We start from the raw sequence: 117377 nt of genomic DNA, 5'->3' as shown, positions 1-117377 counted from the left end.
AAGTCCTTTCCACAACCGAAGGCAATCCAGAGTTCTATCTGTTGTGTCTGCGCTAGCTGCTGCACAACTGCCACTGCCAATAATACCACATCAGTATCTACAGTTCGAACAAAGATCCTGTGGAGGCCCTGCATAACAGCATCTCTGACATGCACCATTATCCTGGAATCTGCTCCCTCATGGTTGCAGGGAGCAATGTTGTATTTGCCTCGTGGAGGTGAGCATAGTACTTTGACTGAAATTGGTGGTAGTGCTCTTTTCCGAAGCAGAACGTTAAAGCAAACTTGGCACAAAAATAGGTCGGGTGGTGTACTGGTGCCTTGTTGTAGTTTTGGAATTCTAAGCAAAATATATTTATGCGTTTCCATGGCAACAAGTTTGACTTTGACTGAAATTGGTGGCAATGTTCCTTTCCGGAGCAGAACTTTAAAACCGGTCACTATTTCTTCACCAAACTTTACACATAGATAGGTATGGTGGTGTACTGGTGCCTTTTGGTATTTTTTGAATTCTGAATAAGTTATTGTTTTATGTTTCCATGCCAACAAGTTTGGCTTCGACTGAATTTGGTGGTATGACTCCTTTCTGGAGCAGAACTTAGAAACCTTTCAATACTCTCTTTCCACTTTGCCATATACACACCAAAACATTTGACATAATCATAACTATTAGACATACTCATGAAGAGTATTTTGCAATTGCGGGGGATATTAATTACTTTGTCTTCTTGTATATCTTTATTTATAGAACATTACAAGGCGGATGTTTACCGCGATGGTGCATGGGGTATAATTGGCTGTGGTGATTCACAATTGTATGCACGATTAGGCATTTACAACAGTATTCAAAATGGCAAAAATTCCTGATGATTCCCAAGACATCCGCAGCTAACGACTGAATACCTGACCGCCTCTTCAAGAGACATGGACGTTGGAAGTCCGAAAACGCCAAAGATGGGTACGCTAAGGACAGTCTTTCTGCCAGACTTAGTGTGTCACAACCTTTAGGTTTGTGATTTTTGCCCACTGGCCTTTCTTTGTTCTCTCAAGTAAATGCCTCGGCGAGTGCCGCAGGCGAAGTTTTGGGTCTGCTGCTACATAAGCAATGGGCTCATGCAGAGATTTCTGACGGGCTCCAGTTGTTGGTTCAACTGGCTCACGGAGTATGTGAATTTTGAGGCACAGTAGCTAGCCTCGGAGATTTTACTCCGTCAGGTACAGATACACTGACATGGTATTTTCCCAATGCAGCTTCAGCGACTTACCGTTTGAGCGTGGATTTGTTTGGCCATCCTGTCTACTCTAAAGTAGTGCGTTTTAAAGAAGGTTGGTCTACGATAATTTTCGTCAGGTTCTGTGCCTTCCCGTGGGGCAAATCCGATCTCCTGTAAGGTTGGTGTGATTACCGGAGAAAGGTTGACTGTACTGTGAAGGTAAACGTGTTTGTTGTTCTTCCCTGGATGATACAGGTTTAGTTCAGGAACTTTAAACTTTCCCCTATCTATTCTGCTCGAATGCGTGGACTTATCGTCAAGGGACTCACATTATGATGCAACAAATCCGAAAGATCTGTTCTCCCGCGTGAGCGCTCATCTGATAGTGAACTACCTGAGGGAAGTTGATCTGTATCATAAATTGTTACTGTGAAATGTAACTATCATAAATTGTAACTGTGAAATGTGACTAACAAATTGCCTGCCTTTAAATTTGGTGCTATGACTTTTTCTGCTTTTAAATGACAATGTAATGAATATATGTTTTTGAAATAAAACTCATTCCGAGTATGTACTTACAATGTTTATTAATGCAAACTTGTTCTCGTCACTATATGGCTGGAATAATGCCGATGTGACGCAAAACCCAACTCAACTCAACTCAACCCTATCTAGGCCTGTACAACACCAATATGTAAAATCAAGACAATATGTAAAAACTAACGCAATATGTAACAACTTAACGCAAAACGTAAAAAATAACGCAATATGTAAAATATTAACCCAATATGTAAAAGATGTCTTTAACTCCGAAAGTACAACACCTAACGCAAAATGTAAAAACTGTTTTTAACGTAATATGTCAAAAATTAACGCAACATGTAAAATCCACTTTTAGGTTTGAATATTACGGATGGCGATCGAAATCCATTTTTGCCACAAATTTGGCAAAAATTGACTTTATTTACAAAAAATAAGATATCGCAATGTTTCTTACAAAATAAACTTCATATTACATTTTTTTACAAAATTTTACCTCGTTCAGTATACATGTAAGCAGAGTCGATAAACATATAATTTCCTTGTATATAGAGATATTTTAATCGATCTTATAGTCTATTTTCGAAAGTTTTAAGGAATAATTTTATTCTTCAAACTTGTTTTCATAAATGGTATTTTGGGTTATATTCATTATGTCTTATTCAAGAAGGTTTGACCTTTCCTTCAAACTGTACATTCCGTTGTTGATAATCTGTGATTACCGAATTGGGTTTTAAAGAAAACCACTTATTGATCCTTACATAATTTGGTTTGAAATAACATGCATGTTGTAGCAATGTTTCCAATTTTAATTCATTGTGTATGGGGGTTCGAATTAATTGTAATTGGTACTTGACATCGACATGGTAGCTCTGACTATTGGACTTCGGCCAAGCAACTGATCTAGGAGAGAGCGCCAATAGTTATGATTTGACTGTGTACATGAAACAACGATGGGCGGTTTAAAGGAATACTGGAATAGTTCCTAGATGCGTGCATCTTGAACCGCCATAGCTTCAAGTAAAGCAGCTGAGAATGTGAAAGAAGGTATTCTCTCTCTCTCTCTCTTTCTCTCTCTCTCTCTCTCTCTGAGCGATCACCATCGGGATCCAATCTCAAATGTCTCTGGTATTACTCAATGTCATTGGCAGCAATATTACCTGTGACTTGATTGAAGGAAATCAGATGTGATTGGAATGCAAATACCCGAATCACTGCAATGCATCTTGCATGTCCATTATACCTAAAACTGCAAGATGGATTTACCATTTCTAAATCAAAGATACTTGTGTCCAGCGACACATTTATACTTAAACAGTAATTTTCACATTTTGGAGTAATATAATATTTGTAAATACATCATCATTAATATGATATTTTCCCTAAAATTCATTCAAAGTGTTTCTGAAACAAATTCCCAAGTCTCTCGTAATTCCTATGGGATGGCTCAAAGCTTTTTTATCAGGATTTGTTGCATTTCATTTGTGTATTTTGAGGTGAGATTAACAAATACACTGCCAGGAAAATAACTAATACATTAATTCCATAAAGGAAAACATTTTGCTATTAATTCACCACTAATAGGACAAATTTGAAAACAAAACTGGTCTCTCAGCAAAAACAATGAAAAGAAAAAGAAAAAAATACAAAAAACTTATATCTGCAGAATTCCAAGTTGAACCTTGGTTACCGTACCCAATGCGGAGGGTAATTTTATGTCCCCAACTTTGCGCTACATGCGCGTTGTGGGATAAAAAAAGGCCAAAAGGTAAAACCTCCTTGAATAGGACATAATGAATACAAGACATGTGAAAATACTATGGAGAATAAAATGATTTCTTTGGATATTGTCGAATATAGATTATGATATCATGTATCGCTATACATGTATATTACACAATTATCGGCTTTACTTTGGTGTTAAACGACCCAAAAGATCAGATATCAATTAAGTCAGAAATGAATGAATAAAAAAATTAATTTTTTTTTAAAAAAATTAGTCAGAAATGAGGTTTATTTTGTCAGAAATATTGCAATAGCTTAGGTATTTTGAAACACAATAAAGTAAAGTTTCTAAAAAAAATAAATTCAGTCGCCAAAACAATAAACAATAATATAGCTGTATTTTACAGATTCCGTTAATCTTTTACAAATTGCGTTAAAAATTGTTTTTACATTTTGCGTTAGGTGTTTACATATTGCGTTAAAGACATTTTTTACATTTGGCGTTAATCTTTTACATATTGCGTTATAGTTTACGTTTGGCGTTAAGTTTTTACATATTGCGTTAGTTTTTACATATTGTCTTGATTTTACATATTGGGGTTGTACACCTGTACAAGGCCCACCACAGAGAGGCGTAGATCATCAGGCTGCAGCAGTGTTTAGAACTATGTGTGGTTAAAGTGGTCGCTTTACTCCTGCTGGGGATTCATGCAGGAAGCTGTAGTCCTGTACGTCCCCATGATCCCCAGTTAGGTTTCTAGCTTTGGTTGTTGGTGGTCTTAAGCTCGTATGTTAATAGTATGAAATGTCATAATGATTTGTGTTGACTTGTTTGAGTGGCATTTAGAAGTTGGTGTGATGAACAACGGGGAGAGTTATATGGATACGTAACTTCTTTAATATAATAATACTAAAGGCAAGGTTTATATATATATATATATATATATATATATATATATATATGTGTGTGTGTGTGTGTGTGTGTGTATATATATATATATATATATATATATATATATATATGGTCCTCTCTTCCGCTCATATTATATTAAAGAAGTTGTATATCCATAGAACTATCCTCGTTGTTGATTTGTGTTGAGTAGAGTATATAAGAATTTGAAATAATTATTTTTTGTCTTGCATTCTGTGTTATGTTCCTAATATTTTACTGTCTTGTGTGATGAATCTTTATCATATTTAATAATGCTCTTCTAGTAATTCTATGGATGAAATATATGTTACTTTAAAATGTAACACTCTCATTATAGCCTATTTCTGGTGTCCCCCGCCGTGATGTTGCTGGAATATTGCTAAAAGCGGGGTAAAACCAAACTCAATCAGTCAGAAACTCATTATAACTGTAGTTCGCGACTAAATATACCGCAAGTAAAAAATAGTTTGTTATATCCACCAGTTCCTTGAACAAGTTGTTCAATGTATTTAATTGAGTATATTGGCTATATTTTTAGAAGGTGTTTTTTTCTGAGTTCAAAAACAAAAGAGTTTGGCGCATGGGGAAGTATCCATTTTCCCATGTCATAATAATACTGTTTTAATGATTTGGTTATCAATTTGTCATGTTTACAAGGATATATCCCCGATATGTTCTTAAATATATATATTGCCTTAAGACACAGTGGGTAGATTAACACTTCTGCGATGAAGTATTTCATATAATTTCTGACTACATCATTTACCACAAAGAGTGGTGAGTTAGACTCGTGGTTTAAGCGTTCACTCGTTTGAATCCCTACTTGGGCCAGATGCAATTGGCAGATTATTGTTCAAACATACACACACGATTTCACAACATCCTTGTTGCAAGAATGTGAGGAGAGAACAAACAGAGACTAGTCTGTTTCACACTTAGTGTCCAGAGATCATGGGTTCGAATACCGGAATCGTCATGGTTTTCTGTTTTCTCATGGTCCTCTCTTTCTTGGCATTAAATAAACCTTTACACTGACTTATTCACATGGATCACGTAGTGAATAGATCTTTGAATTGTTCTTGAAATGATTGTTACTGATAGTTACTTGGGAAAGTGAAATTGCAGATGTAACATATGTTACATTTGATGAGTGAGTGAGTTAAGATTTTAAGTCACATCGGCAGTATTTAAGCCATATCGTGACTACTACATTTGATGACTCACTAAAAGGTACTGTGCATTCACAGTTTACGGGGAAGGGAGACGTACAAATTTCTAGTCTACGAGCTGTCAGACTTCCATTTCTGTGGAAGCGGCGGTGGCTGAGTGGATTAGATCGCTGACTTTGTGTGCTGGTTAATAGTTACCTCACTCCGAGAATATTGGTTCGAATCCAGGATGAGAATCAACACCCAAAAGTACTAGAATCTGTACTAAGAAAGTGTAATTCCAAAGATAAGACGTGTAAAAGCTGAATACTTTCTATTAGGCATTGAGTTTTCAAGGTTTTAAAGCAGACATGTAAAGGACAATCCCTGACATGACACATCAGTGACAAAAATTATGCCTGATGCAATTTTCTATTTTGACTTCTCCTTGCATGTGTTTATGAAGGGTGCCACTGTTAGGGCAGGATACAATTTTTGGGACATGTGTAGAAAGGATGGTATGTGTTTGCTTCTGGTATTTGTAGGTAATAACTTTGCTAATGACTACAATGGTGACAGATGAAGTCCTGCAATCTGAAGTGGTCCAAGTCATAAATGTGATGGTAAAATCAACTATCAATAAAGGATAAATTATACTAGACATTTTAATATAGAAACAACTGCGATTTTGTTTAAATCATGACAGTGATATATTTTGCGAATTTAAGTTCATCTATTTTGATATTGGGTCAGTCTAAGTTACGTTATCAAGATTGTCTTGGTGACTTCATTATTTTCCTTCTGTGCATTCTGGTGGTTATGTTCCTGTTTTGGGCACAGCGCACATGTACACATATATCTGGAAAAAAAGACCATGAGTGTTTACAGCATTTTTCGACTTTTATCTCTTGATAAATGTGATTTTCTCAGTCAGGCAAACATTACTGATCTTTGACTGGAATATTTGAGGTAAGGTGATGTGTGGTGAAATTTGCGTTTACAGTTATTGTAGTTACATAGTGACTTGCAATCGCGTGAGCCTATTCCTGGCTGATTGCACTCAGCGGTACTATTGCTGTTTCATTTTCAAGTGCCAGTCCACCAAGATAACCAGCCTCAAGTTTACCTCAATCACAACTGACTGACCGGTCCCACAGATTACTCAACCATGGCTAGCATCATTGACAAAATCAGTTACTACACACACTCCACAACAAGAAAATATAACTATCCACTGAGAACAACCTCAGTCGTTCATAATAACAATTTCATCGCAATCTCAGATATCCTGATCACATTTAATCTACCAATGATCCCATTATTAATGCCACAAATTCTCTAAAAATGGTACCTGAATGTTAAAGTGAAATTGATTTGAAAGAAAAAAAATGTTTTCATCTTACTATAGTATTTGTGGTGTGAGCAGATCAAATAGAATGGGAGATTGTTGGTCATTAAAGGTGTGACATGCTGCTTTCTATGGCTCCCATATTGGAAAACTACGAGTTTACACAAATCACTCATTCATATACGTATTTCTATGATGCATGCAATTGCGATATTTAGTTGTAGTACTTACATCATCCATCACACCATAATACGAAGCTACTAAAGTGCTGTCACAAGATCCAATAACCATAGGCTCGTTGGATGTTTGTATACTTCCTGTAAAAACAACATAAAATTAGTCAAGTGTCAGAGCAATATAGCATAGAAAAATTAAATGCAGTTGCTGGAATGAAAGCACAATTGGCGACTCATGGTAATGCCTAATCCAAAATGCCACACTGAGTTGAATTTCTACATGCTTTAGAATCGCAGTTCATTCATATTCCATATTATTCATCAAATTCATTTCCCAGGCTGGCTGGTGCCCGCATAAAACAGTGGGTACTCGCGAGGAGGAGCATCCTCATGGTGAGTGCTGTCATCCACTAAGCTGACAGAAACAATTAGTAAAAACTCATCATCTGCCGATGATGATCCTAAATCAGAATCAACAGGAAAAGAAGATTCTGAATTCAAATTTGATAATTCGGAAGATTATAATAAAAACATGCCATACAACCATTTATAGGTCATCATGCCCATACTGATCAAAATCGTCAAGATAAGGTGCTGATCCGAAGGTCAATATACTCATTCATGTTTATTGATTCATTCTGTGTGACAGTCCTATGACTGTCGAACTCACTTGCCAACGCCTTTTATCTGTTCAAACTATATCCTAACGTTTTATACCGCTTCTGACCGTTTAATGTTTAAATGTATGAAGAAAATTAAATTTTACGATAAGATGTAGATTTTACATATGGAATATCAGGTTTTTACTGTTGGCTGTGATAATGGAAGTTATAGTGATTTTCGTCATCATTTTACATTATATATTTGTTTCTAAAGGAAATATTTCTTGTTACTCGCCACGAATAACTATAATATTGCTTTCATGGTATAAAGCAACAATTACGCACTCACTCACTCATAACCTGATGCAACCGTGAACATCCGGGCTAGAATTGGTCTTCAGTAGACCATGCTTATCGTTTTGACCGTTTTGATCAGGAGGTCAGGTTTTCTGACTTGGTTGACACATGTCATCGTATCCCAACTGCATTCATAGATGCTCATGTGGTTGATCACTGGATTGTCTGGTTCAGACTCGATTATTTACAGACCACCATACACCTGGAATATTGTGCGGCGTAAAACTCCAACCAAGCAACCATAACCTGATGCCAGCTGATTGGTTTGTTACAAACATGTGTGTTTGATGGATACTGGTTTACAAATTACATGTAATTCATATTCATGAATGTCAACGGATTCCCTGATAAACTTGAAATATTATTTGTAAGGAACCAGAAACAACCCTGATTTGATCCAAATAGATATCTGTTTGAGTATTTCTCTGAGTCATTGTATCCGATCTTGTTTCAATTGTAAATGTTCTGGATTGGAAGGGGATCATCATGACATAGTCTGTCGTACAGACCCTGAAGCAAATATATCCAAGAAAGCCCACGCAAGTCTAGAAAATGTGGCAAGTCTAGATTTCCTCAGCTTCCGAAAATGAAGAAAGTCTCAGGGCTCCTTTTCATAATATTATATTTTATTTTACTATGAACTTTTTTTCAGTAAAATATGTTCATTTCAGAGACTAGTTGTTAGTCTAATCATGACACTGACCGTCAACAATAAGATAAGATACATTCTGTTACATTTATACGTAACAAGCAGAGATCGTTACAATGAACAAATGGTGTCCAGAAACAAAAGTGGCAAACGCGCAATCCCTTTAAAACAATGAAGGAAGTTTACTTATAACTGTTGATTCAGCTCTTACCAGTCAGTGGCTTTTGCTCCGTCAGGTCGTTCACTTGACAATAAAGTTGTTTATTATCATACACCATCTGAACGCTATTCCACCTAGATGACTTGAAAGGAAACGTAATGTTAAGTAAGTGAAGAAGTTTGGGACCGGCAATGCCAGCGTATCAGAAATTCCTTTCTAATAAGATGTCGTTTTGAGATGAGAGAAACCCATGGAGGCTGAAAGAATTATGTGTGTAAACCCCGGGTAACGTACTGACAAATCCCTGAAATGTTCTGATTGTCGGAGTAACATCCTGGTGGACGTACTTGCTCACTGTCCAGTAGTTCCCGGCCTAAACAACATGCTATTATACTGGCATATGACTACCAAACATGTTATATTTGGGACTACGTTTTCTTAGTAAAGTACAGATTCTAGTACTTTGGTTGGGTTGAGTCCCATCCGGGATTCGAACACACACCCTCACAGTCAGGCACCTAATCGCCAGCACACAAAGTCAGATGCCTAACCCACGTCTTACTAAATGGCATTGTGTATTCATTGTGTCCAATTTACACTTATCAGAGGGGTACACAAAGTCCGTTGTCAGACTACCAGCCGTTCGATTTCCGTTCTTGTGGACGCCGCGGTGGCTGAGCGGGTTAGGTGTATATTCATAGGAGTACCAAGACATACTCATACCATGATAGTGTAAGTGCGGATTTGTCACATAAGTGTAATGTGAGATGCAAGGTACGAATAAGCTCCCCTTATGGTCCTAACAAAAATACTCAAAAAGAATATCATCTCCTTATAGGTGTCCCCCGCCGTCATATTGCTGGAATATTGCTGAAAGCGGCGTAAACCAATACCCGCTCACTCATCTGCTTATATCCCTGTAACACTCTGTGGTATCTTAAAGAACCCTGTCTTAATATATTGCACGTCTAAATACAGCACACCACTGTCCCTCTCCGACTTGCAACACAAGCAGTGTCTTACACATCGGACATTGTTACACAATGAATAACACTGACACAAAAGCCCCTTGAAAAAATATTCAGCTACAAATCTACTGAAGTGAATTGCTGTTAACACGACTGTAGTAGAAATAGTTATTCCTTGGTGAATGTACTTAAAATTACTTACTGTGTAAGGAATCCTGATAATGCTGAAGCCATGAGAGGTGTAAACGGAAAAAACAACATGATGTTTTATTTCGTCAACTTCAATACTGTATGACTTTTTGTTGAAAGCATCCCAGTTGCCTATCACTGCTCGCCGCATCTTTTCTTTGCTCCAGTGAATCCAAGGAAAGAATCGAAATCGTATGGTCAGACTCTCCTGAATTGCATTATTAAAACGCCATGTTTCAAGGGAACCTTCGGCAAAGAATCTAGCTTCATTTTCAATTATCTGAACATTCTTCTTCTTCAAAACAAACGTGTTGCTCCCAGATTCATCTTTGATTCCATGTGAGAAAGTTAGAACTAGATCTGGACGGCATTCTGAAATAGAATGAGTGAGTGAGTTAACATGTAAGTCACATACATCTGCAGTATTTCAGCCATACCGTGACTATGAGAGATGCATATAAATAAAAATAACATAGACAAAGGATAGTAAAATAACTAGGCTATCATGTGATCGTAAAACAATCTTTATGTACACAACACAATATAAAAATGCGGTTAATATCGCCAACAACAACATGTAAATCACCATACTAGAGACCATGGGGACTTACAGTGCTTTTGCTCCTGATAGATTTACACAATACTTTCAAACCTCATGTTTTAAGTGCAGACCTGGACCATGTGCTGCAATGAATGCAATAAGTTCGGGGGCGAGCACCGGGTCGCGGTAACCTGCAGCATTGATGTTTCCAGCGGTTAAATAGAAGTTGTGAACGGGAAATCCCGCAGAAAACACACCACACCACGGCACTCCGCCCCTATATCTATACTGAACCACAAAAGAAACGTCGCTTTTCAAAACCAAATGCAAGATTTTCTTCATATAAAATGATGTTTTTATTATGATTGTTCCATTTTGTTAACATGTTTTTCAATCCAAATTGACAGTTATTACCAACATCAGTGTGTTTTCGGATGAAAAAGCATATCGACCAAATGCCCCTAAAATGGCAGACGTGGTAAAAGGTTCCGTATGACATTCGTGAAAATAAAAATGCACGTGCATATAGTGACAACCCCACCAATGAAAGCGAGTCCCAAACTCTCCTGAAATCATTTTTGTTTTGACACAATCGCCATGGCACGACTTGCGAGAGATCAGAGGAACCAAGTCTTGGGACGACTGCAAGTTGACCAGACTGCACGGAGGGTAGACAATCATTTTATTGTTCATGTTAGGACAGTCTACCTACTGCAGGAGCGGTATCAGGTCACTAACAGCATCCAAGACCGTCCACGCAATGGGCGACCTTCAGTGACATCACAACGTCAAGGCCGACACCACCTGCAGGATCGCTTCCCCAGAGGGATGGAAACAGCACGCCAAACCACTGGGACTCACAACGGACCCATCAATGCCGATACAGTGCGTCGACGTTTGCGCGGGAGAAACCTCTGCTGTCACAGACCATATCGTAGTCCTGTCCTCACCGCTCATCATCACCAAAACTGACTGTAATGGGCAACTCAGCATCGACATTTGCGTTATCGACAATGGAGAACTGTGATTTTATCTCAAGAAAGTCGATACTGTGTTTCGACAGTCGATGGCAGAGTGAGAGTATGGTGAAGGCGTTGAAAACTGTTTTGAAATAGAGTATTGTTGAAAGAGACTGATGGGGTGGTCCAAGCATCATGGTGTGGGTTGCAATTAGTCTGAACCAGATAGTTAGCACCGTGGTGTTCCAGAATCTCGGTCCAGGATGAGGAAATGACTTGACAGCTGGTCGCTATTTTGACTAAGTCATAATACCCCACGTTGTACCACATTTTGGACATTACAGAAATCACATCTTTGTACAGTTGATTGGTGCGATCAAATTCACGTGCAATAATAAGATTACATGACAAGTGGCACATGAAAAAAACGTTTCAGCACTACTGTGGGGTGCACGATGTTTGGATTCACTTAAATGTGCTGTGGTGAGTTTTTTCTTGAGTCGATACCGAGGGATTAATATTACGATACCCAAAAACTGTCTACAATTCATATTTTTGTTTACAAAAAGTTTTTACTTTGACTCAGTATACATTGAGTCCTAAAATCAGCAAAATCCTTTACAAACATACTCTTGGTAAGTATTTCAAGAGTTCATACGAGCACAAAATGTCTTTCAGAAATTGGTTAAATGTAGCAGAGGTTAGATGCTTGATTACAGTTGCTCATTTTTATGGAAGCTGAATGGGTAAGATTGCTGACTTTGTTTGATGGTGATTAGGTTCCCTGCTCTGAGCGTTTGAGTCCGAATCAACTGAAAAAAAAGTACTAGAATCTGTACTTAAGTGAAAAGGTGTAATCCCAAATATAACATATACTACATCATTTAACTTTCGGCAAGTATATAATATACTAAGCAGCAAAAGAAACGTCAGTTTGGAATTTTCCTTCGCAGAAACGGAAAACTGTAAACTCATTTAATGTTTTGATTGTATTTTTTTGACACCATCTCCAACTTTACCTGAGACATTCCATTATCAAACTCAGAATGGAACCCAGGAAATGGTCTCAAAAACGCAATCGGATCTCGGAGATGGTACGGTGTTCTCCATGTTTTTCACGCAACTCATGCTGCACGTGCTGTTCACAAGGACCAGCCCTATTAAATGCACCCCCAAACCTGGATGCCAGCTCAGAGGAACCAGGCGCTAGGAAGACTTGAAGCTGGCCACACTGCACAAGCCGTTGCCAATCACTTCCAGGTCAGCGTTCGGATCATCTACAGCAACCTTTCCGGGCCACCAACACCACAACTGATCGCCCCCGTACTGGCAGACCAAGGCTGACCACAAGACGACAAGACCCCATGTTGTGCGACAGCATGTACAGAATCCCATCATGCAGGCATCCGAAACAGCACGCCAGACAGTGGGAACACACGGAAGACCAATCAGTATTGATACAGTACGCCGCCGTCTTAACAGAGGGACCTTACCGTGAGCCTATCCTCACCCCTCGTCATCGGCGTGAACGTCTTCAGTTTGCCCTACAATACCTAAACTGGCGATACAGGCAATGGAGAACTGTTCTGTTCACAGATGAGAGTAGGTACTGCGTATCAACTGCAGATGGCAGAACAAGAATATGGCGACGACGTGGCCAGCGTTACTCAGATCAATGTGTTATGGAAGGAGACTCATGGGGTGGTGCAAGCATCATGGTACGGGGTGGAATAGGCCTGAACCAGAGAGTGGGTGTTCAAGAACTTTGGTCCAGGGAGAGGAGGCGACATCACAGCGGTGCGCTGTCATGATGTCATAACAAGGCCGAACACAGCCGATTTATTGCGCCCGGCCTTTCTCAGAGCGTGGTTCAAGGTGCCAATGGCCTTCATCAATCCATTGGTGCACCCCATGCATAGACGCTGTGCTGCAGTTATTGCCGCTCGTGGTGGTCACAATAGATACTGATGTCAAGGGTCTGAATGGACTGCAAACGTTCACGTAATGTCTTGTAATTCTGCTGAGTTCTTCACTGTTGTGTCAAGATATTGTACACAAAAATTTTTTTGATCCGCTTATTATGTCTATTTCTGTAATGATTTGATGACAGTGCCTATCTAATTTTGAATTCGTACCGACGGGTTTTTTGCTGCTGAGTATAGTAGGGGAACGTCAATGAACAGACCAGGCTTGTATTTATCAGATAATTAATTTCAAACAAACACAAGTTCCACCATGTTGAAAAGGGAATATCTGAAGGGCTTTCAAAGTGTTAATAAAAAGGTCACTTCCTCAGAGGTCTTCGTGGAAGGACAGTTCAATTCGTGTAGTAAAGATGTTCTAAACAGAGCTTTGTTTTTTTATTCGTGTGACATATTTGTTCCAAAAGAATGTTATGTGGCACTTTTATTTATTGTACAGTACTGTATTGTACCTGAGATACTCTGTTTCTATTTAGGATTCAGTAGAATTTAGTGGTGTACTTGTTGCTATATTTAGACTGGTTGTCAAGATTGAGTTGATATTTTCAGATTTCAGATTATTCCAGCAAATTCTGACCTAGAATTGTACAGAAGATTCGACAGGAACTTTGTCAAAACAACAAAATATTTGAAGACAGTTTGCTGTGTTTAAAAAATCATGATCCTGTCTCGATCATTGCACACTTTATCACACGTTAAAGATAATTTCCCCCTTGGATTGTCAGCCAAGGCTTGATTAGTGTTGCAGTGGGGTGACCATTTTCATGACTTTCTATTATTGCTATACTCAATTCTTAACATAAAATGTGACAGTATTTGTACTGTGATTTGTACTGCTATGGTAGTGATCTGTAAACTTACTTTACAACTGCTTATTGTACAGAATTTCTTTGCTATTTGTTGAGTACACACCAAATTCTTTTATGTAAGACTAACTTTTGTTTTCAAATTCCAACATACCAGCAGACGTATATGCAAATTGGTTCTGTTCCAGAACAGACTTTGCATCATAAGCGCAATTATCATGCCTCTGGCTACACATATGTACCCCCAAAAGAAGCTGTTAAATTTTGCGAAATTTGAATGAGCATCTTTGAAGCCAAAAATATCTGCTTCGAGATACTGTTGTCAGAATGTGCACTTCCAGTTTGTGCAACAAATACATGCACTGCATTGCAATTTTAGAACTGTAATAATCATACTTTTAGCTTTTTAGTAACACAGAAACTGTCATACTCACGTGTAAATCCGACTATGAACTTTAAAGCACATGTGCAAGTGATTGGATCAAATGCAACCCCTCTGGCACATCTGCGCCGGTGAGTTAGGGTTCCAACCTTCTCAAAGTATTGTGTGGGATCCTCTGGATCCGGGGACACTCGTAGGCACTCGGGATCTACAACAGAGTTAACATTCAACTTGTTTGATGGACATTTAAAACTTGGACTTCTAAAGAGGCATAGCCAAATAGATATGGACAACTATTCCAATAGGACTGACGTTTTGGTGTAGGCTCCAACACCATTATTAGGCAAGTGACAAACAGAATATGGATTAAGAGGCATGTAAACAAAAACGAGGAAGTGCTTTTACAGCTGATTGGATTTGAATTTCAATATAGTAGATGGGCCGGTTAACTTCACATGATCAGAGAAAAAGGCTAACAGATGACACCTGTAGAATAAACAAAAGTATTATATGGAATATGGATACGTGTTTATTTCTTTAATAGGCTAACGGCAAACATGACAAATACATCATACATACATTCAAAAGCCTATTATACCTGTTGGGAATCTTTGATGAGTTGATGGTAAGCTGGAGGTATGTAACTGCCTTGATCACGTTTGATTGCTGGTCTTTGATAGTAAATGGTTGTCAATTACAAAATGTTGATGAGCCTGCATTCAGCCACATCATTTAGGAATATTGTAAGTACACATTATAGAAGTGTTTTGACAAACGGTTTGTTTATTGTTTAACTAACACTCAGGAATATTTCATTTTCGTGATGGCGGTCGCAGAGGTGAGGTGAGGTGAGGTGAAATTGGGTTTAACGTCGTGCTTGAGAATATTTCGCTCATATGACGACGTGCATGCGTGTGTATGTGTATGTGTATGTGCGGCTGCTTGTACTAGCCCAGACTGAAGCTGGTTCTATAGTGCTAGCCCACTGAGATACCATACCGCCGTGAAGCATGAATAACCCACTCAGACACATTATACTGACTCCAAGCCAACCAGTCCTTGTTGTACCCATTAATGCCGAGCGCCAGGCAGGGACCAACAAGTACCATATTTTACTTATTTTGTTATGATGCGGTCGGGGACCGAACCTGCGACCTTCCGCTCTCCGGGCGGACGCTCTAACCACTACACTGACTGACTGAATTTGGTTTTACGCCGCTTTTAGCAATATTCCAGCAACATCACGGCGGGGGACACCAGAAATGGGCTTCACACATTGTACCTATGTGGGGATTCGAACCCGGGTCCTCGGCGTGACGAGCCAACGCTTTAACCATTAGGCTACCCCACCGTCCCTCACCACTACACCACGGAGGCGGTCGGCGGTCTCAGAAGTACCATGAGTCCCCAGGGCCCCTTGTGTGGTGGCCTAACTTTGGTTACTGGTTATCTATAGTCCAGTTTTGTATTGTATTGTTATTTTGTCACAATATAAAACCTAGATTTAAGTCTTTTTCATCTGTGATATTTTAGTTCCTTACTGTCTTTTATTGGTAGATTTTATAGTCGTACAGTGTATTGTTTTTGTATAAGTTATGTTAGTCACATAGTGAAGGGATTTCACCTACTTACAATGGAACAGTCTCGAAAACGATGAGAGAGGATGAACCAAGTAAAGATAAGCTGTATTAACAGATTAAGATTGACTGAGACTGAGTAAAAGGTTAACGTTAAATTGGTAAACAAATGACTGCATATCAACATCGCCGGTCTCCAGAATGCTGGTGTTCCAGAGGAAGACACAGGACTTAAATGAACATAAATGTTCTTGGGGTTATTCCATTTAAATGACACAGGTAACAGGCAGGGGATTAGGTATGCATTCGACTGTGAACTTTTGAGTGGTCAAGTTCACTGCATGGCTTGTTTGGTGCCCTCTAGCACCTCAAGATATGCGGAAATATTACATCACTTACTCCAATGCTTGACATCATGAGCATCGATGTATACAATTGAGATATGATGACGTGTGTCAAACAAGTCATGCAGTGAGGCTGACCACTCGATCACGTCAGTCACCTCTTCAAAGAGTATTTTGATCTGTTTTCATTTTAAACAATAAATGCGGGTTTTTTAAAAAACACTTACGTATATATATGTTTGTGGTTTCAAAATATATTTGGCCGTTTCTTCCTTCGTTCCTTATTGGTTTTTCCATCATGGTAGATAATGAATCTGTTGTGAAAGATGGTTGGCTGGTAGTAGATGCAGGTGATATTGTAGAAGCCGAACTAGACATCTCTGCAGTGGGTTTCAACGAAATATTCGTAGGTGACGCTGTACTGGTAATATTTGAAGCTGGGTTTCCTGTTGTGAATCTTGTAACTTTGTGTTTCGTACTTACTTTTGTTATAGATGAACTGGTCTGGGTCATATCAGTTATACCTCTGCTTGAAGGTAAATTTGTAGTTGTGTTCTTAGAAGTGATAGGTGCAGCTGAAGTCTTGATACCAAGGGATTGTTTCATTGTTATGAAAGGCTTTACAAGGGGCGTTTTGCTGGTAGGAGATGTATATTCAGCCGGAGACGTGGTATTACGATGTGAATAGAAAGGAGGCAATGTTCGATTTAATGCTAAAGGTGTACTCATTTGTGATGGTGTTTTAGCAATGAAAAGGGGCAATGGAATTTTCATTCCAAATGAATTATCATGCGATATATCATGATTAGAACCTCTTAGTAAGTCCAATAGTGTCTCACTCCCACCTAAACCTGCTAGCAAACCAAGAGGGATGAGAGTGAAATGGTCTTGTTGCACTAATTGCCTTGTCGTTGTCGATGTCATAAAAGTTGTTGGAGGTGATGTAGAAGTACTAGTTGTTGGTGGTGATGAAGTTGTTGTTGATGGTGTTGAAGTTGTTGATGGTGTTGAAGTTGTTGTTGATGGTGTTGAAGTTGTTGTTGATGGTGATGAAGTTGCTATTGATGGCGTTGGATTTATTGATTGTGTTAAAGTTGATTCTGATGCAGTTTGTTCATTGGTTGTACTGTTGATGATTGATGTAAACAATGAAGATGAACTTCTTGCAGTATTGGTTGCATGAGAGGTAGACGATTTAGTGGTTGGTGAGGCAACAGTGGATATAACAGTTGAAGGATCAGATGGAGAGAGTGATACTGTGCTACTGATCACATTTGAGGTTCCTATCAAGGCGGGTTGTGTCACGACGGTTTGAAGAAAGCTTGATACGGAAGAAGTTGTGACTGAATCCATTTTCGTGAATGTTGGTGTAAAGGAAGTTGAAGCAATAGCATCTGGCACAAAGATTGGACTAGTCATCAAAGTGCTCCTTTCACTGTTCTTTCTCTTGCTATGCCACGAAACTGGTGTTCCTGAAATAAATATACCTGAATATATATAAAGAGAGAGAGACAGACAGAGAGAGAGAGAGAGAGAGAGAGAGAGAGAGAGAAACGCAAAGTTGACGTCACGTCACGTCACACTGAATTTGAGTGGGTGTTTAAGTAAGTGCACCTTTAACTTCAATTTTACTTCCACTTTTATCAAATCGATCCTCCTCACACACATGGGAAGTGTTGTCACGATTTGTGTGAAGACAATATTACGTCTATTAATCCAAACATGTGTAATTGTATAGTATGTCACTGATATATATGCCGTCATATAGCTTGGATATTGCTGAGTGGGGCATTAAGCAACAAACCAAACACTGATATATACAGATTAAGCCAACCTTACCTGAACATATAGCATTCCTCACTTCATCACTGACACTGGCAAGTTCATCAAAAGTGTTAAGGAGAAAAACTTTACTTTTGTCATCTACTAGAGCTGCCACTTCCTCAAATCTGATCGAACTGCCGATGCCAACAAATATGAAATCAACACCTATATTCCTAGCCATTCGGGCTTCCTCTATTGTTTTAGCTATATTTTTGGAGTATCCATCAGTGATTAAGACAGCTTTTAACAAAGTATTTTGTCGTGATTGTTGAGAGAACATATATCTCAATGTCTTAAGAGCTATGTTGGTGCGAGTTCCATCACGGGGTTGAGCAGCAGCAAGGACAAAGTTACTAAAAGTGTCAGGATCTGCTGGTTTGTCCAGTTCGGTTATGACGCTTACATCTGAACTGAACACTTCAACTCCAACATGAAGATGTCTGAAAGATGGAGCAGTCATTTGCAGTGTGGCAGTATTTACCACCACAAAAGCTTTCTGTTGAAGAAATGCTGATTCTGAAACACTTTCAGATCCATCCAAGAGAAAAACGACATCAGTCTGATAAGGGCAACCTGTAAAAACGTATACGAACATATTCACTGCAGAGACAATTGCTTTTCTATTTCACATAAAACTTGGAGTGAGTGGGTGAGATTCAAAGTCTCGTCAGAAACATAATAATATAAAACGTTATACATAATCAATACGTTTATACTACATAAAAACTTATCATTTGTATATGACAAACTTGTACAAAAAACTACATGTTTTTGTATATGCATTGAAAACGAGATTCTGAGTATAATAATGGTAACTGTAACATATTTTACTCTGATAAAAACAGAAAAATGTAACTGACATTGAAAGTTGTAACAACATACTTGAAATCTGAGAGCAATACACAAAAAACATGAACATCAAAGTATGATCAGAAGGCATGTCAGAAGTCTGATTGCCACACATGGTTGTTGTATGTGTATGAACCACCACAAGTGACCACACCTGGACTGTGATGAGTGAGTTATATACTGTTTCTAAATGAGCTCAGTTCTCAAATGAGTCAATCTCAAATTTGCTCATGACATAGTTGGCCTTGTAGAATGGATAAACGTGTTACAATCACACTCCATAATCAGTAAGGAGGAATGTTTAATTCAATTACCACAATTACAAACCAAACAAACCCTGCATAATTGACCCTTTGACTTCAGCTAGCTATTGATGCATTATTGACCTCAAATGTGTCAATCTCAAATTTTCTCATGAGCAGTAAGTGAGTGAGTGAGTTTCAATTTATCGTCACATCGGCAATATTTCATATCGTGACGAGAACAATTAATTTTATACATAGTAATTTATTGTAAATTTGGAAAAACCTGTCAACGAAAGACAGTAAAATAACTAGATTATCACAGATTCGAATTTAAAACTAGTAATTAGATCTAAAACAGTTTAACTATAGAGGACAATACAGTATAAAAACAGGCTATATTTTGCCAACAACTGAAGGTAGATCACCATACTAGGGACCCATGAGCAGTAAGAAGGAATGTGTAATACAATTACCAGAATTGCAACACAGATTTCACACTAAATAAAAGTGTGTTTCAAATTATTGACTTGGTTGGTCTTTTTTCGTTCTTCAATGAGAGCTCATGCATACAAACAGGGAAGAGCTTCGGGGCCGTTCGACTATCTCCGAGGGTGCACGGCAACGTCAAGGATAGGTAGGTGTGACAGATGAATGTGCCAAGTGTATAGTTACAAGTTCCGAATTCCAAGTGTGTACAAGAAATGCAAAAATACCGAATATGAAAAAAAATCAGATTGGGGATTCGAATCCCTAATGTGAACAAAACCCATTCAGATTCAGGATTCGAATCCCCAATCCACAATCCCGAATCCGTTTCTAACGTCATGTTGCTTGGATTCTGGGGGTGTTTAATTCAGGCTCATGTGTATATCTAAAAGCAATATGTAATAATCAAAATATATCACTGTACATACAAATACAGTGAGTTAAAAGTTAGTCACAATATTTCAGCCATATCGTGAGTTTGATGCGAGTTATTGACTATGCGACTTCAATGATGTCAGGAAGGACAACAATATATGGATGGACAACTTTTTCATTACAGTGAGAGCTCAGCCAGAGACACAGTCAAGAGATTCTAGTTGAAACAGGCAAATATAGACGTAGTATTTGAGAGGGTTAACACCATCTAAAACACCATCACAGCTTCAGGGAAAAAACACATACACCACGATTAAAACTAGCGTAGGAGTAACTTTTTTTTTAAATGACGGGGAATAAGAGTTATGTAACATATACATGTAGATGACATAAATCCCTATCATTAAAGGACAGAAAAAAATGACCAGACTATCACAGATGTTGTTTAAAACCAGGATGACACCGTAATAATTATATTTCCATACCTAATACCAAAGAAAACGTCTAGGAAGCAGGCCGTTGTCTACATACTGGACCCGCTTCAGTTCGCCTGCAGGTCAAGGAGAGGAGTTGTTGATGCCACACAGTCACTCCTTAATAATGCCTAGAAATATCTAGAGACACCGAAGTCATACATCAGGATCCTCGTCGTTGACTTTTCATCTGCGTTCAACACCATCCAGCCACATATCATGATATATGATGCCTGGATTTGGTGGTAGTGCCCCTGGAGCAGAACGTTTCAATACTCTCCTCCCATTTTGCGGTATAGTCGCTGACTTGGTTGACACATGTCATCGTATCGCAATTGCATACCTCGATGATCATGCTGTTGATCACTGGATTGTAGGATCCTGACTCGATTGTTTACAGACTGCCGCCATATAGGTGGAATATTGCTGAGTGCTGCATACAACTAAAGCCACTGCTATGTACATGCCAAAATATTTGACATAGTCATAACTAGTTGACATATTCAAGACGAGTATGTTGCCATTGCAAGGATGACTTATTCATCTTGTTTGTCGACTTGTGAGGAAGTATGTGACCACAAGTGAAGAAAAGGATTCTCCATGACCTAGAAGAAAGAGGAAGACTGATGACCATGGTTACTGAATCCTAATTCGTCAGGCAAGTTCAACCCTAGGGCACTTGATGAATAATTGTGCCGGAAATGGAGAGTGAGAGTCCAATTCTCAACCGGTACCACCAGAGGGAGGATGCGGACGGTTGCTCTGATGGAAAGTCGACCAGACATCCCTTCCTTACAGATTTACACGGGCAGGAACACTGTGCAGGCTCCAAGAAAACCGCAACTTGAGGACAAGGCGTTAGGGTCACTTGTCTACTGAAAGTCACTATCTTCTACACACTACCCACGGCCGTAGTTGTTAGGCATATCATCAGGAGATCATCCATGCAGATGGACCACTTGGTGGTGACTCAGTAATGGTGTGGGGATGCGTTTCATATAGATTGTTTCAAGACGGATCTCATAACAGTACCCAGGATAATTTGTCAACATTATCAACAGGAGGTACTGGACGTCGCCAGTGTGCCACATTTTTATAATCACCCCCTTGCCTGTCGTCTGATATTCATAATAGGCAACTTACCTCGCTGTTCTTGAGATGTCATCACCATTTGTAGGACAAGCATTGTCAATAAGTTGACATAATAAATTATGAAATCAAACTTAAAAAAGTAATGAAAGTGAAGGTCGTAGATTAAGATGAAGTTAACTGTCAACAAAAACACGACCAGTCAACCTCTCTTGATATCGTGCTGTGTAGTGGTTCAAACACACAAATATTTTCAAGACTCACTTCGACCTAGACATGAATGTCATGGTGTATGAAATATGCAAAAAAAAGTAATAAAGAAATTGCTTATCAAAACACATTCAAGAGAAGTCTTGAAAGTCTACGTTTGGTCATACAAATTTGTCAGTCAAATAAAGATTTTGATTTTGATGTCAGCATTGAACCTTTGACTAATGTAGATGATAACATGAGCCTGCATACGGGAAAATAGAAACTGCATGTATATTAGCATTAGGATACTTTACATTGCTGGGTTGCTGGGTTACAGCAGTGCTGCCCACACAAGGAAGTGGTCTGTGAAGTAGACACGTCTAGGGGTGGTGTCACATACACAGCTGCAGGGGGTATAGATAAGGTCCAGGTGTCCTCCATGGATGTGAGTTGGCCCACAGACACCAGGAACTGGAGACAGGGTGTGCCTCGACACTTCATCTAGCTTGTTGTAGTTGTCCATGTTGAAGTCACCGTACAGGACTGTAGGGAATGATGACAGTTGTAGCTCAGAGAGTGCTTTGTTCAGGTTTCGAAGAAAGTCTCTTAGTGGTCCTGGCTGACGGTAGACAGTGGTGATCAGGCCGTCTTTGTAGTTTATGGAAACTATTGAAGCTCACAATTCGAGAGTAGTGTTGACATGGACTTGAGTGTGTGCACAGTCCTTATGGATGAACATTCCTTATCCATGACCTGACTGATGGATAATGAGTTGGTGTGAACTAGATCTGTCGTACCTGTCAACTACCGTATCTGTGAGATGTGTTTCAGTCATACACAGGACAGTGGAAGAGTGTTGTCTTCAGTCAGAAGATGATCCATATGTGCATGCAGTAAACGCACATTGAGATGTCAAATATGACGAAAATACAGTGAATCGTTTGTGAGATGTGTCGCTGACAAGGTGAACATGCAGGTTAACAAACTGTAATACTCAATGTGTCGCTATGACCTTGAAGAATACGTGATGGGTGAGTGAGTGAGTTTAGTTTTACGCACGCCGTTTTATTCCAGCTATATGGCGGCGGTCTATAAATAATCGAGTCTGGACCAGACAATCCAGTGATGAACAGCATGCGCATCGATATCCGCAATTGGGAACCGATGACATGTGTCAACCAAGTCAACGAGCCTGACCACCCGATCCCGTTATTCGCCTTTTACGACAAGAATGGGTTACTGAAGATCAATTCTAGCCCGGATCTTCACGGGTAAGTGCCATGATGAAGCTTGGTGTCAAATATGAAGAAAATCCAGTGGACGCTTCTTGATGAATTTTGCTGATAGGCTTAACATGCAGGTTAACATGCTGAAATCTTCAAAGTGTCGTCATGACCTTGACAATTATGTGAAGGTCACCAAAATCGACTGGGCTCTGTACCTTCCATGGATGAAGCTTGCTGTCGAATATGACAGCTTGGTTCCATATCCAGAGAACGGTTTTTGAGATATCTCGCTGACAAGAGCAAAACGTTAAAGCCCTCTTGTGACCCTGAAATGAAGATCGATGTCACCAAACCTGACTGTGACCTTTCTCATACAGTGATGAACGTAGGTATCAAATATGAAAAGAATCTAGTTAACGGTTCTTAAGATATTCCAATACGTACAGACGGGCGGAACCTAATACTATATAATGACGTAGAAATATTACCATTGCCGCACAAGGAGACATGACAAGATATGAGTGAGTGAGTTAATATTTATCGTCACATCGGCAATATTTCAGCTATATGGTGAAGGGGGCAATATATTATTATATTATAGATCAATACAATTAGAAAATAAAAGTATGTTGTCGAAGAACAGTATAACTACTAGTATATCACAGATATTAAAGTAAAACTAGCATGCTATCATAAAACGATATTATTAAATAGGACAATACAATATAAAAATGGGCTATAGTTTGCCAATAACTGAAGGTAGATCACCATGCTAGAGACCAAGGGTGATAAGATGGGAACCCTATTAAAGATTTATACTTATCGAACTTTAAGTTGCAGATGTCATCTTCAAAATCGACAGCATATACTTATGAGGAATGGCAGATGATTCCGCTGCTGAGAATTCACCGCTTGATTGTCTGTATAAGGAGGAGACTGGCTGGTGGTATCCATACGAGGGGTGTCGCTAAACCAGGTACACCAGTAATGGTTCAATCACAATCGCAACAGTCATTAATGTGCAGACTTTGTTACTATGAGATTGGTGGCGTAGTTATGGTGACCATACCTTCAGCATTGTTGTTATGTGTATTCCTTTCAGATTGCTAGTAAATTGTTTCCAAATTTCAATTTCAGTTCTGGGTTGTTTTTGTGTTGTTGTTTAAATTGGGTTAAAACATGTTACAGGTACCATTATATTACAAGGAAGCCAGTTTTCAAAGCATGCACAATAACATACCGTTATCGTTACTTACCGTAACTGGGCCGGTGGGTTGTACTAATGGTTAAAGCGTCCGCTCGTTACACTGAAGATCCTGGTTCGATTCCCCACTTCTGGTGTCCCCCGCCGTGATATTGCTTGAATATTGCTAAACGTGGCGTAAAAGTAAACTCATTCAATCACTTACCGTATCAAAACTACTGGGTAATACCTCATTATTGCGCCTGCGTATAGATTGGATCGTAAGAGGGTCTGTGATTTTGACAACTGCCCCCCTAAGTATGCTGAATATTAGTGCATTAAGATTAAGATTCATTATTAATGTGGATACGTTGACATGTGTTAACCAAGTCAGCGAGCCTGACCACCTGATCGCATTTGATGCCTCTTGCGACAGGCATGCGTTGCCACATTGCAATAATTAACGTTTCACTTACCAAGTGTGGAAGAAATGGAAGCCATGAGGATGACGAAGGTGATTTGTAAAACCATAATTGCTGGGGTACTTAAACCCCAAGGATCAGACTCTGAAAGGTAATCATTGCACAGTATTTCAAGTCAATGACTGAAAAAGTAGCAACAATAGCCATGTTTGAAAGCTGCTACGAGTGAGTGAGTAAGTGAGTTACAATTTATCGTCACATCAGCAATATTTCAGCCATATCGTGACGAGAACAATTAATTGGTATACATAGTAAGTAATGGTAAATTATAAAAACCTGTCAACGAAGGACAGTAAAATAACGAGAGGATCACAGATATAGATATACAACTTTCAAATATAGAAGACAATACAATATAAAAAGAAACAGGGTATATATTGCCAACAACTGAAGGTAGATCACCATACTAGGGACCATGGGGACAATAGTACATTTGCTTCCTGCATGAAAGCTGTTATGAGCATATATTTGCGAATGTGGGCATTGATATAATAAATCTGTTGTTTGTTCCACATCATCACACTAAACATTTTCCAAACAAGATTTATCAGAAAATGACATATCCCCCCGGCCCCACATATTTGAAAGAACAAATCATCTGACAGTTACTTAAACTTCAGTCCAGCTTGATTAGTTTTCTACTAAGTCCAAATCGTTTCCATGGAAATGATGAAAAATATAAATGCCAAAAATCTGTAAATGTCAAAAGGCACTACTTTAAGATCTGTCTCATATATCTGCCAAGTTCTGGTGAAAGATATTGAACGGTTTTCGAGTTGTGCTCGAAGCCCGCCCCTTCCTTTTGAGATAAAATCCGAATTGTTTTCATAGAAACCGAGAAAATAATAAATAAAAAAATCTGAAAATATCAAAGGCACCACTATAGTTTCTGTTCGATATATCTACCAATTTTGGCAGAAATGTATTGAACGGTTTTTGAGTTATGCTTCGGAAACGAAGCCCACCCCTCCCTTTTGAGACTAAATCTGAATCGTTTCCATGGAAACCGAGAAAAATAAAAATGCCAAAAATCTACAAATAGCAAAAGGCACCACTTCAAGATCTGTCTCATATATCTGCCAAGTTCTGTTGAAAGATATTGAACGGTTTTTGATCCGGAAACGAAGCCCACCCCTCCCTTTTGAGACTAAATCCGAATCGTTTCCATGGAAGCCGGGAAAAATAAAAATGCCAAAAATCTGCAAATAACAAAAGGCACCCCTCTAGGATCTGCCTCACAAAATCTGCCAAGTTTTGCTGAGAGATATTAAGAAGTTTTCGAGTTGTGCTCCAGAAACGAAACCCACCCCTCCCTTTTGAGACTTAGTCCAAATCGTTTCCAGTGAAATCATGAAAGATATAAATGCCAAAAATCTGTAAATAGCAAAAGGCACCACTTCAAGATCTATCTCACATATCTGCCAAGTTCTGTTGAAAGATATTGAACGGTTTTTGAGTTGTTCTCCGGAAACGAAGCCCACCCTTCCCTTTTGAGACTAAGTACGAATCGTTTCCATGGAAACCGGGAAAAATAAAAATGCCAAAAATCTGCAAATGGCAAAAGACACCACTTTGGGATCTGCCTCACATATTTGCCAAGTTTTGCCGACAGATATTAAGAAGTTTTTGAGTTATGCTCCGGAAACGAAGCCCACGCCTCCTTTTCAGACTAAGTCCGAATCGTTTCCATGTAAACCGAGAAAAATAAAAATTACAAAAGTCTGTAAATAGCAAAATGCACCACCTTAGGTTCTGTTTGATATAACTGCCAATTTTTGTTGAAAAATATTGAACGGTTTTAGAGTTATGCTGCGGAAACAAAATGTTTATGGACGGACGAACGGACGGACGGACGAGGCGTCGACTATATCCCCCTCCGGGGTGGGGTGGTTAAAAAGGTGAGTGAGGTAGGTGAGTCATCATGAGTAGATATGTCATGTACATTAACGCTAAGCATAATATTAACGAGTAGAGGTGTATCGAACTAATTATAATATATAATGTTTGAGTAAGTGAAATGCTAACGTCATATCAGCAATAGTTATGCCATATCGTGACATGCACATTTCAAACATTAATAACAAAATATGGCAAATTAGAAACCTGTTGACATAGACCCTAGCCATACAAAACAAGTGTAGAGACTTAAATATGTTAACAATTATAATATTAACATTTGTGCCTCATTAAATTACATGGTTCCTAGCAGAATGTAGCACATCCCTGTTGACAAGGTGTAGCCAGAGATGGTAACAAACAAAAATATTTTCTGACTACACTACTTCAACAAGTGGACAACAATTATCAATGAAGTATATTATTCATTACATCCTTCTAATGTCTAAAATACCCAACTTGTACATCACAGTTTATCAATTTGTTTTACTCCTTTTTATAAATCTTATTATTTAAGAGATTCTGAACTAGTCTCATTGGATCGTAAAAAAAGCTTGGAATTGTTATTTTTGGTAAAAGGCCAGGTTTGATCTTGAATAATGACCTGTTCAAATGTGGACAGACCTACTTCAGTAAGTCTAACCGATGGAAGCATTCATTGCAAGCAATATATTTTTACTTACTATAACTAGGCTATTTGGAATTAAAAACTAAATCTTTTATGAATGTTTAGGTAAATATCAAAAGTTGAGATAAAAAAAGGTGAATATACTTGGAAGGTGCAATGACCAGAGTAACCAAAACGTTGATTCAGTATGTATGACAATATGTATGTGTGGAAGATGACATCTTTTAGCCATTACACTCAGTCAGTATAATGTGTCTGAGTGGGGTATTCGTGCTTCACTGCGGCGTGGTATCTCAGTGGGCTAGCACTATAAAACCAGCTTCAGTCTGGGCTAGTACAAGCAGCCGCACATACACCTACACACGCATGTACGTCGTCATCATATGAGCAAAATATTCTCCAGCGCGACGTAAAACCCAATTTCACCTCCCCTTACCTAAGGTAAATAACCAAGTAATTTATTGTGGAAGATTCTGGTGGTACCGAATAAATCTTCTAAGTGGAGTAGTGGAAAGATCATATTTTGTATGACGTAGGGCATGCTTATTGTGGGAAGAGAGAAAATTGTCATCAGTACTATTTTGTTAGTTGTCCAATTCTCCAGACCAGAAGAGTAGTGAGGCTAAGTGCCAGTGCAGAAGAGTATAACACCCCGAAACCCCTTCTTCTGCTTAATGACCAGAGGTTTACTGAATGTATAGAATGAGTGGTGTCTCGGAATTGTTGCTTTGGAGCTAGAGCGTATTTATTATTTTGTTTTACAGATTAAAATATATAGCTCCGAGCCCCAAAAATGAGACACGTTTTAAAGAAGATTTTGGGTCGTCGCGTGGTGAATTCGAACATGTTGTGGTAATATTTTGCACCTTTAGCGTCAGTATGACGTTCTCGGCATCATCACCCCCTTTGGTGGGTCAGGTCACATGATGATGTTGTAGCAACCGACTTCCTAGTTACTGACTGACTGACTGAGTGTGGTTTTACGCCGTTTTTTGCAATATTCCAGCAATATCTCGGCGGGGGACAGCAGAAAATGGGCTTCGTCCTAGTTCCTGACGTTATGTCAAAAACCGAAGCAAAATATCGACTTCTCTCTTTATATGAAGCAGGGTGCAAATCATTTCAGAAGTTGCGGGACATATCGGGGTTACCTAGGAATATGACTTATTGCCTACCCGTGAAGATCCAGGTAAGAAATTGAAGAACCTCGTAAGAGGTTAACCCATGTCATCGGTTCCCAATTGCGCAAATCGATACTAATGTTGTTGATCACTTGATTGTCTGGTCCAGACTGCCGCCATATAGCTGGAATATTGCTGAGTGGGGCGTAAAACTAAGCTCATCAACTTATTGCCTGATTTCAAGCTGCTTGCGGTTTTGACCTCAAGCCGGGATCGGGACGTCCACATAAACACGGTGGGAATGATATTAGACGACTCACACATTGTGCATCCACACTGGTCAGCAAAACCACTAGGTGAGCATGCCACAGTTTTAGGGAGTACAAAAGTGTCTGAATGGACTGCACTCAGAGAGTTCATGTGCACTACCACAACCGGAGTTGAGTTGAGTTGGGTTTTGCGTCACATCGGCATTATTCCAGCCATATAGTGACGAGAACAAAGTTGCATTAATAAACATTGTAAGTACATACTCGTTATTTCAAAAACATATATTCATTACATTGTCATTTCAAAGCAGAAAAAGTCATAGCACCAAATTTAAAGGCAGGCAATTTGTTAGTCACATTTCACAGTTACAATTTATGATAGTTACATTTCACAGTTACAATTTATGATACAGATAAACTTCCCTCAGGTAGTTCACTATCAGATGAGCGCTCACGCGGGAGAACAGATCCTTAAGGTTTGGTGCATCATAATGTGAGTCCCTTGCAGACGATAAGTCCACGCATTCAAGCAGAATATGCTTGATGGTGAAAACCTCATCGCAAGAGACACACATGGGGGGTCAATCCCCATCGGTTTTCAGCAGATAGTCATGAGTAAATCGACTGTGGCCAATACGACATCAGCAGTGGAGATAAGGGCTTGTCAAGAGCTGCTTTTGCTGCAGCATCGGCTTTTGTGTTACCTGCTATGCCGACGTGACCCGGCAACCAGCAGAGGACGATGTCACATTGGCCAGTAGAGAGGTCGTTGTAAAGTTCTAAAATGTCCAGAATGATTGGGTGACTTGAAGTAACATTTTGAAGTGCTTGAAGGCAAGATAATGAATCTCTGAAAACGATGAAGTTTTTGGAATGATTCTGCTGTTTAATATAGGTCAAAGCTGAAGAGATAGCTTTGGCCTCGGCAGTGAAAATGGAACTGTTGTCGGGAATCCTAGAGGAGACAGTCTTAGATCCAATGACTGTAGCACTTGCAACTTGGCCCTCCATCCTTGGATCCGTCTGTGAAAATGGATCTATGGGTGTCATATTTGGAACGTAACTGGTTGTATTCCTGCTGGAACACCAAGGCATTTGTTTCGGACTTTTTGAGTTTAGTGAGGGTAAGATCGACCTGTGGTTTCACCATCTGCCAGGGTGGTGAAGACAGGAGATCAATTTTAGCTGCAGATATGTGTGGTTGAATTCTGATTCCAAGTGGTGGAACCAGGCTTGGCAGTTTAGGAAACAAGTTTTCATAGAGAGGGTTGAAAACACAATTGTATGCTGGATTGGACTGATTTGAACGTAATTTAGTGATATACTGCAGTGACAGTTTAATGCGGCGTTGTTCAAGGGAAGGTTCGTTAGCCTCTGCATATAGACTGTTTACCGGAGAGGTCCTAAAAGCTCCCAGGCAGAGCCTGGTGGTGGATAGAATCTAATTTTTCGAAATTGCTTTTGCAGGCTCCACCATAAACAATGGAGCCGTAGTCTAGTTTAGAGCAAACCAAAGACCTGTATACGTGAAGGAGGGTACTCTGATCCCCTCCCCACTCTGTATTTGAAACGACATTTAGTAAGTCCAGAGCCTTCAAGCACTTGGTTTTCAAATATTTTAGGTGTGGTAAGAATGTCAGGTGGCGGTCGAATATGAGTCCCAGGAATTTGGCCTCTTCTACTACCTTGATGGGAGTACCATCTAAAGATACGTCTGGATCCTTGTGTGGTCTGTATTTACGACAAAAGTGAATACAATTTGTTTTGGATTTTGAAAACTTAAAGCCATTTTCATTGGCCCATTTTTGGATTTTGTTAATGCAGAGTTGTAGCTGCCTTTCTATTGCGTGCATGTTCTTACCACGACATGAAATATTGAAATCGTCCACGAAAAGGGACCCATCTACACAACTGTTCCGGACGTTAGTGAGGCTGTTAATTTTGATGCTAAAAAGGGTGACAGACAAGATGCTGCCTTGAGGGACGCCCTGATCTTGGTGGAAATAATCAGACAATGTGGAACCTACCCGTACTTGAAATTGTCTGTTGTTTAAAAACTGAGATATGAACTGAGGTAACCATCTTTGAGATGGCGAACACCAGATTTGTATCCTTTGCCCTTGATCTTTTGAATCATGTTCCACACCTTGGACATGGGTGTGCGGGAGTTGATTTTGGACACATATTTCCTCCATGACCGGCGTTTAGTTTGTTGAAATGTACGTCTTGCCCTGGCATTTGTCATTTTAACGGCATTCAGGTTATGAACATTTGGATGTTGTCGGAAGTATCTTTCCGCCTTGTTCCTATTTTTCCTAGCTTGTTTGCAGTTTGTATCAAACCATGGTTTACGTATGTGCGGGTTTGCAAAAGGACTTAGGAATGGTTTCGTCTCCAATAGTATTTAAGATATCAGAAAATAGTTCCATGGGATCAGGAACATTCCTGAAGTTGTCCGGTATAAGCTTTTCAGAGCAGAGAGTTTGGAATAATGGCCAATTGGCCTTAGTAAAATTCCATCTTGTTGAAGGCGGTTCATCCGCAGGAGTAACAGGAGTAAGAATAGTTGGGAAGTGGTCACTTCCACAAAGGTCATCGTGGACCGACTATTCAAACTCGTTCAAGAGGTTAGAATCCGTAAGTGATAGATAAAGGGAAGAGTATGTTCCAGTGGCAGGATGTAGATAGGTGGTTGATCCATCGTTGAAGATGCATAGATCATTATTGGAGAGAAAATCTTCAAGGACCTTTCCCTTATTATTTGTATCAGTACTCCCCCATAGATGGTTATGGCCGTTCAGGTCGCCCATGATTATGCAGGGCTTTGGGAGTTGATTATACAAGTTCTGAATATCTGATAGGTGGGCAGTTGAGGAGGGAGGAAGATAGAGTGAACATAGTGTAAACCCTATGTTCAGAGTCATGCGGACAGCAACAGTTTGTAGGTTGGTGTTAAGCGGAACAGGGCTATGGAGAATGCCCTGCCTCACCAGGATAGAAGTGCCTCCTGTAGCTTTTACACCGGGAGGAGAAAAGGAGTGGTAGGAACTGTACCGACGGATGTCAAATTTATCAGTCCTTTTTAGATAGGTTTCTTGGAGACAAAACGCGGATGGTTTGAAGTCTTGAATCAATAACTGTAATTCGTTATAATTATACTTAAGTCCTCTGCAATTCCATTGAATCATGTTTTATGGATTCATGGTGCTTCCACTGGTGACATGTCACGTGAACGTGAGAAAGCGTTTGATGAGCTCCTACTGGTGTCAGGTGGAGATGGAGTTACCTCCATATCCAGAGAGCCAAAGGAGTTATGGACCTCGACGGGGACCTCTGAAGGTGCTCAAGCTGCTTTCGTCTCTCTAGCCTCTTGTTTTCCCTTTTTTTTCGCGCAGTTCCTGTTTCTGGTTTTGGCATTTGTTCTGGTGTTTGTGATTCAGAAGTTTTGGTGTCGAAAAAGACAATGCGAAAAAATGTGTCTGAAGTTCCGCGTTATGTGATGAATAGGGGTGGGATTAGGAAATTGGGCTTAACGCCTCTCTTGGAAATTACAGGTCACATTCATTCAGTACTGCGAGCTCTTACAAGAGGGACTGTTAGATTCAAATATTGGACGAAGTGGAATTTCCTATGTTATGCAACAGGACAATGCCCGTGTCCACACCACATCAAAACATGGCTTCCTCAGACCTGAACCCCACTGAAAATATTTGGCAAAGCATCAAGGACAAAGTTAAAAAGTTGGAGCCAAAATAAATTGCAGAGTGGAAAGGCGAGATTTATGAAACGTTGTAGGTGCTATCTGAGGAACTGAAAGACAATCTTGTAAATCGTCTGCCTTGTCGGATTGAACAGTGTGTGGAGCGAAATGGTGGACTGACATACGATTGACTCATTGTGAACGATTTAATAATGCATTGTGGACACGTGTGTCAATTTTCATCAATTTATGTCAAATATTAAATTCTGACGTTGAATCTAAAGTCGTTTTATTTTTCTTGCTTGGAAGTATTATGCAGCAAAGTGGGTTTGGGCGATCCTGGCATAGCCAGGTTGGTTTAGCTCACCATCAGCTCAGGGCCCTAGGTACCCCGTTATGCAGCCCAGACTGCGAATGGGACTTATCCCAGGAGCGAGTGAGTTAGTGAGCTTAGTTTAGTTTAGAGGTCTGTCAATAATCTAATCTGGACCAGACAATCCAGTGATCAACAACATGAGCATCTATCAACGGAGCCTGACCTCCCGATCCCGTTTGTCGCCTCTTACGACAAGCATGGGTTAAAAAGTGATTCATTAAATGTTACTTTAAACCATGTCAGCAATATTATAGTTATTCGTGGAGAGTAACAACAAATATTTGGGAACCGATGAGTGAGTGAGTGAGTGAATTAATACTTAACGTCACATCGGCAATATCTCAGCCATATCGTGACGAAAACAATTCATACAATATAAAGAGAAAACAGTTTGAAGATTAAAACCTGTCGACGATGGACAGTAAAAATACTAGAGACTCACAGATATGAATAAAACTAGCGAGCAAAGCTAAAACATTTCAATTAAGGAGGACAATACAGTATAAAACACGGGTTATAGATCGCCAACAACTGAAGGTAGATCACCATACTAGGAACCATGGGGACTTACATTACTTTTGCTACCTGCATGGATCCTAGTTGGATTTACACCATCCCTTCAGCCGCTGGCGATTGTAGAAAAACTAAGCCAGCAGTTAAAAGATCAAAGATACTACGTTTAAAATATGTTAAATTTACATCTTACTTTGAAAGTTTTGGGAGTTACGTACCCTCTCAGGAGGACAATAATTTTACGCTATTTTAACCCCCTTTGAGGGTACAGCCACTAACAATCTCAGTTACTAATCTAAACTACCAACAATAAAATATTTAGCTATTTAGAGATCAGTCAACAAATCTAATTCTTTTAAAAATTCAACTCTTAAGTGATAATTAACAGTATAAAAAAGATCCTTCAAAGTTTATCCCTTGTGATGGAATATTCAACACAGTCAAGCAGGACATGCTTGACTGTGATTCTTTCATCACAAGGGATGCAAAACGGAGGATCTTCGCCTTTCAGTAAATATACGTGAGTATATCTAGTGTGGCCAATGCGACATCATGTAATTTATTTATACCTACTTGGGTGTTCCACATCACGGATGTAGGTTCTAATGCTAGCTTTGTAATCAGAGTATGGGATCAGAAGTGGTGTCACAAATTTGTGTAGTGCTGCCTTAGCAGCAAGATCGGCCATTGTGTTCCCAGAAATGCCAACGTGGCTGGGTAACCAACAGAAGACGATGTCGCATTGGCCAGTAGCAAGATCATTATATAATTCGATTATTTCAATTAAAAGTGGATGTTTGCAAGATAGATTTTTAATAGCCTGAAGGCAAGAAAGAGAGTCAGAAAAGATTATATATTGTTTATGTTTAGGATGTCTTTGAATATATTTAAGAGCTGTTAAGATACTGTTCTGGATCCAATGAGAGTGGCACATGCCACTGCGCCACCGTCCTTGGACCCATCTGTAAATAAGGATTTGTATGTAGTATATTTATTTCTTAATTGACTAAATTCTTGTTTATACTGTAATTCATTTGTTTCTGATTTTTTAAATGTAGTTAATGTTAGGTCAACTTGTGGCCTAACCAATTGCCAAGGCGGAGAAGAAAGAAGACGGGAAGGAGATATATTTTCCAGCTCAATGCCGGCAGCAGAAATGAATGGTTTAATTCTTAAAACAAGGTGCGGAGCAAGAGAAGGCTTTTTGTTGTACAAATCCTCATAAAGAGGATTAAAGACACAATGAAATGCAGGGTAAGATTCAATAGAATAAAGTTTTGTGATATACTGCAAGGACAATTTTATACGGCGTTGTGTAAGAGATGGTTCATCTGCCTCGACGTAGAGACTGTCAACAGGAGAAGTTCTAAAGGATCCAAGACAAAGTCTTAGACCTTGGTGATGAACAGAATCTAAGAGTTTTAAGTTGCTTTTGCAGGCTCCACCATATATGATGGAGCCATAATCAAGTTTGGAACGGACCAATGATCGATATAGGTGTAGGAGAGTGGCTTGATCCCCTCCCCACTTAGAATTTGAAACAACTTTCAACAATTCAAGTGCCTTCAGGCATTTAGTTTTAAGGGATTTAATATGCGTCAGAAACGTTAAACTAGAGTAAAAAATTAAACCCAAGAACTTGGCTTCCTTAACAACTTTGATGGAGGAGCCATTTAGAAACAGTTCATGGTCTTTATGCGGTTTATATTTCCGACAAAAATGTATACAATTAGTTTTAGATTTAGAAAATTTAAAACCGTTTTCAAGACACCATTTATCTATTTTGTTTAAACACAACTGCATTTGCCGTTCAATAGTATGCATATTTTTACCACAAGAAATATTAAAATCATCCAGAAGTAACGATCCATCAATTGAATCGTTTAAAACTTTTGATAAACTATTTATCTTTATACTAAAGAGTGTGACAGACAAAATACTGCCTTGTGGGACACCCTGATCCTGATTGTAATGGTCAGACAGGGTAGAACCCACGCGGACTTGAAATTGTCTGTCATTTAAAAAGTTGGCTATAAATTGAGGCAACCGGCCTCGCAATCCAAAGCCATGTAAATCTTTTAAAATGCCATATTTCCACGTAGTGTCATATGCTTTTTCTAGATCAAAAAAGATAGACACAGCGTGCTGTTTATTAATTAGCGCATTTTTAACAGATGGTTCTAAACGCACCAAGTGATCGACAGTACTTCTGTTGTTACGGAAACCACATTGTATATCTGTTATTAGGTTATTGGTTTCCAAGTACCAAACAAGTCGATTATTTATCATGCGTTCCATGGTCTTGCAAACACAGCTAGTTAATGAAATTGGCCTATAATTGGAAGGATCAGTATGATCACGTCCAGGTTTAGGTATGGGCACAATTATAGCATCATGCCACGATGAAGGAAATTGTCCAGATGTCCAAATGTCATCAAAAATACGTAAGAGCGTCTCTAAACATGGTTCAGGTAAGTGTTTCAGGAGTTGATAATGTATACCATCAGCTCCTGAAGCAGTATTGTGAACTTGGTCAAGAGCAGTATGAAGCTCATGTATCGAAAAGGTTTCATTGTAGTCTTCCTAATTGTCTGAATTGAAATTAATAGATTTCTTTTCTTGCTGTCTGTGATATTTCTGGAATTCAGGTACATAGTTAGATGAGGAAGAATGTTTGGCCAAAATTTCTCCAAGTTTATTTGCTATGTCAGATTTAACAGTTAATAATTCATCTCCATCTTTGAGATGCATAATGCTAGATTAAGAGCCCTTATCTTTTATTTTCTGGATCATGTTCTATACCTTTCATATCGGCGTGCGAGAATTGATGTTTGATACATAGTTCCGCCAAGATTGCCGTTTACTTTGTTTAAAAATACGCTGTGATTTGGCGTTTAATTTTTTAATTTGTTTAAATTGTGGACCATAGGATGGCAACGGAAATAATGTTCAGCTTTCTTCAGTGCCTTGCGAGCCTGTTTTAATTCATCGTTAAACCATGGTTTACGTACATGAGGAACTGCAGAGGATTTGGGGATACACTTGGCAGCTATGTGTTTTAGCTCATCTGAAAAACATTTTATGGCATCAGGAAGATCATGAAAAAGTTCAGGTTTGAGTTTTTCAGCACAGAAAGTTTCATATAAAGGCCAGTTAGCCTTCTTAAAGTTCCATCTTGATGATGGAGGAAAGATGGATTCACGGGTTTTAGTGTTGTTGGGAAATGGTCACTTTCACATAAGTCGTCGTGGGCTGACCACTCAAATTCATTCAATAGGTCTGAGTCAGTAATCGATAAATCAAGAGCTGAATAAGTTCCTGTGCCAGGATGTAAATATGTGCTAGAACCGTCATTATATATGCATAAATCATTATCTGAACAAAAGTCTTCTAATAGTTTACCTTTAGCATTAGTTGTTGTACCACCCCAGAGCGGGTTGTGGGCATTTATATCTCCCATAATGATACAATGTTTCGGGAGTTGGTCATATAAGTTTTGAAGGTCAGTCTTCTGAAGAGTTGAAGACGGTGAGATGTACAAAGAGCATAATGTAAACGCAACATGTAACGTCAGTCGTACGGCAACCGCCTGGAGACCAGTATTAAGTATAATAGGGCTATGGATAACATTTTGTTTGATAAGGATCGAAGATCCTCCAGTGGCCCGATCACCTGGAGGTGAAAAGGAATGGTATGCATTGAAATGGCGTAAATCAAATGTATCCGCAGTTCCACTGTACAATATTATTAAAAGACATTATCTTTTGGGGGATTTATTGGGGATCTACCCCGCACTTTTTTGGAGAGCGACAAGCTATGTGCCCTATGATGGACGTTTTCACATACGTCCATGGCCTCAAGAGATCCATATTTGTTGTATAGCTGAATTCTACTTTCTGACCTTTTTCAGGCTCTGCCACTTTGTTTTTGCTTCGGTTTAGTTTTGCTTTTAACAATGTCTTGAGTATCAGATGAAGATTGAGACTGTGAACATGACTGAGAGGATGACTTATGATGAGAAGATGACTCTGACTGCTTTTTGGACGTACTAGGAAGTGATTCCGTAGTTTGGGATGATATAGCGGAATACAAAAGCTGTGGATTGTCGCCTTTGACCCAAGTGAAGTTTGTTTGACAGCTTGTGGATGATGTACATACTTTAGGGTTTGATTCAGTTGATGTTTCGGCTATTGAAGCATAACTTTCTGTAAGTTCAGAGCTCTTTACAAGTTTTTTGCATCAGAAAAACTGATGTTCTGGGTGAATTTGATCTTGTTGATCTGCATATGTTCTTTCCAAATCGGACACTCTTTTGAGAAAGATGAATGTTCTCCTGAACAATTAGTGCATTTTTTAAAGGTACTTGTACAATCTTCAGTTGTGTGTGTCTTCTCACCACAGTGAGCACACACAACGGACAATGTGCAAGTATTTACACCATGTCCATACTTCTGGCATTTAAAGCATCTCCGCGGATTAGGAATGTAGGTGTCAACTTTGATATTGCAATAACCTGCTTTCAGGGATTTGGGAGCAGTTGGTGACGAAAAGAAAACCAGATAAGTATTGGTCTGAACAGTTTTTACGGATTGAAAAGCGTTTTACATAGAGTACACCTTGATCTTTAATTTCAGTCACGATGTCAAGTTCTGACATGTCAGAAAACAATCGATCACGATCTCTGATGATACCTTTGCTTTTGTTTAAGGTCTTGTGAGCAGAGACAGCAACCGGAACGCCGACAAACGATTCAGTGCTCAACAGATTGGCTGATTGCTGCCGTTTCCCGCACTCAACCAGTAACGCACCTGAATGTAACCGTTTGATATTCTTAACTTCGCCGGCGATACCTTGAATACCCTTTGAAACCGCGAAAGGGTTCAACTTAAATGGTGTTCTGTCGAGAGTTTCAATCACAAGAAAGCGTGGCTAAAAGTCAATTGATTTGGACGGTCAAAGGTCATCATCATCAGGATCATTTTCAAGAGGACGTTTTGGGTTTTTTGGTGGGGGTTTCATAAGCCATGGTTAGTGTAGAGATTTCATCATCCGAGCTCCCCACCCACCACGGAGTATAACAAGGACAATGCTAAAAACAAGCGGATCTCCGACTTGCAGCACCAAGGATACCCGGATGATATACTCCAGCAGAACAATTTAAAGATTAATGATTCCACCAGATTGGCCCATGAGCCACCGCCTTCTGGGCATACGACTCTAGGCAAAAACATACATGAAATTGTGTAGTTGAAATTCTCAGTTCAAAAAATTCGCTAGGTCTTTAAACATATAATTGTATAATTCTCAAACATTTGGTGCAATAGTACATAGGGCACAGCGCTTGGCGTGACCAGCCGATTGATAGAACCGGGCCAGTTCTACCACCCGTCTAGGTGAAGTAAGGGGCGAAGTGGTGTGTTGGGCAGAGGAACATTGCTCCTGGAACCAGTGGCCTCAACCACCAGACTCCCGTCCTCCACCGACACAGGGGCGCAACCCACAGCAAACGGGTTGGTGGACCAAATATACCCCCGGGTCCACAACGGGGGTTGAAGAGCGCTTAGCGTTACCCAGCGTCCACCACGAGGAGGTGGCTCTTCACGGGTGCCTGGGAACCGATGATTGGGAACCGATGACATGTGTCAACCAAGTCAGCTAGCCTGACCACCCGATTCCGTTAGTTGCCTCTTACGACAAGCATGAGTTACTGAAGATCAATTCTAACCTGGACCTTCACAGGTAAACTTCTCCCAGAATACGCTACCTAGTTGAACCCACCAATAACTTTCTTAAAACTGTGGAGACTACCCAACAATGGAATCCTCTGCATTATCCAGTGTCAGAAGGGCTCTGCTCTCGGTGCTCTCGATAATGATACAAGAATGAATATGGGAACCCTTCTCTATGCATCGACAGGAATACCTATCAAACAAGCATGGAGTTGATATTGGCGTGGCGTCGTGTTCTTGCAGGTTTTAACATTTTCAAACGTATATAATTGTCACCACAGCGACAAACCTATTTTACAGTTTAGTAGAAAACTTAACAGAAGCATCCAACCTGACCTTACAATGAGCGGTGTGATAATTCAAGACATAGATAATCACAAGCATCTAGACTTGACCCTTCAAAATAACTGTAACTGGGATATTAACATAAAGTGTATTGGCTGGCTTATTATGAAATTAATGTCTTGTCTAAACTGGAATCTTTCAAATGTATATTTGTCTCTGGAATCATCTGTGAGCTTGTGGGCTGATTTCTCTTGATCTATAATGAATGTTTTATTAAAATATTCTGTAACGTACTTCTTGCAAATGATCAAATTAATCTAGATACACTTATGATTCAGTAAAAAGGGAATTCATTTGAGTATTTGCTTCAATCCGCACATGTTTGGACAACACAACCAATTTTCTATTGACAAGTTCATGAGATTTTCGTGAATACGCAAATTGCATAACACCGTTATTGAGCACAAACTCAAATGGCCTCTCCCTTGTGACAGTTGTTAATTTGAGAATGTATTCTACTACGGTTAGTTCCAATGAAGCAGAATTGTAAAAACATAGGGTGATTACCTCCAAGACCTGGTGATCTCGAACAAAGGCCAGTTAATGTTTGAACAGGCACAAGGTTGATACGAAAAGTTGAAGGGGTAAAGAAATCAAATAAGCCTAAACTGATATTTGACATTTTCATGACATAATATATTTGGTGTTGCCACAATTAATCATCACAAGATTTAATATATCACGTGAAATATATCTCAACTATCATTTGGAGGGCCTTTTCAACGATCTTCTTAAATCTGCCATGCCAACACCCCAAGTAATAATAAGATACATAATTTTCAAATCATGTATGACCTATTTCAAATTATTACTGACCCTACGAAGGTCACCGAAAACTCTAGCACTTTGTTAGATATTAGTAGATTAATCAATAACTTTGGCGAGACGTAGAACGTATCATCCCCGTAGACGTTGAGTGAACACATGAATCAGTATCATTATAATCTCAGTGAGCTAAACTCAGTAAATTAACTCAGTAAATTCGATCATATTTCAAAACAAGTTCAGAATTTTATAGCACCCAGTGTCTTAATCCCGTATAACAACACCGACGCAACATGAACGAGATTATACTGTAATAACAAAATCCTACTTCACGGGAATACCCCATTACGCCATGGCACGGGTTCACTTTTATGGCATGTAATACACTCAGTCAGTCAGTATGTCTGGTACACTGTTATATAGTCCATATAGCGTAGGTGTATGGAATTTCTATTCATACGAACATTGAGAGGGGAAAAAAATTAAACATATTTGCGCTTTTGTGGATAACAACTAAAATATACACTTCAAACTGACTTTTGAAAATGAACCGTCAATATAATTTTTTGACACATAGCACAAGAAGAATGCAGATGAGTGAAGTTAAACTAATATATAGAATTGGTTCCTAGTTGGTCGCATAGGACGGCGAATAGTAAACACTTACTCTAAACATAATCCCAACTTTAAAAAATGTATCACTTCACGCGTGAGACGCAGTTGCATTGATATCAAGGACAAAGGGATAATATGAAAATATGGCTTATTCCTGCAGTTTTCATGAATAAATATGTCACATGCAAGATACATTATGTATATCAACAATAAGAACTCAAAAAGAATCAAAAGATTCGTGAAATAGTTCAGTCTATACACTCGTGGGCCGGGAATCCTTGGGAAAAAAGAGAAGTTGAAAGAAGTAGTGGTAAAATCCTTCCTAAATTTCCAAAAATGTCCAAGCCTTGGAAATATCATCTTTCCAATTTTGGAAACTTTTGCAAATATGATATTTCCAAATTGGAAATTTTTGGAAATCACCATTTTTTTTCTTGTGGTGGCGACGGAAATGGTGTTCAGCTTTTTCCGTGTCTTTCTAGCTTGTTTGCAGTCATTATTAAACCATGGTTTACGAATATGTGGATTTGTAGAGGACCGAGGAATACACTCATCGGCTATTTTGTGTAGTTCATCAGAGAATAGGGGCGGTGGGGTAGCCTAATGGTTAAAGCGTTGGCTCGTCACGCCGAAGACCCGGGTTCGAATCCCCACATGGGTACAATCTGTGAAGCCCATTTCTGGTGTCCCCCGCCGTGATGTTGCTGGAATATTGCTAAAACAGGCGTAAAACCAAACTCAGTCAGTCAGTCAGTCATCAGAGAATAATTGCACTGAATGAAGAGCATCAATAAAACGAGCAGGATTTAGTTTGTCAACACAAAGTAATTCAAACAAGAAGACAAAGTCATCAATATCCCCCGCAATGGCAAAATACTCTTCATGATTATGTCTACGAGTTATGATTATGTCAAATATTTAGGTGTGTACATAGAAAAGTGGAGGGAGAGTATTGAAAGGGTTTAAAAGTTCTGCTCCAGAAAGGAGCACTATCACCAATTTCAGTCTAAGTCAAACTTGTTGCCATGGAAATGCCAAATATTATTTTATTCAGAATTCCAAAACTACCAAAAGGCACAAGTACACCACCAGATCTATCTATGTGCCAAGTTTGGTGAAGAAATAGTGAGCGGTTTTAGAGTTCAGCTCCGGAAAAGAGCACTACCACAATTTCAGGCTAAGTCAAACTTGTTGCCATGGAAACGCCAAAAATATTTAATTCAGAATTCCAAAACTACCAAAAAGCACCAGTACACCACCAGATCTATCTATGTGCCAAGTTTGGTGAAGACATATTGAACGGTTTTAGAGTTCTGCTCCAGAAAAGAGCACTACCACTAATTTCATTCTAAGTCGAACTTGCTGCCATGGAAACGCCAAATATATTTTATTCAGAATTCCAAAACTACCAAAAGGAACCAGTACACCATCAGATCTATCTATGTGCCAAGTTTGGTGAAGAAATAGTGAACGGTTTAAGAGTTCTGCTCCGGAAAAGAGCACTACCACTAATTTCAGTCTAAGTCGAGCTTGTTGCCATGGAAACACCAAAAATATTTTATTCAGAATTCCAAAACTACCAAAAGGCACCAGTACAGCACAAGACCAATCTATGTGCCAAGTTTGGTAAAGAAATAGTGAACAGTTTTAGAGTTCTGCTCCGGAAAAGAGCACTACCACCAATTTCAGGCTAAGTCAAACTTGTTGCCACAGAAACGCCAAAACTATTTTATTCAGAATTCCAAAACTACCAAAAGGCACAAGTACACCACCAGATCTATCTATGTGCCAAGTTTGGTGAATAAATATTGAATGGTTTTAGAGTTCTGCTCCGGAAAAGACAAATGTGCACGGACGGACGGACGGACGGACGGACGGACGGAGTCCATTTTAATACCCCCCGCAAAACGCGTTGCGGGGGATAACAAAGACCAGTTTGCTTTGTTGAAGTTCCATCTTGTTGATGGAGCAACATCAGCAGGAGTTATTGTTTTAAGAATGGTCGGAAAATGGTCGCTGCCACACAGGTCGCTATGGACTGACCATTCAAATTCATTTAACAGATCTGTGTGAGTGAGTGATAAATCAAGAGAAGAATATGTGCCTGTGCCAGGATGTAGGTATGTTTTCGAATTATCATTAAATATACACAGATCGTCGTTTGAAATAAAATCTTCTAGTGCTGTCCCATTTCTGTTCGTATCAGAACTACCCCAAAGAGGATTATGACCGTTCAAGTCTACCATAATGATACACGGTTTGGGGAGCTGGTCATAAAGAGCCTGAAGATCAGTTTGGTGAAGAGTGGAAGATGGCGGCACATAAAGGGAGCATAATGTAAAGGCAAAGTGTAAAGTCAACCTGACTGCAACAGCCTGAAGTGTTGTATTTAGGGGAACAGGGCTGTGTATAACACCCTGTCGCACCAAAATTGAAGAACCTCCAGTAGCTCGGAGTCCCGGAGGAGAAAAGAAGTTATATGAAGTATACTGCCGTATATCAAATTGATCTGTGGTTTTAAGATAAGTTTCCTGTAAACAAAATGCCGACGGTGGTGTGAAATCTTGTATTAGTAGTTGTAAATCATAAAAATTATTTCTTTAAAATTGATTTTGAACCTTTACAGGGGGACGACTGAGAGGAAGGCACCTCCAAATGTTGGAGGGTCCTGGTCCTTCCTCTCGATTTTTTCTTTTCCTTTTTCTCATTTTTTGATGATTTATTTGCTGTCATGAATTTGTGGCACATTCTGGTTCAGACGCAGGATCTGCTGAAGGCAGCAATGTGACAGTCTCCGTCTGCTATGCCGATGTCGAAACACTAGAGATGCCCATTTGAGAGGACTGAATTGCCTCACCTATTGTTAATTGTTTATTAACCCAGGATACTGACGTTTGACACGACGTTGATGTCATGGGAGGTCTGAAAGTATTGACACGAGAAGAAACTGCAGTTGAATTTGAAATTGTTGAATTGGTTGAAACAGTTACCTGCTTTTTAGCTTCAGCATAAGAAATATTGTTGGTATGTTTTATCCTTTGAATGTTAGTCTCACGTTCATAGAAGGGGCATGATTTTGATGAGGCCAAGTGTTCTCCGCTGCAGTTAGCACACTTGATGCTATTAGTGCACTCAGAGAGTTCATGTGCACTACCACAACCGGAGTTGAGTTGAGTTGGGTTTTGCGTCACATCGGCATTATTCCAGCCATATAGTGACGAGAACAAGTTTGCATTATTAAACATTGTAAGTACATACTCGGAATGAGTTTTATTTAAAAAACATATATTCATTACATTGTCATTTAAAAGCAGAAAAAGTCATAGCATCAAATTTAAAGGCAGGCATTTTGTTAGTCACATTTCACAGTTACAATTTATGATAGTCACATTTCACAGTTACAATTTATGTTACAGATCAACTTCCCTCAGGTAGTTCACTATCAGATGAGCGCTCACGCGGGAGAACAGATCTTTCAGGTTTGTTGCATCATAATGTGAGTCCCTTGCAGACGATAGGTCCTCGCATTCAAGCAGAATATGCTTGATGGTGAAAACCTCATCGCAAGAGACACACATGGGGGGTCCATCCCCACCCGTTTTCAGCAGATAGTCATGAGTAAACTGACTGTGGCCAATACGACATCGGAATGGAACTGTTGTCGGGAATCCTAGAGGAGACAGTCTTAGCCTTTTTGTGTTACCTGCTATGCCGACGTGACCCGGCAACCAGCAGAGGACGATGTCACATTGGCCAGTAGAGAGGTCGTTGTAAAGTTCTAAAATGTCCAGAATGATTGGGTGACCTGAAGGAACATTTTGAAGTGCTTGAAGGCAAGATAATAATCTGTGAAAACGATGAAGTTTTGGAATGATTCTGCTGTTTAATATAGGTCAAAGCTGAAGAGATAGCTTTGGCCTCGGCAGTGAAAATGGAACTGTTGTGGGGAATCCTAGAGGAGACAGTCTTAGATCCAATGACTGTAGCACTGGCAACTTGGCCCTCATCCATGGATCCGTCTGTGAAAATGGATCTATGGGTGTCATACTTGGAACGTAACTTGATGTATTCCTGCTGGAACACCAATGGATTTGTTTCAGACTTTTTGATTTCAGTGAGGGTAAGATCGACCTCTGGTTTCACCGTCTGCCAGGGTGGTGAAGACAGGAGTCGGTAAGGTGCTATGCTATTGAGATCAATTTTAGCTGCAGATATGTGTGTTTGAATTCTGATTCCAAGTGGTGGAACCAGTTTAGGAAACAAGTTTTCATAGAGAGGGTTGAAAACACAATTGTATGCTGGATTGGACTGATTTGAACGTAGTTTAGTGATATACTGCAGTGAAAGTTTAATGCGGCGTTGTTCAAGGGAAGGTTCATTAGCCTCTGCATATAGACTGTCTACCGGAGAGGTCCTAAAAGCTCCCAGGCAGAGCCTCAGGCCTTGGTGGTGGATAGAATCTATTTTTTCTAAATTGCTTTTGCAGGCTCCACCATAAACAATGGAGCCATAGTCTAGTTTAGAGCGAACCAAAGATCTGTACAAGTGAAGGAGGGTAATCTGATCCCCTCCCCACTCTGTATTTGAAACGACATTTAGTAAGTCCAGAGCCTTCAAGCACTTGGTTTTCAAATATTTTAGGTGTGGTAAGAATGTCAGGTGGCGGTCGAATATGAGACCCAGGGATTTGGCCTCTTCTACTACCTTGATGGGAGTACCATCTAAAAATACGTCTGGATCCTTGTGAAGTCTGTATTTACGACAAAAGTGAATACAATTTGTTTTGGATTTTGAAAACTTAAAGCCATTTTCATTGGCCCATTTTTGGATTTTGTTAAGGCAGAGTTGTAGCTGCCTTTCTATTGCGTGCATGTTCTTACCACGACATGAAATATTGAAATCGTCCACGAAAAGGGACCCATCTACACAACTGTTCCGGACGTTAGTGAGGCTGTTAATTTTGATGCTAAAAAGGGTGACAGACAGGATGCTGCCTTGAGGGACGCCCTGATCTTGGTGGAAATAATCCGTCAATGTGGAACCTACCCGTACTTGAAATTGTCTGTTGTTTAAAATCTGAGATATGAACTGAGGTAATCTGCCCCTCAATCCAAATTCATGTCAATCTTTTAAGATACCATGTTTCCACGTTGTATCGTATGCTTTTTCTAAGTCGATAAGATAGATACAGTATGTTGTTTGTTGACGATGGAATTTTTGATGAAAGATTCCAGACGCACCAGATGGTCAATGGTACTTCGGTTTTTTCGGAAACCACATTGGAGGTCACAAAGGAGGTTATTGGTCTCCAAGTACCAGATTAATCGATTGTTGACCATGCGCTCCATGGTTTTACAAACACAGCTAGTTAGTGATATAGGACGGTAGTTTGAGGGATCGGTATGATCCCGGCCAGGTTTTGGTATAGGGATGATAATCCACATATAACATGTTATATTTACATGGAAGTGTATATCAGTCTCATGTTTTTTGGTGGTTGATTCATTCAATACAATCACAAAAATATGGGATTTAGGTATAACATCTCAATATCATCAATGATTCCTATATTTATCGGATTACAAGGCAGGATACAATGACAATATGGATTGGATATTCAAATATGGAATGTGAATAGCGGTAAGTTTTAAATACATTTGAAATTCTATTTAGTTGGGTTGTTTTGGTGATGGTCAAGACAAACTCAAACAATTTTCATGTGGCAATAAACGCTGATTGCATTGAACAAATGTGTTATAAAACCCTTGAACTGAACCCGTATAATTTTTTTTACACATATGTGTGCACATGTTAGACTAGACTAACGTTTAGTCTCTGAATATATAATTTTGATAGTAACAAACAAACCTATTTAAATTGAAAAGGAGTCCCGGAATACCTGGGAGAAAATCTAGACTTCATGTAGAGCCTTAGCACTGCAGGGATGGCTGAGTGAGACGAGGGAAGTGTGGAGGCAGCGAGTTTAATTCACTATGCCTCAACGGCGCACGCTTTGAGATTTGAGATAACAGGTAATTGAGTATGGAAAATATAAACATTTTGTAAAAATACATGTAGTAAGTGATAACCTCAACTGACTGTCAGAGGGGGTTTATATAGGTAGAATTGAACCGGATGCAACTAGTTTGTGGTCAGTGGTCCAGTGAGATCGATAGTTGCTCTACGCTGATTGGTCCAAATTAATGGCGTGATGTCATGGTGTGATGCTCTAAAGTCACGCCGGATCCGTTTCCAACGGGGTACGCGGTCATTGACCCCAGTCAGTCTGAGTCACACCGGAGTGAGTTCGATAGCTGCGCTACGCTGATTGGTCTAAAATAATGGCGTGATGTCATGGTGTGATGCTATGATGTCACGCCAGATCCGTTTCCCACGTGGCGCGCAGTCATTGACCTCTGTGAAATGAGCCAGGTGTTCGATGACATCATTTGTGACTATTCCAACCCCTATACAACACCCAACATACTTCGCCCCTTATTTCACCTTGACGGGTGGTAGAATTGGCCCGTTTTACCAATCGGCTGGTAACACAGAACCCTGTGCATGAAAAAATATTACAGCTTCAATTATTTAGAATTGACTATTAATGTCTGTCAGTCATGGTAGTTATCATATATAAATTCAGTCCTATGCCGGAAGGCGCTGGCTCATGGGCCAATCAGGTGATAATAGACCTCTGAAATCCGTGATTCTTGGGAATGATGACATGGGCCGAAACAACCTGGCATTTTTCTTTTAGTTTTTCATAGCATTTCAAGTCGTTATCTCTGGACTATGACACCCCTGTATCCCTGGGGTCAACATCTCGGAGTTCCGGGGCTATACGAAACTGTCCTTGTTGATATTCCCTGGTGGATGGGAGACACGAGTGCTGAACCTATTTACTTTTATCATGGATCCCAATCCATCTGGTTCATAGCGAAATGAAATGAAATGAAATGTTGATGACTCTTCCAAAGCTGTTTTTGCAAATTCTGAATAATGAGCTCATTTCCTTGTGATTGAGGCAACTGATTTTCTGCCTTTATTATAAAACTAAATCCTTTCGCTATATCAATGGTTGTTTCTGGAATTTGTGGAGGCGTTAAAAACGTCACCCGTCTCCGCAGTGGTTCACTTCTGCTGGAATGCGCACCAAGGCAGCAATCCCTCAATCTGATGTCGATTAAAACATTTGCCAATGTTGAGGTTGCTGTGTCCATGCACAGAACTTTAAATTCCTGGTCGTGGTATCATTCGCGACAGATCTCGCTGTCTGTCGGACATGTCCGAGAAGGACATTGCTGCAGAACTTAATGATCAGGGTGTGAAAGCAGAGAGAAGGTACCATTGTGAAAACAAACACCTATTTCTTGACGTTTGCTACTGATCCAATGCCGCAGTCAATTAAAGCTGGGTATTTTAAGTGAGTGAGTGAGTTAAGATTTAACGTCACGTGGGCAATATCTCAGTCATATCGTGACGAGAACAATGTAATTCATATCAATATAAAAAAAAAATAATTGAGAAAATAAAAACCTGTCATCGAAGGACAGTAAAACTACTAGAACATCACAGCTCTTAATTTAAAACTAGTACGCTATAATAAAAATATATCACTATAGACAACAATACAATATAAAACCGGGCTATAGATCACCAGCAACTGAAGGCTGGTCACTATACTAGGGACCATGGGGACTTACAGTACCTTTGCTACCTAGCAGGATTTACACCATCCGATTGTAGGAAATATTAGCCAAAATTAAAATCACAAAAGTACTACGTTTTAAAAAAAGTTGGTAAGTTTAAATGTACTTTGAAGGTTTTGGCACTTACAATAATTTACAGTACTTTAACCCCCCTTGAGGATACAGCCACTAACAATCTGTGTTACTAATTTAAACTTCCATTCATAAATAATTATCTATTTACAAATCAGTTAACAAATGTAATTATTTTTAAAAAAGCAATAATTAAATGAGAACTTATATTATTAAAAAAATCCTTAGTAGTTCGTGATTTGAAATAGTTATCCCTTGTGATGGAATATTCAACACAGTCAAGCAAGACGGTGATTTTTTCATCACAACGGATGCAAAACGGAGGATCCTCACCTTTCAATAGGTATTCATGAGTATATCTTGTGTGGCCAATACGACATCGTCGCATGATGACCTCCTCAAATCTGGACTGACAACCCAAGTAGGTGTAACTAATATAGGGTTTTATTTCATGTAATTTATTTATGCCAACTTGGGTGTCCACTTACTTCTGCATCAGATCACTGATGTAGGTTCTAATGCTAGCTTTGTAATCAGAGTATGGGATAAGAAGTGGTGTCACAGATTTGTTGAGTGCCACCCCAGCAGCAAGATCAGCCATTGTGTTCCCAGAAATGCCAACATGGCTGGGTAACCAACAATAGACGATGTCGCATTGGCCTGTAGCAAGATCATTATACAATTCAATAATGCATATTAGTGGATGTTTACAAGAAAGATGTTTAATAGCACGAAGGCACCAAAGAGAATCGGATAAGATTAGGTATTGTTTATGTTTAATGTGTCTTTGAATATATTTAAGAGCCGTTAATATGGCGTTTTCTTCTGCTGTAAAAATAAAACTGTTATCCGGTATTCTAGAAGATATTGTTCTGGATCCAATGACAGTGGCAAATGCAAACGCGCCACCATCCTTGGACCCATCTGTAAATAAGGATTTGTATGTAATATATTTATTTTGAATTGCTTATATTCTTGTTTATATTGTAATTCATTAGTTTCTGATTTCTTAAACTTTGTCAGAGTTAGGTCAACTTCAGGCCTAACTAATTGCCAAGGAGGAGAAGAAAGAAGACGGGAAGGAGATATATTTTCCAACTCAATAGAACGCAGCAGAAATGAATGGTTTAATTCTGAACCTATGAGGCGGAACAAGAGAAGGTTTCTTGGTGTATAAATCCTCATAGAGGGGATTGAAGACACATTTACATGCAGGGTTAGATTTGTTAGAGTAGAGTTTGGTAATATATTGTAAAGATAGTTTTATACGGCGTTGTGTAAGAGATGGTTCATCTGCCTCGACGTAGAGACTGTCAACAGGAGAAGTTCTGAAGGACCCAAGACAAAGTGTCAAACCTTGGTGGTGGACAGTATCTAATAGTTTCAGGTTGCTTTTGCAGGCTCCACCATAGACGATGGAGCCATAATCAAGTTTTGAACGGACCAGTGATGGGTATTTCAAAATCGGCGTGTTCGTGTATGTCACCATTCCACTCCGGTGTTACAAATGCCAAACATCTGGTCATGGCTCTGTGGTATGTAATCGATGTGGCAAGAGCCACGAGAACACAGATTGTAACAATAGTTTTAAGTACGCTAACTAACAAGTGGGACATCCAAGTAGGTATCAATAAATTACATGCAATTAAACCAACTATTGGTTACACCTACTTGGGTTGTCAGACCAGTCTTGAAGAGGTCATCATGCGACGATGACCTTGTGATGACAGAATCACGGTCAACCATGTCCTGCTTGACTGTGTTGATTTTTCCATCACTAGGGGTAAGTATGTTTCAATGTCAAAACAGTAAGGTATCTTTTCAACGTCAATTCTCATTTGATTATTGCATTTTTAAAAGAAATAAAATTGTTACATATTTTATACAATTTTGATAAATGATTTGTAAATAGATAAATATTTTAAAAGTGGTAGGTTAATTGAGCAGCTGAGATAGTAAGTGGCTGTATCCTCACAGGGGGTTGAAGTATTGTAAAGTTATTGTCCTCCTGTTGAGGTACGTAAGTCCCCAAACATTCAAAGTAAATTTAAACATACCATTATTTTTAAGCATAGAATGTGTTATTTTAATTTTTGGCTAAATCGTCTAAACGTGGTGACAGCTGAAGGGATGGCGTAAATCAAGATGGGGTCTATCCAGGGAGCAAATGTACTGTAAGTCCTCATGGTCCCTAGTATGGTAATCTACCTTCAGTTGTTGGCAATCTATAGCCTGGTTTTATATTGTATCGTCTTCTATAGTTAAACCGTTTTATATTTATATACTAGTTTTATATTCATAACTGATATTCTAGTTGTTTTTACTTTTGTTCATATATATTTATGTTGAATTTATAAATTGTTTGTAGTCACGATATGGCTGAAATATTGCAAATGTCACTTTAAATCCTCACTCATTCACTCACTCACTCAAACCCACTCGCTCACTCACTTACTCACTCACTCTGTGGTTGTATAAGGGCCTGTTCCAAAAACTTTAATAAGCATCAGCATGGACGCCCTGGACATGTTCAGGTTCGTACATGTACCATGGGTGGACATCGGAGTCAAAGCCACAGAAACGGCGAAGACCGTAATAGTAGCAATGAGAAATGCCATCATGTCCCTTAAAATGTGCTGTTTGTGCCAAGGAAGGGTAGTCTCTGTGAAGTCATTGAAAAGTCGACAATATTAATGTTTTCTTAAAGAATGACATTTTGACGATTGCGATCGGGAAATAACTGGTCTTACAGCAAATAGGAAGCCCTCTGTTTCACCAGCCAACTTCATCCAGGCGAAGACCGATTTATCATTAATATCTTGCCACTTTTGCCAAGTTAAGTCGACCAGCAACTCATTAAAGACTTGAGTAAATCAAAAAGTCGATCAGGGAGGTCAATACAATGAAAGGACTTCAGAATCCATTCATGAGACACAGGGTCCTATGGTTTTTTTGTAGTTAAGTCAGCACATAGAGAGGTTGCAGTGTTTTGTTTTAGCCTCTTCCAAAATCATTTTTTGTACAAGAAGTTAAACCTTGCACTCTCAACATCCCTTTCTCGACCCTTTCTGCTCTCCATAAATCATAGAATGACACGAGGCGTGTCAAACACCCTGTGAATATTTTATTCTGTGTATTCAAACATGTGATAGGGCGGAAGTTTTGGGGATCAGTCAAGTCTCCTTTTTTGTGAAGGAGAATATTATTGTGTGACCTTTGCAGAACAATGGAAGAATATGGCCTTTGTCCAACGCAGAGTTGAAACAGTAAAGTAATTGTGTTTGGACACAGGAAAAAGTTTCCAATACGGTTTCGAAGGCCATCAGGCCCTGAAGCTGTATTAGATTTAGACTTCTTGATAACTCTTTTCAGGCAACCTTGTGAGATGTAACAGACAAACGACCCAGTTATTGTCTCATGCATTGCATGATCGTTATCACGGACCTTTGATGCCAAATTGCCTTTTGCCTTTTTGATATTGGATTCCCTGATGATCTTAAATTAAGGCACAGCTCAATCCAGAAAATGTATTTCCAGTTTCGGTTAGTTTTACTTGAAACTGTGTTTGGGGTGTGTGTGTTATATTCTGAACATTATATGTCTTTTCTTAATAAACTGTGTGAAGTTCCTCCAAAGTTCGAGCGGCAGCACGGACACAACAATTTACTTCATGTAATGAACAGGCCGCAGAAAGTTTCATTGAAATAATTTCATTTAATAAATTAATTTCATGTTCGGGAAAAGATTCATTTGTTTGCCTAATTGGCCTCCGTTTTTTAATGATTTATTTTAGATATTTCTTCATAAAAAAGAATGAAACAAAATATAACAGGGTTTTCAGAAATATCTGCAACTGAGGAAGAAGAAGAGTGAAGGTAAAAAATTCGGGGCCAGTTGGCTCTATACCGGAAGAGTTTGCATCAGGAAGAGGAAAGTTGTTGACGCGGACATCAATCAGAAGTTTGGGTCTGCTGCCACTTGAGCATTCTGCTCATTAAAAATGTTCCCGACGGGCACCAGTTGTGGGTTCAACTGGCTCACGACGCCTCTGACTTTTAAGACGTCTCGGTAATTTTGCTCCGTCAGGTAAGCATACATTGGCTTTTTTGAGCATCTTGTGGAAAATGAGGTCTACACCTATCTTGAAATGCAAGTTCAAGGCAAGCTCCAGAATGCTCAGATGCAAGATAAACAAGTATGTCACATCACCGGAAAACACAAGATAAAGATCAAGATAAAATCTGAACCTGTTCACTGACCCATCTTCCAGAAATAGGAAAAACCTGTGATGGCAAAATCTTTAATCAGAGGATCGACTGTTATCCAAACAGGTAGCTATAATTGTAATACAATGCTGCACAAAATACAAATATGTTGGGTTTTTTCAAAAAGGATTACAAAACCATGACAAAATGGAAAGGATGAATGTTTTTTAATTTGATTTCTTTATATTATGTATTATTTTAGGACGGTGTATAGATGTTAAAACGTTTGATGAGGGAAATGTTACTGAGAATTGCTGCAGATTTGCTAATGAGGATCCACAATTATCCAAACAATTAACTAGCATTGAAATAGGACCCTACTCAAGATACAAATATATTGCTTTTTCTACAAAAGAATTGTCTTCAGTCAAAGTCACTGAAAGATATTTAACTGCTCACTACTAATGTAAATACGGTGCAAAGAATATATCCAAAGTTCAAAGCTCTTTTGTCAATACAATTATATAATGACCAAATTATTGCTTTTTAAACAAGGATAATCTTTGTTTTATTGGATCTGAGACCATATCCCTTGAGGACATAACATTAATTTTGATCTATTTCCTTTTTTGAGATATTTAACAAATGTCATAAGAATGTATGAAAGATGTTTCAAAACTTTGTAAAGTCATAACATGAAGTTTAGAAAAACACACATGAAAGTGTCCTGAAGCCCTCACCTCCTCCAAATCAGCGTGCAAGTAAATATGAATCTCATTCTCCAAATAACCATCAACAGACGTTTGCCCAAAGCCAACATATTCATATACTCAAGCTTTGGATCATTCATCAAATATTGGAAACCTCCCCAAAAGGTGATGATTTCTAAGAAGAATTACATCAAACCTGTGTTAAATATGTTTCAATATTCATTCAAGTTATATGAAACAGCAACTAAGAATTTTGCAAGTAATTCTGTTCCAAGACTAGTAATCACTTTCACCATTATCTTTTTAGTAAATTATATATTATTAAAAAAAGAAAGAAAGATGTCTTAAAGCAGGAGTGAACTAAGTTAATACCGAGTGATTGTGCTGTCGTGATATGTCTAGTGTTTCTTTGCCTAGTTCTGCCTCACAACCTTTAATCTGATATGTCAATCAATTAAATGATTATGAATAACTTGATTTGGTTATTAGTTATTTTATTACCTTTCCATGTTTACTAAATGAGACAAGATTCTTAAAACATACCTTGCTAGCATTTCTAGTAAATTAATAAAAAATGACAATATATATGTTGTGTTATTTCACGGCAAGTGTACCCTACATATGCATAATGTATGTAAGAACAAAACTTCAAAACAAATAATGTTCTCATAGTTAAGGAAATACACATTTATTTCACTTTGTCCAATATTCCAGTAATTCACTATTCTCCTCACATAGTTTTTCTCGACGATTCACATGGAGTAAGGTAATTCAATACAATGTCCCATCTCTTGATAGAAATTCTGAAACATTCAAGGCATGGTTTATAGGCACTCATTTATAAGAATGAGAATAGCTTAATTCAAAGGCACATCAAATTCGACTCATCGTTTGACCCCGGAAGTAAAGCTCGTCTAGCCTTCTGATTGACTCAAACTGACGCATGCGTCAAGTTTGATTGACAGACTGGATCGGTCAATTCATAGCAAGAGTCATCTGAAGATGACAAATGCCCTCGGCAACCACAAATTGGGAAGAACAAGAATTAATCAATCTTAGAACGATTTTGTTTGATAAACCTTCCGACATTGACATGGTTGACAGGCGTAAGTGACACAGGAGGGCGTGACCTAACCCACAATCTTTTTAGGTGAATAGACATTCTGAATGTTTGAAAATACGCGTTCACAAGCGTAATCTGAACTTTTATACATCATAGCAAAAGATTCAATACCCAAATAATGCAGATCATGAAAATCACAATATTAGTAATTGTATCCACCCTTGATGTAACCGGTATGGCATCGCACACACGGATGTTAAGTATGCGAGAATTGGTATATCAATGATACATTTTCTAAATAAATTCAAATTTCCGTTAAATGCAACATATATTGTATAATTAACGTTTCAGTCACCTTCACTTGGTTACTGTTAATGGGTATCTACTGTAGTTGTAATTTTGTCTTTTCTTGTCTGTTGGTTTTCGCAATATTGCCACCAGTGCGTGAGCTATTCTTTTCCCACAAATTAGAAGTTGTTATGGATTTCGTGCTTAATGATTTTCGAATAATGTTCTGACACAGATAGATATAATAAAATGTCAGCATGTCATGACAGTCACATAATATTGTTCTGAATCTATCGTCACAAGGACAATCAGGGATTCAAAAATATGATTGCCTGACGACCGGTACGGTAAACGTTCTCATATTTCCAAAACTGGAAATGTCTTGGAAACCTCATCTTTCCAAGACATGTCCAAGCTTTTAAATGTTGACTTTTTTCCAGGGATGGTAAAGGGAGGAACCTCACCATCAGTCCAGGGCTACTTGTCTATAGTCAGAGGAAAACAAGTGTACTTTTTGCAAATCACAAAGCTTTGCTTTACCTGGGAGTGTAATTTCCCTTGGAGACAAATTTAAAACTTTGATCTGAACTATACTCTCCCACAAAAGTTCTGTTACACCAATTTATCAAACAATTTATGAACATGAAAATTACATCATAAATAGGCGAAAGTAATGAACATATAAGCAATGTTATCACTGAACATGATCACGGCTGTCCATGTGTTTTTTCAAACAGCAAACACGGAATACAATGAGGTCATGCATAAATGGGGTGCTCATTTCTCAGTAGCGATTATGACCCCTCGTTGGCGTGGATAACGGCGATGCATCGTCGGCGTATTGAGGGCACTAGGGTTTGAATGGTGCATTGTGGGATGTCCTGCCACTCATTCTGCAGCGCTTGGAAGAGTTCCTGCAAAATCTGTGGCGGTGGATGCCTCGTTCGGATGCGTCTATCCAAGACGTCCCACAAATGTTCAATCGGCGCTAAATCCGGAGAACAAGCAGGCCAGGGCAACACATTCACATTGTTTCGTTGCAGGAAGTCCTGGCACACACAGGCAATGTGAGGTCTTGCGTTGTCGTGCTGAAAGATTCCGACATTGACGTTCAAAAGCGGCACAACGTGGCGTTGCAGAATCTGGTCTCTGTAGCGCAAGCCGTTTAGTGCCCCTACAACCTGTACCAAAACACTGCGACCACCATAATGAATACCTCCCCACGCCACCACGCTGCTTCCACCGAATCTGTCTCTTTCTTGCACACAATTGGCAGAGAACCGTTCGTTACGGCGACGATGGACGCGAGCCCGCCCGTCCGCTCGTCTCAGCATGAATCTTGACTTGACACTGAAAAGGACAGTTCTCCACTGAGCGTGACGCCAAGCCCGATGTTGTCGCCACCATTGTAGCCGGGCTGCAACATGACGTGGCTGCAAAATGTGACGCCGAAGCGGTCGCATTGTTCGTATCCCTGCTTGCCTTAGACGGTTCCTGACAGTTTGTCTGGAGACCCTGCGCAGTCCTGGGATCTGGTCCGCAGTAGAGCCGGCTGTCTTGAATCGATCCCGAAGGTGAAGTAACCAGATATACGGATCCTGGGCTGGCGTTGTGACCCTGGATCGACCTGACCTCGGACTGTCTCGGGTACTTCCGGTCATGTTGTAGTGGGACCAAAGCCAGTTGATTGTGGCCCTGCAGACACCCATTTGCCTAGCAACATCGGTTTGGGTGGCTCCCATCTGCAGACGCCCAATGGCATTATTTCTTTGCTCCTCAGTCAATTTTGGCATCTTCAGGAAGTCTCGGACACGGTTATGAAGAATGACAATGCTGATTTCACGTTTGCCTTTTATAGCCCATGTCCTGACGTGACAGCATGCATGACTAGAAATTTCCATGTTGCACGTGCAAGTGGTTTTTCTCAAATTATTGCATTTTCAAGTAACGTCAGTCTTCCGGTTACGTTTTGTCGTTTTATTCCTTTTTTCTCGTTTCAACTGTTTCGTTAAACATTGAGTTGTTCTCAGATAGTGCTCCCGGGGTCATATTATTTTTTATCTTTTTATTTTCTTACTTTTCCCATGTGTCACAGAACGTTTTTTGGAGAGTATATAATACTTTTGCCTTGAGCTCCTAACTCCCACACCCTGGGATATACACCTAAACCTTGAGGTTCACTGCTATTCTCTATCTGTTCTGTAACAACAGTCATATTGTGGGACTGGGTATGGACTATACCCCTCAATGTAGCCACTGCCATGGGCTCAATTGAAACTGGATGTTTACTGGTTGACCTGACAATACCGACACTAAATTTATTCAAATATGCCAAGATCGTCTGCCTTGATTCCCAAGACAACAACAACTTGCACTTCCTGCTCAATATATATTTAACCATTATTTTGGGTTTAGGTATTGATGATTTACAACATCATTACAACAAAATTATTCTGGCTCTGGCGGTGATATGATCAATTTATATTACTTCATACAATTTCATGACCAGAACAATAATGGTCACTCTTGCTATCACTGTCAGTGTAGTCATTCTGTTTCCAAGATGAAATCTGTGTTTGTTAACAGCAAAACATGAACATGCACAGTGTGCAAGTAGGTAAAATATGAGATTGCATTTTGTAGTTTCAGGTGGCACCATTGCAAATTCTAAATGCTAAATCGAGCTGGGTCACTTGACCACGTCCTTTAAGAACAAAAGATGTGCTGTTCACCTGTTTTAATGTCTAAAATAAAACAGACTTTGAATGAAATGAATTCGCATAGACAATGAATATTTCTTGATCCCATCATTCCAATTTTTAATAGATCCAGTTACCATGAATTTAGACTAGATCTGGTTTCATCCGTTTCTGTCCTCCATCTGAAAAAGGTTTCATGCATTGACATCTTCCATTTTGCAGAATTGTCAGGGGTTCAATTTATTTTTAAAAGTTTACTTGCCATAGGGCAAGTGAAAAAAACATATTGTTTCATACTTGCCCACACTTTATGTACTATCAATGAACATGTAGTTTTCATTACAATCCTTTTTATTACAATACAGGGTTGAAGCACATTATTAATGTTTTACTTGTTGTTTACTTACTGTTAATAAAGTAAATAAGATCTCATTCAAGTGTTCAGCTTCTCATTTCACTGCTCAGTAACAAACTTCTGCTTACAGCTACTGGTAGATGCGATAGGTGCCACTGTGCTAGTAGTGGTAGCCCTGGCAGATCTCACCCTGATGCAAAGTCACTTAATGGTTTCCCCGTACGTGCAATGTGATAAGCTGTGATAAATAATCTCTCAGGTACTCTGGGTGCGTGGGCATCTAGTAATTTGAAAGCTTGCAAAATTGGCTTGATTTTAGAAGCAGTCTTAGATTGAGTCAGAAACATGCTCAGTGTTTGTCCATGTTGTAGCACCGTCATAAGATAGATATTCTAAATGTGTGTCAGAGTTACTGTGACTTTTGACATAGTCAAGTCTGAAATTGCAGCAACCAACAGCAAGCATTTTTTGTTTCGTGAACGCACTGTTGGATATTTGTTAGAAATAGAACAGTACATAGTAGTAGTAATGTCTAAGTCCTCAGAGACCCCGTTTGGTTGAGCAGAGAATGTATGCACGATAACTCATTAATATGCAAATGTAGGCATGACGTCACAGGTCAGAAAGGTTAATGAACAGGTGTTTGTTTTTATGCACTCTTGCTATTAATGAGTCAAGCCTTCATTAACGGAAAACAATGCATAGTAATTATCATAGTACCACTATCATACTTAGAAAAGCGCGCGCTCATAAATCTATGTAAAAAACGCGCGCGCTAAGTGCTGATTGGTTCATTGAAATCATGGGTTAATTTAATCATGCACATCGATGCAAATGTGGGCATGAGGTCAGCAAGGTGAAAGAACCGGTGTTTGTTTCGATGCACTCACGCAATTAACGACCCGAGCCTTCAATCATGGAAAAAGATGCATAGTAATTAAGCGTAGTAGCCATGCCATTTTTGTAAGAGTCACACAGTCGACAGGCTGTGTATGGTGTATATTAGATGATGCACGATAGCTTATTAAAAATGATGTATGCATGCCATCACAGATCAGAAAGGTCAAAGGGTATCCTATGATCTCGTTGTACAAATCACAATTCATTAGCCGACCCTTAATGACTGACTCACTGAGTTTGGTTTTACGCCGCTTTTAGCAATATCACCAGAAATGAGCTTCACACATTGTACCCATGTGGGGATTCGAACCCGGGTCTTCGGCGTGACGAGCCAACGCTTTAACAACTAGGCTATACCCACCGCCCGACCCTTAATGAAGCTGAAACAAGGCTTAGTAACGTCTTCCATATAAGCAAGTCAAACCGTCGGTGCAATGTCGCCATAAGGCTTCGATATACCGTAGAGACGCGAGAATTTGTGTTGATAGACGTGCTTTCACCACAAGGCTCGGTATAATGAGGCGGGGAGGTACTTATGAATCGAAATACGGTATAAATGTAGATCATTCATAAACCAATGTATGCCGGATCAAGTTTTAACGAGCTGTTGATCTGCCCGTCCCTATACCATCAGGACGATGACATTCCATAGCCCCTGAATCGGAGACAATTAATAGTGAGTGGGTGAGTTAAGTTTAACGCCGCACTCAGCAATATTCCAGCTATGTGGTCTGTAAGTAATCGAGTCTGGACCAGACAATCCAGTGATAACCAGCATGAGCATTGGTCTTCGTGAATCGGAGATAATTAATAGTGAGTGGGTGAGTTTAGTTTTACGCCGCACTCAGCAATATTCCAGCTATCTGGTCTGTAAATATTCGAGTCTAGACCAGACAATCCAGTGATCAACAACATCAGCATAGATCTTCGCAATTGGGAACTGATGACATGTGTCAACCAAGTCAGCGAGCCTGACCACCCAATCCCCGTTATAGTCGACTCTTACGACAAGCATGAGTTACTGAAGATCAATTCTAACCCGGACCTTCACAGGTTAGATAATTAATAGTTTCAAGACGTGATGACACAGAGTAATGCACTAATATGCTATCTTAAATTACACCCTTCATTAAGCCAACACATGTCGCTGTAGTACACTATCCATATAAGGTTATGGTACAACACGATCGCGACCTTGTGAAACTGAACACGTGTGTAAACATGGGTGTGTCTTAGCCACCAAGAGAGAGTCCACATGGATCGCTCGCTATAACACGTCCTGTATTATTTCAATGTCAGTCAGTAGAAAATCTCGGCTATACACTCATAGTGTTGAATGTTTTTTATTTGGCCTGAATAAATTTTAATCCTCAATACATTTTGTATAAAACAGTTCTATCATCGCATAATGATAAGTACATTAAATATTACATTCATGTATATATACGCATATCCCTGAACATATACCTAACGATATCAACCCTCTGTAATTTCAAAACTGTCAGAAAACAGCTGTTTATACATTCTCATTATGAAATCTAACATCGCGAATGAATATTAGAAAATGTATACAAGTCAGAAAGGTCAAAGGGAAATCCATATGGCTTTGTGACACTAATCATTGCTCGTTATAAAACACTTAACCCTGTGTGTCAACATACCACAGCATCGCCTCTGTGCGTGGGTGCTGGAACTTAGGTGGGTGCTGGAACAGTTACACATTGGTAACAGGAGGGTGTAGCGTTTGTGTGGAATGCCCTCATCCTTGTGAAGGTAAATCCATGTAAAATACGCGTTTAAACTCACAATTTAAATGATGACATTACTTTTTAGGTGTATTGGTATGCATGGGAGGTCCGTAGGTCTGTGAAGTGTGTGTCGATGTCTGTCCAGGCACTACACATATTATCATCGAGGTATATGAAGATTATATTCTACGCAAAAACCGACGAAACAAGCAATTCATTCACATCATTTATTTATTCAAGTCAATCGGTTCAATACAAAGCTGTGATATACGAATGGACAATAGGATTCACTCTGGAACATTAAAGTCAACAGTTCAGTCACTCTGTACACAGGATGCTGCTTCAAGGCGCCATTGTTTAAACAGCAAGTCCATGTTTTGAAACACATTTCGCACTGCTGAATATTCAGTTCACCTTTCATTTGCTGTTTTAAGGTTGAATGGTTATCTATAGTCTATGTTTTAATCACTGCCTTTAACGATTTCCGTCCAGGGGGTCCCAGTTTCACAACTCCTCTCACGTAGAGGGAAATTCGGCGTTAGACTGATATACTAATGACTGGTATTTATTTCCTCAAACATTCTCTTCCATGTCATCCTTCTCCTTATCACCGTCGTTATCCTCTGCAACGCTATCAGATTCAGTCTCACTTTGTATTTTCGGCATATCTATCAAAGGCAGGATCTCTTTCATCTTTGGTTTCAGGAGGAGTTTGATTTTATTTTTGAGAACGGATTGCTCCGTGGAAGGATTCATATCTCCCAGGCTGTATAGCATGTTTTGGAACAGAGGTGCCTCTTGAAAGTACTTGGTATATTCCACCGCAAAGATGAGAGTATTACGCAGTAGATCTTCCCACCTCTGTTTCAATCTTCTCTCAATCCATTCTAGCGTTCGTTCCTGTCGCTTGTACTGTTGTCTCTGCAGTTTCATCTTATCTTGAAACATGTCATACCTCTGCTTCCAGATGCGTTGTAAGCCTACATTTTGCCACTCCTCGGCTTCCATATCAGTGAATGTTGACTTCCCACGAGGAGGTTTGACGGCAAGACCACTGCCTTTCTGGGAAGAGGCTAGGTCGTCATAGTTACTGTTATTATCATCACTCTCGAGTCGGCACCCATGAAGAGCCACCTCCTCGTGGTGGGTGCTGGGTAACGATAAGAGCTCTTCAAGCCCCCGTTGTGGACCCGGGGGTACATTTGGTCCATCAACCCGTTTGCCGTGGGTTGCACCCCTGTGTCGGTGGAGGACGGGATTCTGGTGGTTGAGGGCATTGGTTCCAGGATTAGCGTTCCTTTGCCCAACACACCACTTCGGCCCTTACTTCACCTAGACGGGTGGTAGAATGGGCCCGGCTCTACCAATCGGCTGGTCATGCCAAGCCCTGTGCATGGTAAGTACGTTGCACAAAATTTGATTTGATCTTTTCCAAAATATATGGTTTGATCTTGGCGAAAAATATTTGGTGAAAATATAATTACTGATTTGTTAATTTGCCTAGAGTCCTATGCAAGAAGGCGGTGGCTCATGGGCCAATCCGGTAGGACATATCTGTTTAAGATTTTTCCTGCTTGAGTATACCCTCCTAGTATCCTTGGTGTCTTCTGTTAGAGATCCATAGACATGAGACATCGTCCTTGTTGACACTCTGTGGTGGGTGAGGATCTAGGAGGGTGAAATATATGTATTTCTACCATGGGACCCCCACACAAAAAACGTTCCTACGAATCCGATGATTCGTTTTCCTCAGAGGATGAGCTTCCTACATCTCTCACCAGCCCTGACAATTGGCCTCATTTCCTCGTCATGTGTGCTCCTGATGGTGGCCCTCTCAAGTTGAACCCATTTGCTGTGGCAAAGGCCATTGAAGGTTTAGCCGGTTAAGGAGATTAAAAAGCTGCGATCTGGTTCTCTGCTCAATGAGTGTAAGAAACAGATACAATCTCAAATTCTGTTCAACACAAAATCGTTAGCAAATGTTCCTGTTGAGGTGTCCCCTCACAGGACATTGAATACAAGCAAAGGCACCGTCCGTGATATTGGACGTTGTCTTGCTGATATGAATGGTATTGACATCGTGGTAGAATTGCAGTCACAAGGAGTTACTGATGTTAAACGATTCACGGTCAAAAAGAATAACGAGAATATCAAAACAAATACCTATTTATTCACTTTTTCTCTTCCAGTTCATCCCGCATCTCTGAAAGCAGGTTATTGCAACTTGAGGGTGGATACATTTATTCCTAATCCCTTGAGATGCTTTAACTGTCAAAAGTACGGTCATGGGTCCAAGTCTTGCCACAGTCCAGCTGCTTGCCAACGATGCGCTTGAACATGTCGGGACTGTTCTGGTTGCCACCCGTCTTCATCCAAGAGTGCCCTACATGGAAATTGCAATCTAAAATTTCGCGGGTCAATCACGAGCGCAATATTTCATTCTTAGAAGCGAAAAAGACTGTTCTTGCAAAGTCAGGTCCGACTTATACTACCACCGCCTCTGCTTCTGCTAAAGCCTCTTAACCAAAACAACGTTAAATATTAACTCACTCACTTAACCAAAACAAGTTGAATGTTCTTCATTCGGATGCCAGACAGAGTATACCTGGGCTTCCACTTCTGCTCCCACGTTGCTGTCAACTAAAATGAGGTGATGCCTTCACAAGTGACGTCCTGTTCCCAAACCATGTCTTCCTCCAAAAGTATCATACAGTCCAAAGCATCTTCTGAGATGGATACATCTGCATCTCAGAAACAATCATCTAAATCAGAGACAACCGTGAAAAGCAAGTCAAAACCAAACACTGACCAATCTAGAACCAATCACTTAACCAAAACAAGTTGAATGTTCTTCATTCGGATGCCAGACAGAGTATACCTGGGCTTCCACTTCTGCTCCCACGTTGCTGTCAACTAAAATGAGGTGATGCCTTCACAAGTGACGTCCTGTTCCCAAACCATGTCTTCCTCCAAAAGTATCATACAGTCCAAAGCATCTTCTGAGATGGATACATCTGCATCTCAGAAACAATCATCTAAATCAGAGACAACCGTGAAAAGCAAGTCAAAACCAAACACTGACCAATCTAGAAGGAATCAAAGTGGCAGAGCCCTAAACGGGCAAAAACCCCGATCCAAATCTTTAATAAGTTTGGATCCGTTGACGATAGACATGGATGTGTCCGAACAAGGCCATGGTAGGACACATAGCTTGTTAGGGGTAGATTCCCAGTCCATCCTCCGATGACATAATGTCCTCACACATAATACAATTGAATTGTAGAGGACTGAGGACTAATTTAGCCGATTTACAGTTACTTGTCCAAGATTTTAAGCCGTTTTGCATACAAGAAACCCATCTGAAACAGACAGATAATTTTGACCTCCGTCAATTCAATGCATATCACTGTTTTTCTCCTCCGGATGATAGAGCTTCTGGTGGATCATCCATCCTGGTGAGGAACAATTTTATCCATAGCTCAGTTCCACTTAAAACAAATCTCACAAGTCGTTGCAGTTCGACTCACATTACAGGTTGCTTTTACTTTATGCTCTTTGTACATTCCACCATCATCAGCTGTTCAACTACCTAAACCCTGTTTAATCATGGGGGATTTAAATGGCCACAACCCACTCTGGGATCGTATTAATACAAACACCGAAGGTAAATTACTGGAGGATTTTATTTCAAATAATGATTTATGCATTTATAATGACGGTTCACAGACATATTGACATCCTGGCACAGGAACATATTCAGCTCTTGACTTGTCTATTACTGACTTTAACCTACTGAGTGAATTCGAATGGTCGGTCCATGACGACCTCTGTGGAAGTGACCATTTCCCAAGAATACTAAACTCCGTGAATCCATCAGATGTTCCTCCATCATCAAGATGGAATTTTATAAAGGCTAACTGGCCTTTATATGAGGCTCTCTGTGCTGACAAACTCAAACCTGAACTTTTTCATGATATTCCTGATGCCATAAAATGTTTTTCAGATGAACTAAATAACATAGCTGACGTGTGTATCCCAAAGGCCTCTGCAGTTCCTCACGTCCGAAAACCATGGTTTAACGATGATTGCAAACAGGCTAGGAAGGCACGGAAGAAAGCCGAGCACTATTTCCGTCGCCATCCTATGGTCCACAATTTAGACAAATTTAAAATTTTGAACGCTAAAGGAAGGCGTACTTTCAAGCAAAGTAAACGCCACTCTTGGCGAAATTATGTATCAAAAAATTAATTCGCTCACGCCCATATCAAAGGTGTGAAATATGATCCAGAAAATCAAGGGTAAGGGCTCTAAATATAGCATTCAACATCTAAAAGATGGGAGTGAGTTATTTTTTAACGTCACATGGGCAATATTTCAGCCATATCGTGACGAGAACATTTGACATTGAAATAGAATATATATATATATATATATATATACGCACAAAATGTCCAAAGAAGTACAGGTGTTCAGTCATCAATATTGCATAGATAAATAAAAACAGAATGTCTTTTTCTACAACATGTCGACGAAGGACAGTAAAACAACTAGAATATCACAGATATACATGTAAAACTAGTAACTGAATCTAAAACATTTCAACCATAGAGGACAACACAATATAAAAATAGGCTATTGATCGCCAACAACTGAAGGTAGATCACCATACTAGGGACCTAAAAGATGGGAACCAATTATTGACTAATAAATCGGATATTGCAAATAAACTTGGTGAGACGTTGGCCAAGCATTCTCCCTCATGTACCTGAATTCCAAAAATATCAAAAACAGCAAGAAAAGAAATCTATTAATTTCAATTCAGATAATGGGGAAGACTACAATGAAACCTTTTCGATACATGAGCTTCGTACTGCTCTTGATCAGGCCCACGATACAGCTTCTGGAGCTGATGGCATACATTATCAACTCCTGAAGCACTTGCCAGAGTCATGTTTGGAGACACTCTTACATATTTTTGATGACAGTTGGATAACTGGAAAATTTCCTTCGTCGTGGCGTGATGCTATAATTGTTCCCATCCCTAAACCTGGACGTGATCATACTGATCCTTCCAATTATAGGCCCATTTCACTAACTAGCTACGTTTGCAAGACCATGGAACGCATGATAAATAATCGACTTGTTTGGTACTTGGAAACTAATAACTTAATAACGGATATACAATGTGGTTTCCGTAAAAACAGAAGTACTATCGATCATTTAGTGCGTTTAGAATCTTTTGTTAAGAATGTCATAATTAATAAACAACATGCAGTGTCGATCTGTTTCGATTTAGAAAAAGCATACGACACGACCTGGAAACATGGAATTTTAAAAGATTTACACACACCTCATGCAAAAACGATGGGATACTCAAGTAGGAAGAAATAAACTGTATGAATTGAAACCAACAATTGGTTATACCTACTTGGGTTGTCAGTCAAGACGTGATGAGGTAATTTTACGACGATGTCGTATTGGCCACAGTCGGTTTACTCATGACTATCTGCTGAAAACGGATGGGGATGGACCCCCCATGTGTGTCTCTTGCGATGAGGTTTTCACCATCAATGCAAACTTGTTCTCGTCACTATATGGCTGGAATAATGCCGATGTGACGCAAAACCCAACTCAACCCAACCTTGTTATTTTAAATTATGGCTAATTTCCCTTCCATCGCCAGCGGCTGAGGGGATGGTGTAAATCGAGCTAGGGCCCATGCAGGAAGCAATTGTCCCTAGTGTGGTGATCTACCTTCAGTTGTTGGCGATCTATAGCCCGATTTTATATTGTGATGTTTTGAAATGATTTAACATTTTACACTGAACTCAATCGTTTTAATCGAATTGTGATCTTCTAGTCGTTATACTGTCTTTCGCTGGCAGGTTTTTTAATAAGTATACATATGTTTATTCTTAGTACCTCACTTTTTGTCGTCACAATATGGCTGAAATATTGCTGATGTGACGTTAAATATTAACTCACTCACTCACTCTCGAGTTTTGGCGTGCTTTCTCTTAGGTTGAAGGCTATTGGCCGGACACCAATGTTTGATATGTCGCTGTAGATCGTGCATGTTATCTATCAGCAACCCGCAATCTGCGCCATAGTCCACGATGTCTCACTACTCGTGTCTTAATCAGTTTCAATTTGAGTGAGCTGATGTTGGGGCAGTCTCTCTTCTTCAGTCAGAGAACTATCCAGAGATTCTGTTGTAGTCAACTTGTCCCTAGGCAGATCCTGTTCACACTGAGCTTTGACTCGCCCGTTTTCCTCTTTGATGAGATTGACCTGCAGTCGATCCTTAACTTTGGTGGTAGGTTTTAGATCAATGGTGAGTTGTCCATAGGGTGTTTCAGCAGCGTTTTCATACATGGCCATAAAGTGGTCCATGTGTTTGGGGAAAATTCTCCGGGCAAAGAGTTTGATTTGCTGTTTATCTATGGGGGAATGAAACAAGTTGACATAATGCGCATTCAAGGCAATATCTCTCGATTCTTTACCTCTCGGAAACAATTTTGTACCAAGAGACAGATCAATACATTCTTGTGATGAGAGGTTTGAGTAAACAGCCGCGAGATACGCTTATCATGTTTTGCTTCAGCCAGGAAATCATCCAGGACCAACACGTTCCGTTGGCCAGCATCAAAGTAATCCTCGTCCAAGATATTGTAAGGAATTCCTTTTACAAAGGTCACCCGAGGCAGCTGCTCGCTGATGTTCTGATATAAGGGCTGCCATTGAGTATAACACCAAACAATGCAGGTAGGTTGGGGTTGGATCAGGCCATGTTGGAGCACATGAGAGGTAAACACAGACTTCCCACAGCCACTGGGTCCCCCAACGAGCGCATTGGAGGGAATCGTTCATGCTGCTGGTCATCTTGGCGTGGAGGAGGAGGGTGTCTCTCTTGAGGAGGAGGTAGGTGTCTCTCTTGAGGAATAGGAGGGTGTCTCTCTTGAGGAGGAGGGTGTCTCTAATGAGGAGGGTCGCTACCTACAGGTGGGGCGTTGTTATCCAGAGGAGGAGGTACGTTTGGAGCGTGCATCTGTTTACAATGTCTCTGGAGATCGGCACAGCAGGTAACACAAAAGCCGATGCTGCAGCAAAAGCAGCTCTTGACAAGCCCTTATCTCCACTGCTGATCCCGTACAGTGATTTCAAACCCACTATCAAAAGCTATACTCGGGACCTCATGCAAAAACGATGGGACACTCAAGTAGGAAGAAATAAACTGTATGAATTGAAACCAACAATTGGTTATACCTACTTGGGTTATCAGTCAAGACGTGATGAGGTAATTTTACGAGGATGTCGTATTGGTCACAGTCGGTTTACTCATGACTATCTGCTGAAAACGGATGGGGATGGACCCCCCATGTGTGTCTCTTGCGATGAGGTTTTCACCATCAAGCATATTCTGCTTGAATGCGTGGACCTATCGTCTGCAAGGGACTCACATTATGATGCAACAAACCTGAAAGATCTGTTCTCCCGCGTGAGCGCTCATCTGATAGTGAACTACCTGAGGGAAGTTGATCTGTATCATAAATTGTAACTGTGAAATGTAACTATCATAAATTGTAACTGTGAAATGTGACTAACAAATTGCCTGCCTTTAAATTTGGTGCTATGACTATTTCTGCTTTTAAATGACAATGTAATGAATATATGTTTTTGAAGTAAAACTCATTCCGAGTATGTACTTACAATGTTTAATAATGCAAACTTGTTCTCGTCACTATATGGCTGGATGAATGCCGATGTGACGCAAAAAGCAACTCAACTCAACTCTTTTCGTGTAAACCTCTTCCCTCAGTCCCGACAGGTAGTCACTCCCATCGTGATCCTATACAAGTGTCCAGATTACCAGGGTTCAAGCTTTCTTATATACTGTTGACGTTTCAAGTCAGCTTCCGCTCGTTTCAAAGTAGCTTTTGCCCGATTCACTACAGCTTGCATGTCTGACATATATCGTATTTTCATAGGTTGGGGTATGGTTGTCTTCTGTCCCCTCTGGGTTGTCACCGCTTTCATTTTAGCTGTTACCTGTCACTTCTCCGCCTTCTTCGGTGCTTGTGGTTTCTTTCTCTGTTGTGATTTTCTTAACGTGGTCTTCCTAAATATATCTCTAAGGTCAAGTCTAATCTCTGACGCTCTCTTCATGTTGTTTACGTCCAATCCTTTTGCTGACGAGAGTTAAACTGTTTGTCAGGGTACACTACCGTAGAATTTATACTGTCTTACACGTGCAGGAGGGAATCTTAGAAGACACTTTTTTCTTCACAGCACACTTGTGATTATGGTATGTGTATTTTAACTTGGTCTTACAATACACACAGGTAAATCATCCTTGATGATCTCCACCGTTGGCTTCCACGGGCAGCAGGCCAGAACATGTGTCACACAGGTAAGACATCTTCAACTGAACTTTGAAACTGGACATTGGCGCATGCGCAACAGATCACAAAAGCCTAAGGAGAGAGGAAATAAATACCGGTCATTAGTATATCAGTCTAACAGTCAGAAGAGAATGCCGAGTCAACGCCGCACGTCTAGTTTGATGCGATGATAGCCGAGAATTTCTACTTTAGAAGCATCGTTGATTTAATATCCTTGTACATATTTTGATAAGGGTGAGAAACCTGCCTGAAACTCCGTTAATAAGCATTTTATGCCATAAACCAGCTCTCCAAACAGAATCAAATGCCTTAGGAAAGTCAATAAACACACAATATAGTTTTTTTTTTGCATTTTTGAGAATGCCGTGTAATAATGACATTACGAAAATATTATCCATAGTTGAAAAATCTTTCTGAAAACCGGCTTGAGCGGGTATTATGGTATTTTCATATTCCACGAATTTCGTTAGTCTAACATTTAGAATACTTGTGAACAGCTTACCAAAACAACTAAGAATAGTAATGGGACGATATGAGTTAGGATCTAAGTTACCACCTTTTTTCTGGTATAAAGGTTTAATCATTCCTATTAGCCAATCCTCTGGTATAAATCCAGATGATAGTATTGAGTTAAAGAGTTTGGTCAGTATGGAAAGTAACACGTCGAGGGCATATTTAAAGAGCTCGTTTTATTTCTTTTTAGCTTTTTAACTGATGAAATTATTTCATCATACGTAATATCTGAATTAAGAATATCTGACTCGATTGGATTATGGTTAACAAAATCTTGTGATGAATTTTGATCATTCCGATCATTTATTTCTTTGAAAATGAAAATTGACACAACGTTCAGATCGGGTTGTTTTTCTTGTTTACCATTCTTACCATTATTTAAAGTTTTCCGGTAATCCTTTGGAGCATAGGTTTTATTGTGACGTAAAATAGCCCATGTCTTACATTTATATTGTTTGAGATGTTTATCTAGGCACTTTTTATAAGATTTTGATGCAAGTTTATATTTGGTTCTATTTTACTAGGACCTATTTTGTTAAAATTACGTTTTGTTTTATAGAAGGAATTTCGCATAATTTTACACTCCCTGTTAAACCATGTTTTTTGCTTTTTAGTATGTTTAACCTTCCATGAGACATGAACATTATTACGTTTAACACCATAAGTAGACCTAGCAGCATCCAGGAGCACATTAGAGATATCAGTAGTGATGTTACTCACAAATTGTTTGTTGATGGTTTCACTTGACTTATTCTAGTATGATGTCAAGCTTCTCCACATCAATGTTATCCTGAAACTGTGCTGCTAGTTTATCATCAAAACGATTTGGTTGATTTGCCTGAATGGCTGTACCTCTATTATTGCTAAGAAGAGACTGCTTGACTATTGGACAACTCGATGCTTAGATGGAAAAGGACAATGGAGAGTGTACATTCGAGTAAAACGGTAAAACTCCCCAACATTAAAATTCGAAATTATTCTTAGTACTGATGGAGAAGCAATCAGATATTCAATAACAGTTTTATCCTTACACGTGAGCTTACCCTCCGCATGATCACAGACATGTTCAGGCATTTACACATTTGAAGTAATTTATATCCAGGACTACGTATTCTACTAGAATCTTGTGACGTTCTTTGCAGAGGTAGATTTAAAGATGCTAAAACAGTTTCAAGATCAACATCATTTCAAATATCTGACAAGTCAATGTCTAAATCATCAGTTGTATGCTTATCTACACAATTACACGATATGCTAGTCTTAGCATTGAAATCACCTACTAAAGAGACACTTTCAGAGAGAGTCTGGAAATGTAATACCGATTCTTCAATTTCATAAAATGTGTCATTTAAAGTATGTCGATCCTTCTGGGGGAAGATATACAAAGCCAACATACATGACATCTTTGCTAGGTATAAGGACACTGGATATTTCTATCCAGAGGACATATTCGTTAATGAGATCTTTATGCACTGTTACATTAGCTTTGAATTCATCTTTAACTGCAACTCCAATTCCACCGGATTTTCTACTGGACTTCGATCTATGCTGAATGTGTAAAGAGTAACCGGGGATTTCTAACTCATCAAATAAGTCGTTTTTGTTACTTGAAAACCTACCATGTCGTACAAATCTATCAAATTAATGAATTCTGGATATTCCAGTCTATGTTTCAAGCCACATACATTGACGCTTAAGAGATTAATAGCTGAGGGTTTAGTGTACACTTTATCAGTTAAGTCAACATGAACATTGTTAGTAACATCACTGATGTGCTCAGCACTTGTCACCAGTACTTAATGTGCACAGCAATTCAAGATAACCAATAATCTACTTCCAAGGTATCACAATCCTGTAGTATGCGGAGGGTTGACCGCCCGTAACAACACTCCCGTGTCACCCACAGGGTACGCAGAGTGTCTACTGATATCAACTGATATCCACTGAATCATCAGAATAAACGAGTTGACCTCACACCCGCAGCCTTTATTCTCACTGACATAGAGGGTAAATCCCAGGCCGCAACATTGGAGCCCCCAGTGAGGATCTCGTGTGCACAAGAGAAGCGGCATTTCCCTCCAGAGTGACAGTCTACAGGATCAGAAGTACTCTTCTACATGTCGTCTCATCCGTGGTGAGAAACCATGATATAGCCTATACCATGTATTGTGACAGTTTTGCACTGTGTTGATGAACATTCCAACATATACACTTTGTGTCAACTGAGATATTTGCTGGTTTCCTTGACACTCCTTGGACACAGTGATGATCAATATGGACTTATTTTTACTGGATAAGCCATAAAGGCTTTAGTTATAAGCCATAAAGGCATGATATGCACTAGTTGAAGTTGCCTCGCTCATTTGTGTTTACCTTGCTTCAATTCTTTGAAACAATATGTGATACATTATTCTGCATTTATTACTTTCCCATTCATTTACTGATTTATCATAGTTGAGGTTTGATATTTGATATCTTTGCATACTTTGTTTATCATAAGCCAAGTTTGTTTACATTTGCTTAGACTTACCTTAGTATACTGTTTTTATTAGGACTTAGAGTAATTTGTTTACTTGTTTACATTTCGGCTGTGTGAGTGTGTGTGATTAAACTTACATTATTCAGGTTAATTAATCATTATTAATTAACGTATATCATAATTAATTAAACTTTAATTATCTAGTTAATAAATAATTTATCTTTATCAAACATATAATTAATTACGTATTTAATTAATTAGTTAATTTATCAATTAAAGTTCCTAATCTTAGCACCCTTCAATGCAACCCACCTTGCACATTTTTCATACATAATCATGTTGTAGGTAGTGCTTCTTGGTGTTGTATTTTTCCGGTCTACTGGTGTTGATTATTTTTCATTCCATGTTTTGAGATTCTTTAGTATTTACTGGGACTTTGTGTTTTCTTCTCTGCTGGCAACTTGCAGCTTGTCAACTTTCATACTCGCGTCCGACATTGTTGTGCATCATGTAACGTCTACCATTTTTCGCTAATCCGTATCTGGCGCCCTCCGGTACATTTTTCGCGATTGTTTGTTTAGACGCAGTCCTTAATTGGTAATTCATTGAATAACTATCAACTGTTGCCTTCTCTTTTCTTTTCAACTCGGAACACAATACATTGCACACCACCTGGACTTTGTGTCATATCACCGATAGAATTAATTCTGTTCCCCTGTCCTACATTTCAACATGGAGTTAGACAGCGAAGATCTTGATGCTATGGTCGAGGCCTTCAGAAAGGCTGGTTTTGCTCCTAAAAGTGATAGTGCTGAGGATTTCAAGAAGTGGATTAAGGATTTGTCTGATCAGGAAATAAGCCCATCTGTTAAACAGGAACCAGTGGAAACACAGGAACAAATGGATTCCAAGCCTACTTCTACCAAATCGGACATGACTTACCACAATTTTCCAAGATTGCCTTTATTCAGCGGAGACTCTGGTAAAGATACAGAGTATGATCTTTGGAAATATGAAGTGGATTGTTTGCAAGATTCTAAGGTGTACAGTCAGGAAACTATTCTGCAAGCAATCAGGAAGTCTCTCAAAGGTGAAGCCGCACTCGTCGTCATGAAATTAGGGCATAAAGCTTCTATCAAGGATGTATTATCTAAACTCAGGAGTGCTTTTGGGACTTTGAGAAGAAGCTCAACCCTCATGTCCCAGTTCTACAGTGCAAGCCAAGGAGATAACGAAGACATTTCAACTTGGAGTTGTCGTCTTGAACGATTACTTTATCCTTTGGCGGAACAGAAATCCATACCAACCGATGAACAGGATGAAATGTTAAGGACCAAGCTATGGGATGGACTTTCACCTTCTCTCAAGAGTTTAGCTGCATACAAATATGACACCTTGACTAGCTTCGACGACTTACGCCTTTGTCTTCGGGAATTGGAATTCGACCTTAACAGAGGAAAGTCTGACTCTACCAAACCCAAGTCCAAACAAGCTACAGCACACTCTGCTACAGTGAAGCAGGAATCTGGGAAAGACTTAACAGAAATCAAGTCAATGTTCAAGGAGATGCAGAATGAGATAGCTGAAATGAGAGATACACAGAGGAACATGACAGCTCAGATTCACCAGCTTCAGTCAGCTCCTATTCCTCAGGACACATACACACATGATCCACCTAGATCATACCGGGAATCTAACAAAGGATGGCGTCACAAAACAAGAGCTCGAGGACAGCACTGGAAACACCCTCCTCAAACTGATTGGTCAGCACAGCAACAATTTGAACAGGAAGTTGTTCCACATCCACAGGAAGTTGTTCAACCGCAAGCACAAGCCAACTTTGAACCTGCTCAACCTTCACAAGAACCAACGTGTTGGAGATGTGGATATTCAGGCCATCTTGCTTATGGATGTCGTGTCATTCTGGACCATAGGAGACACCCTTTAAACTCCAACAGGCCTATGGGAAGGGGACACAATTAGGCCACGAAGCTCGTCCCAACCAGAAACTCATAGATGGACTCGTAGGACATTCCAATGAGGTTATGATTGAAGCTGAAGATGTCCCTGTGAAAGCTTTGTTGGATACTGGAGCCACTGTCTCATTTGTGTCGGAATCCTTCTACAATGCCAACTTTAGTCACTTAACTATTCAACCTTTGGATTTCATTCTGGACATTGAACATGCAGGTGGTGATTCTCTTCCATATCAGGGTTTTGTAGAGGTTAATGTCAGGTCTCTTGGTAATGGTTTAGATGTTGCAAAGGCTATTCCTTGTTTGCTTCTGGTTGTTCCAGATACTAGGTATAATTGTAAGGTACCGGTTCTTCTAGGGACTAATGTGTTGTCACATTTACTTTCAGAGTGCAGGTCTTCACATGGTGCTAGGTTCTTGCAGAAGGCTAATCTTTTTACGCCATGGTATTTAGCATATAGGAGTTTAGTCATTCAGGATAGAGAGTTGGCTAAGAATAATGGCAAGTTGGGCTTTGTTAGGTCTGTTGAGCTTAATAGTGTTACTATTCCTGCAAATAGTACAGTAACTATTAAGGGCCAGTTGTGTAAGGGAGTTCCTTACAGACAAGTGTGTGCTCTTCTGCAATCAACTGTTGAGTCTGCTATTCCTCCCGACTTAGACATTGCTCCAACTCTGGTCAACTACAACCAAGGGAATCACGAGGACATTGACGTGTTGATATCCAATGTAACCACACAGACAACTGTTGTTCGTCCAAAGGCATTACTGTGCGAACTGCAACCTGTTGTTATTGAAGGATTTTCTCCAGGAAAACCTGTTGACTCTGATAGCCTTATCAGTCAAGTGGAAATCAACCAAGAAAGACTTTCAAATGAAGAGATATCTCAAGGATTGGACCTGATCATGAAGTTCAGAGATGTGTTCTCAAAGAAGGATGATGACTTAGGCCAGACCAACTTAGTGAAACATCGCATTGAGTTATATGATGACACGCCTATCAAACAGAGACATAGGAGGATTCCGCCTGGCATGTATGAAGAGGTGAAGAATCATTTACAAGATCTTTTGTCAGCTGGAGTCATAAGGCCTTCTTACAGTCCATGGGCATCCAATATCGTACTGGCTAGGCATAAGGACGGCCGATTACGCATGTCTGTGGATTTTCGCGAGATTAATCGTCAAACTATCAAAGACAGCTACGCTTTGCCAAGAATCGAAGAACTGTTAGATTGTCTGGGTGGAATGCAGTACTATTCAGTCTTGGACATGAAAAGCGGCTACCATCAAGTAGAAATGGCCGAGGAACATAAGGCAAGAACTGCTTTCACCGTAGGTCCGTTGGGCTTCTTTGAATATAATTGGATGCAATTTGGTCTATCAAACGCCCCCGCTACCTAACAACTTTGTGACCCATTATGGACTACCAAAAAGAATCCATTCAGATAAAGGAGCAAATTTTGTTGGGAGTTTGATGACAGAGCTTTGTAAACTGCTAGCCATCGACAAGTCTTCTACTACCCCATACCACCCAATGGGTAATGGCATGTGTGAAAGGTTTAACAGGACTCTATGCAACATGTTGGGAACCTTAGAACCGGAAACCAAGAAAGATTGGAAGAAGCAAGTTGCTCCTTTAGTGCATGCTTATAACTGCACACGACACGAAACTACCAAGCACTCGCCATACTTCCTCATGTTTGGTCGACACCCAAGTCTCCCTATAGACCTTGCCTTTGGTCTTGATGTTGAACCTGAAAAGCCTAGATCACTGCTACAGTACACAGAATCTTTGAAGAGGAGACTTAAACAGGCATATGATTTGGCTGCAGATAAGGCAACAAAGTCTCAGAGTCGACAGAAGGATCATTACGACAAGAGAGCTCGAGCAGCTATTCTTGATGTCGGAGACAGAGTACTTGTTAAACGTGTAGCGTTTGAAGGTCGCCATAAAATTGCGGACAAGTGGGAGGATGACATATATGTTGTGATTACGCAACCAAACACCACAGTGCCTGTGTATGTAGTTGGTAAAGAAAATGGCGAAGGCAAAAGGAAAACTCTTCACCGGAATCTTTTATTGCCTGTGGGATCACTACCACGACAGGATGACCGGGAAGCCCAGCAGATATGTCGTGAACACCCAGTACCCAAGCCACATAAAGCTTTACCTTCACATCCTACACCCAAGTTGAGGTCATCCAGAAGACTGAAAGGACAAGACCCAGAGCCTGAAGATAGTGACGATGAATCTGTTGTAGTCCTCATCACTTCATCCCAACAGTCAGTTTCGAGTACACATGTACACGAAGGGCCAACTGATGTTATGGCAGAAGAGAATGAAGATACTTCTGTGATGGATGCTGATGATGTAGAGGAACAGACAGAAGAACCTACTCCAGATCAAGAGCAGGTCAGCGAGTCATATTCAGAGCCGGAAACACTGCAGGAGGAAGCTGCACCTGTTGGAGAAGATCCAGGTGTAGCTGAAGAATCATCAACTGTTAGCCCCCAGCCCCCTAGGAGATCCACTCGTGAGAGGTCACGACCTCAGTGGATGAGGACGGGAGACTATGTGATGTCAGCTTCTGCCAGTACTGATTGGATGAGACGTGCAGAGTACTTGTCATCATTGATTGGCACTGGAGTGCTGGATGATGTGAGTGCCAGAAATACCTTGCTTCAGTTAATTTCCGGGAACTGTAAATGATGAGGACATCATTTCAATGCAGGGGGGAAGTATGTAATAGGGTGAAATAAAAGCATTTATATTAACTTCATGTGTTGCGTTATTTTTATCAAAATGTATATACATCTGTGTTGTTTTGGGTTCAACAGAGGTTCATTGTGTTCGCAATGAGCAGTTGTCGGCAAATAGTGTTTTAAGTGCTTAATGCAGGTCTCTGATTGCTTTGGATCATTCCATTACAAGGTCATAGGGTAATTAGGTTATTCTATCTTTCTGTCAGGTATGTGATTTGTAATGATCACCTGGTTGATTGGGATTGGCTTATTTCAAATGATAGGTCATCAGCCATTTTCACACACAGCACTTGTCACCCTCACCTGATGTGCTCAGCACTTGTCACCAGTACTTAATGTGCACAGCAATTCAAGATAACCAATAATCTACTTCCAAGGTACATAGAGGGTATATCCCAGGCCGCATCACTCCTGTCGTCAACATCACATTCTATATTCGGACTACAAACCATAGAATGAGGAGAAACAATTTCGGTATTAGTTACATTGGGAACGGTAGTACTAACTACACACCTAGAGGAATCAAGCTCATCGAAGTGTTCAACGTCATGCTGTCTTACATGTTGACTGTTCGCGCGCAAACCTAACACGATGTGCACACGTCACCGACCAGACTTTATGAACAATAGATGTAATAATGTTAGTATTGGTGTTCGAATTAGAGCTTCTCACTACCTTAAAGTCCTCTGTCGAGTTTACTTTACACTCAGCTGAGTCCGAAACACACCTCACGCCCGCACATGTCTCATGCCCACCCGCGCGCCTCTAACTGCACCTCGTTCTGGCATTGTTTACATTGCCTGATTGGGGCTCTCGATAGGGTGAGGGCGGTTGAACCTTTTGCAGAGTATTGTCAACATAAAGTTTGTCAACAACGATGTTTGCACGTTTGCCTTGGCTACGAGCCTTTCTCAACTCAGGAAATAGTACATCACGTCTGTAGTCGCTAACTTCCTCTGGGAATTGCTCACTGATGCCATAGGGTTTACCCTTTAGTTCCCGACCACCCCTTAGTGAAGAGGAATTTTGCGACGATTGGACGTGGTTTTACTACGTCAGAAGGATATCTTGGTGAACGTTTTCGGCCAATTCTGTGCGCCCTTTTGAAATGAATATCATTACTCTCCATTTTTAACTCATTTTTGATAATTTGCTTGAGAACTTGCTCACAGTCTTCAAAAGCTTTCCCTGCTCCGTCCTCCCCCTCGTTAATCAATATAAGAAGATTAGTACCCGAGATCAACAGGGATCAAGGGGTTTACCTCCCTAGTGCCTGGTGCATCACCAAGAAATCATAGACTCTCAAACCACTCTGCTGTGTAAACATACTCTTGTTCTTATTGTAAAAACATACCCTATCATTGTATTCTTCTCTTTCATCTCACTGCATTGTTTGTACATACTGAATTATATCTCCTTCCCCCCTTGCACTTGTATATACTTATTTACATATCTGGCTTCCCGTACACCAATATATATATACTGTATTTGTTCACAATGATCATTATCCACCTGACGAAGGGGCAAGAACTAGCCCAGAAACGTTGTGTAAAATAAATCAAGAAGTTGTTATCCATAAGATTTGTCTTGTAATAACAATTGTAGATAATCAAATTTGGTCTTAAGGCCTCTGCAGTTCGATTGCATTAGATTCTGGCTCATGGTGGTTCTATTAATGATCTCTCACGAGAACGTGAGGAAGAAATCTTATTTTTGTTTTCTGAAGGTGGGGTTACCTCCTCTTCAGGGGTTCAAAGGAGTTGTTACAGGCGTCTCTACAGTAGAGGGAGTTTTTCATGCTTGTTTTCGATTTAAGCGTTTCCGTTGAGATTTCGACATTTCAACATTTTCCAATTATTTTTTTCAACATGAACAGTTGTCTGAGCAATCCTTTGTTCTGATTGGTGGACAGTCTGAGAGGCTGATGTCACAGTGGTCTGTCTATTGTTACGAGAGTGTTGTTTTTTTGCAATTTGTAATATCACATTGAATAAGTGATAGTTATTATAGGTCACAATGTTTTGAGTGTGGGTTTTGGCCCGCATCTCGCAGCATATATGATCAATGGCAATAGTATTTTTAGCGGCCCACCTTTTTTGATAGCATTTCAGAGTTGCCTCCCTTGACTGGCTTTATTTTGTTTTGACTTCCGGGTCCTGTCACGCCGTGTGTTTTCCACGTGGTTCCATGGCGTTCTGGGAGAATAATGATGGAGCCTAGCTTTGCTAAAATGCTCGAGAACTGTGTAAGAGCTATATAAAGGCTGGTTGTTGAGTAGTGCAATACGGGACTTTCACATGACTGGATGTATACACATCTGTCTGCCATCATCAAGTTGTTCAACGTGCTTGCCTGTTGCCTGCTGTCATTGTAAACAACCTTCAATCAGTATATCTGTTCTCACTGTGAATGTCTAGACTCTGGTGAGTTAATATTGTATATTTGTGACCCAATATTTTAGATTTGTAACTCAATTGCATTGTACTAGATATCTGTAATGTCATTCATTGTAGCTTGCTCATTGTTTGTTCAATACATTATTGGATATTTTAGACTCGTCTGTGTTCTATTTTGCTGGTTCAAAGGGGACTCTTAATCTTTTGTCACGTCAATTTAATCACCGTAAGACTATCAAAAGTAGCTTGCACAGGTATAGGTTGTTTGGATTTAGTCCAAGTCAAATTGGTTTGGCATGAAACCGACACTGAATTAGTTTTTCTGGAGACTGCAGCTGAATAACTAGCTGTTGTTGATGGCTTCGACTGCATTTGATCTATTACTGTCATATTTTAACTTCAGAATTTTTTATTGGATCTGCCATTTAGGGCAGGATTTTGGAGATGAAACATGGTCACTGCCGCAGTTTACACATTTAGGATCCATCAGAGTGGAGTGGGGATATACACCTCCACTCCGATATTGAAATAACCAGCTTTTAATGATTTAGGGACTGTGCTCATTAAAAAGTAAACAGGTATGTGTTGCTTGGAACAGTTCTACCATCTTGTTTCTTGACTGTGAAGCGCTTTACAGGCGATTTCCTCCACTAACATGACCGACAAGCAAAGGGCTCTGTCCCGAACAATGCCTCTACTCGAATTAAGTGTTTTATGCTCTGTGACCTTAACGCTGACATTTGCAAATTGGTGCTGTTGTAGCAGATTAATTGATTGATGTCTCTTTGCACGTTCTACAAGGAACTGACTACCCCGGAGACACGAGACGTTTTTGACTTCCCCACATATAGACTGGATAGCCTTGGAAATCAAAACATTATTTAATTGGAGGGGTTCACCATTTGTAGCCTTAACGACTATAAATTTTGACCAGTTGTCTTGTTGTTTTGGAACCGAAATATCTTCAACCTCCAGACGCCTTTTCTTGTCATTTCTAGCAGATCCATAATTTATTTGACTCATGATGTATCTAAGGGGTGCAGCAACCTTGCTTCCCACCCGCCACCGTTGGTCAACAAGGACAGTGTATGTCTGCAGCGGATATCCATCATGCAAAGACCCGGGATACAAGGGTGATATACTCCAGTAAATACGACATAAATAGCTATGTTTGTCTACCAGATATAATGTCAGGCTGGATCGGCTCTAACAAAAACTTGGAGACATTCAGAATTTAGAGGTCGACATCACCAGATTGGCCCATGAGCCACCGTCTTCTGGCATAGGACTCTATGCAATTTAATATATAAATAATTTGTATATTTCAAATCAAAATGACCAATAACCAATAAGTTAAATGAGCAAAAAATATTTTCTATGCACAGGGCATGGCGTGGTCAGCCAATTGATAGACTCGGGCCAATTCTACCACCCGTCTGGGCGAAGTAAGGGCCGAAGTAGTCTCCCGTCCTTCGCCGACACAGGGGCGCAGCCCACGGCAAACGGGTTGCCCGATTGGGTCTTACGACCAGCAATGTGGTGCTGTGGACCTATATGCCCCCGGGTTCACGCGGGGGTGAATGGCCATGAGCGTTACCCGGCAACCACCACGAGGAGGTTGCTCTTCAAGGGTGCCCAATGTGATCAAGAGATGTACGGAGTTTCGTAACATATACTACACATCAAAAGTTAAGACACACTTAAAGCACTCACTATATGTTATGTATATATATATATGAATTTCTCCACTAACTTGGGGGAACCAACTGCAAACATTATGCAGATGAATTGCATGAGGATCATGCATCAAATTCCTGAAAAGCATGCGCAAATATCGTGCATGTGAACAGCTGCGTTTTGGTGTATAGTTTTGTAAAGAATTCACCAATTTGCACGGAGTTTCATCATTATTGATCTCATGACAATAGTCTTATCAACGTTACGAATTTGTTGTACAACACATAAGTTCATGTGTAAACAATACCTTTAACAGTATGAAATATTTTGCAAAATCTAGTTTAGAACAGTTCAGTGAAGTAAATGGCTACATTTACACTAGTGAGTCTAAACTTTTGATGAGTAGTATAGATTGTATTGTGTTCGATATATGCTCTGGGAACTAAAAGCATACGGGCGAACAGACTGACATTCAGGGAACTATACATCCCCAGTTGTTATATGTCGGAATATAAGTCATGTCTAACATGTTAGTAGTAATGTTTAAGTCGTCAGAAGGTAGTTTTGGTGGAGGGAAGGTTAAGGAAAATTCATTGGCTCATTTAAGTCACGTGGTCACCGTCAGGTACAACATAGACAGGACATCACAGGTCAGGAAAGGTCAATGAAAGGTGTCTTTTAATGCAGTCGTGAAGAAAACCCTTTATAACACGTGAAAAACAAAAGTAAAGTGTCATGAGTAGACAATCAGCCTAGTTCCAATCTTGCGCGCAAATGTCACCCTGCATTGACTATAACGCTGAATGCAGCCGGATTTCAAATAGCCCGCGCTAGGCAGAGGGTGCGGCCTACTTTCTCTAGCTTTCTATTGAAATATCAATGAAAGGCGCGACTTAAAACTATTGACAACAATTTGTAAAGAAGGCGTTGAATTATTCAGTCCTGTCCCGACATAGAGAGTTCAACCCGATGTTTAAATGCTATCGATATATTTCATGCTAGCTTTTCCCTTTAAATAAAACGTTATGAGAAATACATGATTTTTGACACATGTATACTACAGTTGGTATACAGTTTTAGTTTTACTTCTAGACTACATTCACAGCGCGATATTTTGAAAATATAATGGTTCGCAATACACATGGATAGAAACATATCTATGTTATAGCACACGTACAACTCCATGAACGTAGGTTTGTTGGGAAAGAGACAGCAGCAAGAGAATTGTAGACGCAAGGGATCTGTCTATTGAAACAGTTATGTCGTGCTCTGATCAGATTGAGGAGCCCATTTTAGAAATTTAGACGCTGGAAACATCATACCCTTCCAACTCATCATTTTAAAATGCGTATAATGTCGTAAACCTTGTCAACTCGGACAACGTAACGATAGAAAAGTTTTACTTCAACCAAAAAAAATAATAAATAAATAAATTAACGTGCTCGTAAAAAAACAGTATATGTTTCAAAATTACTAAATACGGCTACACTTGTATATAGCATCACATTATAGGCAAGGTGTTCAGACTGTATACCATAGCTTCACAAAGTGTACTCAGTACTCAATGAGGACACGCGTGACTGATGGCGGTAGTCAATGCAACCCGCAGGTGTGTGCATAATATCTGAATTGAGCGATGTGAAGCAATGTTCAATATCTTTTCCCGTGTGACCGTACAGCCAGATACACAGGTTAATGTTTACGATGTTCATCCTTAATTCGGAGATATTTTATCAAGGTAGTCATATGACCCATGGTTATACACGGGTATCATCCTAGTGTGAAGCAGATTTAAGCGACTGACTGCCCATAACAATGTCAACATACCGGCCTAACAATGTCAACATACCGGCCTCGCCAACCGGTAAAGCTTCCCATTCATCAAGGTTGTAAAAGAGGCCATGGCCACGTTCTTGGGTCTGATTTTCGACTCCCATTTAACCTTTCTTCCGCATATCAAATCCCTAAATACAAAATGCCTGAAGGCACTTGATTATTGAAAGTCGTTTCTAATTCAAAGTGGGGAGGGGACCAAACTACCCTCCTACACCTATATAGATCACTGGTCCGCTCGAAGTTTGATTATGGCTCCGTCATATATGGTGGAGCCTGTAAAAGCAACCTAAAACTATTAGATTCTGTCCACCACCAAGGTCTGAGACTTTGTCTTGGGTCATTCAGAACATCGCCTGTTAACAGTCTCTACGTCGAGGCAGATGAAACCATCTCTTACCCAACGCCGTATAAAATTATCATTACAATATATTACCAAACTATATTCTAACGAGTCTAATCCTGTATTTCACTGCATCTTTAATCCTCTTTATGAGGATTTGTACAACAAGAAATCTTCTCTTGTTCCGCCTCTTGGGCTCATGATTAAGCCATTCATTACTGCTGCCGGCATTGAGCTGGAAAATATATCTCCTTCCCGTCTTCTTTCTTCTCCTCCTTGGCAATTGGTTAGGCCACAAGTAGACCTAACACTCACTAAATTTAAAAAATCTGAAACTAATGTCTTACAATGTAAACAAGAATATAATCAATTAAAAAGTAAATATAATACATATAAATCCTTATTTACAGATGGGTCCAAGGATGGTGGCGCGGTTGCTTGTGCCACTGTCATTGGGTCCAAAACAATATCTTCCAGATTACCCAATGACAGTTCAATTTTCACAGCAGAAGCAAACGCAATACTAACAGCTCTTAAATATATAAATAGACACCCTAAATATAAACAATATATAATATTTTCAGACTCTCTTTCTTGCCTTCAGGCGATTAAAAATATTTCTTGTAAACATCCACTTTTAATAGAAATTATAGAATTATATAATGATCTTGCAACTGGCCAATACGACATCGTCCTCTGTTGGTATTCAGCCACGTTGGCATTTCTGTGAATACGATGGCCGATTTTGCTGCAGCACTCAACAAATCTGTGACACCACTTCTGATCCCATACTCTGATTACAAAGCTAGCATTAGAACTTACATCCGTGATCTGATGCAAAAGAAGTGGGATGCCCAAGTAGGTATCAATAAATTACATGCAATAAAACCAACCATCGGTTACACCTACTTGGGTTGTCAGTCCAGATTTGAAGAGGTCATCATACGACGATGTCGTATTGGCCACACAAGATATACTCATGTGTACCTATTCAAAGGTGAGGATCCTCCGTTTTGTATCCCTTGTGTCCCCATGGTCCCTATTATGGTGATCTACCTTCAGTTGTTGGCAATCTATAGCCCGGTTTTATATTGTATTGTCAACTATTGTTAAACTGTTTTAGATTGAATTACTAGTTTTAAATTATTCTCTGTGATAATCTAGTTATTTTACTGTCCTTCGTAGGCAGGCTTTTATAATTTACTATTACCTACTATGTGTACCAATTAATTGTTCTCGTCACGATATGGCTGAAATATTGCCGATGTGACGTTAAATCTTAACTCACTCACTCACTTGTATCCCTTGTGATGAGAGAACCACGGTCAAACATGTCCTGCTTGACTGTGTTGAATTCTCCATCATAAAGGATAGATATTTTAATGTCAAAACAGTAAAGGACCTTTTTAGTAATGTTAATTATCATTTAATCATTGATTTTTTAAAAGATATAGATCTGTTAAATGAATTTTGATATATGTTTTGTAAATAGATAAGGTTTTATAATCGGTAGTTTAGATTATCAACTTCGATTGTTAGTGGCTGTACCCACAAAGGGGGTTGAAGTAGTGTAAAATTATTGTCCTCCTGAGAGGGTACGTAAGTCCCAACACATTTAGAGTAAATTTAGGCTTGCCACGTTTTTAATCGTAGAATATGTGTGCTTTTAATTTATGGCTAGATTTCTCTTCTGTCGCCAATGGCTGAAGGGATGGTCTAAATCCAACTAGGGTCCATGCAGGTAGCAAAAGTAATTTAAGTCCCCATGGTCCCTGGTATGGTGATCTAACTTCAGTTATTGGCGATTTATAGCCCATTTCTATACTGTATTGTTTTTCCCCTATAGTTAAAACGTTTTAGATTTAATTACTAGTTTTACATACATATCTGTGATATTCCAGTTGTTTTATAATCGGTAGTTTAGATTATCAACTTCGATTGTTAGTGGCTGTACCCTCAAAGGGGGTTGAAGTATTGTAAATTATTGTCCTCCTGAGAGGGTACGTAAGTCCCAACACATTTAGAGTAAATTTAGGCTTGCCACGTTTTTAATCGTAGAATATGTTTGCTTTTAATTTATGGCTAGATTTCTCTTCTGTCGCCAATGGCTGAAGGGATGGTCTAAATCCAACTAGGGTCCATGCAGGTAGCAAAAGTAATTTAAGTCCCCATGGTCCCTGGTATGGTGATCTAACTTCAGTTATTGGCGATTTATAGCCCATTTTTATACTGTATTGTTTTTCCCCTATAGTTAAAACGTTTTAGATTTAATTACTAGTTTTACATACATATCTGTGATATTCTAGTTGTTTTACTGTCCTTCGTCGGCAGTTTTTTTTTAATATACATATATTTCATTTCAATATCAAATGTTCTCGTCACGATATGGCTGAAATATTGCCGATGTGACGTTAAATATTAACTCACTCACTCTGAGGATCATCATGATCAACATGATCATTATCAAGCAGCATCGCCACCCCAAAATCTACTCTTCCCAAAAATTAACGCAAAGCCAGAATTTCATTGGATGTTTCAAAGACATGTGCTACATGAACTATAAATGAAAGAAATTTGAAATGTTTAACATATATACAAAATCAACCGGGACTTTATTGAGTTTCATCGAATGTACCAACTGCACATTTGTTGTCACGTACAGTTAGTAACGCGTGTGACGTCGTGAGAGATGGCTGCACACATCATGATACTTTCTCCACCAAATCTGTCAACTTCCTGTGTGCAATTTGCTGCGAAGCGTTCACCTCTTCGGCGGTAGACACGGGCCCTTCCATCCTGTTTGCAGAGCATACCGTACGTGTCTCCATCGTCCCTGAGGCTAGGCCCTGTGGGCTCGACACCATTGCAGTCGTAGTTGGCGATGCTGCCTGGTCAAAATCACGCCTCTATCAGGACGGGCTTGTCGCAACCCTGCCTCTCGTAGACGATTCCGGACAGTCTGATCCGGGATCCTGCGCAGTCCCGGTACTGAGGATGCAGTGGTGGCAGCAGTTGTCGTCCTTTGACGTACGTGGCGCAACCGGATGTAGCCTCGATATGCTGCTAAGGGAGATATTTAAAAAACCTCGCAACCACTGATCTGGACTCGCCTGCTTGCAATCGTCCGGTGGCGTTGTTCCTCTGAGCTTCGTTCAGTCTTGGCATGATGAAATCTGTGCTGAGACTTTTAACCGAAGTGAAGCTAAATCGAGAACCCTGCACTTTTATAGTGCTTGTTGTGCCTTTTGCACGTGCATACCATGCCTTTGCGTAAGTGGCTCGAAACGACAGTTACGTTCTTGCGATTTTTCACTTTCACCCACCTGTGTACAAAGTCATCGATTTCCATAAGATTCTTTCGATTAACATGCATTTTGTAAGCTCCACAGCATATTTAGCGTTCGTAACAATAAGTTTCCACATATCTAAATTTATAAGAATTTTTCACTTTCGCTTTACTTTTGTGAAGAGTATATGTATGTTCTGACGTGTCCCGTGAACTGAAATGAATGTAAGATCTGCGAGACTAATTAGTGTTTAAAACACTAGCCTTGCACTCAAAACAGGGGAGTCGTGTCACAAACACAAACCCCCGTCTTAACCGGAGGTTGTTTTTTCTGTAAATAACAATTGTAGGACCAATATGGAGATGTACATGTAACGCTAATGTATACGTGCGATAGGTCTTTCAATGTCTTTCATTCATATAATATATGGTTTTGATTTGTACTCCCAGTTGAATCAGTTTTGTCTCACATTCGAGATTGTGTATACTCTAGCGTTGACGGTATATGTTCAATGAAATCCCCGGACTGTAAAGTCTAAAAGATCGACAGCTGACAGGAGAATGACTAGCTATAGTAACCACTAAAACTGTGATATTGATTCAACTCACGTATGTCGGAGCCCTAGCTTCCCGTTCCACAAGAAGGTTCCGTGATAAATTATTACTTTTTACCGCAGGCGTTTAGGGATTGTGACATCTGAAATATTGTCGCGCATGTGTGGCATTTTAATTGCCAGAACAGAGTCTTGTATACTATACAATCTATAATAATCAGTGATGTACATATGTCAACGTGAACATTCAAAGCAGAACATATGAGATTAGGTGAATGGATGCTGATAAAGATAGTCTAGCGGTTTATTGTCCTTCTGTTCACAATTACCTGAACCAAGCATGAGTTAACGCATGATACTGTATTGCACTGGAACAGAGACTGTCAACCTTGTTCCAGTGTCATTCTCTGACAAGAAGATTGGTTTAATGTGCGAGTATCCTGACAATAACTCTCACAGCTTCCTTCAGTGTCATTTTAGAAGTTTCGAAGTGCAATAATGACAAATGTGTTGGCTAAAAATTCTTCTATTTCGGGAATGCGACGTTTCGATACAGATGTTTATACCCGGGTCTAGTAGGTATGTAACATGGGGAGAGGATGCGCGTGTGCAGAATGTCACCCAAAAAATACAGTTTGTAACTTTGAAAACTTTGTGATTGCAAAATGTAACTTAGTCCAAGATCATCTAAAATGTTTTTTAAAGAATTGTTAACAAAGTATGTTTGCATCTCTCTAATATATTTTCGTCGTACTACAGCTTGCTCTTGATGAGAGTTAATTTTGATATTTTTCCAGATCGTAATATTGCCCCCAAACATACAGTTCTAGATTTAACTAGATGTTTTAGATATCTGTGTAAGGTAAAAGACTTCAAAAACGGAGTTGTACATTTTCAACGGTATATTTTCGAAGCCCAAAATCTCTCAGCCGTACAAAAGTGTTGATACAGCCACACTGTCAAAAAGGCGCTGTTGTCAACCAACAGAGAGATGAATTTCCGCCCTGGCCTTCGTTGCCTAATCTACTTGATTTTGTTTTGCAATAGTAAATTTCGAAAGCTTTTGCAGGTGATACCGAGTGGCTTGACTAATTTAAAGTTTATGTATATAACCACGTTTGGATCCTCCAAATATCTTCACTTTAGCCTAAGACACATTAACCTTAAGTCTCCATTTATCACAATACCTAATGAATGAATCTAACAAATTTTGTGAATGCTGCCTGTTTGCACCCAGGGGGACTGCACCATCTGAATACAATAGCAAAAATAACGTAATGATATTCTCAATTCTATCATCACATTCACTTGGCTTTAATTTGAACGCCAATACATTTAAAAATGCGGCAATACCAGAACATGAAACACATGTTTTTATGTGTTTTGTTTTATGTTATTAATTACCGTCAACATTTTCCAGTGCCATTATATTGAACTAGCATCTGCCAAAGTTCTGAACGCCAGACTATATGCAATGTTTTTTGAAACTCAGTTAAGGCACAGAATAGTTTCTTTTTCCTTGTTTTTGAAAGTACTGCTAAGCCAACTAAGGCGAACGTATCGTTAGTATCCTTTTCCAAATCCTGTATAAGCTTCGGTTGACAATGTTTCATTCGACAAGCGAATATTTTTTTGTAAGCGAATATTTGGGATAGAGGTTAAACGATATGCCCAAACAGCCCAGAGGTGTAATTTGTCTGCAGTTTTCAGGCATTCGGGGGCTTCACTTGGTTTGGTTTTATTTACAGGCTTGATTACACCTATCTGTAATTTTTCTGGAAAATTATGAACTGACCATATACATCAATAAATATATGAATAATAGTTGAAATACACTCATCAATAGCTGTGTTGTTTGCCCGACATGCTGGTGTAAGTTGTGTCTTGCAAGACGGTAACGCTCGTGCCCGCTTTCCACAGTGAGTGTGCACATCCCTCAAATTATTATTAGCAGATGGATACGGATCATTCCGCGCCCTGAACGAATTTCATATCTGTTTTGCCTTTCAACCCCCGGAATCTGTTTCAATAGATACGCGAGACTTGTGTTTATGTTTCAAATTAGAACGGTTTTGCATGTACAACAATATATGGCATGTTCAACAAAAAGTGAGTGAGTGAGTGAGTATGGTTTTACGCCGCTCTTAGCAATATTCCAGCAATATCACGGCGGGGACACCTGAAATGGGCTTCACACCTTTACCCATGTGGGGAATCGAACCCGGGTCTTCGGCGTGACGAGCGAAGGCTTTAAACCACTAGGCTACCCCACAAAGTAACATTATCTATAAATATAACAATATAAATATTACAAAGCCCACTTACCCGATTTGAAGTGATGACTGCGTTGTTGGACGATCAGCGTTGTTGGACGATCTTTGTCGCCTGTTCCATTAAATTGTTAACACATTCGTGACGCAACTCAAGTTTGCAGTCACGATGCGGTTAATCGTTATATAAGAAAAAGCGCGAGTTGACGTGCAACTGGACACATCGTGAGTAATTGTGTCATAAGACTGTTGAAACTATATATAAATATGACAGCTTCTATTTTCATCAGAAAATTTTATTTGCATATTTGGAATGCTTATATGTTGAAAGTGAAACATGCTTTATGTGAGGTGAGAAGTTGAGGTAAAGTTTAAGTCACGTCGCCATGATGTGACTAAAATAAATTCATATTTATTGTAAGATTCGGGTTTTAGATCACCAGGAACAAAAGTTAGGACAGCATGCTGAGGGACTGTCAACAGGATTTAAACCTAAACTTCCTCTGACGTAATAGTAGCAGAAATGTGCACAATATGTCGACACAGTTATATCTTACACGCCAACTGAACAAGTCACCAAGATATATGGACAGTGCTATGTTCTACAGTTATATTCAAGGCAAGAGTCGTTCCTAATTTCATCAAATCAAAATGACAAATATTCTACTTTTCAAACATTGGTAGATTTAATATTCCGTGAATGATGTGGATGTAAGATGTAAGGATTTTACAGTACTTCAAACCCCGTCGAGGGCATAGCCATCAACAATCACAGGTATAATCAATTCCTACCAAACTGTATGATATATAATATGACTTAGTTAACACGTCTCAATTTAAATCTGGAAACCCAATTTTCTAGAAACTCTCCCCACTGTGACCAGTTTCCAATAAAGGATTTGAACAAATTGAATATGCCCCTAGTGTACAGTACACAACCCTGTGCACTTAAAAGAACCCACGAATCCGTTGGTATTTGACCAGATGATGGCCACATGAATACGTGCAAACACCTAGTTGCGGGTACAGCAACGTGCAGTGAACATGGACAAAGTACTGTGACTATGTGTCCCAGTCCACCCAGCTGTGAATGGGTACCTCGTTAGGATGAGAAAGCCACAATAACTCGGTGCGCCTAGTGGCCTCAAGAGTTGTATACTCCACAGGGAGTTGAGATTGATAATGCGATGTGCCGTTGAGATTGACATCCAATGATCGAGGGGACAAAAATACCAGCGCCGTGAGCATGCACTAGTGCGTGGATATGTGCGCTATATAAATATCCTACAAGAATAATAAAATAATAATGGATATATGATAAGCTGGGAAAAATGAAAACAAACTTCTTGTTAAAATGTCACGCCGAAGGCCCGGGTTCGATTCCCCACATGGGCACAATGTGTTAAGCCCATTTCTGGTGTCCCCCGCCGTGATATTGCTGGAATATTGCTAAAAGCGGCGTAAAACTCAACTCAGTCAGTCAGTCAGTCTTGTTAAAATTCAATTAATGTATACTACCTCTCCCATGGGTGATTTATGTTCGCTCAAATCACGGGGCGGTGGGGAAGCCTAGTGGTTAAAGCGTTCGCTTGTCACTCCAAAGACCCGGGTTCGATTTCCCAAATGGGTACAATGTGTGAAGCCCATTTCTGGTGTACCCAGTCGTGTTATTGCTGGAGTATTGCTAAAAACTGAACTCGCTCACTCGCTCAAATTGCACTACATGTATTTGAGGTTGCAAACTAATGAATGTGTCTCTATGAGTATCATATGCATATGTTGCATATACCTCTGTTTGAAACATTATTATTATTATATATATATATATGTCGGGGGCGGGGCTGATGGACCGTCGTAGCGATTGGTTTTCGATGATAATGCCACCAAATCAGAGGCATTCAACTACTTGACGTCACCAAAAGATACGGTGCCGTAACGGTTGGTTCATTGTCCATTCGGGCGGCGTGAGTCACGCTCTTTGTCTCTAATATTAGCGTCCTTAGCCGTTTGAAACAAATCGATATGAACACGAGTCGCATTTGGTTTCCGATCATAATTCCACCAAAGGAGAACGGAAGAGCGATTTCACGCTGTAAACGTTCGTAACGTCCCTACGCTATCTTCATAAGCGTCGTCAACGTTTTACAGCATTGTAAATGGGGGTTCTGTATAACAGGTCCCCTGAGAGCATGATTTTGGGCTAATTCAACTCCCAGCGGTGGTTTAAAAAAAGAGGGTAGTGTGTCTCCAGAGACATTATTGGAGGTGTCTTGTTTATTTAGGGGGTAATGCAACGGTGTCCATAGCCATAAGTCGTGACGCCATCAACAACCATCGTTTCGTATCCATGGGTGATAAGGATGTTTTGTTTATGGTTATCCTGTAGATCCTCTGATTATCACTTCTCAACGCATTCATTTCGTGTTTGAACGCGCGGGTCTCAAATAGGGCCTGTTTGAATTGATCGTGCTAGACATGGAAAAACTAGGTTTTCCTAGTCCTAGACATGTGGAAAATCTGGGTTTCCTAGCCCCAGGCATGTCGGAAAATGGGATTTCCATATAGACATATGGGAAGCATGGGATATATATACCCAGAAAAAAATTCCTATGCCACCAAAATGAGATTTGTCTCCAGACCAGATCCAAGAAATCCGCGCCCTTCGCGGTGTGCCCCCAGCAGGTCAAACAGCGCTTCGGTATCCGGTCCACAAGGCTCTACGAACTATGGCGAGAGCCCTCCCACAAAACCGTATTGTCTGCAGGAGAACCATCGACCAACACCCTCTTGCCCGCTAGTGAGATAGCTCCGAATCTGACGTCGCCCACCATCCAGGACTTCTACAAAAAAGGTTGGGGAGGATCGCGGCCCGTGCGGGGCAAACCACGACTATGTTGTTTTTTCGTGCGGAGCAAACCACGACTATGTTGATCCACATCTTGTCTAGGCTGTACGACGACGACGACGATTCCACTCTCAACGAACTCCAAGAGGAAATAGAAAGCGTAGAGGAGGAACAAGAAGAGACCCGTCTCGATATCCAGAAGATGGGACAGATGCTAGAATCGGCCCAAATGTGGACTTACCTTTCGCTAGCCGCTGTGTTTGTCTGAAAGGTCGCCCACACGACCTTGAAGCACTGCACACCGGGAAACACACCGGCCAACATACAGGCCAACATACAGGCCGACATACAGGCCAACATACAGGCCGACATACAGGCCAACATACAGGCCGACGAGAAGACAGAAAGTATGTGTGTTTTTGTGTGTATACGTTTTTGGTTCCTTTGTATTTGTATTTGTCTCTATTTTGGTTGTTGAAACTCACTTGCCTGGCTTGATTTCTCTATACCTGACCTATTTTCTATACAATGCTGTGTGTTTGCAGTGGCTTAGGATGGAATATGCGTGGGCGTTTAACATCCATTTAGAGATCAGCGTGTCCTAGGTGTATACATCTATGATGGCATTGGGAACGTATTATTGTAAATGTGCATTACTGGGTAATGGTTTGAACGCGAATTGAGATGTAGAGACTAAATCAGTCAATTCTGTTAAGACAGCCTCTAGAAGTAAGTTTTTTTTAAATCTGCTTAGCTGTATGTTGGTTCGACATGTCGCGCTGTGATCATTTCTCTAATACACCTAAGAGATTCGTTAACAAAGTGGTATGCACAGGCAGTGATTTGGTTGATTGTATATTGTTTTGTGTTGAGCTGTCAGTTTGTATGGTATGTGTGAATGAGGACATTGAAATCAAACTGAACTTAACATTATTCCATGGTCAATATCGCAATGTTGGTGACATCGTAGTACACGGAAATTTGTTTCACATTTTTGATAATACCCTCTTTTATGCAGATAAAACTATTAAAAAATGAACGAGTAATGTCATGCTTATCTCAGAGTGAGGGAAGATAATTTATATAGTGTTTCTTACCAAATTAGATATTTCTATTTCGTCCGAACAGAATTCACAAATTACGTATGGTGTGTGTGTGTGTGTGTGTGTGTGTGTGTGTGTGTGCGCATGTGTGTGTGTGTGTGCGTGTGCGTGCGTGCGTGCGTGTGCATACACTCATATATAACTTCAAAATTGATAGTTATTAAAAATTAGGCCGTTTATACATTAAACAGCAGGCGACTGCAGATTTGTCTGTAGTTTTCAGGCATTCGGGAGCTTCACTTGGTTTGGTTTTATTTATGGGCTAAACTGTTGTCATATTAGTGGTAATAATTCCTGAGCATTAGAGACCAGATTGGCTTGCTTATTTTGGAATTTAATGCTTTTCATAAATTAGAATCTCACAAACTATTTCTCTCTGGAATCATCTGTGTTATGAACTTGTGTAGTGATTTCTCTTGAAAATATTTAACGTGATCTAAAATGAATAATGTATTAAACATTCAGTCACCTTTTATTGTAAATGACCAAATTAATTAGTTACACTATGATTTATTTAGGAAGGGATTCATTTGTTTTTGTTTTTTTGCATCAAACTGCCCGTGTGTGAAGAACATGACCAATTGTCTATTAACATTTTCATGATAGTTCGTGAAAACACCAATTGCATAACTCCATCTCTGAGCACAATCCCAAACGACCGATCCCCTGTGGCAGGTGGTAATTAGAGAATGTATTCTTCTATAATACGACTACTGGCAAGAGTTCACTTTTATGACAAGTAATAAACCCATAAACCCTGTCCAGTCAGTCAGTGGGTCCGGTAAATTTTATTTAATCCATGTAACGTAGGTGTATGTAATTTGTATTTAAACGAAAAGTGACAAGGGGAAAAAATTAAATTACTATGTCAAAGTTGAACACATTTACACACGTGGAGCAGCAGTGAGAAAAAAAAAAGAACCCGGTTCTCCACTGGATTCTGTGCCACCGACGTCCGCGAAAAAACTGGTTCAATCGACACTACAGCTTGATTTACCAGAAGTGTTTTCGTTTGGGTCTTGCAGTACGCCGAGATGAACGACGCAAACCAATATGGCGACCCCCACACAAAAACAGAGCGGGACAAGTCACGGTGACCAGACCCTAGACCACTCATACCCGTCCACACTGTTTAATTTCATCAATGATGCTTCGATGGATGTCATCACTACGAAACTGAGTAATGCAGCAGGAGTTCAGGGAATCGTTTGTGACTGTGGCTTAGGAAGCACTGAACGACATAGTACAGGATGTTTTGGCCTCTCTCAAGCAGGAGGTACGTGATTTGAGAGACGAACTCCACCTCAAGACTGACGAGCTGGAACAGTACAGTCGGATGAACTCTTTGAGGATATCAGGAAACAAGGAACCCAAGTGGGGAGGGGAGGACGAAATATTGAGCAAGTTGTGCTGGATGTGCTTAAGGATGTGCACTCGGATATTTCACCTACAGATATTGACAGGTGCCACCGGGTGGGCAAGAAACAGCGAGGACAGAACAGGAGCATAATGGTGAAGTTTGTTAGTTATTGGGACGGAAACAAAGTGACAAAGTCAACAAGGTCAAAGGAAAAAAGAGACAACATCTACTTCAACGAGGATCTGACAAAGCACAGAAATCACTTGTTTAAGCTCGCCAGAGATCTGAAGAAGGAGCAGAGGATATATTCCACCTGGACATACGATGGCAGATTGTATATCTGTGAACAGATGGAAGGACTCATACGTGTCATTCAAAGTGAATCTGACAAGTATAAGCGTCAGTAGTATTTTAAAGATCACATATACTCTATGGGGGTACAAATACATAAATCACTAATTGGCATCGTTATAAATGAAACCCTGTCACTAAAACTATTCATTTCGATCTTTAATTAACTTTCTGACACCAGTGCACAATTCTGACCCGCGAACGAAATTTCAACCAATCAGAGGGGCGCGTCCCCGTGACGTAATGTGAGGAATAGATATGAGGGCCGATGTAGAATTCATGTACATTTCAGGGGGTAAATTATCTTGTTCACAGGTTTGTTTTAACCTGAAATCGTGACAATTGTTGTTAAAAAATGAAAACTATATGTTCTCACAATCTGTTGTCATTTAATCTTGTCACCTGCTTTGCCTAAGCAAGCTTCCGAGTTTAACTTGTTTTCATAGACGATTCTGTCAAAATCGCTCGGCGTCGCTGGGCCTTATTTGTTCGAGCCAGACGTGAGTGATAGTGAAAACGATGATCAGCCTCGCTCATCACGGTTACGGTTAATTTCTTCAACCTAAACAATGCGACAATAGTAAGGGTGGATGCCCATCAGATGCCGTTATTTGAAAAAAAGCCCGCTAGTTCTTGTCTGATTGTAATAAAGTATCAAAGCAGTGTGGGCTTTATCAGGTTTTCTAATGCCTGGATGGTATAATGACTGATCCAAATTGATCCCATTTCTGTGTTTTTTTACCTCGATATTTAATCATGTCATGTAAAAATACGACGTCCATTACGTATGATATTAAAATTGACATTTGATTTATTCGAATCCGTAAACAAAACAACCCCACTTTGCCATTGCTAGAACAATCTGGACATTTACTTAGGTAAATAGGTACATACAGAGTAGTATATACAATGGGGGTTCTGGACCAGTTCCAACCAAAGCCTCTGCAAAGCCTTATTTCACAAGTAAGGCTTTGGTCGGACCCTTAGCTCTTGCTACCATTACCCCTACTATGAAAAAGTTTGGGACGATAGCGGGATACGAACGCACCTCCTAGCCGCGCCACTGAGCTACCGGGGGCTTGGCTGGAATGTGTTGGTATCCTGGGATTGCACCATCCAATACTGGGCTGCGTCTAACGTGCCGCTATGGCACTATGCCATGTTTACCTCGATGAAACAGTTTAATGTGAATCGCCTATGATCTCTTTGGTGTTTGTAATAAAGGCTTGCCGGGCTTTTTTCACCCCTTGTTCTATGTACTTTTTTTCTCGTCCTCGCTGATAGTAGACTTACGAGACTTGGATCGAATCTCTTGTTTCATTTTGTTATATTTTGTGAGTTCAGAGAGGATTGAACGAAATTCCTCCTCTGAGATCTTACTGTCAGTGAGTGCAGTGGAAATACGCTCACTTACTGTGTTCAGCTTTGCTTCAGCCAGAACTCTGATCTCGTCGTGTTTCAATGCCTTACGATGCAGTCTGCGTGATGCCAACTTAAGCGCCAACCCTAACACCCCTACCACCCCAGCTGTTATTTCAATACCTAGCACCACGGGGGGTAGCCAAGATGGTAGCTAACAACCCAACACCTGCCGCTCCCAGTCCCATGCTGGTTGCCATAAGGGCAGTGTCAGCCCCGTCCACGATATTGAAAGCTCTATGGTACTCCTTACACAGTGCTTTACGCGTGTCGCGGTCTTGTTCTAGTTGGCGTTTCACATCACATAACTGCCTCAAACGGAACCAGTCTACGGTTTCCAGGGTCTTCGCTACTTCCTCTACGACTGGGTATAGCCCCATCCTATAATATATATTACAAAAGATATTTTAATTGCGTTTCATTTAACAGTCGATCAACGTACTTGAGGCTTATAAGGAATAAATCCTCATGTAGGAAAATAGGTGAGAATTTAATAGGTAACTCTGCAGCCACAATAGCCCCCTCGTCGGGGGGTTAGTGAGTGGGTTATGGAACCCGTTGAGGGGTCCAGTTGTATGATGATACGGTAACGTTTACTACGGGTCTGGGGAAACCAGAGTACTCTGACCCCAGGTAAAAGTTGTTGTAATTCCTTATTACTATTAACTCTATCGAGATAGACTTCTATGATAAGTGTGGAGCCTGGTACCATAGACGGAATCCCTATGTGCCCGTAGCAGTCATACCTTAACTCACCCCCGTGGAATGACTGTAACCTATTGGGTAAAACCGGGCTTAGTATCATCCTTGTATTAGGCCCCGGAACGAAACAAGCGGGCAAGATACCGCTGTTCTTAATTTCAGAGATGTAACTTTGTTCCTTTAATGTGATATAAGGTGAGGTGAGGGTTAAGTTGACTAACCATTTGGGTTCTTTAAAATCTGATAACGACACCCGCCTATACACATTGTCTTTCAAGTGCAGGATGTATAAGGTGTCTTCCTCACCAGGCTGATCGAATCCCTCCGTGTCCCCTAGGTCATTAAGCGTAGTGTTGGGACGATGACTGGTCATTGCTATAATACTACTACGATATAGTTTCCAACTGGTTTTCTGATAATAGTTCAGGGGTGAACTTTACCCCCATGAAGTGTATGTTGTCGGGTAGGAAGATCTTGGTTAGTGATATCGTGTTTTCCACGATCACGGTGACACCCTGCAGACTGGTGTTTGAGCCGACACCCATCCGCACGTAAACTGTGCAAACGTGATACTGGTGTCGTTTCACCCACCCGAGTTTGACCCCCTTCACGATCTCGACCTCATTCCCCGATGGTTCCCCTAGGTAGACTTTGATGATCAGTGTTGAGTTCGCCGGTAGACTCTCCAGGATGGTGACCACGCCTTCGAATTCAGACACCAACTGCAATGTCACGTTTTGCATTCCCTGTTTCCCGATAGCATATGGGCTGCCATACTGGCGACTGGGCTGATGACTACGCTACGTCTCTGAGTCGGGACGTAAGCCACGAGCAGGGTTCCGTTGTTCACGACTTTGTTTAGGTGGTTGTCTTTGTTATCCGTGAACACGTAGGGGGAGCCGAGCCTAATATTGAGAAACCAGTCGTCTTTATCGGGTAACAACACCCACTTGTCATCTTCGGTGAAGACGAGCGTATATGGCTTGTTTCGGGCGACAGTAGTGCTCTCAACATCGTCTAAGTCGAACAGTTTGCCCCCGAACGATGGGTATATTATCCAATTATCATCACCGGTGGTGACTAGGGTGTACTTAGTGTTGACTGTCGCTCTTGTGGTATCTACTATATCACCTAGGGCTCCACCGGAGGGGACTTCAACGCGTTTGTAAATGTTGTTTTTCAGTTGTAAGGCGTACAATTTACCATCTACTCCGGGAGCGTCAAAACCGCGTGTGTCCTCGAGGTCGGAGATCCCCACATTGACGCATTTTTTCACCCCGGGCCCTTGTGCGCTGGTCATTTTATGTGAAGCGTTAAGCTGAGGTATCCTATATTCACGGGATTATGATTTATATCTAACACCGATATTATCAGCTCAGGTATGTTGCCCTGGGTTAACCTCTTATACTGCCGCGGTGAAAACGACTCGGTTCTACCGTCGTTGTATTTCTCTGTTTTCACCGGTACGGCTCTCAGTATAGTGGAAGGGTGACCCCCTTGAATGTTGTACGTTGTGCTCACCTGGCCGAGATGAATGTACAGCTCTCGGTACGGTACTAGGTCGGGTAACTTCGTGCCTGTGACGGTAGTTGTTGGTTTTATCTCGTCAGGCGACATACCGAGTGTCCTCGCTAATGGCCGGCCGAGTCTCAAGGAGTTTCTTCCGTTGTTGATTAACACCACTGTACCGTTTGAGTCGTTCATCTTGAGTTCGGCTCCCAGGGGTTTGAAGACCTCGTCGCTTAGCGAGCACACGCTGTAGTAGCCGTCAGTTATCTGGTTGCGAGCTCCACTGACGAACAGCTTATTGTTGCTGGCGTTGATGTTAGTCCATTGCGGTAGGTAGGTAATATCGCAGAGTGCGACTTCGAGTTGGCCCGGCGTATTATCGATCGCGTGCGTTAGCTGAACGGCCTCGCCGCTCGTTATTCATGGAAGTGTTATGTACATGTTAGAGTATATATGCTCATTATATAATAGTTTTAAAATGTATTCCCCTGGAGTGTTTTACCCTAAACTGGACGTAGATTTCCCCCACATGAAGATCGCGGTCGCTGATGGGATGTATTTCAACGCCCAGCTTTTAGATGTGTTCAGCCTGTATAAATTTTCGGTGACTAACGCTAAGGTAGTTCATGCTTGGTTCAACAACCCGATGCAGTTCTGGCAGAATCAACTCAACTTCGCCGTGTGGTGCGTTACAACGGGGTGTGGTGTGGCATTAACCGACACTCGGCGTGGACCGCTGAGTCAGTCTGTGTTCACGTTCCACGTGTACTACCAGGTCAGGCGTATCCTTAAAGAAATCAGCGCTCTGGTCCCACAGGACAAGGCGTGGAACGCAGTAAACAACCAGTACGATAGGCGGGCCTACGAACGTATTTGCAACGAATTCGAACTGAACCCGAAGACGGATTGGCGTTTGCCTGGACCGAACCACGGGTTGGGTATCCCCATCGTTCACAACATGCACCTCGTGGATGCCAGCGAGAAGTTGAAAGAATGGGGATACAAGTCGTATCATCACCTAACAACCAACGAGTGGGATGACCGTTACATGGCTTTCGACAACAGCAAGGATTACCGGGTCTGGAGGTTCGAGCAGGGGGCAGCGGATGACTGGAAAAAGTTCATGCTGGACACGTCGAAAGGATTCACTCGTGCCGGGGTAATGAGGTTAAACGACTCGATTCGAACGTACGTGTGGGCGCTGTTGGGTGCGCAGACGCAAACGCGTTCCAACATCCTCGGTAAGGGGACTGCTTACGACGCTCAGAAACAGTTCGTTGTCAACGTTGAGGATGCTATCAATGCTCCAGTTGATCTCCCGAGTGCCATCAAACGCTACCAAGACGTGTTGGAATATGCCAGGTCGAAAGTCGACTACGTGTTCGACGTGGGGTTGTTCATGGCTCCGAGCGATATGCAACTGAGAGTAAAAAAAGTGGTGGGCTACAACAACGAAATAGTCATAGCCACGGCAGACCAAAAGTTGGGCGTCAACCCCGATGTTAACATCCCCCACGTCCCACCACCCACGACCGGTGAAACGGGTATAGTGGCGCCACCCCCGGAGCCTAGGGTGCAATCAACACACCCACAGCCCCAGCCTGCAGCGCCCAATCAGCAGCACATCGATCGTAAAACAGCCCTGGTGGTTGGTGGGGTAGCTTTGGGACTTATTTGGTTAAAAATTCCTTAGCCGCTACGTACACCAGACCCGCCACGGCGACGATGGCTGCCCACAGGTTTTGACTGAGCCACGTGGCAGTTTTAGCCAGAGCGCGCTCAGCAGCCACGAGACGATGCTACCCAGGATGCCGGGCAGGGCTTCGGCGGCCTTACCAGCCAGTTTAGCCAGGGCCTCCCCTAGGGATTTCAGGTGTTTTTTTATCCAGTCTTTGACACCACCTGTGGGTGTTGGTGTTGGTGCAGGCGTGGGGGTACCCCCTGTCAATGACACCACCAGGGTTGATATTATGAAGCCCAATGCAGTCAGAATGCTGGCGATGGTGATCCCTTGCTCCCGGAAGAGGATCCGAATCCTGTCAGCTAGCGTGGTGTCCTCATTTAGGACTCGATCTATGGTTTCCCGTACTCTACTGATCTGTGATCGGAGGGCTTCCTGGTTAGAGGAAGCGGATTCCAACCGAGTCCGTCTCTCGTCTTCCAAGTTTTTTATTCTCTCCTCGATACGCCGTTTCATATCACCATCCGCTCCGGTGAGTTTTATTTTCTCGCGTGTGATGTGCTCGTCGATTTCGTTAAGTTTCCCCATGTTGTTCACGAGTTCTCCGCGTACATGTTTCAAGGCTTCGTCTAGGCCTCGCAGTTCCCTCAGGGGAAATTCGAGACCCGGCAAGGGTTTGTCATGGTACGTGGTCAATATTTTCTCGATACTGTCTGACGTTTCTTTAGCACGCGTAGGGGTCATCGCCTTTGGGTCTGGCTGCTTGCAGATCTTGGACGGCCTTCGGGAAGCTTTGGCCGTAGCGCCGCCGTAATCTATGAAGCCTAGTTCATCACGGATCAGCTGACCCCACCAGGGCGACTGGTGAGTGTTGACAAAGCATATGGCTTCCCGTCTTTTTTTATGATATCGACCCCCGGGTGAGCCTTCAATCGCAGCGTGCCCTTCTTATCGACGGTAAACTTGGCATAGTCCCTTCCCAACGGCTTGATGTTGTCTCTATTTTCAACTGCGTTGTAATAATCGTCGACAGCAGGCTGTACAAGTTCAGTACTTAAGGGGGTAGTGAATGTGGTGTCATCCTCGAATGCCTGGGCACTATCATCCCACATATCATCCATAGGTATGTACTCTGCCATTATTTAGTATTAAAACTTATATATTTCATTTATATAACAATGTACGGTAGAAAACTAGATCCTTTCAGAAGGTCGAGAGAGCCTCTACGCGTCAGAGCCGTGCGCCAGTCGGTGACCATCATTCCCCGAATTCCGGGCTAAGACGTACCGAACGCTTGTAATATAGAAAGTATGTTCCAATTATTCGCGAGACCAATGCACTTTGAGCTGTCTGATTCTTGCAAATACTACCCGAACGGGTCATATATTGGTATTTAGGTAGAAAACATTGTAGTCTACAGATAGAAACTCGATTTTTACGAAATGTGAGGTAATCAAGCTGGTTTTGACTTCCTCGAATCCCGGGTTAAGACAAACGCTTGTAATGTAGAAAGTATGTTCCAATTATTCGCGCGACCGCTAGACTCCGAGCTGTCTAATTCTTGCAAATACTACTTGAAAGCGTCATACATTGGTATTTAGGTAGAAAACATTGTAGTCTACAAATACAAACTCGATTTTTACAAAATGTGAGGTAATCAAGCTGGTTTTGACATCCCCGAATTCCGGGCTAAGACGTACCGAACGCTTGTAATATAGAAAGTATGTTCCAATTATTCATGATACCAATACACTCCAAGCTGTCTAATTCTTGTAAACACCAACCGAAAGGGTCATATATTGGTATTTGGGAGAAAAACATTGTAGTCTACACATACAAACTCGATTTTTGGGAATGTGAGGTAATCAAGCTGGTTTTGACATACCCGAATTCCGGGCTAAGACGTACCGAACGCTTGTAAGATAGAAAGTATGTTCCAATTATTCACGATACTATTACACTCCAAGCTGTCTAATTCTTGTAAACACCAACCGAAAGGGTCATATATTGGTATTTAGGTAGAAAACATTGTAGTCTACAGATACAAACTTGATTTTTACCAAATGTGAGGTAATCAAGCTGATTTTTACATCCCCGAATTCCGGGCTAAGACGTACCGAACGCTTGTAATATAGAAAGTATGTTCCAATTATTCACGAGACCAATACACTCCAAGCTGTCTAATTCTTGTAAACACCAACCGAAAGGGTCATATATTGGTATTTAGGTAGAAAACATTGTAGTCTACAGATATAAACTCGATTTTTACGAATTGTGAGGTAATCAAGCTGGTTTTGACATCCTCGAATCCCGGGTTAAGACAAACGCTTGTAATGTAGAAAGTATGTTCCAATTATTCGCGAGACCGCTAGACTCCGAGCTGTCTAATTCTTGCAAATACTACTTGAAAGCGTCATACATTGGTATCTAGGTAGAAAACATTGTAGTCTACAAATACAAACTCGATTTTTACCAAATGTGAGGTAATCAAGCTGGTTTTGACATCCTCGAATCCCGGGCTAAGACGTACCGAACGCTTGTAATGTAGAAAACATGTTCCAATTATTTGCGAGAACCCTACACTCCGAGCTGTCTTATTCTTGCAAATACTACCCAAAGGGTCATATATTGGTATTTAGGTAGAACACATTGCAGTCTACACATACAAAGTCGATTTTTACGAAATGTGAGGTTATCAAGCTGGTTTTGACATCCCCGAATTCCGGGCTAAGACGTACCAAACGCTTGTAATATAGAAAGTATGTTCCAATTATTCACAATACCAATACACTCCAAGCTGTCTAATTCTTGTCAACAACAACCGAAAGGGTCATATATTGGTATTTAGGTAGAAAACATTGTAGTCTACAGATACAAACTCGATTTTTACAAAATGTGAGGTAATCAAGCTGGTTTTGACATCCCCGAATCCCGGGCTAAGACGGACCGTACGCTTGTAATGTAGAAAGTATGTTCCAATTATTCGCGAGACCAATACACTCCGAGCTGTCTAAATCTTTCAAATACTACCCGAAAGTGTTATATATTGGTATTTAGGTAGAAAACATTGTAGTCTACAGATAGAAACTCGATGATTACAAAATGTCAGGTAAGCAAGCTGATTTTTACATCCCCGAAATCCCGGGCTAAGACGTACCGAACGCTTGTAATGTAGAAAATATGTTCCAATTATTTGCGATACCAGTACACTTTGACCTGTCTAAATCTTTCAAATACTACCCGAAAGTGTTATATATTGGTATTTAGGTAGAAACATTGTTGTCTACAGATACAAAAACCGATTTTTAGAAAATGTGAGGTAATCAAGCTGGTTTTGACATCCCCGAATTCCGGGCTAAGATGTACCGAACGCTTGTAATGTAGAAAGTATGTTCCAATTATTCGCTAGACCAATACACTCCGAGCTGTCTCATTCTTGCAAATACTACCCGAAAGTGTTATATATTGGTATTTAGGTAGAAACATTGTAGTCTACAGATAGAAACTCGATTTTTACAAAATGTGAGGTAATCAAGCTGGTTTTGACTTCTTCGAATCCCGGGCTAAGACAAACGCTTGTAATGTAGAAAGTATGTTCCAATTATTCGCAAGACCGCTAGACTCCGAGCTGTCTAATTCTTGCAAATACTACTTGAAAGCGTCATACATTGGTATTTAGGTAGAAAACATTGTAGTCTACAGATACAAACTCGATTTTTACGAAATGTGAGGTAATCAAGCTGGTTTTGACATCCTCGAATCCTGGGCTAAGACGTACCGAACGCTTGTAATGTAGAAAGTATGTTCCAATTATTCGCGAGACCCCTACACTCCGAGCTGTTTCATTCTTGCAAATACTACCCAAAGGGTCATATATTGGTATTTAGGTAGAAAACATTGTAGTCTACAGATACAAACTTGATTTTTACGAAATGTGAGGTAATCAAGCTGGTTTTGACATCCTCGAATCAGGGCTAAGACGTACCGAACGCATGTAATGTAGAAAGTATGTTCCAATTATTCGCGATACCAATACACTCCAAGCTGTCTAATTCTTGTAAACACCAACCGAAAGGGTCATATATTGGTATTTGGGAGAAAACATTGTAGTCTACACATACAAACTCGATTATTACAAAATGTCAGGTAAGCAAGCTGATTTTTACATCCCCGAATTCCGGGCTAAGACGTACCGAACGCTTGTAATATAGAAAGTATGTTCCAATTATTCGCGAGACCAATACACTCCAAGCTGTCTAATTCTTGTAAACACCAACCGAAAGGGTCATATATTGGTATTTAGGTAGAAAACATTGTAGTCTACAGATATAAACTCGATTTTTACGAATTGTGAGGTAATCAAGCTGGTTTTGACATCCTCGAATCCCGGGCTAAGACAAACCGCTTGTAATGTAATGTAGAAAGTATGTTCCAATTATTCGCGAGACCACTACACTCCGAGCTGTCTAATTCTTGCAAATACTACCCGAAAGTGTTATATATTGGTATTTAGGTAGAAACATTGTAGTCTACAGATGCAAACCCGATTTTTACAAAAACTGAGGTATTCAAGCTGGTTTTGGCATTCTCGAATCCCGGGCTAAGACGGACCGTACGCTTGTAATGTAGAAAGTATGTTCCAATTATTCGTGAGACCGCTAGACTCCGAGCTGTCTAATTCTTGCAAATACTACTTGAAAGCGTCATACATTGGTATTTAGGTAGAAAACATTGTAGTCTACAAATACAAACTCGATTTTTACCAAATGTGAGGTAATCAAGCTGGTTTTGACATCCTCGAATCCTGGGCTAAGACGTACCGAACGCTTGTAATGTAGAAAACATGTTCCAATTATTTGCGAGAACCCTACACTCCAAGCTGTCTTATTCTTGCAAATACTACCCAAAGGGTCATATATTGGTATTTAGGTAGAACACATTGCAGTCTACACATACAAACTCGATTTTTACGAAATGTGAGGTAATCAAGCTGGTTTTGACATCCCCGAATTCCGGGCTAAGACGTACCGAACGCTTGTAATATAGAAAGTATGTTCCAATTATTCACGATACCAATACACTCCAAGCTGTCTAATTCTTGTCAACAACAACCGAAAGGGTCATATATTGGTATTTAGGTAGAAAACATTGTAGTCTACAGATACAAACTCGATTTTTACAAAATGTGAGGTAATCAAGCTGGTTTTGACATCCCCGAATCCCGGGCTAAGACGTACCGTACGCTTGTAATGTAGAAAGTATGTTCCAATTATTCGCGAGACCAATACACTCCGAGCTGTCTAAATCTTTCAAATACTACCCGAAAGTGTTATATATTGGTATTTAGGTAGAAAACATTGTTCGTCTACAAGCAAGATACAAAATCCGATTTTTACAAAATGTGAAAGTATGTTCCAATCGATACCTGGTTTGACATCCCCGAAAGTGTTAATTCCGGGCTAAGACGTACCGAACGCTTGTAATGTAGAAAGTATGTTCCAATTATTCGCGAGACCAATACACTCCGAGCTGTCTCATTCTTGCAAATACTACCCGAAAGTGTTATATATTGGTATTTAGGTAGAAACATTGTAGTCTACAGACAGAAACTCGATTTTTACAAAATGTGAGGTAATCAAGCTGGTTTTGACTTCCTCGAATCCCGGGCTAAGACAAACGCTTGTAATGTAGAAAGTATGTTCCAATTATTCGCAAGACCGCTGGACTCCGAGCTGTCTAATTCTTGCAAATACTACTTGAAAGCGTCATACATTGGTATTTAGGTAGAAAACATTGTAGTCTACAGATACAAACTCGATTTTTACGAAATGTGAGGTAATCAAGCTGGTTTTGACATCCTCGAATCCTGGGCTAAGACGTACCGAACGCTTGTAATGTAGAAAGTATGTTCCAATTATTCGCGAGACCCCTACACTCCGAGCTGTTTCATTCTTGCAAATACTACCCAAAGGGTCATATATTGGTATTTAGGTAGAAAACATTGTAGTCTACAGATACAAACTCGATTTTTACCAAATGTGAGGTAATCAAGCTGGTTTTGACATCCCAGAATCCGGGCTAAGGCTAAGACGTACCGAACGCATGTAATGTAGAAAGTATGTTCCAATTATTCGCGATACCAATACACTCCATGCTGTCTAATTCTTGCAAATACAACCTGAAAGGGTTCATATATTGGTATTTAGGTAGAAAACATTGTAGTCTACAGATATAAACTCGATTTTTACGAAATGTGAGGTAATCAAGCTGGTTTTGACATCCTCGAATCCCGGGCTAAGACGTACCGAACGCTTGTAATGTAGAAAGTATGTTCCAATTATTTGCGATACCAATACACTTTGACGTGTCTAAATCTTTCAAATACTACCCGAAAGTTTTATATATTGGTATTTAGGTAGAAACATTGTTGTCTACAGATACAAAACCGATTTTTACAAAATGTCAGGTAATCAAGCTGGTTTTGACATTCCCGAATCCCGGGCTAAGACGTACCGAACGCATGTAATGTAGAAAGTATGTTCCAATTATTCGCGAGACCCCTACACTCCGAGCTGTTTCATTCTTGCAAATACTACCCAAAGGGTCATATATTGGTATTTAGGTATTAAACATTGTAGTCTACAGATACAAACTTGATTTTTACCAAATGTGAGGTAATCAAGCTGGTTTTGACATCCTCGAATCCCGGGCTAAGACGTACCGAACGCATGTAATGTAGAAAGTATGTTCCAATTATTCGCGATACCAATACACTCCAAGCTGTCTAATTCTTGTAAACACCAAACGAAAGTGTCATATATTGGTATTTAGGTAGAAAACAATGTAGTCTACAGATATAAACTCGATTTTTACGAATTGTGAGGTAATCAAGCTGGTTTTGACATCCTCGAATCCCGGGCTAAGACGTACCGAACGCTTGTAATGTAGAAAGTATGTTCCAATTATTCGCAAGACCAATACAGTGCGAGCTGTTTCATTCTTGCAAATACTACCCGAACGGGTCATATATTGGTATCTAGGTAGAAAACATTGTAGTCTACATATACAAACTCGATTTTTACGAAATGTGAGGTAATCAAGCTGGTTTTGACATCCCCGAATTCCGGGCTAAGACGTACCGAACGCTTGTAATGTAGAAAGTATGTTCCAATTATTCGCGAGACCAATACACTCCGAGCTGTCTAATTCTTGCAAATACTACCCGAAAGTGTTATATATTGGTATTTAGGTAGAAAACATTGTAGTCTACAGATAGAAACTCGATTTTTACAAAATGTGAGGTAATCAAGCTGGTTTTGACATCCTCGAATCCTGGGCTAAGACGTACCGAACGCTTGTAATGTAGAAAGTATGTTCCAATTATTCGCGAGACCCCTACACTCCGAGCTGTTTCATTCTTGCAAATACTACCCAAAGGGTCATATATTGGTATTTAGGTAGAAAACATTGTAGTCTACAGATACAAACTCGATTTTTACCAAATGTGAGGTAATCAAGCTGGTTTTGACATCCCCGAATCCCGGGCTAAGACGTACCGAACGCATGTAATGTAGAAAGTATGTTCCAATTATTCGCGATACCAATACACTCCATGCTGTCTAATTCTTGCAAATACAACCTGAAAGGTTCATATATTGGTATTTAGGTAGAAAACATTGTAGTCTACAGATATAAACTCGATTTTTACGAATTGTGAGGTAATCAAGCTGGTTTTGACATCCTCGAATCCCGGGCTAAGACGTACCGAACGCTTGTAATGTAGAAAGTATGTTCCAATTATTCGCGAGACCCCTACACTCCGAGCTGTCTAATTCTTGCAAATACAACCTGAAAGGTTCATATATTGGTATTTAGGTAGAAAACATTGTAGTCTACAGATACAAACTCGATTTTTAAAATGTGAGGTAATCAAGCTGGTTTTGACATCCTCGAATCCCGGGCTAAGACGTACCGAACGCTTGTAATGTAGAAAGTATGTTCCAATTATTCGCGAGACCAATACAGTCCGAGCTGTCTAATTCTTGCAAATACTACCCGAACGGGTCATATATTGGTATCTAGGTAGAAAACATTGTAGTCTACATACACAAACTCGATTTTTACGAAATGTGAGGTAATCAAGCTGGTTTTGACATCCTCGAATCCCGGGCTAAGACAAACGCTTGTAATGTAGAAAGTAATTCTACGACGATGTCGTATTGGCCACAGTCGATTTACACATGACTATCTGCTGAAAACGGATGGGGATGGACCCCATTTGGTAGTCTCTTGCAATGAGGTGATCACCGTCAAGCATATTCTGCTTGAATGCGTGGACTTATCGCCTGCAATCCTGGGCTCACATTATGATGCAACAAACCTAAAAGATCTGTTCTCACGCATGAGCGCCCATCTGATACCAACTACCTGAGGGAAGTTCATCTGTATCATAAATTGTAACTGTGAAATGTAACAACCATAAATTGTAACTATGAAACGTAACAAACCGCCTGCCTTTAAATTTGATGCTATGACTTTTTCTGCTTTTGAATGACAATGTAATAAATAAATGTTTTGAAATAAAACTCACTCCGAGTGTGTACTTACAATGTTTACTAATGTAAACTTCTTCTCGTCACTATATGGCTGGAAAAATGCCGATGTGACGTAAAGCTCAACTCAACTCAACCCAATTATTCGCGAGACCTCTAGACTCCGAGCTGTCTAATTCTTGCAAATACTACTTGAAAGCGTCATACATTGGTATTTAGGTAGAAAACATTTTAGTCTACAGATACAAACTCGGTTTTTACGAAATGTGAGGTAATCAAGCTGGTTTTGACATCCTCGAATCCCGGGCTAAGACGTACCGAACGCTTGTAATGTAGAAAGTATGTTCCAATTATTCGCGAGACCCCTACACTCCGAGCTGTCTAATTCTTGCAAATACTACCTGAAAGCGTCATATATTGGTATTTAGGTAGAAAACATTGTAGTCTACAGATACAAACTCGATTTTTACCAAATGTGAGGTAATCAAGCTGGTTTTGACATCCTCGAATCCCGGGCTAAGACGTACCGAACGCTTGTAATGTAGAAAGTATGTTCCAATTATTCGCGAGACCCCTACACTCCGAGCTGTCTAATTCTTGCAAATACTACCCGAACGGGTCATATATTGGTATTTAGGTAGAAAACATTGTAGTCTACATATACAAACTCGATTTTTACGAAATGTGAGGTAATCAAGCTGGTTTTGACTTCCTCGAATCCCGGGCTAAGACAAACGCTTGTAATGTAGAAAGTATGTTCCAATTATTCGCGAGACCTCTAGACTCCGAGCTGTCTAATTCTTGCAAATACTACTTGAAAGCGTCATACATTGGTATTTAGGTAGAAAACATTTTAGTCTACAGATACAAACTCGATTTTTACGAAATGTGAGGTAATCAAGCTGGTTTTGACATCCTCGAATCCCGGGCTAAGACGTACCGAACGCTTGTAATGTAGAAAGTATGTTCCAATTATTCGCGAGAACCCTACACTCCGAGCTGTCTAATTCTTGCAAATACTACCTGAAAGGTTCATATATTGGTATTTAGGTAGAAAACATTGTAGTCTACAGATACAAACTCGATTTTTACAAAATGTGAGGTAATCAAGCTGGTTTTGACATCCTCGAATCCCGGGCTAAGACGTACCGAACGCTTGTAATGTAGAAAGTATGTTCCAATTATTCGCGATACCAATACACTCCAAGCTGTCTAATTCTTGTAAACACCAACCGAAAGGGTCATATATTGGTATTTAGGTAGAAAACATTGTAGTCTACAGATACAAACTCGATTATTACAAAATGTCAGGTAAACAAGCTGATTTTTACATCCCCGAATCCCAGGCTAAGACGTACCGAATGCTTGTAATGTAGAAAGTATGTTCCAATTATTTGCGATACCAATACACTTTGACCTGTCTAAATCTTTCAAATACTACCCGAAAGTTTTATATATTGGTATTTAGGTAGAAACATTGTTGTCTACAGATACAAAACCGATTTTTACAAAATGTGAGGTAATCAAGCTGGTTTTGACATTCCCGAATCCCGGGCTAAGACGTACCGAACGCATGTAATGTAGAAAGTATGTTCCAATTATTCGCGAGACCCCTACACTCCGAGCTGTTTCATTCTTGCAAATACTACCCAAAGGGTCATATATTGGTATTTAGGTATTAAACATTGTAGTCTACAGATACAAACTTGATTTTTACCAAATGTGAGGTAATCAAGCTGGTTTTGACATCCTCGAATCCCGGGCTAAGACGTACCGAACGCATGTAATGTAGAAAGTATGTTCCAATTATTCGCGAGACCAATACACTCCAAGCTGTCTAATTCTTGTAAACACCAAACGAAAGTGTCATATATTGGTATTTAGGTAGAAAACATTGTAGTCTACAGATATAAACTCGATTTTTACGAATTGTGAGGTAATCAAGCTGGTTTTGACATCCTCGAATCCCGGGCTAAGACGTACCGAACGCTTGTAATGTAGAAAGTATGTTCCAATTATTCGCGAGACCAATACAGTGCGAGCTGTCTAATTCTTGCAAATACTACCCGAACGGGTCATATATTGGTATCTAGGTAGAAAACATTGTAGTCTACATACACAAACTCGATTTTTACGAAATGTGAGGTAATCAAGCTGGTTTTGACATCCTCGAATCCCGGGCTAAGACAAACGCTTGTAATGTAGAAAGTATGTTCCAATTATTCGCGAGACCTCTAGACTCCGAGCTGTCTAATTCTTGCAAATACTACTTGAAAGCGTCATACATTGGTATTTAGGTAGAAAACATTTTAGTCTACAGATACAAACTCGGTTTTTACGAAATGTGAGGTAATCAAGCTGGTTTTGACATCCTCGAATCCCGGGCTAAGACGTACCGAACGCTTGTAATGTAGAAAGTATGTTCCAATTATTCGCGAGAACCCTACACTCCGAGCTGTCTAATTCTTGCAAATACTACCTGAAAGGTTCATATATTGGTATTTAGGTAGAAAACATTGTAGTCTACAGATACAAACTCGATTTTTACCAAATGTGAGGTAATCAAGCTGGTTTTGACATCCTCGAATCCCGGGCTAAGACGTACCGAACGCTTGTAATGTAGAAAGTATGTTCCAATTATTCGCGATACCAATACACTCCAAGCTGTCTAATTCTTGCAAACACCAACCGAAAGGGTCATATATTGGTATTTAGGTAGAAAACATTGTAGTCTACAGATACAAACTCGATTATTACAAAATGTCAGGTAAACAAGCTGATTTTTACATCCCCGAATCCCAGGCTAAGACGTACCGAACGCTTGTAATGTAGAAAGTATGTTCCAATTATTTGCGATACCAATACACTTTGACGTGTCTAAATCTTGCAAATACTACCCGAAAGTTTTATATATTGGTATTTAGGTAGAAACATTGTTGTCTACAGATACAAACTCGATTTCTACAAAATGTCAGGTAATCAAGCTGGTTTTGACATCCTCGAATCCCGGGCTAAGACGTACCGAACGCATGTAATGTAGAAAGTATGTTCCAATTATTCGCGATACCAATACACTCCAAGCTGTCTAATTCTTGTAAACACCAAACGAAAGTGTCATATATTGGTATTTAGGTAGAAAACATTGTAGTCTACAGATATAAACTCGATTTTTACGAATTGTGAGGTAATCAAGCTGGTTTTGACATCCTCGAATCCCGGGCTAAGACGTACCGAACGCTTGTAATGTAGAAAGTATGTTCCAATTATTCGCGAGACCCCTACACTCCGAGCTGTCTAATTCTTGCAAATACTACCTGAAAGGTTCATATATTGGTATTTAGGTAGAAAACATTGTAGTCTACAAATACAAACTCGATTTTTACAAAATGTGAGGTAATCAAGCTGGTTTTGACATCCTCGAATCCCGGGCTAAGACGTACCGAACGCTTGTAATGTAGAAAGTATGTTCCAATTATTCGCGAGACCCCTACACTCCGAGCTGTCTAATTCTTGCAAATACTACCTGAAAGGTTCATATATTGGTATTTAGGTAGAAAACATTGTAGTCTACAGATACAAACTCGATTTTTACAAAATGTGAGGTAATCAAGCTGGTTTTGACATCCTCGAATCCCGGGCTAAGACGTACCGAACGCTTGTAATGTAGAAAGTATGTTCCAATTATTCGCGAGACCAATACACTCCGAGCTGTCTAATTCTTGCAAATACTACCCGAACGGGTCATATATTGGTATTTAGGTAGAAAACATTGTAGTCTACAGATACAAACTCGATTTTTACGAAATGTGAGGTAATCAAGCTGGTTTTGACTTCCTCGAATCCCGGGCTAAGACAAACGCTTGTAATGTAGAAAGTATGTTCCAATTATTCGCGAGACCTCTAGACTCCGAGCTGTCTAATTCTTGCAAATACTACTTGAAAGCGTCATACATTGGTATTTAGGTAGAAAACATTTTAGTCTACAGATACAAACTCGGTTTTTACGAAATGTGAGGTAATCAAGCTGGTTTTGACATCCTCGAATCCCGGGCTAAGACGTACCGAACGCTTGTAATGTAGAAAGTATGTTCCAATTATTCGCGAGAACCCTACACTCCGAGCTGTCTAATTCTTGCAAATACTACCTGAAAGGTTCATATATTGGTATTTAGGTAGAAAACATTGTAGTCTACAGATACAAACTCGATTTTTACCAAATGTGAGGTAATCAAGCTGGTTTTGACATCCTCGAATCCCGGGCTAAGACGTACCGAACGCTTGTAATGTAGAAAGTATGTTCCAATTATTCGCGATACCAATACACTCCAAGCTGTCTAATTCTTGTAAACACCAACCGAAAGGGTCATATATTGGTATTTAGGTAGAAAACATTGTAGTCTACAGATACAAACTCGATTATTACAAAATGTCAGGTAATCAAGCTGGTTTTTACATCCCCGAATCCCGGGCTAAGACGTACCGAACGCTTGTAATGTAGAAAGTATGTTCCAATTATTTGCGATACCAATACACTTTGACGCTGTCTAAATCTTTCAAATACTACCCGAAAGTGTTATATATTGGTATTTAGGTAGAAACATTGTTGTCTACAGATACAAAACCGATTTTACAAAATGTGAGGTAATCAAGCTGGTTTTGACATCCCCGAATCCCGGGCTAAGACGTACCGAACGCTTGTAATGTAGAAAGTATGTTCCAATTATTCGCGAGACCCCTACACTCCGAGCTGTTTCATTCTTGCAAATACTACCCAAAGGGTCATATATTGGTATTTAGGTAGAAAACATTGTAGTCTACAGATACAAACTTGATTTTTACCAAATGTGAGGTAATCAAGCTGGTTTTGACATCCCCGAATCCCGGGCTAAGACGTACCGAACGCATGTAATGTAGAAAGTATGTTCCAATTATTCGCGATACCAATACACTCCAAGCTGTCTAATTCTTGTAAACACCAAACGAAAGGGTCATATATTGGTATTTAGGTAGAAAACATTGTAGTCTACAGATATAAACTCGATTTTTACGAATTGTGAGGTAATCAAGCTGGTTTTGACATCCTCGAATCCCGGGCTAAGACGTACCGAACGCTTGTAATGTAGAAAGTATGTTCCAATTATTCGCGAGACCAATACACTCCGAGCTGTCTAATTCTTGCAAATACTACCCGAACGGGTCATATATTGGTATTTAGGTAGAAAACATTGTAGTCTACAGATACAAACTCGATTTTTACGAAATGTGAGGTAATCAAGCTGGTTTTGACATCCTCGAATCCCGGGCTAAGACAAACGCTTGTAATGTAGAAAGTATGTTCCAATTATTCGCGAGACCGCTAGACTCCGAGCTGTCTAATTCTTGCAAATACTACTTGAAAGCGTCATACATTGGTATTTAGGTAGAAAACATTGTAGTCTACAGATACAAACTCGATTTTTACGAAATGTGAGGTAATCAAGCTGGTTTTGACATCCTCGAATCCCGGGCTAAGACGTACCGAACGCTTGTAATGTAGAAAGTATGTTCCAATTATTCGCGAGAACCCTACACTCCGAGCTGTCTAATTCTTGCAAATACTACCCAAAGGGTCATATATTGGTATTTAGGTAGAAAACATTGTAGTCTACAGATACAAACTCGATTTTTACCAAATGTGAGGTAATCAAGCTGGTTTTGACATCCTCGAATCCCGGGCTAAGACGTACCGAACGCTTGTAATGTAGAAAGTATGTTCCAATTATTCGCGATACCAATACACTCCAAGCTGTCTAATTCTTGTAAACACCAAACGAAAGGGTCATATATTGGTATTTAGGTAGAAAACATTGTAGTCTACAGATACAAACTCGATTTTACAAAATGTGAGGTAATCAAGCTGGTTTTGACATCCCCGAATCCCGGGCTAAGACGTACCGAACGCTTGTAATGTAGAAAGTATGTTCCAATTATTCGCGAGACCAATACACTCCGAGCTGTCTAATTCTTGCAAATACTACCCGAAAGGTTCATATATTGGTATTTAGGTAGAAACATTGTAGTCTACAGATACAAACTCGATTTTTACAAAATGTGAGGTAATCAAGCTGGTTTTGACATCCTCGAATCCCGGCTAAGACGTACCGAACGCTTGTAATGTAGAAAGTATGTTCCAATTATTCATGAGACCAATACACTCCGAGCTGTCTAATTCTTGCAAATACTACCCAAAGGGTCATATATTGGTATTTAGGTAGAAAACATTGTAGTCTACAGATACAAACTCGATTTTTACGAAATGTGAGGTAATCAAGCTGGTTTTGACATCCTCGAATCCCGGGCTAAGACGTACCGAACGCTTGTAATGTAGAAAGTATGTTCCAATTATTCGCGAGACCAATACACTCCAAGCTGTCTAATTCTTGCAAATACTACCCGAAAGGGTCATATATTGGTATTTAGGTAGAAAACATTGTAGTCTACAGATACAAACTCGATTTTTACGAAATGTGAGGTAATCAAGCTGGTTTTGACATCCTCGAATCCCGGGCTAAGACGTACCGAACGCTTGTAATGTAGAAAGTATGTTCCAATTATTCGCGAGACCCTACACTCCGAGCTGTCTAATTCTTGCAAATACTACCCGAAAGGTTCATATATTGGTATTTAGGTAGAAAACATTGTAGTCTACAGATACAAACTCGATTTTTACCAAATGTGAGGTAATCAAGCTGGTTTTGACATCCTCGAATCCCGGGCTAAGACGTACCGAACGCTTGTAATGTAGAAAGTATGTTCCAATTATTCGCGATACCAATACACTCCAAGCTGTCTAATTCTTGTAAACACCAACCGAAAGGGTCATATATTGGTATTTAGGTAGAAAACATTGTAGTCTACAGATACAAACTCGATTTTTACAAAATGTGAGGTAATCAAGCTGGTTTTGACATCCCCGAATCCCGGGCTAAGACGTACCGAACGCTTGTAATGTAGAAAGTATGTTCCAATTATTCGCGAGACCAATACACTCCGAGCTGTCTAATTCTTGCAAATACTACCCGAAAGTGTTATATATTGGTATTTAGGTAGAAACATTGTAGTCTACAGATACAAACTCGATTTTTACAAAATGTGAGGTAATCAAGCTGGTTTTGACATCCCGAATCCCGGGCTAAGACGTACCGAACGCTTGTAATGTAGAAAGTATGTTCCAATTATTCGCGAGACCCCTACACTCCGAGCTGTCTAATTCTTGCAAATACTACCCAAAGGGTCATATATTGGTATTTAGGTAGAAAACATTGTAGTCTACAGATACAAACTCGATTTTTACGAAATGTGAGGTAATCAAGCTGGTTTTGACATCCTCGAATCCCGGGCTAAGACGTACCGAACGCTTGTAATGTAGAAAGTATGTTCCAATTATTCGCGATACCAATACACTCCAAGCTGTCTAATTCTTGTAAACACCAACCGAAAGGGTCATATATTGGTATTTAGGTAGAAAACATTGTAGTCTACAGATACAAACTCGATTTTTACGAATTGTGAGGTAATCAAGCTGGTTTTGACATCCTCGAATCCCGGGCTAAGACGTACCGAACGCTTGTAATGTAGAAAGTATGTTCCAATTATTCGCGAGACCAATACACTCCGAGCTGTCTAATTCTTGCAAATACTACCCGAACGGGTCATATATTGGTATTTAGGTAGAAAACATTGTAGTCTACAGATACAAACTCGATTTTTACGAAATGTGAGGTAATCAAGCTGGTTTTGACATCCTCGAATCCCGGGCTAAGACAAACGCTTGTAATGTAGAAAGTATGTTCCAATTATTCGCGAGACCCTAGACTCCGAGCTGTCTAATTCTTGCAAATACTACTTGAAAGCGTCATACATTGGTATTTAGGTAGAAAACATTGTAGTCTACAGATACAAACTCGATTTTTACGAAATGTGAGGTAATCAAGCTGGTTTTGACATCCTCGAATCCCGGGCTAAGACGTACCGAACGCTTGTAATGTAGAAAGTATGTTCCAATTATTCGCGAGAACCCTACACTCCGAGCTGTCTAATTCTTGCAAATACTACCCGAAAGGGTCATATATTGGTATTTAGGTAGAAAACATTGTAGTCTACAGATACAAACTCGATTTTTACGAAATGTGAGGTAATCAAGCTGGTTTTGACATCCTCGAATCCCGGGCTAAGACGTACCGAACGCTTGTAATGTAGAAAGTATGTTCCAATTATTCGCGATACCAATACACTCCAAGCTGTCTAATTCTTGCAAATACTAACCGAAAGGGTCATATATTGGTATTTAGGTAGAAAACATTGTAGTCTACAGATACAAACTCGATTTTTACAAAATGTGAGGTAATCAAGCTGGTTTTGACATCCCCGAATCCCGGGCTAAGACGTACCGAACGCTTGTAATGTAGAAAGTATGTTCCAATTATTCGCGATACCAATACACTTTGAGCTGTCTAAATCTTTCAAATACTACCCGAAAGTGTTATATATTGGTATTTAGGTAGAAACATTGTTGTCTACAGATACAAAACCGATTTTTACAAAATGTGAGGTAATCAAGCTGGTTTTGACATCCCCGAATCCCGGGCTAAGAC

General features: G+C 40.1%; 1 protein-coding gene across 2 annotated transcripts; it reads right to left on the bottom strand.

Annotated features, from left to right (window-relative positions):
• Positions 1 to 6208: 6208 nt before the first annotated feature.
• LOC124290716 (uncharacterized serine-rich protein C215.13-like) lies at positions 6209 to 89380 on the bottom strand. 2 transcript variants are annotated; one of them, XM_046727520.1, is made up of 9 exons: positions 89278 to 89380; positions 25016 to 25105; positions 18437 to 18994; positions 16825 to 18069; positions 14729 to 14884; positions 10020 to 10378; positions 8901 to 8991; positions 7137 to 7222; positions 6209 to 6416 (listed from the first exon to the last, which is right to left on the bottom strand). In XM_046727520.1, exons 2-9 carry the CDS (start codon positions 25068 to 25070, stop codon positions 6375 to 6377), a joined length of 2592 nt encoding a protein of 863 aa, XP_046583476.1. In that variant the 5' UTR covers positions 25071 to 25105; positions 89278 to 89380; the 3' UTR covers positions 6209 to 6374. The 2 variants fall into 2 exon arrangements, with proteins under 2 accessions (XP_046583476.1, XP_046583477.1); XM_046727521.1 differs by lacking the exons at positions 16825 to 18069; positions 18437 to 18994.
• Between the last annotated feature and the right edge of the window lie 27997 nt (positions 89381 to 117377).

This window comes from Haliotis rubra, unplaced genomic scaffold (genome assembly GCF_003918875.1).
Source record: "Haliotis rubra isolate DU_JTF1 unplaced genomic scaffold, ASM391887v1 Scf471, whole genome shotgun sequence".
NCBI classification, from domain to species: Eukaryota; Metazoa; Mollusca; class Gastropoda; order Lepetellida; family Haliotidae; genus Haliotis; species Haliotis rubra.
This window is presented reverse-complemented; position numbering and strand designations above follow the sequence as displayed.

What these genes read in the sequence shown, in the direction of transcription:
- LOC124290716 (XM_046727520.1), bottom strand. Translation starts at nt 25,070, where the DNA reads ATGGTTTTACAAATCACCTTCGTCATCCTCATGGCTTCCATTTCTTCC. An exon ending in GAGGAATGCTATATGTTCAG is followed by an intron (nt 18,070 to 18,436) that starts GTAAGGTTGGCT and finishes TATTTATTTCAG; the next exon opens with GAACACCAGTTTCGTGGCAT. An exon ending in TTATCAGGATTCCTTACACA is followed by an intron (nt 8,992 to 10,019) that starts GTAAGTAATTTT and finishes TTTCCTTTCAAG; the next exon opens with TCATCTAGGTGGAATAGCGT.